This window comes from Prinia subflava, chromosome 11 (assembly GCF_021018805.1).
Source record: "Prinia subflava isolate CZ2003 ecotype Zambia chromosome 11, Cam_Psub_1.2, whole genome shotgun sequence".
NCBI lineage: Eukaryota > Metazoa > Chordata > Aves > Passeriformes > Cisticolidae > Prinia > Prinia subflava.
Genome location: NC_086257.1, coordinates 13,056,583 through 13,178,478, shown reverse-complemented (window position 1 = coordinate 13,178,478; position 121,896 = coordinate 13,056,583). Strand labels below are relative to the sequence as shown.

Sequence of the window (121,896 nt, the reverse complement as noted above, 5' to 3'; positions counted from 1 at the left end):
TTTCAACCTCCCAACTAAATCAGTTGCCTTAAAATATTTTATTTCTCTTGAATGTCTAAAATTTCTCTTGAAAACCTTGTAGTTTTAGTGACCTGTAATAGACTAAGAATGTGACTAAGAACATTAAGTATAGAGAAATAAAGGTGTGATTTTTAGGGAAGAACAAAAAGGAAGGCATCTTTGAATAAAGCCTACTTTAATAGTTTTTGAACTCCATTCTAATACAAGTGCTCAAGGACATAGTTGGCAATATACTTAACAGCAAGCAAAGTCTCTTCACAGGTTGGCTTTATCTGAGATTCAGGGAGAAGGAAGCCATATCTCCCCGTGTCCCGGAGCTCAAAAGTGAAAGAATATTTGATGCCTTGGTCATAAGCCCAGTCATCAGAGCCGCCTGCAGCAGGGTCTGTTGGTAAAGAAATTAAATAAAGCTTAACTGGGAAAGAGTGACTACACATCAAATGAAAAATACATCAAATGAGTCAAGTCGCATAGCCAGGAATGCAGAAAGGACAGATAAAAAGAAATATTCAGTGAATTGGTTGATTTATCCTGCTCATGGGAAAACTGCTGTGATTTTAGGCCATTTATGAGCTTTGTGCCAGCTGATTTGTGCAAGCAAACATAAACAAGCAAAACTGCTCCCTCCTTGTCACTATTGTGTGGAAACCATGGGAGAAATGTCTGAGGAACAGGAAAATGGTGTGGTTCCATGGGGGTGTTTAGAAACACTTGGTATCAGAAGCAAATACCCTCTCACTGGGTGGCTTTCTGAGGTTCACAGAGATGAGAAAGAACTGCATATCTGGGATTTCAGCTCTATCTTTTTCTGCTGGACAAAGGGTACCCTCCCTTTGCAATAGCTGCTACAATAAAACAGTCTCTTTTGCTAAGGAAGGAGCCTCCAGAATTGCCAAGCATCACAATACATTTCTAAAGGAAGAATGTCCAAATATATTGTAAAAACTGGAAGAAACTCTTTTTTAAGATGTTTGGGAGGGGGTGGTTAACTATTTGAGGAAGGAGAAACAGGCAAGGAAATTGGCTTCCATATTTAAGTAAATTAAGAGATCTAAAATATGGGGGACTTTTAAGTTTTATAAACCTAGGTTTGGCAACCTTGACTTGGCTTTTGGCACTTCAAAGGCCATATCCACAACTGAGTTCCCAAGAAGAGTATTAATAATTAGTCATTACAAATAGGATTGTAATTAGTATGTGTTTGAGAATGTAATGCAAAGTAGAAGAAATTTGTGCTGCTAGAGCGGTTGAAGGATTCTCATCACACAGTGGAATCAAAGGATTCACGTCATCTTTGATTTGGAGATGCCAGAAATGCAGAGGACCTCAGGTCAAGGTTTTTATGTTTAAATCTAAGCTGTGTATGATTTAGGAATTTGTGCTATGCACATGATTTCATAAACATTTTACTACATCACTTAATTTTCCAGAGGGTCACACACTTCCTGGGATCCCTAAGGAAGAAATTATCCCATAATTTAGAAATGACAGGTCCCATATATGCGTCTTAGTATACGCATATGAATAAAGAAGGAGACTACTTAAAAAGAGGGACAAGAATCACTAGAAAACAGCATTTTATAGTCCTAGTAGCACTTAATACAGATTGTCAGTATATTTAGGTCAATACTTACAGATTGTTGTTGCTGCTGGACCATAAGTATATTTTGTGTTGTGCAAACTGGCCAGCTCTTTGGAAGCAGCTCTAGCTATGGAATTCTGTAACAAAAGAAGAAGAATGATAAATGCAGATTTTCAGAAGCTTTTTGAGTGAATCTAAGCAATTACACTGTTGTATAAACTGAAAGCCATGCTGGAGAAGCTTTTATTTGAACACTGTTGATGACCTTTCAATATGACTAGGTGTCCAGCTAGGTGTCCAGTTGACAAGGCAGGCCCAGCTTGCCCTGGTGTTGTGAAAAGAGCTTGTCAGCAAAGAACTTGTTCTCAAAGGTTTAATGGAGTGTGCTCCAGTCTGTGTATGGTCTGTTGCAGCCTGGTGTACAGTCTGGGGGGGTTGGACAGATAAGGGAACAAGAGGTAACAGCACTTTCTAGACTTAGAAGAAGCTTGTACCAGGTTAAAACTAAATAAAACCCCTTACTTAGAGATAAGAGAGTCTTAGAGAATGGTAATAACTTGGTACAGTAAACTGCAAACATACAATAGCCTTTCTTTTCCTTCTGTTCATGCAGCTATAAATTCAGAGTAGAGTCAGCTCAGTTGGGGGATTTGAACATTGATACAAGTGGAAGCAGATTAAGGTCTTATAAATATTAACAGCCAAAAAAGGCATAAATTACCCTGAAACCATATGTAGTCTCCATAATTTCAATTCATTTCCTGTGCACAGAGGGACTCCTTCAACTCCCACTGGTTCAGTGAGGGTTGGATCAGGCCCATCAATAGTACTATGAAGCTTCGTATGTTGCATTAAGGAAAATTACAGACTTTTCTTTGGAACGTATGGCTTTTCTAATTCTTCATTATACAACATGTTGGTAATAAAACATGAAAACTATTACTAACAGATGATAAATATGAATAATTTTTGAAAGCATATGTTCAGTAGAAGAATAAGCAATGGGTTGCCGTATATTTCTTTATAGCTTGCAGCTGAATGGCTTACTATTCCAGGAATTTCCTCAAGCCCTTTCCTTCTCCGTAGGTTACACTCTGGCTTACTTCCCAGGGGAAGATATATTGTAAAATATTCTCCGTTCATCCTTATGTTTCAAGTGTTCTTCTGAATTACTCAAAAAGAGTAACTTTCTGAGAGAACTTTCTCAGCTTCTAAAAAACATCATCACATGTTTGCATTATCACTGGCAGCTGACTCTCTAGCAGAATTGTAAGTATTTCCCCATTCCCAAATATTTAGTTTTGAACATTTTAGAATTATGGGAGTTTGCTCTAGGAATTTGTGGTCCTTTAGCATATGAAGGATATTTAAACAAGGCAGACCAAAGCATATTTGAAGCTTGTCTTTCCACCTATAACGCTGACTGTGCCTGAGCATGGGGTTTGGTTTCTGGCCTCTTTATCACACAAAGACAAGCAATTGCAAGGAAGAATGTTGTTGTTCTGCATTTCACAATCTTGGATCCAGAGCAATTGGAGTAGCTGAGCTCTTTCCTATGGTCTTCTTTTTTTATTTGGTTTGGGTTTTTTCCTTTCTTTTTTAATCCATCAACAAAGTGATTTTTATAAAATCCATAATAATTTTTAACACATGTTGAGGGAATTTTAGAGGTTGGAGTCTGCTATCTGCTAGCCATGCCATGTTTTCTTCAGCCATCTGTTGTTTATAATATACACATTTATCAGCAGCTGATATTGAGTTAAATCTTCTCTCAATACCAAATGAATTTTTAAATGTAAACTGGTTCTTCCTCTCTTCAAATATATGCAAAGGGGAAATAAAATTTGGAAAGATTGTCTAGTACAATATGCAGACCTTTTGGTAACTGGTATTTGCTCTCTTTAGTTAACTAAAATAGGGACAATAGAATAGCAGAGCTGCTCTGTGGGGTGTTTGACCCAGGGCATTTGTTCCACCCAGCAGACAAACGATGGCTGTAAATCATACCAGAACAGATACCGGAAAAGTATGTCAGGAAATCTTTTTACCTGAGGGATTTTTTATTGTTGGCTAGGAAGTTGTAAATACAGAGATTTGTAGAAAGAGCAGTAGAGATTTCCAGCTGTTTAGAGCCTAGAATCCAAATAAACAGCTTCCTCAAGCTCTCCAGGTTGGAGATAAAGGTGGTGTTTTAAATGACCCTCTCTAAGTGAAAAACATGCCTAAGCATTTATGGCTTCATCATGAAATGAAGCTTTATCAAAAGTTTTGATATCTTTTTGTTTTCCTTTAAGTGGCTTTCTAACATTGACTTTCCTAATACATTTACAGTCCAAGACTTAAAGGCAGAAAAATAAGTTTCAAGTTTATAGGAACTAATGTAATTTCTTAATAATGTAATATAAACCAGCAGGAATAATATGTATTAAGTAAATACTTGTGAGAATAAATACAAAATATGAGGAAAATGCATTTGGGGTTTTTTCAAAATAGCTCAATTACTCAAAGCAATCCATAAGAAGGAAATAATAGGGAGGTCTATCTAGAGGTATATAAATAATGCCCAAAGTTTTCCAAAAGGGCGAAAGTAGCTTGTGTTTTCAAGCCTGTAAATTATTTGGAATACACCTGCAAGGAGAAACATTGTTTTCCTGTTAACCTTTGAGGATACTTTTTGTTGTTCAATGATTTTCTACATCTCTTGGCATAATGGGCTTAACTGAATTGTTGTGGTTTGTTTGGAGTTTGTTTGTTTGGGGTTTTATACTGTTCCCTCTTTTGCAAGGAAAATTTTCCTGAGATTTATAACAGCAGAGAAACAAGCGGCGCCCTGCAGTCGAAGAAATAACTCTAGAATAATACCTTGTAACTGGGAGCAGAATTGGCTTTCCAGCTTCTGACTCCCAGCTGGGCTCTCAGAGCTGGTCATTTCAGCAGAAGGCAGCATTTCCTGTGCTCATCACCCATCTGTGTTTACACTGCAATTACCAATATTTCACTTGGTCTTGTGTACAGAGTGCGTGAGCCAGGGAGACAGAAGAGTTGTGTTCTCAGTTGTCATTATTTTTCATAATTAACAACTTTCAAACCTAGGTTTTTTCAGTTATTAGCTTTTAATGAAAGATATGGTCACTTGCTCACAACATTGGAAGTTTGAACTAACAAGATAAATTATCAGGCTAAACATATTTTGTGTGTTAATAGGTAATTTTTATGGGAGCTTCTCCCACATTTTACTTTCATATCAGCAGAGTGGATTTGCCAGCAAACTGTGACCATTTAGAAACACTCCACAGATGTTGATATGCAGCTGCTGTTTGTGGACAACACCCTTTACCCTCTCAATCTAAGAGCAGTCTGGAGAAGTCTTTTCACTGCTTGACTGGACCCCTTGCTCTCTTCCCTCACTGGACTGCAAACTGCTTTGCCCAAGGCTGAAAATTGTATTTTCCCTTCACATCGGTCTTGCATCCTTTACTTGTTAAGTAAAGGGACCCTCAACTTCCTTTGTAGTGAAAGTCTCAAAAAGTGGATTTGCTAAGTTAGCTTTAGCCAAATGAATTGAAACTTCTGAGCCTTCTTGTTTTGCCAGTAAAAACAGACTCCCCCCTCAAGGGTCCATGATGATGTGTAATTTAGTTCACTGTTCTGTTGTTGCTCATATGCTCCAAGAGCCCAGGGAAGGACTTCAGTGGAATGATTCATTCTCTTTACAAGCCTGTTTTTCTGTGACAATTTCTACAGTGCTTAAGAGATCTGTCCCTGGTGAGAGGGTTTCTACAGCAACTCAGTTGGGCCCTACACCTGTTGGAGACTTGTCTATCAGCCAGATTCGCATATGAACTTCGTCTGGAAGATGCTGCTACTAAACACACCCTTTTCACAATTTTAATCCTGCCAGTTCTGTTAGTTCTGTTGTGGTAAACTCAGTGGAGGAGCTGTGAAGCCAATTTCAAACACTGCTTTGCTGACCACTTTCCTGTTTGTTGTGTGTCCCAGTTGACTTTAGCAATATTTGCTGTAACAAGCAGCACAATCACATTAATACAATCTGTGCAATAGCACACACACAACAGCAACAGATTGCAGCTCCTCATTGGCTTGTCTGAGTCTCTTAGGAGTTCTGCTATCCAACAATTCTTACCCATAGGTCTTCATATGTCTTAAGCATATTCAAGACTTCACAGCAGGCACAAAGTTAAATAATGAGACTGATACTCACAGAAATGCTATATATTTGAATTTCACTCTTGCAGGCTGCACAGACTCTGCGCATATCTCCGCTTTCTAATATGTCCTATTTTAAGCACTCAAGAGGAAGTGAAATGCTAGACCGACCCAATAAGGAAGGTTAATTTTGGTGAGTTGAAACAACAACCCATGCAGCCAGTATGCATTCAAGTAATAGAGACTGGGATTATCTTGGGTTGTAAATGAATGTAATATTCTGCAGCCTGTGAAACTGTAATAACTCACCTACATTAATCTGATAAGTGTGTATGTGCTGGCTGCACACATGTATTTGGTGCTGAGTTTAACTGAGAGATGGAATTGAACTGGAAAGGAAGGAATAGCACAATGCACATTCCTCTGCTGTCTCAAACTGCAGTTCAGAGGCAAATCAAATACAAACAAGAACTGATAAAGCTAGATTTGTCTGCTGAAAATGAGGGAAGCATAGGGTGACCTAGTGGGAAGCTAAGGCAAATATATGAAAGGGATTAAAAAATATGGGCTGAACTGTTTATGAAAAGTCTGAATAAATACATAGTTCTTTATTGCAAGAGGACAAAAATTTGAATAGTAAAATAAAGATGAAAATAGTCTTTTTGGGGTGTGGAGAGATACTGGTCTTGCCAAGCATATTTTGTTATTGTGAAAAACTAATGTTTCTGTTCCCTGAGAGGGAAGGGAGAGGAATTCAAGTGTGCATTCTGTGTTCAGGGCAATATGCCAGGGTATAGTAAAGAAGGAGCCAAGAGGATTGTGAAGCAGACAAAATATGATTCTCCAAAAAGAGGACATATTTCTTAAGGGTGTCATCACAAGAATATTGTGTAACTTCTGAGAAATTCCTGACCTAGATTTTCCTGTCTTGGATGTTTTCATTTTTGTTGTTTGGATAACAGTGAAAGTTTTGTGCAACTCCTAGGTTGGGCGGACAAAACAACAACCCTGAATAAAGGGAGACAAATTTGGGGAAAATCCTTGTGAGCTGTGGGATTTGTAACCTCACAGATCCTCTTGCATCTCAGGGGAAGAATGGGAAGTTGTGAGAAGGAAGGGACATACGTGACTTCCATCACATTTTACACTCCAAGACAAGGCATGGTTGAGGGACAGTTCTAATCCCTGGCTCTAAATAAGTTACAGTAACTTTGAGTTATTCTGATTTGCTGAGCAATGCCGTGGAACATAAAGGAGTTCTCAGAGTGCCCTGTTCTAGCTGACAAACCAAAACAGTTTTAAGCCTTCTGGTGATTTCTTGAGGCTGTAAACAGGAAAAGTCTTTTGAGCCCACGCTGTTCATTACATGTGCAGAGAAGGAAGGTACAAGCATTCTGTGGACCTTTCTCTTCTGCAGACTTAGTGTCCTTAATTTCAGGTTACTCAATTTTTGCACCCTTCTTCATCTCAGACACTGGAATGCAACATAAGCCCCATGGTATTATGTTACTTTTAATTAAATATAATGGAACAAAATGTTATTAATGAGAAGCAGACATGCAAGGTTTTGTTTAAACACATGTCCAGTTGCTCACTGAAAGAGATAAGAAATTGCAGCTATATTTCCTTTAATTTATTAGATCTGTCAGGGTAAAAATAACATCTAAGATAAGATAATGGCATTATAAATTTTACTTCTTCATTTTAAGAATGATTTATGATGCTTTTATTTGCCCAAAAAAATCTGTTAAAAGTTAAGATTCTCATTCTTCAGCATTTCTCCAAATTCGAAATTTAGACAGAATTTTTAGACATTAAACACAGCAATTGGCATAAAGTAATTCCTCTTTTTGTAGCTCTCTTATCTCAAGCAAGTACAGTTATTAATTGAAAATGTTACATTTAAGAATTTTAAAACCTAGCAAAGCACATAGGTTCTTTCTTACTGCTAAGGATTGTTTTAGTAATGAGTTATCAATGTATTTTTTCCATTTAATCTGGTGAGAAATGCACTGTACATTTAGCTACATTTCATCACATTTGCTCTTCATTCAAAAAATAGGGGCAGAATTTCATGCAAATTTTTGACAAATAAGAACTTTGTGATCTTGACAACAAAGCAGCTTCAAGTGTTTAGTGCTGTTTAGACTGAACTGTAATATGTGAATTATGAAGTTTTTGTAAAAAATGAAGGCAAGTCATTACTACCACTCCCTGGAATAATTTCAATTACAAAATTCCTGGAATATAAATTAAGAAAACAAAATCTTCATTTTAATTTACTCTTCTCTTTTAGGCTGTAAAAAAAATCTAACAAGAAACTTCACTCTTGGCCCCAGTTTGTATTTGTGTTCAGAACCAAGACATGTATTTGGGAGCACTCATAAATCTGTCAAACTTCCACACCAGAGCAACACACATTGTTGTTGCCTTGGACTTTTGGCAGCATCGAGGAAAAAGGGGGAATCAAAATGTGTTTGTTTTGTCTTGCTTTGTTATTTTCCCTGCCAACAGATTCTAACTGCTAATATGCCAGAGAACTGAAGTAATTTTATTATTCATGATTGTTGATTCTTGGACTATGAAATGTTCACAGCTTCTATACACATTTAATAGTTCTAAACTGTCTATCTGTTTTTAAGGATTAAAAAGAAAAGGTCTTTCTTAAATGTCATTAGAGTGTGGCTTTTCTCTAGAATTGATAAAAGAGGAATTGTCTTTTTAAATACCACATTTATCGTCTTCTAAATAAAATGTTTGTGTTTAAATCCAGGCATGTTGGAAAAGGTCTCAAAACTGAAACTTTTTACATCTTTTGTATCTGTTTTCAATTATACTTTTGTCAAGAACTACCTCATTGTCTTGACCCTGTACCAATAGGAGTTTCACTATTTTAGTTCAGTGAGAACTAAGGTTCAGTAGAAAGTGGTAGACAGAGATCCTTGCCTGCTGTTGATAACAGTTAAGTTATTTCATAGTTATTACAATCTGTCAAGCTGCTAGCTTGGCTTAGAGACCATAGAGGTTTTATGTAAAATATTAAAGGTACACATACAGCAGCCTCTGGGATCAGCAAGAGGCAGTGCTGCCCAGCAGAGTGGATTTCTGGATGGCATGACTGGAAGACAGAACTGACATTGTGTCAAATTCATTGTGCACATGAAAATTAAATAAGGCTCTGAAGTTCATCCTGTACTTGAGCTATCTTGAAACCACCATGGTTTCACTCATTCTTCCTAAGACTAAATATTTGCAAAAAATGGCAATATGGATTCTTTCCAGATGTTAAAGAAACTGCTTGAAGTTGAAGGGACCTAAGTAGCAAGTGATGATTTTTGCTTATTCTTTTCATTAAGTCAAAATGACAAAGAGACTTACCAGCTCCTCGTAATTCGATGGCAAATCGTATGTGTATGAGTAAGGAAACAGCAGCAGCTGGGAATAGGAGTGAATTGTCAAGTATGCCTTGATTGTAGAAAGATGTTCACGAATAAAATCAGCCAAAGCCTTGGTCTCCTTTTCAGACTCAGGTGCAGAGCCACAGTAAGTGGAAGAACAGGGGTATTCTGAGGCCCCAACAGCTGAGAAGAAAGGTGAATTTAATGAGTACTTAAATGAAGAAGTAGATTGTTACAAGAGTCATATTACACCACTTTTGTAGGTAAGCCTTGGAAATCCTGATAATACATGCCATATCAGAGGAGGGATTATTTTATGGCATAGTTAAGACACTGGGAAACATCCCATAGCAATGAATAAATGTGGTCTTTACAGTGTCCATAGTTGGAAGAACAAGAATACAGATGTAAAGCCCTATATTAAGGGAATATTTTGAGATATTGATTTGCTTTAGTACTTAACTGTCCTCTCCTGGCATATCTTCTCCACTGCTAAGGCACTTTGATGGAACAGAGAAGTAGAAACCACTTGAAAGAGACCTGTTTTCATGAAAGCAGTCTCCTTTGGTTTCTCCTCTGAACTCATAGCTATGTGTGTGTCTGTATATATGTGCATACATGTGTGTAAGTATATATGTGTATATATGCAGATGTGTGTGCAGATATGTTCATAGAAATAGCCATACAGATGATGCTAATAGCCAAAGTTTGGCTTTTTTCCCAAAACTGCTATAAAAATTAAACACAAGCTACTCCACAGTGCTTCACTCAAGCTGAAGCTGGACCATCAGGTAGGGGAAATCCATAATTAAATATATTGGCTATTGCACTTGTGTGTAATTACTTGCAGCTCTTGTTAGGAGACACTTACTGCACCAGCCAGCATCCATGTTCCTGTTGGGATCTGTCCCAATGCAAGTGCTCCCGGCATTTTTAGAGCGTGTCTTTCTCCACATGCGGTCCTGTAACAGAGTCATAGATGAAAACCAAAAGTTCTGACAGTTGACTTCTCCAACAGTAAGAAAGAAGAATGTACTTACGTTTGTCCAAGTGTAAACGTAACCATCAATGTTAACAACGGGCAGAACATAGAAATCCAGCTTGTCGAGAAGTGTGGTCATGACAGTATCTTTTCCATAGGTCTCCACAGCCTACTTGGAGAGAAGTAGAAAAAGCTGATGATGCCTTCACAGATGTGTATCTCCTGTGCATATGTAAAGATCTGGTTCTGGATCGGTAATTAAAGAATGTGGTAGAAAAAGTCATCCAGGTCACTCCAGCACATGAGATGGCACCCCTGTGTTGTTACATGTGCTTAGATTTGCACTGACCCAAACCACACTGCTGTTAGAAAACCATCTCGTACTGCTAGATAAATTATAAGATGAAGGAGTGTTGATTTTGAGCAGGATAATAAATCACTGGAAAAAGATTTCCATCTACTAGCTTCTTGATTACAGGCAGAACAATATTGCTGTCCATATATATTCCTACATCCTAACACCTTAAAGGTTAGAGTTTAATTTCTGTGAGAATGAGAAACAATTATTTCCATTTTTGTATCTGTTGTGCAAAAATTTCATCAACAACCAGAATTATAGAGATATTTCTAAGTAGCATCCTATCACATTTCCAATCATAATTCTGTGGATGCATTTATTCATAGGGAGATAGATTTTTCCCTGCACTTTTGCAGACACAGATATTGAATAACAAATAGGAACTCCTGCAATAACCTCTATATCTTGATTGTTCATGGTCTGGCTATGCTTGTTCATAGATTCATACCAGTGTTGAGAGACCATACAAGGATCATGGATATTTGCTTTAAGTGTGTTGCACCCGTGTTTTGGTTACACAGCTATAAAGGGCAACACACGTGCCAATGCAATGGAAAAGGCATTTTTTGTCCTATAACTGACAAATAGGAGGGTGGGATATAAAACACAGAAAAGCAGTTTCAGATCACTTGAAATTATTTTTCCTGGTTTTTATTTTATTCTTGTTTTGAGTTTTTGTTATTGTCTTGGTGGGTTTCTTTTTTGAGATACCTATAACAATCCACCTTGCTCATGTTTTTCTCCTTTTTTTTTTTACTTTTATGTCTAGAAGCAATCCCAAGTGAAATTCTGATGATGCTCAGAGGTCTGTGCTTTTAAAGCACTTCTGCCTATGGACACACTGAGCAGAGGCACTGCTGGTGTCAGGTACACCCATGAATTAAGTGACCAGACAGTGAAAATGACAGCTACAGTGACGTGAATTGCTGAGAGAAAAATGGTACCACATATTGTCTGCAGCCTTATTAGGCACTAATGAAATCATATTCCCATTGACTCCACTGAAATGTCATTTCCAATTTCCACTGCTCCCTACACAAAACCGCATGCCTGTCTGATAAGACTGAGATTGTACTTGCCACCAAGGCCTCTGCCAGCTTGGCTGGCTCATGTATATTTGCTTTCCTTCTCTTGGGTTTTAAATTCCAGCTGCTGCTTCTGGTGTGGTTTTATTTATTTGTTTGGTTGGTTGGGTTTTTGATGTTTTTTTTTTAATCTTCCAACAGAAGTTATTATAAAATTTGAGATTCAGTCAGTAAGTTGCTCTGCTAAATTGATCTTCCCCATCTGAAAAGTAATATACCTGACTCTGTGAAGATGACTGTGCAGCATTTGATAACCCCCACCTGCTTTATAGTGGTGGTGAGAAAGAAAATATAAAGGACATAATTGTTTAATTCAAAAAGTACTAAAGTACTCCAGACTGAAGTGAAGCTAATTTCACCTGTGCAGTTATTCCTTGAATATGGTTTTGTGTTTTATCACCTTTCTGTACAGCCTGAGGTGGCATCTCAAAGGGGTGTATATGCATTTCCTTCTTCCTGAGTGGAGCTTAGGGGGCTTCAGTTGTAGTCTTCCTCCTTTCTTGGGTACATTTCCTCAGTGCTGAGCTGAGGGTGGGTTTCCATCCTCTCTGTTGCCTTACTGAATAAAGCTGGTTGCAAGGAATCCACCACCTGGCAGAGCAGCAAGCCAGCTGTTCTGGAGTGTATTCTGATGCCTTCTGATGTGCCCTTGAATTTTCTTATTCTTTATATTTGTGTACAGAACATGGCTATGTTTATAATGTTACTAGAGCTGTTTGCCTTTCTCTCACCTTTCTCTGACTACAGGTGCAAAATGAATTTACAAACTGATCAACCATTGTAGTTGTCAGTTGCTCTTGGACATGTTTCAGATGGTCTTAAGCTGCTGACAGATTACAGGTCCAGGCACAAAGATCTGGTTTAAGTAGTTACACCTTAAACCTCTGAGGTGAGAAGAAGGCATGAGCAGACACGTATTTAAAGGGGAAAAGGCAGTGGCCTGAGCTCTTGCTGCTCATTTAAGATTTTCTTAAACATAGTTGCATTTTGTAAAATATTTTTTCATCATTAAGCTTACTGACCTCTTTCACAAACCACTGGCAGAAAGCAGGGCTGATCCACTCTCTTGCATGGAAACCACAATCCATAAAGATGGCCTTCTTATTTGGACCACTTTTTCCCATCTAGGAAAAAACCAAAACAACAAAAACAACACCCCAGGGCTTGAACAAAATAAATTATATGCAAAACAAGTCAATCAGCTTGCTGACCTAAAAGGTCAATCTTTATACAAATATAACATTCCTTGTTTAAATGGAAATCTATGGAGTGCTCCCATCTGTAGCTGACCATGATAGTCAAGCTAAAAAAAATTCCTAATAATTTCATTTTTATTAATGTAGATAAACTTTTCCCAGTTATTTGATTATTCTGCACCGTTGATTTCTTTCCTGTAGTGTCTCTAAAAGTTTATCTTGTATGTTTGAATAATATATTATTGTAAATACTTGTGCATTTTATGGTAAGTACTCCTTATTCTTTCACCTTTGTTTAAGTTATTGTCTTATTAATTCATAAGATTATGAAAAAAAATTCGATGGTTTAAACCCAACTGACAACTAAGCACAACACAGTAGCTCACTCAGAGCAAACTTATGGGCCAAGCATAGTTTAATCAATAATAATAATAATGATAATGATGAAAAGGAAAACAACAAAAACAAAAAAATAAACCCCAAGAAAGACAAGTGATACAAATGTAAGCAATTGCCCAGCCAGTCCCTATGCAGTGGCCCTGACCCACCTTCCCCCTAGTTTATCACTAAGCGTGAGCCGTGTGGTTTGGGCTATTCCCTGGGTCACTTGGGGTCAGCTGTCCCAGCTGTGTCCCCTCCCAGGTGCCACTGCCCTGGCTGGTGGTGTGAGAAGCAGAAAAGGCCTTGGCTCTGTGTAATCACTGTCCAGCAGTAACTACAACATCCCTGAATTCTCAACACTGTTTCCAAATCAGCATGAATCCGAAACAGCTCCATACGAGCTACTGTAAACAAAATTAATTCTACCCCAGTCAAAATCAACTCAAAATTATGTATGGTGAAGACAATTTGTTTCCTGTTGGCAGAGACTGACATTTATAGATGCTTTTAGAGCAAATGAGTTTACACACAACAGATGGAGAGAACATAAAGGTAGATGATCATTCAAATAGGTCTCAGTAGTGTGATTGAATTTATGTCTGAACTTCCAATAATGCTTTATGCCCTTTTAAAAAATATATAAATTTTTTTTTAAAAAAATCATAATAGTAGTAGTAAACAAAATATATTAGATTTTCTGCAAAATGTCTATATACTTTAGATATTTTGTTAGCATCATTGGTGTTTTACTAGATATCCTGATCTTACAGAGGTTAATAAGGGAAGGGTCTGGCATGAAGAAATCCAGGCACTTACTTTGAGAAGGTACATTGGCCGTCCTTCATATGTTTCCCCAATTACACTGCGAGAGACAAGGTCTGGGTTCTGAGCAGCAATATCAGCAGTCCAAGCAGCTATCTGTTTAATGAAGAGGTTAGATCTGTTGATGTCTCTGTTCCTCAGGTCCAGACTGATTAATTTGCAGACTTCAAGCCAGAACAGTCTTTCTGAGCATCTAACGTGGCCTAATATTTAATACAATTTGTAGATTTCCAAAGAGACTCTGCAAAGATGTGAAGACTAAGATGGCCATGATTACATGTCAGGAAAACTGAGCATGGCTGTGAAAAAAGGAGGAAAGGATCTTACAGTAGGACATGAAGAGCTAGAATTGAGGCAGGGAATGGAATTGTTTAGCAGAGGAGATGGGAGAAGTAGTGAAAAGCAAAGAGGAAATTAATAGTGAAGCATTTCAGCCTAGTTGTTGGATTTCTGCCAGAGGTTCTTTGCAGCATTGGGAGCAGAAGTATCTCCAGAAGTGTAGGTTACACAAACTAGCTCAGTATTGAAGAGGAAGGAGAGTTTGGAGGCATTATCATATCAATGGATGTAGCAGAAGAGGAAAAGGGAAGAAGGCTGGTAGCACTTTGACTACAGAAGTTAAGGTACCAAGCTGATAATGTGGTAAATGTTGTAGGCTTTACCGTGTCCCAGTTGTTGTACTTCTCATAGCTGTGGCTGGCAGTACGAGCTTTGCTGTCAAACTGGGCCTCCAGTGCAGCCTGCAGGTTGTCAATCAGAACTCTGCAAGAGAGCACCATGAAAAGTGTCAAGGGAAATATACAGCAGCCCAGCAGGAAGGTAAGACATTTCAAGGTCTGCCCAGCATTCGGGCTGCATAGATTGTGAAAGGAAAGGTGGGCAGGTTGAAAATAAGAGATATTAATTTCAAGTTTCAACCTACGTCCTGCCTCAGTCTTGCCACCAGGACTAGGAACCAATAGGCTCCTGCCAATTAGCACCTGCCTCACTCCCATAACAACAAACCTCCAGGATGGCAACAGTTTGGTTTCAGAAAAATGGCAATGCTGAGACAGGGTGTGTTTAATGTAAAAATGAGCCCTAGCTGATCTTAGGTTGCCTGTTGGTTCTGCCTCAATAGGAAAAGGGCCCTCTTGAACTTTTGGCACTGGAGGAGAGTTGGACTGCAGCAACATTTCAAAACCAGACAGCAACCCAGAGATGTTTGCCTGATGAAATTCTCTGGTAAACCAAGCTTCCAAAGGTTAGATGTGGTTTAACAGCTCTGTTGCTGGTAGCATTATCCATCCTCCAAGCGCTTTACTGTATGTGAGGTGAGCTATTAAACAGAACACACAATTGCAAAAACCCCTCAACATCCTGCCTGGATTCGTTGGATCTCTCCTGTTCATTTTTCTCTGGGGCTGACACAAAGGCACAACTTATCTCTGAGCATGCTCTTGAGGACCTTTTGCTCATATTTCAACCTTGGCTATCAAAAAATGAAGTCCTCTTGTTTTTCCAGAGCCTGTGTTAAAACTCTTACAAATCTTATTCATCCAGGATATGTCCTTGATCATTTGTGATTTGGATAGAGGAACAGGAGGCCAGTTTGTGAGGCACCAGCAGCCTTCAGTACAAGCATTGTAAGTGACATGTCACGGCACTGCAGCTGCACTTCAAAAGAATTGTAACAGCTTGGGTTGTTACAAGGACAATCCACTCAAGATTGTCAGGGACAGTTTTCAGACATTCTGAGCCTTTGTTGCAATCAAAAGATTTGTGCATGGACCTGAGGCAGTTCATGAATATTATGGGAAAACTAACACACGTAGAGTAACTCCTTTGCTAAAGACCAATTCCATTGTAGGATTATTGATAACCATTTATTCTAGAGTGTTTTTAGATTCTGTTCCTGCAGAGGCATACAAATCAGACACAATTGACATGATGCCAGTAAATTTAGGATGGATTATCTTTTGATTTAGCAGATCATGAAAGTTATCCTGAGAACTGTGTGATGTCCAATGAAGAAGTTTGGTCTAGTAGCAATGACAGTGGGGCTGAGAGACAAAAACTCTACACTCAGACAAATGAAATAACAAAAACTTGATCAAATACTACTTATTTTCAGTGTCTAAGTACATGGTGTTGACAGACTGTATTTTACACATCAAAGAAGCCTCCTAATGAAGCTGGGCAGAGCCCTTTTGCAATGCTTAAGTGGAGTGAAACGAGAAATTAAGACAGACAACCCCACTCCACTCCAGCTCGAAGTCAATTTCTCATCCCCCGTTAATGCTTACACAGTGATTGGAAGATATGAAGTAAAGAACAGGACCAGGCAACTCCTCATTCTCCTTATTCTTCCACTAGTGCTACTCACTACAGTGCTTCTGTTCCCAGTGATGTGTAATGTGGCAGTGTGCGCTGTTTACTCCACTTGTGCTGCAGTCATGTTCGGTCAGCTCTCTCTTTGGAGACATCCTTGCCATGGATCAGCTTCAGTCAGCCCAAAGCTGTCCTGGGACTCAGTTTTCTATGCCTTCTGGGCCCTTCACCTGGCAGCTGTCTTCTGTCTGTCACATGCTGGGGTTTTTTGGCTCTCTAGCTATTGTTCTGCAACTCAGTGGGGACCTGCTCATGGTAGCCCTTAGGGCTCTCCATTTTATTTTCTGGCTTCTGTTCCCTGTCCATTTTCCTCCTCTGGTGTATTTTCTGGCTCTTTCTAGACCTTTGCTGCATTTGGTCTGTTGTAGGAAATATTTCTATCTCCCTCCTTACTCCAGCCTTATGTATTGCAGTGACCTTTCACCTCAGGGAAGTGTCTGGTACTGCATCTCTGCTTCCTGTTTCTTGCCTCTATCAACATTTCATCTCACCCCTTCAATGCAGACTAGTTACAGTCCATTTGAACTGTCACAGGAAAGCTGAACCCAGTAGAGGCATCCACAGGGACGAAGTTTGTGACAAGAAAATCAGTTGACCAATGTAAAAAGCTCAAACACATTCTCCATGGCATTTAGTACCATTCTATTCAAAGTATGGCAGTGAGAACAAACTTACTGATACTCCATTCCACTTTCTTTCAAAAGATCTTCAACCTTAAAAGACTTCTCCGCTTCAACTCGGAAATCAACTTGCATTTTTGGCCTTACCAATGTGACAGAGTCTGGCTGCCAAAAGTCAACCTGAAAGAAGGCCAAATGAATACATAAACAAATAAATACATACATATGGCTGTGACTTTTAGATTGGTATATGTGTGCTGGTGAGGTTGTGATCAATACACTGAATTTCATGCATATCTTGTTACACTGATTCAGCATTGCTTCCCACAAATATCAACCTAAATTCCTGGAAATTTTGATTAAGATTTTCTTAGGCCCTGCATTTTATATGGCAGAATTCTGAAGATGACAGTGAAAATTTCACAAATGTCCAGAATTCTCCAGCATCTGCATTCATACAGAATTGTGAATATTATAACTATATTTACAACTTCTTTCATTTTTACAGCTTCTTTCATTTTTTTTGCCCAGGTTTTTGCATACAAATGTTAGAGAGGAATAAAGTCAGTATCAGGGTTAAATTGTATGAATATTTTACATAAATCAGCTGAAAAAGACTGTTGTCTGTATGAGTGCTTTTAAAAGAGGTTGCTAAAGTTGATATGAGTAACTTGTGCCTTTGAGGATGTTTCATTCAAAGTGGACAATGTAACAGCAGTGTTGTTACTACTTCCCTTATTTTTGCTGAAGTAAGCATCCAAGCCTCTGGATTTAGTGCCCTGTTGAAGGCTAATGGAAACAAAGCTGATTTGCCAGCCTGATGCCTTTTCAGCCTTTCATCTCATGAGGGTAAAAGAAATTTGGGCTGGTTATTCATGAATTGTGTGTCATTGAGTGAGGCGATGAATATACAATTACATCAGTCCTGATTGACTGCTTTGTATAACAGCGGCATTTCAGGGATCTTTTCTTAAAAGAAAAAGAAAACAAACAATCCTTTGATACTTCACACTTAAAAGCAAGCATGGTATGTATTAATTTTGTTAATATTGGCAGCACCATTCCAATAGTATATTCTTCTACAGAAAACTGATCCAGCATGCTGTAGTAGCCTGTTGATGATGGGTCTCCACATCTGTACTTCATTAAAAATATCATCCTTTCATCCTACAGCTAATGGTGTCTTTTTCACCAACAGCTATTTTACTACATCAAAGCTGAACAGAAATATTGAAAACACATTTGCTGTCTTTATTGTTTTTCATTGTGTCATTGTGTCATCATTTATCTACATCAAGGTCAGTGAGAAACATGCAGTTTAGAGAGAAAAGAAGCTTTAAAGTAAAGTCAGAGGAGAAAAGATGACATGAGAGACTAGAGGCCAAAGGAAAATTCATTTTGCTGGGAGTATAAATTTTTAGATTATTTACATGAGGAAAATGTTTCACCTGTAATGGTAAAAGTTCTGGTAGTTGGAATTTCCATGATTTATCTAATATATTCTTGAAAGCACCCCACACTGAATACAGCATTTGAGATTTATTTATTCTATTAATAAATTCTGATGGGCACTTTGACATTCAGACTGGGTAAACCAGACTTTCTTGGAAGGTATTTGAATGTTTTGTATACAGCTCTGATTTTATCAATTTATCCTATTCCTTCTGAAGAAATGATACAGCTGATTTGAATAAAATCAAGATTAGATCTTTAATTCAGTATTACAATTTTAAAAAGCCTGTTATTTGAGCAAAAGGAGAAATGTTTCTTGCAACTACAATATAACCACTTCCCCAAGTCCTTTACCTCCATGATGCTGGCAAGGAAGTTGAGGATTTCCACCTGCTCATCATTCTGTGGAAGCACACGGAACACCTTCTGTCTGTAAAAGGAGAAAAAGATTCAGTTTGAAAGAGCTGAAAGCCTTTTGATCATGCAGAAGAAATCACAGATAGGTCTGTTCTTACCCATCAAAGGAAAGATCCTGCAGGTGAGCAGAAACAGATGCAGCACCTATGAGAACCAAGAGTGCCCACATTTTTTCAAACAGGTTTTCTGTTATTTTTGTTCTGTTTTTATAACTTGTTTTGTCCTTCTTTTTATCAATTATACACCAGAACAACTCACTGATCAACTGATAGTTTATTCCTTTGACCTTGTATTATTTGCATACTATTTATAGTGTGTGTTTTCCTCTGCACCTGTGAAAACAGCTGAAAGTCTCACAAGGGGCTGGGTAAAGAATCTGGTATTTGAGCTGGATCACCCCTTGAAATGAGAAAGTGAATTTAATTTACTTTGTTATTTTCCTGTTTCATGGAAATTTAGATTTGTTTTTAAACTGGTTGCTGAATTACAAACTTTATAATATTTTATTGTTACTTTGTGTAATGTAGATGTCCATCAGATGTTGTTGCAGTGTACCTGGTCTTAATCACGATGTTCCTTTTCCTAAATAATATAGGTTTGAATTTGACATATTATTGCCAAAGAGGATTCTACCAACTGGGATATATACCAGTTAGCTTTTTTTTCTTTTTTTCCCAACAGAGAAGAAAGGTACTGAACTGGTTCTTTGCTCACTTCACTGAAATTTAAGTCAGGCATCTGCAGAACTGAAAGTGCAGAAATTTCTAGTAGCAGTAGGGTTGTACATACACTCCATGTAATACAGCTGCTGATTCTTGTACATTCTCTAATTTCATTGGATTGGAGGTAAACATCTTAGGTTAAGGTTTACTGTGGGATTTACTAAGGAGATCAAATGAACTGTAGTCATACAAAAGCATTTTTATCTTTAACTTTCGTGTTGTGCCTACTCTGAAGAACAGTGGTGTGTTTGCATCAGTGCACTTGCATCTGTTTAGTTTTCATTAACGAGTACTTGGCATTGAATGCAACATTAATTGTGTGTTGATGTTGTGTCCTGATGTGACTGATGTTTTCGACAGGGAGCCTCTAAATGAATCAGTGTACAAATAAATAAAAAATGGAATTTACAAACTCAGTCCTGTCTAATGTTATACCTAAGTAACCAGGCAAATAAAAGGAGTTCAGACACAGATAATCTCTCTCTATATATGTATTACATAATATGTGAAAAGTTACTAGAAAAATAATATAACTCATCTCAGATTAAAAGATGTAGTTACAATTTCAAGGTACAGAAATTTGAATTGTCGTTGAAAATTTTAAGAATGTGGCATCAGACTTGACACCTAATTTTTTTATGAGGTTCTCTGGAGTCAGCTCACTAAAGCGGCCTTAGATACAGAATAGCTAGAAATAATTTTTTTAATCAATGTACAGCTCATGCTTATCAATAGGACCCATAATTAATACTTTTCTAAAGGGAGAGTCAAAAATTTTACCAGGCCTACTTATAGAAAACTGTCTTTGCCAAACTATAGGATTCAAACTTAGGTTGCAATTAATAGCCTAATTTGTAGCACTGCAAGCTCTTGTCCGGTAATAATCTTACTGAGAGACAAGCCTCTGAAGACAGATGACATCAGAAACTCTTCTGACAGTATCAAAACAATACTGCAGAGTCTTCAGAAGTTTTAATTTTATGATGATGAGATTATCACTATAGATATTGGTATCAGATAAGAGAGTCTGATCCCATAAAGACAATCGCAAACACAACAATGTGGAGATGATCAAGCACAGATCTTGCAATGAATAAACAATCACAAGAAGTAATTAAACAATTTGCAGATGTCATCATTCCCTGCTGTGAAGCATTTTGGAAATAGAAATTGCCAGATTTCAAAGACTGAGTTTACTTTTAATAAATGGCTTCCTTATTCATGCTGTTGGAGATGATGGGCTTTTTTTGGTTTTATGTTTAAGGTTTTTTTTTCCCCAAACAATCAGTGATGCAGCATCAACTACTGAGTTGGCAAGCATCACTGAACACTAGAATTTGTAATGGCAGCTTTTGCAGTTTCTATCCCAAACTACATCAGAAAAAAACACTGTCCTGGAATTCTACCTAAGTGATTTATTTTGCATCTCAGGATGGATATTTGTCAGGTTAGTTCATAAACTAGCTCTAGACATTGTCTTGTTCTTCTAACTGTATAGCATAAATGTGTAATTCTTGTATGATAAGGGGGAAGCATAAGGATAAAGGAAATAGCAAATCAAATTTTGTTAAGCCATCTGTTCTTTTTAGCATCTGATTACAAGCCAACATCATGAGTTGGCCATGGTTGAGTAAACCTTGGCCTATCACAAAGAGCAGAGCATTACCTATATCTCTCAATAGATTCAGAAGGAAAAATTAATTTTTTTGTCATCAAGGAAGTAACAAAATCCCAAAGGAGAGTGTGTGGTAATTTGTGCTAATTTCCTTCAGGACATGCATTTTGTATTATATTTAACATAACTGAAGCTAAAAACAGTGTCAGTATTTGCAATTTTCTTGTAGTTGTTTGCTTTTTAGATGATTAAAAATACAGCCTCCTATGATGCTGTCACTCACAAAGAATATTCTCTGTAAATAACTGGCTATATTCCAGCTGAAATTTATCTTTGTAGTAATTTCTTATTTCAGTTTTTAGAATAGAATTCCTCTGATACTCCACTTTGAAAAGTGTATGAAGGCTAACCACAGACTGATAAAAGGAAAAAATACACATCAATGTTAGCATTTCAGAAGCATCCTTTATCCTACAAAGGCTTTCATCCTATTTGTTATCAAACTGAGTCCAAAAGTCTGAGGATAAATAAGGTCTGTTTTTATAGGAGTTTCGGTAGATAGAGGTTTCCTGAATCCAATAGTTTGTTGATCTACATTTTTAAAAAGTCCGCAATCTTTTAGTCACAAAATATTGTCAGTTCTTACAATCCCTGATAGACAAATTTATCTTCTTAATATTGTTTAATATTTACTATGTTCCAAAAAATCAGCAATGTGCAAATCTTAACACTGCTTATGTATGTTATGTAGCAAAGTCCTAGCATGTGCCCCAGACCAGGCACATGTATTTGATGTATGGGCACCCTCTTCTGATCATTTATTTGTTAGGGTAATACATTCTAACCTCAGTTTTGAAGAGTAATACTATTGAATATATTCTGAAGACCGTTGAGAGTACTTTGAAGAAGCCAGGGTCAGCAGAATCTGCTATCCAGCATATGATCCAAGCTTTCTTGGTACTTTATTTATATATTATTAATATTGCATCTTTTAATTCATCAAAGGCTTTTTCAACTTTAAGGCCCTGGGACATGTTCATATCCTACTGTTTTGGTAGCTATGTGTAGGTATCTTCTTTTTAAATTTTTTTTTCCACATTTGCAGATGATACTTAATAGGTGAACAGGTACTGGAAAAGAAGATAAAAGAATGGAACTGATGAGATCAAGGATATGGAGCTAAAAAAGAGGGAGCTCTCATGACTTTGGGATGTATTTGTACTTTTGTTATTGACTCATCAGGTGAGAAACAGCAGAACTTGTAACTGGTTTTTTGTAAAGTCAGTGGATTCTTGCCAATGTATCTCCTGTGAAAAAAGTATCATACTTTTACTATTGACCTCTAGGAATCAGGATTGACTGTAGTATTGCAGCTTCATTGCATGATCCATGCACAGCTTGCTTAGGATTTAGAAAGTATTTTATTACCCTAGCTTGAAGTTGACTATATGTATAACAAGCATTCAAATTCATATATGTTTGAAAAAAGGTATGAAATATACTGAAATAGAAGCAGTGAATAAAGGTATTTGCAGTACCAGAATTCCCAGAAACCAAGAATTTTTAGATTAGTGCCAAACAGAAAAAAGATGTTTACTGAAGCAACGAGGAATGACCTCACACACATTGGTTGTGGACATCTGTTTAATTAGCTGGTCCTTGGGCTGAGCTTTCTGCCATGTACAGGACTGTGGCCAGTTCTCATACTCGAGCCTATGCCATGATCTCAGTGAGGTTGGCAGGGTCACGGCAGGGCTCAGTGACAGCTCAAAGACACAAAAGCAGAAGGCTCTTTCCCTTACAAATTTAAGGCACCTCATGATCAGCATGTGGTGTGAAGTGAGAGCATAGCTACAGCAAAAAGTTCCTACTCCAGAGAAGTACAGGAGTAAGTAGACACTCAGTGAGTGCTCTTACTAATAGAAGCCAGTTTCAACTCCCATCTTTGTGCACGTTCTATCTGATGGGTTCAGGAGTTTCTCTTCTGGGGTGGATCAGCACATAATTCACACCTATAAATATCTCCAACAATGCCAGAACCAGATGCTGCTGAGGTGGTGCTAGAATTATTCTGTAACAAGACACAGGAGTGTCTGCCCGCTGCTGAGGCCTCTCCAGGGTATGTAATTCACATTGTTAGCATGTTGTCTTCCTCAGTATTCCCCTAATTCCCATCCTGGACTCTGCAGGGGCTGAAGGTAAATCAGACTGTCAGTGTGCACTCATCCACCTCCAGTTTTAACAGAAGGATTTAGACAGACAGATGGATCTCCATTTCATCCCACTAAATGTGATCCAGATAGTGATGCTCTATTGGTGTTAACCAAGCACAGCGGGATCACCACGAGTGGGAGCAAAGGCAGATGACAGATAACAGGAGAGTCCAGGATGCATTAAAGAAACATCAACAGGAAAGGTTCAAGGAAGAGAGTGGACTGAGCAGTTTGATTCCACCCTTAGGCCTAACTGAAATTTCTTTTTACAGATTGCTGGGTAATTTACTGTTCTGTTTTGCTTTTTATATGTGATGGCCTTCATGAGTGATGTAAATCATGAACATTTTTCTCCTGCATAGCTTTTCATCTTCAGGCTTGATAAATCTGAAGCCTAGTGCTTAGATAGTTTCTTTCAGCTCTGGATGATTTTGAAATCCGGTTCCTTTGCTGAGAGAGGAGTTATATCACCTGGTGTTATACATGGCAAAGGTCAGGGAGTTCTACCATTTCAGAAAAACAAGACTATTTAGAAATTAATAAAGTTTTCTATTCACATCTACTGAAATAACCCAAATTCACAAGCTACAGATGAAAGTAGAACTCTACTATAATCAAATAAAATTTTGCCTAATTCTCTGGCTTCCTTCCCAACAAAACATACATGAAAAGATCAATAAAATTAGTTCCCTTCTTGCTTTCTAAAGGAGTTTGGAGATAGACTTCAAAAAACATACTGCAAAAAAAGAAGAAAAAACAAACCAAACCCATATCGAAAGAAGCATGTAAAAAAATACCAAACAAAAAATTTCAGATAGATTCTGCACATCAATTTGTTCATTTAAAAATATTTTCCTTCTTAAACAGACTGAGAGTTATTTATTGATCATGAGTATTCATAAAACTCTTTTCAAAGCAATTAATTGGACTAATAATCTCTACTTGGACAGCCTTATTAAAACATACTAATTGCAAAAACTAGTGAGAGCTCATTACTCATTACAAGAGTATGGGGTAGCAGATTAAGTTGAATGAATTAGTCTTGGCACTCTTTGTTCCTCTGTGAACATGTAAATAAACAAAACTCAAACTGAGCAGAGAGCCTGTCTGACTTAAGCAAGAGTATTAGTTATTTGTGAGATATCATGGGGAAAAAAATGAACAACAAATCAAATGCATGCTGCTGAGGTGTGTGGAACCAAATCTAATTGAAGCATGGATTTTTTTCCTAGGTTCCTTTTATTCAAAGAAGGAGTTCAATTACATAAGATAAAACTGGGCTTTAAAAAATCTAATAATTTGCTATTTTTAGTAAACAGTAGGTTTCAGGTTTCATGCAACAAAGGAAAACAGAGTGCAAAAAATTTAATCTTGTCATCACAGTCAAATCTCATTTCCATGAATTTATCTGTAACTAAATTTGGTTGGACAAATGTCTGTTACACTTGCATGAAAAGGGCCTCAGTGAAGCAAAGGAGAAGCAAGCTCCAGAGCATAAATTACAGAATTCTTGGGAAATACTTTTGCCTGCACATATGAAAATATTAGGCATCACAGATAAGATAGCTGCTTTAAATTCAGTATCCATATTCTGTATTACACCCAGGCAACTCCAGATGTTTAAATTATTTCCTTTTTTTTTTTTTGCTTGGTAAAGCACAATTGAGAGAAAATATTCCTTATACTATCTTGATTGGAAACAGTTTGTAAAATTAGGTTGTAATAGATAAACACTGGAACTGAGCAGGTCCAGTTTTAGACACAGGCTTTTTGCTACTAATTTATCTCTGCTTCTTAGTTATATTTTGGTGCACTTCTCAGCTTCCAACCCTGCAATCAGATCTACTAGGAAGGGGTGAAGGAGGAGTAAAGAGAGAAACCATGCTTTGATCTGCTGCCTTCTGAAACATCACAGCTACCTGAAATCCTTACATTTTCTGTGAATTATTGAAAACATTTTCTGAAAAAAAATCAAAAAAAGGAAGAAAGAGAGAAAAACTCCCCATATTTTGATGTTGCTGTAGTAGTGCTTCATAGAAAAGGTAGAAAAGACATCCCATGGCCCAGTGCTTTATTCTGCAGCCAGTATGTCACACCCATGATGTTGTGTGACTAAGAACTCCAGCCATGGAGCAGCTCAGCTGCTGGTTGTGTGCAAATGTTGCAGGTGATTTCCTTTGCCTTTCTCAATAAACATGCTTTTCAAGTTGGTTTCAAGTTGGTCCAGCTGCTTCAAGCCCAGTGTATTGGAAGCATATTCATATGACAGATAACCAGCAGCTGTTGTTGGAAAATGGGCAAAGCAAAGATAGATGGGAGTTGCTTGAGAGGACAAACTTGTACTTCCAGGCAAAATGTCTTCCTCAATATTTTGCTCCTCTATGAGTTTTCCATTGCAAAGGCTGAGCCAGTGACACTAAGAGGCCTCTTTTTTGCTAGATACAGTTCTAGGAAATGTAGCAAAGAAAGAAGAAACAGAGATCCTGGGGGACTCTTTGGTCAAGGCACTGAATGATAGAGAAAACCTGTTCCTAATCTCTCTGGAATTCTTCTCTCTGTTAAGGAAGATACTGTCATTTGTTAATCCTGGCTCTGATTTTTTCTTACCCACAGAAGTATTTTGTATTGAAGATCTTGGAATGGTGCATGTGGCAGTACACATACCTCTATTCCAGAGGCAATCTAATCCATTTAACTGTGTCCTGTCTCCTATCGCTTTGATTCAGACTTTTCAAGCTTTTTTCCTCTGCTTCACACACAGTTTAGTTAAAATACAAGAAAGCTACGCTTTTAATGACTAAAAGAAATATAATTTTCCTTTCTTTTGATTCTTGTCTAAAACATTCCATGCTTGTCCTGAGAAGGAGAGACCAGTTGTGGCTGAGTGGGCTTTGACATGACAGGATCACAACGAGCTGCCGGTGCTTGTGGCAGTGGATAAATGAAGTGAGCAGACACTCTTTCTTCATGTTCTGCTGGTCAGTGTCCTGGTGAGAGGCAAACACGAGCTCTGTGAGCTGCACAGCAGCAGGGAATGTGAGCTGCCAGCAGGGAAGGTACACTGTGGCCAGGTTTGTCTGTGCATCTGTAAGAATTTATACAGCAAGGATTGTGCTTGTTGGGCCAGGAAAGCACGGACGTGGCCAGATCCTGAGCTCAGCTGCACGTGCACAGCTCCCAAGGCAGCAAGGCTTCATCGTGGCTCAGCACTTGGCCTAATGGGGGCTTGCATGATTGCAAATAATGTGCGTGGCACACTGGAGAGCCAGCAAACCACTGTTCCCTGTGTTGCTGTGCTGCGCTCTGCAGCATCTGTTTTGCTTCATCATTTTTTAAGAGAAAACCACAAGTATTTTTCACTGGGGAGCTGATAAATAACAGTGCTTACATTAAAAAAATAAAAAAATTCGTGGGGATGAAAGTAAATCTTCTAGTGTATAAAATCCTTATGCTTTGATTTGAGTATTAATTCACAGATTGTCTCTTATTATGCTGTTCCTAGCTCAGTAAATCCTATGGGGTTTTCTCCCTCAGGAAATCACATGGGGCGATGTCTTAGTGTGATTTATTTTTATTTGTATGTCTAAGTTTGCATAGAATTGTCTTTCACAGCAGCATTTTTACATGAAGATTTGTATTACTTGGAAAATTTGGCAGACTGGGGAGGATTCAATAATTTGTCAATGAAACTTTAAATGAAATTTGTTGCAACTTTGTGAGTACACATGATGAGTGTGATGTGGTAAATTAAGTAGATATTTTAAAGGGATGTGTTCAAAAGATTATACTACATTTTTTTCATTCTTAAACAGCTTTCTGGGAGGAAATGTGTTCTAGCAAATGGCAGACTGCACGTATGAACAGAAGCAGGGCTAGCCTAAAATCTAGTTTTAGTATTTCTCTAATGCTTTGTTGTCTTTCTTGTCTGCATTACATTTAATTTTAAGATCAGACATAATGAGGAGGTCAACAACAAAGCAGGGGAGACAGTGTACACGTGTGAAAGGGAAGAGAGAAGTCTGAGCTGTCTGTCAACTCTGTGCTCTCACTTGGAAAAGCAGAGCAGGAAAACCCCACTTCTGGAAGCTGGTGGCATAAGCACAGGAAGGTGTTCGCCTCTTCTGGAGGGAGGAAGTGGTCTGTAATAATTACGTGTTTGATAGATGCATCTGCTTGCTTGGTTGGGGTGGGGCCTGCTGTATTTTTACCTTCCTTTGTGGTTACAAGCTGATGGTGAGCGCTGCAGTGGTGTTTGGAGTGAGCTGTTGTGTGTCTAAACTTTTGACCCTTTTTTTTTTTTTTTGAGTTATAGGGTTAGGATTAGACCTTTCCAATTTTATTGAAATAATGTGATTAGGTCAAAGACAAGAGTCAAATAACATTGGAGAATACCAAAACATAGTACCTTGTTTGGGAAACAAAAGAAAACAAAATAGAAAGGGCTAGACCTAAATAAAGAGTATGTGAAACGAAGAAGAAAAACAGACCCTGAGATCTGTACTTTTTCTAAATGAGAAAACAACTGTAGTAAGTGCACCCCCTACATGCACAACCCCTGCTCCCCAACCCCCAAACCAAACAGACATGCAAAAATCAACAGAACACACAGACACACATTCCCCTCGTACCATTTCACTGACAATTTCTCAATATTGCTGTTCTGCATTAAGCAGTTAAGGCAGTATTGCAATGTAGTTGCAGCAGGGATATTTTCTTTGAATAGGTGATGGAAAAAGAATGTGATGATGGGTCTGAGTGTGGTCTCTGCTATGGAGAATTGTAGAAGTTCTCTATTCCATCCAAGCTCTGGTATATGAACTTGATAATGAAAACCATTTTACATTTCATGACAGCGTAGAAGTAATTTTTAGCTACTAAGATAAAGATATATCATGATACAAATATTGTTGAAGTGCCTGGATGACTTTGTGCAGGCAGGACTTTATTGCGATACTGATTTTTGTTTTTATAACATACATCTCTCTGACATTAATTCTGACTGAATTTATTAAAACTGTTTAACAGTAATTTATCTCCAATAATTCCTTCACTATATTTGATTGTGTATTTTCTATTGTTGCACAGCATGATCTAAGTACAAGGTACTGAAGTGCATATTGCTACCTTAAAAGTTCTAATTGGTTGACAAGAATGAATTACAATTATAAATTAGGCCATAAGTCTCCTATTTGACAGTGGGAGCTTCAGCAAAATTTTGGCACTGGGGGATTAGCTGATGTTGACCTATGTTTTCAGTTTTGGATAGTCGAAAGTAGATTTGATGTTTCATTTCCTGAAATAAACAAAAGCAGCTTCTGAATTGTCAGAAAATAACAGTAGTTTTAAGGGCTAATTACAGATCTGTGCCATGGGTTGTTCTATGAATTCTGCTTCAATCAGGGAAAAATACACTTAATTGCCAATAAAAATTTTTATGCTGCTAGGGTTTTTTCCTGCCTTCCTCCTCTCAATTTATGACTTTATTCCACTCTCTCTGTTATTAAGTGACACTTTACATGGTTTTAATGGCAATTATTTCAAACACTCTGTTAGTGATGTAGAATCACATCGGGTTAATATCCTGATTAGTATATGCTACAAAGAAGTGCTGGGTACTGCACAAACCAAAGAAGATAGGCTAGGAAGCTGCTTCACAGCATAAGGAAATAGAGTGTTTAATTTTTCAGTGTTTTCTAGATGGACTTGGCTGTGTTTAAAACAACCTTTACAAGCAGATGGATCAAATGCTTGGCTCCATCATTTTGCCTTGATCTGTTCTGTACTCATCCTCTCAGATGATGGCACAATGCATGTTATATTTTCATATCTGTCTTAGAGGAGATAAAACGATTTTTCAGATGCTATTCTTTATCCATTTCTAAAGTGAACAGTAGCATGTGACATGTTTTAGAATCTAATGTTGTCTCTTCATTGAAGCCAATAACTAAATTCCAGCTGACATCAGTGTGAACAGGATGCAGTGTGTGTTTTGTGCTCATTTGACAAATTTCTTTTCCACACCAGTGCCACTCTGCATATTCTTAAAACTCTTCAATATTGTGCCCTATAGGTGATTGCATAGTTTTCTCTTTTTTTTTTCCCCATAATCTTAAAAATACGAAGTCTCATTTACCAGACTAACCATTATAATCTTGTCTGTAGAGCAATATCATTTTAAATGGGAATAAAACAGATTTTAACACTGCCTGACAGAAATCTTACTAGGGATGTTTAGACTGCACACAGGAACAGCTGTGACAGGTTTATGGCCAATGTTTACAGACCTGCTTTGACTTCTCTACATCAATGTCAATGCTTGCTATTACAAGGTGCAATTTGAGGGTTGAAATGTAGAATATCAAGGGATTTAAAGTATACGTAAATGCATGTTTGCAATTTCAATTCCTATAATTCCTGAAGATTTATATCTTTACAGGAGCCTGAAATAATACTGAGCCTTCAGACCACTTCTGCCTTTTAGAGAGGCTCTTAGTTTAAAATCATACCTTTTTAAATGTAAGGAAATTAATAGTGGGTAATGCAGCTCTAGGAACCACTGCTGCATTGACCTGCTTTCCAACATTGATTGTTCAGTGTATATTTTAATTTTTACCCTCTGTTAAAAGAATGTTTTATGTCCTATTACTCAGAGGCCCTCTGAGGGAGAAAGAGATACTGGAATGACTGCCAGCAAAATCCTGTCAAACGCTCAGTCAGCAGTTTACATCTAAAATACTGTCTAAATTGTGATTCAAAGCTTGTGCGAAAGAATGTTTGTTTGTTTTCAAATTTGTTAGAGACCTCCTGAGAGTTGGTCTGTGCTTTTGGGAAATCAAACATTTCCCAAATTAAAAACATATAGGGAAAGTCTTAGATTCCTTTGTTTTCTGTGAAAACACATATTTAAAAACAATGTGGGATTAACAGTGTGTGTTGGAGCAAATTGTTAGTATTGTCCATGTGTTTTTCTCCACTTTTATAGTGAACTTAACCCTCAGAGAGTATTTCATGCATAGCTGTTAGGAGAAAAACATAGAGTGGAAAGCCCAAAATTTAAGTGTAGACATGATAAATTAAATGCAAGGCTTTGCCAAACAAAACCAAGCCCTAGTGTTCATTCTAGCCCATACTTTGTGTATGGTATGTGCTGGCTGGCAGTTATCAGTAAGTGAAATATTGTAGGCATTGCAGGTATTGCATAGTAAGTAAAATTTGGGGATATCTCTACCCACGATAATTTTTGTTCAGGATATCTTTTCCTCCATGGCTATATGGGACCAGAGGAGTAAATTTTATTTTGCAATAAGTGAAACTGGATTCCATTGCTGTGCTGTGTGCACACCAATCCTCTGTGCAAGTTTAAATGCCAGGGTGATGATCTCCTTGTAGAGGGAAGTTCTGGAGCTTTGCAGTGTCGATCGGCTTCTCCTGTGATATAACCAGATCATCAATCAAATGATTTGTCAGGAGAGATAAAGGCATGTTCTGTCATGGAATAACCTTGTCAAAATAATTGAACTAACTTGGCAGAAAATTTAGCCTTTAAACAGCTCCAAGATAAGCAGTGAAGTGTAAGGAAAATTTTATCTTGCATGAAAAGTTTGCAGTTGACTTTCGGGCTGGAACTGAGATAAAAATTGGAAGACGCCTTTAGCTTTTTATTTTATTTTTTTTTAAATGTACTGTGTACCTTTCTAGTGCCTTGACAGTATTGTGATTCAGTTCCACATTTAAATCAAATGCATATTTCTGGGTCATAGTACTGAATGTTGACATTTTGTCAAGCTCTTAAAACATATTTGACGTGCACACTAGTGGTGAATCCCTCATGAAAAGAATTGTAGGAGCACATTGCTTGTTAAAATGTTATCTAAGCTTAAGCAGTAAGAACAGTGTATTTTTTTCCAATAAATGTTTAAAGTCATCTTTAATGAACAGGATATTGAATCACAAACACTGCTGATAAAAAAAAAATTATGAGCAACTATAGAGTTTCTGGGGTATAAGCTTTACAGATAATGTACATTTTCTAGATTTTATGTCAGACTGTACATGGTTCTCCTCCATATTACTGAGTTGAAGATGAAAACACAGTTACTTGTAGGGTTAATGAGAAATAAAACTTGAGAGAAACAGTCTAAACATACAGTGTGAAGAATAAGTTAAACTGACACTTACTTAAAGTTATTTTGTATTGTTTTAATATTTTCAGTATTTCAAAATTCAACAAGTCTGATGTAGATGCCTCTGTTAAAACAACTGGGTTTGCAGTTGTGTTAGACAAAAAGCCATTGAAAAGATTTTTTTTTTAAAAAACAGAACAGTGCATATCTGCTGTGTACTCTCAAGTAAAAATAACAGATGACAGTATAAAGAGCCATCATAGATAAGCAGAGAAAATAAAAAAACCAGAAATATAATTCTTCAGAATTTAACATATAAAAAAGGCACTGTATACAGAGTATGCCTTTCTACTGGTTCTTTTCATTTATATCTAAAATAATCACATCACAAAAATCAGGTTCAACATTAACAATGCTCTGGCAGGTGACATTATGTGCACTTACTCATGTCCTGCCTTTGAAAGGCATCCAGCAAATCACACACATAACCTCAATTTATAGGTGCTGCTGCACAGAAAGAGGCTTTGGGTCTGGAATCTTGCTGCTCATGTTCGGAGATCTTTTTACAGTACAAAACATAATATCTATAAAAGCTTAAAATTACTTAAATGAATATTAACTCGTTAAAACAAAGTTGTTTTGATAATTTAGTGTTTCATAGGTGATTTGAAAATTAAATATGCATAGCACTACTGTACTACATATTTTCACAAAATAAATTTATTTCTGTTTTGTTTTCAGGTTGTTTTTTTTTTTTTTGGTTTTGTTTTGTTTTGTTTTGTTTTGGTGGGGGGAGTTGTTTGTTTGTTTTGGTTGGGGTTTCTTTTTGGTTTTTTTTTGTGTAGTTGTGTACCATGTGATAAACTAAGCATGAGGAGGATTCAGGCTAAGCTAAGCAGGAGGAGGGTTCAGGCTAGGTATGCAAAGCTCATCCCAGCCCAAAGGCAGTACATTGTTTCCCTTTCCTGGGCATATAATTATCTGATGGATTTTAACATAATTCAACTTTTTTTCTGAAAGAAAAGTCAATAGCAGCAAAGTGGCTGCTGGTATCTTACACACATCTGTTAACTTCAACTTTTCCATTTATGCATTCAATTTCACAAAAATGGCCAGGTTTGCATTTGTTTGAGAATATGAGTTGGAGATGCTTGAAATTCTCTGTAATTCTAAGTGGAATTGAAATTCTCTTTCAGCATTTTCTATTCTTTTTGATTTATTATTTTTAATTATTTGGCTGACTTTGGTTTTAAAATACAATTAAAATTTTATTTAATGGCAGGGTTAATTATCTTTACAATTTTGTATTTTTTCAGCAACTCTTTGCTTTCCACCCTATTCTAACAATTTTTCACCTCTGATCACCTCATGATAAAGCTCCAAGGGATGTCTCTGTCTGTCCTCCTGCCCCAGGGCTTTTGCTTAATTGTAGCCTAACAACACTAACAGTACAGAAAGCTGCCAATACACAAAGCTGAGGAATAACTAATATACATGGAAAATAAGTTATGCAGTAGATAAACTATAAAAATTTCACAGACCCAACTTTTATCTGTTTTTCACTTTTTTTCCAGTATGTGACACTGTAAGGTATGGTATGAAGTGGGGTTTACTACACAAGACTAAATTCTATTTTATTTTCATACAAATTGGAAATGGCAAAATCCAATCTACCATTCTTTTCACAGTCAACCCCTCCTGCCCTCCCCAGTCCCTTTCTTCTTATGCTGGAACCTGATGCTGTTTCCTCTGCAGCCACAGAACAATGTGGCACTGCTTATATTCTAAGTGGATATATTTACATTGAATACTCAGCTAAAGGCAGCCTGAGTCTGGCTGTTCAAGGCCATTATTCATAATGTAATGTGATCCTGCATTTAACACAGTATTCTAAATAAATCTGTCCCTAAAATTAAATTTAGTTTCTGAAAGGTTAAGCCTAAATTTGGCTTAAAACTCCAACTTGTATTTAGGAAAATTAGTGATTTGCTAAGTCTCCACTCCAAGTAAACATTATTAGCTTAGTCTATTCTGGGATACAGAAATGAATTACTGAACTGCTGCTCTATATGTGATTTTGGATCTAGCTGGGTATGCTGTCCAATATGAATTGCAGACACAACCTCAAAGATTTAAGGGAGATTTGGGTTAGGATATGGGTTAAAAGTAATGAGGAATATTGATATAAAATGTTACAGCAGTACACAGAAATACTTTAAGGATGATATTGCCTAAGCCAGGTAGATATATATATATATATATATACACATACATACATATATATATGTGTGTGTGTGTAATTATCCAGATAACAGTATAGTACACAATACAGAAACAGATCTCTTTGCTTTGAGTGCTTAACACAGAAGTGAAGATGACTTTCACAAAGACATTTATTGATGACTTGTATGTTTTTGATAATACTTCAGACAATAAAAGTTGTTATATAATCAAGGTAAATTATGATATAAAACCATGTCTATTGAAACAGAAAACATTTAGCATCCACAAGTCACAAATTACAACTGCACAAAAATGTTGAAAAGAAAATAACACCTAGTTTTAGTTATCTAACTTGCTAACTACAAAGCTGGAGCCCACGGCACTAGCCCACTGAAAGGCTCACACAGTGCTGTTCTCAGACATGATCTGGTCTGTCCCTACCCCTCGAGTGTCCTGTCACCTCTGCAGGGCTGGTGACAATGAGCTGGGCGGCTGGGCTGTAACATTGAGGGTTTGTTAGTTCAGCCTTGGCTGGGAGGTCGCTGGTGAGGTGCACTCAGTGATTGATAGAAAAGCCCTCACTTTGCACGAGCTGGTGGCACGAGGGTCTGGCCAAGCCTGCAAAGCAACGCAGAAGAGCCCTGACCTTGTGAGCAGTGCAGGAATGGTTTGACACGTTCCAAACTGAGCTGATGTTTTTAAGAAATTTAGAGTCTCTCCAAACTTTCTGGAAGGTTTTACTAAGATAAAAGATTTCTTCTTTTTTTGTTTATGTGTGTTCCTCCCCCTCCCACCCCCCCCCCCCCACCCAGTGTGTTGCAAAACTAAAAATAAATGTTTACATTTAACACTTAATATTTCCAAATTCAGCAAGTCCCTGTTGTAGGCCTTCTCCCAAGGATTTGTTTCTCCTTTCAGTGGCATATGTTTCCCTAGGAATACCTGCACTTTTGTATACTTAAAAAGGAGGTCAGATTTATCAAAACAAACCTTTGCTGAAGTTATTAAAGCAAAAGTAAACCAAACCTAGAAAACTTACTGCATTCTCTGCTGCTGTCACAGTTTCAAGTAGACAGTGAAAACTATCACCTAAATAGTAATGCTGGTAAAGGAAAGGACTTTTGGTCTTGTGCTTACTCTGCAAAATCTAGATTAATAATGTAAACACAAAGAAATTGTTAGTCCAAGAAGCCAGATCAATACCCACTGTATCTATAATAATTTTGTTGGAATTGGAGCTCACCAATGTACATTATACAGTATGATTTAGAATGGGCTTACAATGGACAAGCAAGTAGGGAGTGGAGCACAAAACATGAGTCACATAAAGTACTCTTGCACAATAAATAGAAATAAATATTATCCATGTACATGTACAATATGTAATTCAGTAATTATTCAGCAGAAAATAAGGTATTCATTCAGTAGATAAAACTGTGGTGGAACAGGGGTTGTAATGCCTGTATTTGGGGTTATATGCTGTTCCCATTAGTACTGATTTGGGTTCCTCACAACAGGACAGTACAAGGACAGACTAAGAGTTGTAGTATTTTGCTTTGGTCATCACAGGAATGAAAAGCACTGTGGATATTCCTTTCAAAAATAACTGCATACTATTGCATATTAATTAACTTTGTGTTCTTTAAGGTAGTGGTAATTTGTTCTTAAACATCTACAGCCAGTTTTGTTTTGATAGGGCTCAACCCAAAGTTTCCCAAAGATGGCAAAGTCAGATAGAGCCGAATCTTACTCCCTCCTTTGTTGGCACTGGGTAGGTCCTTGCACCAAAGAACATTCTGCCCATCTCCCACCTGCCCCTCAGTAGGGTCCACATGGCCAAGGGTCCCCAGCAAAGGCCAGACTGTCCCCTCTGCCTCCCCTGTGCTCTGCCTGCCCTGTGTACAGGTCTCCAGCCCATAGGTGTGCAGGGGAGTGTAAGGCTCAGCAATAACCTCTATCTCAGCACCTGCCTTGGCTGCAGTACATGAAGGAAGTGGTGTGGGTGTCCGTGCTGTGGGTTTTTCCCTTAGCTGTCAGTTTGGGGTGTTGTGAAACTGCAGCATCTGGCTGTACACAGTAACTCTGTGCTCCAAAACCTACCAGTATGAGTTGCTGGAGACTTTTATCTCTAGATTCTTTTCAGTATCTGCTGATTTGCTGTATTTTTGTTTTCTTTTTTTTTTAACTAGCATATTTGGGGGTTGATCATTGTTTACTTACTCCTTAGGAGAACAGAAATTTCCCTGCATTATTTAGGAAAGCTTTCCCCTCCACCTTCTTTGCCTTTTGGTTCAGGGTCAGTGCTGCCCTCAGGGCACACCAGGTGCAGTCCCTTCCTACCTTTCCTCCAGTAACACAGCTGTGCATGCTCCTGCTTTTTACATGGCACAGGCAGATGCAGGTGGCACCAGTAGCTTAGGAACACAGCCTCTTAAAACTGCAGGCTCTGGCATGAAATGACCAAGATCAGTAACCAATGGCTTTGATTTTTATGTCCTCTTTGAAATGGCTCTTGTAGTAATGCCATCAATGTTTTGCAAATGAGCTCCCTATTGTGGTCACTGGGGATGCTGGATTTCAGTGACCAAAGGGATGAGCAGATGATGAGGAAATGCTTGCTTAGACCCTCTCAAGGAATTTACTGGCCTCCCAGATGGACAAGTTTGTGTTTTATTCATACAGGAATTTTGCCACAGGTGAGGATCTTCATATCCTTCAGGTGGCAGGGAAGTGTTGCTGTTTCTTTCTGTAACAACTTTTGAGATGTAAAGCAAATTTGTGGCTGCATCCAGCAGGTGGCAAGCACAGCACGCAGAATTATGGCTGGACAGAGATGCTTCTGCTAGGGGAAGTTCCCGATGCTGCTCAGCATGTGCATGTGTGTCCATGAACAAAATACACAGATAAACAGCAATCTCTGCCAGTCCTTTGCCACCTTAGAGTTCTGGGGCACTAGTCCTGCTCTGGGTGGTGTTGATAATGCATGGGGTTATTGCCTTGTTCAAGCAAATGGCTGCCTCACACATAAGGATGTAAGCTAAATAGGAAGTGTTCTGTATAACAATTTAAATATGTCTTTAAATGATATAGTTAAATGATGTTAAGGCTTCATATGTTGGGATACTAGCTTGCAATTAAATTGATGTTTTAATGAAGGAGCTATGTTTTAACATACAGCTTTAGAAGTTATGGCTTGTCACAGTGCCTTGCAATGTATATGAGTAGACACATTTTCCCATTTTTGCAGCTGGAAGAACAAAGGCAAAACTGAAAAAAACTTTCATTAGCATAAGCAAATGGAAGAGTAGGAAGATTTCTAGATCTGGTTGTTGTCCCATTTTTTCCTTAAAAAGTATTAAACTACAGTAATAACTGTTTTGTTGTGTTTTGCTTTTGATCATCAGAAAATATGGATAATCCATCCACTCACTACTTGAGACTAAGCCACATTAGATGTATTATTACAAATACTGCAAATTCTCAAGGGGCATGTAATTTTCTACATGACATATGTAAAGTTTTGGATTTTTTCTGAAGTTTGTAATGTCAAAAAGTACTTATGAACTCATTTATCTTTGAGGATCATAAATGGGTGTGAATCAAGCATAAATATTATCTGAAGTTCATTATTTGAGGGAAAAAGGACATATATGAAGATATCATTGGTGGAAACTTCCTACAGTGCTTATCACCTTTCTTCTTGATTTGTGTTGAGAGTTTGAACCAGACTTTAGTTCTGATTTATGCTAGTATAAATCTGAATTTGTTCCATATAAATAAAAAAAATGTTGTAAAGGGAGCAAATACCTTGGATATAATTTTATATAAATGGAGAGAAATTCTGAAAAGCCAAGAGTAAAGTTTGATCTTAGGTGTTCTGTGATGGGACTAAAAGTATTATTAGTTAAACAGATACATAAACATTGCCACATTTTTGCTTATCAATATATGAGTTTACTAAATGTGCAGGAATTTGAAAAACTAAGTGGATTTGATTAGTTGGTAACTTCTCTCACTGAGTGTCCTGGTTATAACACAAAAGTAGTTTAAAGTTTTCTGATCATCTCTTTCCCAGGACTCATGTTTTCAAATACAGAATTTTACTTTTAGTCATAAAGAGTACAGAGTCAACTCCCTCTACATGTAAAGTTCTTCAAAGTCAGGGTGGCTTATCATGACGAAAGGCTGAGTGAACCTCATTTCTGTGTGCCCATATAGAGGTGGGTTTTTAAACTACTATAAAAATACCCACTGGGATATAAATGTACATTTCTGAAGGAATGTTTGAAATGTATGAGTAGGAATATAAATCTAGAAATATATATATTCTATATTTAATAAATAAATCTGCATTTTATTGCATATATTATGAAAAAAATTGCCATAAAAAATAGTAGCATAAATCAGAATAAGACCAATTTCAAGGACCTTAAATTTCAATTTGAGTTTAAAATTGGGCCTCTATATATAGCATATATTTGAAAATATATTATAAATATGATTATAGGACATTTATATAATTAAAAAAAAACAAAACAAACCAACAAAACAAGAAACAAAACGCCACTCCTCCAACAGAATAGCTCACATATATGCAAATCAGGTTCTTTGTATTTTGTGTTATTTGTACAAGTTTTTCCTTTTGAAACACCTGTGAACTCAAGTTAGGAGTTTTCCCTCCCCTTCTTTCGTAGCTCCAAGCAAACAGTGGGATCCTGGCAGGAACTCTGACACGCCTGTCCAACACTTGTGCTGCTTTCAGTAAAGAAAATGAGAACGAAGCAGTCCTCTTTACAATGTAAGATGAAAGGCCACTGCTGACTCTCTACAGTATGATTTCTCTGAGGTGATCCAGTGTTGCTGTAATGAACCGTGATGTTCAGGACCGCAGATGAATCTTGTTGTTCTTGCTGCTACACACGCAAGGTTGTTCGAAAGAAGAACTCTGCGAAACGCCTCAGTCGGTATCGAAAGGCCCGGCAGTCTTTTTGGTGTGCAAGCGGATATTTTCTGGTGGCCGATAGGAGAGGGAGCTCATTTTGGTTGTTAAGCTTGGATGTGTGCTGACGTTTGGTGGGATGTATTTTATTAGCTGAAAGAAGTATTTTTTAAAGTTCTTTCCAAAAAAAACATAAAAAAAGGGATTCAGACAGTTGTTAAAGTAAGCGATACAGATGGTGAAGGGCATAGCTGTATCCACAATATCGGTGATTTTGCAATCTGTTATTACATGTAGTTGAATCAACACATCCAAAAAAGTGAACACTTGATGAGGAATCCAGGAAAAGAAAAAGAAAAATACAATTGCCACAATCATCTTAAAAATATCATCATTTCTAGTCTTATTTTTTTGAATTTGATACGCCTTCTTCAGAGTCTTCCAAATTAAGGTGTAGCTTGTTAATATGATCAGGAAAGGAATCAAAAAGCCCAGCAGATTTTTGGACAAGCCCAACCCGACCCGGAGCGTGGTGTTATTGCTCTCGTAGCGAAAGCCGCAGACCGTCATGTTGAGGTTCTCTGCAAAGAAGATGTTGCGGTGGATGATGACGGGCAGGCTGGCCACGCCGGCCAGCAGCCAGATGGCCACGCAGGTGGCGCGGGCCACGAAGATGGTGCGGCGCACCCGCGAGCGCACCGGGTGCACGATGGCCAGGTAGCGGTCGATGCTCAGGCACGTCAGCAGGAACACGCTGGCGTACAGGTTGAAACTGATCCCCGCCGAGGCCAGCTTGCACAAGCAGTTGCCAAAAGGCCACTGGTACTCCATGGCCGTGTAGGCCGCCCAGAGGGGCAGAGTTATCAGGAAACACAGGTCGGCCAGCGCCAGGTTGAGAAGAAAGATGCTGGCTACTGTTTTTAATTTCATGTAGCAGTAAATGACGATAACGACCAGGCTGTTCCCGAATATGCCTATGATAAAGATGATGCTGTAAACAGTCGGAACCATAATGTAGATGTAGCTGTGTCTTCCTGAAACAGGACAGTCCACGTGGATTCTTTTAACAGTTTCTTCAGCAGAGTAATTTGGGATCATCTTGAACTCTTCAGCTGTAACCTAGTTTCAGAAAGAAAATATGGAGCTCACACCTAGGAGGGAAAAAGAGGAAGAAAACAGTATTTGTGTTAGGGATTTAATTTTTAACCATTCTCAACTAAATGTCAAGTTTTTGGTCAAGTCTGACACAATGTGTCAATGTCTTTGAATTTTAAAATAAGCCATCTTCAAGTGTTTTATCAACCAATTCCTATTTTAATACAAACTTCGCAGAGTAAAACAGAGCTAAGAATGTTAGGAGTTGGCTGAACATTTTTAGATTCTTTTTAGCATAAATGAAATCTAAAAAGCCTCTTTCAATTAACAAAGTTCCAATTTAGAATAATAGTATTTAGTGAACATATGTCAAAAATAATAAGGGAGACTGAAAATAGCAGATAACTATAAATTCAGCAGAATCTTTAGATTATTTTCTTTCCATAAATAGGTAACATATTTAATGAGGTAAGTTATTCAGATAGCTCAGAAACTAAACTCAAGCACTCTGAATACTAATTAAGTATGTAAATACAAACTGCAATGAATTAAGAAAATAAGTGACTTTAGATTAGGTACTCATTTGTATCTCTGAGATTAATCACTAGAAATTTTTTTCTGTACAGTGAACTAAATTCTTTGAGAAAATTTTTACATCACAGAGAAAGATGTAAACTCACAATCTAGTATTCTGTTGTATCAAAACCACATTAACTATTCCGAGGTTACTTAGCTCCCCATCTGGCTTGGAACAATGATATTTCTAGTGAGGGAAAATGAATCTCTGAAAATCCAGACATCTCCTGAACAGTTGCACATTAATAACTGTACAAAGAGTTTAAGAAGGATGCAAGGGGGAACATAGTACATTTTCAGTTGCTTACAGAATTTATGTATCCAAGAACTGAAGCTATGTTTCTGGATCATATTAAATGTTCAGCAAGGATAAGAAATCTCCTTTAAAGGGCACCTGTTTGGTTTGCCAGGGCCTGTGTGTTCTGCAAGAATCATTTCCTTATTGACTAATGACTGATGACTTTAGAAAGCAGGTAATACAGTGTGACTCTGACACTCCATACTTTCCAGAGTCTAAAAACAGATAGTCTTCCCTGAAAAATAATGTATGTGAAAAAAAAAAATAAAATTGATAGTTATTATTGCAGAGTAGTGTTTATTGCTGTTTGCAGGATCCTGACAGCTATAAGCCAAACCCAACTTGTACTGCTTAAAACAAAAATTAACTGAAATACTTTGGCTTCCAAAACAAAATAAAGCACACCCCAAACAGCAAAGAAATCCTTTTTAAATGTAAGACCCACCCTAAGGCCCTGGGCAGTCCAGATGCCTGCAGAAAGCAGAGATGCCCTTCATTACAGACACAAGAGCTATGCTGTTTCAGATGTGGCTGCTCGTTATTTGAGAGGTTCAGCACTGATGTTCCTTTTAGGTGTGGAATGCTACTGAGTTTAATGTTTGACTTGCTCTTGTTGGAAGACAAATCTTTTCACAAATGATTGTGTTTTAATAGGGAAGTGAGGCACCGATTTGTCTCAGCAAAGCCCACAGGAAGTCTGAAGGAGCCAGGGACTGAACCCAGAATGGACCCAGCGTCTTGTGAGCAAGGTCACCCTTTGGCTCTCAGCGTTTTGAAGACTTGTTATTTCTCTGTCTTAGCTTATGTTGTAGCATATGTTTGCATTAATAACCTGATTCACTTCTACAAAACTAGCAGGGTAATGTCAAGATTTAGGTTCTTGATAACTCTATCAAGTTTAGAGTATCTACTAAAGTGCAACTAATAGACATTTTGTCAAGATGTGCCATACAACACTTCCCAGTCAATTCATTCTATGTATTAGTCTTGTTCTTCATAGATGTCTCAAAATGACATCAGCTATTTTTGCCATGTCTAAGAAATTAAAAAGTCAAGAAAAAGAGCCAATACAAAGAAATCTGATCACATGTGGCACTCTAGTACATTCTGAGCAAAACCTGGCTTTCAAACTGTGCCAAATCTCAAATACAAGATGTTTGGCTCTGTGGAAGGTCAGCCTATCCCTGGGACAGGGAAACCACAATAAAAAGATTTCAAGATAAATCCTTTTATCTCATCCCTTGGTTATGAAAGTAACTTTGACAGTAAGTGATATGTTCTGCAACATCAAGGTCTGACAACATTTGCCCTGTCCCAGCTACAGGCTGGGACTTACAGTCTTTGCTCCCTTATGTACCCACTAAAATTACAGCCCAGAACTTTGCAGTGAGACTCTGTAGTGAAGTTTCTGCTCAGGAGGTCACCTGTACAAGTTTGACTGGCAATAATGTGCATCAGGCCCAGTTAAGGCTGGGCAAGATGTTTCTCAGTGACAAGATTAACCAGCCACTGATACAATTTGGCTCTGTGTGTGCTAAGTGACAGATCCAGTTTCTAAGGCAAATGCAGCTGAGGGTGAATATTCCCTTTGGGTGGGGTTGATTCTGTGTAGATGCCAAGGCAATTTTCCCATGGTCTTCTCACACACCCCTTCAGTGTACTGTGTTATGTTGTTTTGCTTCCAATTTCCCTTTTCTGCCCACTTGGTGACCTGTACTGTTTCATGTCAGTAGTAGCTTTAGCAGATGCTAATTAATAGCATATGTTCTTTCAAGAAAGGCTAACAGTGATTCTATTACATTTTCAGAAATGTGTTAAAATAAAAGAAACATTCAGCTGGGAATAACTATCTGGCACTCTGAGGTATTGAATTCTCAGAGCATATTCTGGAGTGCTTGGGAAGTAAAAAAAGGCAGAACAAGTTCCATGAAGAATCAAGAATTTTGTCAAGAAATAGCATTATACTTCAATCCACCTCTGTTAGACTCTGTAATCCTCCTGGAGTTAAAAGGTTTTGATGTAACACTGAAGTCAGTGGAATTGTGCAAATGATGTGTCTGGTATGCTATCAGCTTTACATTATACTAAGGAATTACAATCAATAAATAAATTCATCAACATTTGCAGTAAATGACAAGGAAGCAGAAATACGTAATGTGGTTGCTTTTGGATAAACACATATGGATTGCCATCTGGGTATCTGAAAACAATCTGAATGCTGCTGTGAGAATGAGCCTCACAGGAGCTGTACATGTGAAGCACACTAAGGAAAGCACTTCTAATCTCAAACAGAAGTTTTAAATTTCCTGGAAATTCTAAAGTTTCAGAGCAGCCTCAGGTGGATCTGGTTCCTTGAGCACAAACAACTTCATAGCATTAGTAAAAGCTTCAAAATTGGAGAAGGTAATTTTTTTGGAAGGCATGGGCCCATGGCTGTGCTGAGTAGTGAGAGAGGGCCACCGCAGCAATGTGAATTCCTTACAGGCAGTGATCTCTTTCCCATAGCACCTTCAGTTTTTCCTGTTTTTCTCACCTGCCACAGTTCATCTGCTTGTCCCAGGATCATGGCTGTACAAGTGCAAAGCAGATATTGCTGCACAGGAAGAACTGCAGATTCTTTTAAAATACTCCAGAAGTAGATGGCTGATACAGCTTTATGCTGCCAGAATGCAACAAAGCAGGTAAAACCACTGGCCAGTTAAATGCTTCTATTGAAGTTGTGCACATTGATAATTCCATGTAAAGCATCTCAAATGATCTGTGTTAACATAATGATAATTGGATCATTTTAGGGCTGCTACACAAGAAGCTTTTTCTAACAGGATTGAATTGTGACTGTGAATGGTGTGGTGGCATTAATCTCAAACAAATTATCTGGTGAGAAGCAAGCTCCTGTTCTGAGGTACTGTCCTGTTTGACCTTTTATCTTTTTTAATTACAATGATTACAATAAGTCCCTGATAATGAAATGCTTCAGACTGCCCAACCAACTATTATTTACCACTCCATTCATTGCTTCTGTTGGGTGAACATGCATCCTAATTAAACTGCCTGTGGAAACAAGGAATGCTGGGCTCATGTGAGGTAAACAGCACTTTGCCTACTGCAAGATCAGATAGCAGTGGCTGTGCCTTTCTGTGAGAAGTTCATCAGCTAAAAATAGGTAAGCAGGCATCACAAGTCAGATTTTGAACAAAAATGTACTTAATATTTGCTTTGACAAAGATTAAATAAACTCAGGCTGACAAATCCTGCCACAGCTCAGCCATCTTATCACTAGGTAATGTGCACTTTCCTTCTGACAGTGGGTAGGTTATTTGCTTTTCATACAAATGAGAAGGTAGTTCCATGTTTAAGATGATACTGCATTCTATTTTTATGTAAAATTTTTGCACAGGGAGAAAAGAGAATGAAAAATGTTTGGAACATTACATTCAGTATATTAGCTGTATTTATTTCTTTCTGGTGGTATAAACTTTATCTTATGAGTTTAGTCCCGCCCTTTCCTAATTTATTCTAACTGCTGAGAAAGTAATGACACCTACACATGCTTTATTGCAAAGGCTTTTAGGGTATTTTTCTATCCAACAGAGTAACCTTTCTATCTCATGGCCGTAGTGAATAGATCTACTTCTGTTTCACATGCACACTTCAGCACCTTCTCTGCCTTCCTGGAATTCCTGAGCAGTACTGTTGTGGAGCTATAGATTTACTTTTCTCCTAGCTCTTATTTCTTCAGCTAGTTCTAACAGTCTGTATTTCCCACCTATGGCTTTCCTAAATATCTTTAATCCAGAGCTGATAGATGAATTGTGAAGGGAAAGAGAAATACAAACACAGGTACATAATTCAAACACAGGAGACCTGTGTTAGCAGCTGTCAAGCTGGCTGCTGCTCTGCAATTTTGGATAAGGAGATGGTCTGATATCAAAACAGAACTTGAAGGACCTTGTACTGGTCTTTGCATTTTCTTTTAACAACTGAGGCAACTGCCAGTCTGTTGAAATTGCTGTTAATTTTGTGATGTTTGCTTTATTTACTTAAAAGTATGTATATTTTTAATGTTCTAACATATGTGTGGATTCTTTGTGCCTTCCCCTTGCAAGAGCTCGAGCTGGTCTGCTTCACTTGTGCTGGCCCAATAGAGCTGGAAAATAAACTGCCTGTGATCCTTTCAGGATCTCCTTCTCTATAACATCAGAACTTAAATTGGGTATTACTTCTTTTTGTGCTAGCAGAACGGTTCCTGTTATTTTGCAAATGTGAACTGTTTATGTACTCTGACCTTCCCTGTAAGAACTTCTCTGTATTTATTTCCTCTGCCACACTTCAAAGCAGTCTGTCCTTCTGTAGGATGGCTTTATAGTTTATTCTGAGAAGAATTAACATCTATCTTCTGTTTGTTCTCATGGACTACTCTCATTAATTTTCTCTTCAATTCCCAAGTATCTTTCAACTACTCAGTTTCAAAATTTATGTGAAAAAAGACAGATGAAGGGGCTTTTTCCTCTGGGAAAAATCAATGCTTGTAGAATGTCTGAATAGGGAGTGTGTATGATTTTGAATGATTATGGAGGAGGAAAATGCAAAAGAAAGTAACAAGTTAAGCAGAGTGACATTTAAATTGCTTTGAAGTTTAACTCATAATATAGATTTTGACCACTAGAGGTCTGTATTTCCTGTTTTAAAATAAGACAATTGCTATGTTTTATACTCAAGTGCTATCACTTTTCAAAACATCCCCTTTGTTCAAGATTATTTAAGAAGAAAACATAAGGCAAAATATATATCATTGTACCTGTACTTATTTAAATTTAATGCACCAGAGGTAACTATTTTCACTTTATTTTAGCATCTACCATCTTCCATCTAATTTCCTGTATTCTGACACATTCCTGGTTTTGTTAACCTTCAGCCCAGTTCTTGCACTTTTAAGACTTAGAATAAGAGTGTGATATTTTATTTTTTCAAAGACATATGCAGCTTAAACTCTCTGTGACCCAAATTAAGACTATTTTAAAGAAAATTCACTTTAGCAATGCAGATGGAAAAATAGTAACACCTACTCATTGAACAAAGATTATTTTAGATCTGACTAAGCACGTTGTTAATCATACAGCTCTTTTCCAAATATCAGCCAATTTTGAATGAAGATATTTTTACTGTTGAAAATGACACTTCAGAAATACTTTTTTTTTTTTTAAACAACTTAAGGGTCTTTTAGAAATTGAAAGGTAACAAGTCTACAAGAAGCCTACACAGTGTTATCCAAATAGTGTGTACATTTTATTAATTTTTAGCAATTTATTAATTTGAAAATAGAAGCCTATTTAACACTTTTTACACCACTACCAACCCCCACTTTTACTAATATCCTTGGATTTGTCATTACCTCTATGGACAGTGGCAGTGGATGATGCTGTTATTCTCTTTCAAACTACATGTTTACCTGAATAGTTCCCTAAAGCTGGTAAGGGCAAACAGCTTTTAATTCAGATGGAGCAGAAGGGTTGTTGGTGTCACAATGAGATTTATTTATTGAAAACAGTAGATGAGCAAATTAGAACCAAAAAAATGCTATGAACTATACTGTCCTGTTCCAGATGAGTTGGACTAATCAGTAGCTTGTCCTGTATTTATGTCCAATGGGTTATACAGTGTCAGTTTATCTCTGTGCACTTAAGGGATGTTTGGGTACAAGCACACAATGTTTATATCTCCAAGCTGCTAAAAATAGGAGCATTTAGAGAGAATAGAAGTGATATATAGAGATGGAAGACTGGCAAGCAATTGGCTAAATTTAAAATTAAGAATAAAGAAATTTAGTCTATTATTTGCACACTTACACTTTGTGTTCAAAATCAATGTGGCAAAAATTGGTGGAAGTGAAAGGACACTTCGAAACACTAATTCATGGGCTAGTGGAGTGATGAATATAATCTTTCAATATATTTTTTTGGGCATTAAATTCCAATGTAGTCCTGTGTAAGATGTGGCAGTTTGTCTGCTCTTTTAGCAGTCTACAGTGTAATGATGTCACAGTTACAATGAGAGCAGCTGCAGTAGCAGGGAAGTTTGGACTGCTGTTTGCATATACTCTCACAGTGCATACAGAGTCCAGAAACACTGGAAATAGCTCTTCCTACTACTTAGCTCTTTGGACAAAGCTAACTGTCAATCCCTAACCCATGTATGTGTTGTTTTGGGTGTTTTTTATTTTTTTTCTTTTTTTCCCAGAATCTGGGAAGCCCTGATGTACATACTTCTATAAAATTTTACTTGTAGAAGTTAATGCCAAGAAAGGATTGCTCAACTTCACTAGTGTTTCTCAACCTCACCAGAACTTAGTGAATGCTATCATGGCAAAGATTAGGGGGATTTTTTGTATGAAATTTGTTGACTGACAGATAAACGGGGCACTCATTAGAGCTAGCCAAAAGTTTTTCAGTCTAATTCTTTTAATTTATAGGTTTCATTGTTAGGATTCTCTAGATTTAAGTTTCAAAGTAAACATTGATTTCCTCTTATACACATGTAATTTTGTTTTCTCTGCCGTTAAGGGTAAGGAAAACATTCTTGGATTCAATCCATGTAGAACTGGACTCCAAAACATTGAAAGATTAACCACTGTCAACATGCAGCCTGTTTAATCTCTCGTGGAGGATCAGTGAGGTGGTGGTTTTAGACACTGCTGGCTCTGGCTTGACAGTGTATGCCAGATACTTTAGACTTTTCTACCTAATTTTCTGTTTTCTTTTTTCCTATTTAACTATCAGAACAATCTCTGTTTTCTTTCTTTGACCAAGGCTACATGAATATGTTGCAAACTCTCTGGTGTTTAAATGTCTTACGTATCATATAACCTTAAGGATATGAACATAAAATTATTCCCAGAACAATAACTTAAAACTGAAAAGATAATTAAATAAAGTAAAATATATTTCTAGATTAATAGCTCAGTAATTCTGAAACTGAACATCACAATGCTAAGCTTCTGAAAAGATGATGTTTGAAAGGGGATTCTCATGGTGTCCTGTCACCTAGGTTGGTCTGTCTTGACAGAAATGAATATCATCTTTTCCTTATCTAGATTATTAACCTATAGCCAAATTAGTTTTTAAATATGAAAATTAGTTGTTATAGCAGGAAGCACTGCTCTTGTTTATAACACAAGGTAAAGAATTGTTTCTTTCTCTAGAAGAGGCACTTAGGCATATTAAGACTTTGAAATGAGTACATTAACAACTATCACCAATGCAGCATGGGTTTTTGCATCTCTGCTCTGGCCATTAGCTTTACCAAAAAGAAAGATTGGCACCCTTCTGGGAGATAAAAATAATCAATAACCAGCAGGCTAACCTAATGTCTGCTTCTCAGGATCATGTCATCTCCTCATACTGCTAACAGTGTCATTTATTGCACATTAGATGAAAGTAAATGAAAGACAAAATAAAGGTATTTCAGAACAATATAGGACTAGAATTTCTAGGGTTTTCAGCACTGACATGACATGTTTTTAGAATAGCAGCACAATGTAATATTTTAGTATGAATACACATTTTACTGAAGGTTTATAACTTCAATTTGATGCAGGGTTATGAAGTATCTTCAGGGTATTTGGAAGTACTTGAAATAATCAATAATTAACCAGAATTAAGCCATCAATCCCAGAAGGAATAAAAATGATATTAGTTTGAGCTGTGAAAGGTTACATGCTGCACAGTTACTTTCTCTGAGTGATAGTAAATGAATGAATGAACACATTTCCTTTATTACAGTCGGAATTGCCTATATAAAATATAGTGTGCCCCATGTGATTATTTTTAATAAAAGACAGAAATCGAATTCAGGTTTGTTAAGCACAAGTGGAATAATTTGATGAATTTTAAGTTTCTTTTCTGATAGCTTAGTTCAATGAAATAAGAAGTTTGTTGTTTTGTTTTGGTTTAATTACATTGCAAGGCACATCCTAGACAAATGTAGCTTCTGGATACCTAATCCCACACCTGAAATTTCTCCATTGCTTCCATATGTAATGCACCATAAGATTCTATTGTGAACACCTCCAATCTGAGAAGGGAATTTATGTTAATTCTTGCCTTGATCCAGTTTTATATTTCAGTCTTATATTAAAAATGCTGTGGAGAGGCAAGAAAGAAAAAAACCATACTGAAATAAAAAGCACTCTGTGAGCACACCTTGTCATGGCCAGTTCCAACAGCAGAGATCAGGTACAAGGAGTGAGGTATCTCACCTCCTTTCAGCTTGTGGGAGAAGGGAGCACGGGTGCCCCTGGTAAGCACCAGCTGTGTCAATTACCCAATGCAGCCTGGCCCTGCTGTGGCCAATAAAGAGAAGTGTGATAAAAGGGGTGCGTGAGCTGGTGAGGGGAGCATGAAGAGGAGGAACCTTGGGCAAGAGGGAGTGAGAGGCTCTTGAAGAAGGATCCTGAGGAGAGAGAATCACTGCTTTGAGGTCAGTCTTTGTGTGCAGTTAGAACCTGTTGTTGGAACCTGCAGTCACAGTCTAGCTAGGCTGACCCTGCAGTCAGAGGCTGTGAGGGAAACCTCAAGCAGGAGCTGGCTGCAGCCACAGTCAGTGAATGGTTGGGGTCAGGATGGCTCAGCTGTAAAGAGGATTAAACCAGGACCCTTTTCATGCTGTGATAAATCAGAAGTCTGTGTGTTGGCTCATTTCTACTCTTTAACAAGAGGGCTGAGGCAGCATTAGGTCTTACATAAATCAGAATTTGCTTACTGGGTGTTCCACACACCTGTGGATCTGTCCTAAGTTACACAGTCCTCTTCACTGAAGATTGAGTGTTCCTTCTTCAGTATGTAAAAAATAGCAGGAACAACTGTTCTTCCTGTCCAGCTTGTAGGAGAAATGCTGTTATATTACTGTGATTTTGAGCAAGTAAAGCTTAACAAGGAATTACAATACATTTTACTTGCTGTTTTGAGTATCACTGGTCTCTAATCGCTCCTATTCTTGTTGGAAGGAATGCTAGATGGAATGCATCTGACACAGAAAGTGTTTTTAAGTTTCATTGTGCCGATCTTGGTCTTAGTGGTTGCACTTGTCCAGGAGGAGGGAGCTATCCCATGGAAAGTGACCTTCTTGGGGGGGTGGTGAAGGCTACTTCCATAAGCTGCTATAATTGCAAGACAGAGCTTGCTTACCAGCCTCTATGTAAAACCAAGTGAGACTTACGTAAGCTTAAAATACTAATGGTTGTGAATAATTTAGCAGAAAAAGGTACTTTGTGCTTCTAAATTAGAAATGATAATTTCATAAAATGGTTACTGCATGAGAGACACACCCACAGCAATATGCAGTCACTGGCAGAACCTTTTCTGTTGCTGGCAGAGATTACAACAGAAAATGGAATGGAAAGACCGAAACATAAACTACTTCCTTGTGAATCAAATCCCCTTCCTGTGGGAGAAAAGGCTTTTTCTCAATCTTTGCTCTTCTTCTGTGTTACAGATTTACTGTGAAAGACAACTCAATCAGTGGTGCTACTAGTATAAATGTACCAAAAATAATGTTTTAATTAGGTTTCTGTTGCTCCCTTTAGGCAAGGATGTTTCTAGGAAGAAGGGTAGTGGACACAGCTAATAATTTTGTAGACAAAGTTGGGATGTGATAGCATTTTGTGGAATTTCCAGTTAGTCTAGATAGAGGTTTCCTTGTTTTTTTCCAATAGTTTATTTTATTCAGAGACCACAGTGTCATTTGCCCCTCTCCCAGAGTCATATAACTCTTCTGCTGAGCCAGACACAGGGGCAAAAATAAACATTATGTATGCAGTTTATTTACAATCCTGAACAAATTTCCTTAGTTAAAAGTGAGATACTAATGCAATCAACAACAAATTCTGAAAAGTAATTTTACTTCTACTTTTCTGGTACAAGGAACTGCCTTTATGTACCTTCCTGTAAAACAGTAGGACAGTTGCCACCAGAGAGCTTACATAGATTTGCTTCAAGTAAAGCAAATCAGTAACATTTTGACATGCATAGCAAGATTCTGATGTGTGTTGAAGCCTTACCTGGTACGTTAATCCTCAAAAAAACATTCTCTTGCCATTGAGCTAAATGACCAGGCTTGTGCCATGATACACCTATGAGCTTTACAGGCTCAGTATGCAGGTCCTTCTGCAGGAAGGGCTTTTTATTTTTACATCCCAACCCAACCCCCCTGCTTCCCCCCCAAATATAGAAGGCAGATGTAAATTAATTAATAACTTTAGAAATGCATTGTGCAGAGCAATTACCTTCACCTGCAATGATGGCTAATGCATTCCATTCCTGTTACCTTTCACCAAAGTGTTTAAAGTTAACAGAATCTTTTGCTTTGAGTAATGAAGACATGAACTGAAATACAAATGTGTGCACATGCAGCATTTCTATGTGAACACAGACACACCAGTATCACTCAAGTGTCTACCATGGTAATTAAACCAGCTAATGTGAAAGCTTTATCACTGCATTTCTAGTGTCATAGCTAGTGATTTCCATGTAACTTCCCACCAGTCAGCTCTGCAGCAAGCAAACTTTGTGTTGAACACTTTTTTTCTTTTGACTTTGTGCTGAAAAATAGTGTTTGTCTTACTGAAGAAGCAAAGGCAATGTATTGTGGATTTCTGGGCAAGGAAATGGATGTTAGATTTCAACACCTTAGTTCAGAGGAACCTTTGTTTTGTAATTCAGCAATCTGTAATAGGATTTGGTTGACTGTGTCTGACTGAGACCCTTGATTACTTTTCTTATTATATAATTAATTTAGACATCCTTACAGTGGGAAAATATCACACCATGGCAATATGCCTCAGAAAAGACTTTTCCTCCCTAAATGAGAATGTTAGGAACAGCCTGGAGGGAAAAGTTAAAAGATTAAAAGCAAAAGATCAGCATGGAGGCTTCTTAATGAATCGCTCATTAGGGTCAGAAAAGGGGAACCAAAGGCAGAAAGGAAAGAAAACAGTATGAGTAACTGGTAAAGTACAAGAGTTTATTCAGACAAAAAAAATCTTTTAAAATGGTAATGTAGCTAAGCCCAAGAGAAGTTAGTATCATTGTAACTGTTAGTAGGTATAACACTGAAAGCATAGAGGCCCAATTGTGCTTTCAGTTGCACAAAACTCCTGTTAAGGGCAGATCATTATGAGGACTAGAAGAAAATTTGAGATTATGTGAGTCAGTTGAACTAGGGAGTTTCTAAAGGGTTAATCAAAGACAAGGAAAGGTCAAACATAGACACCTTAATCCATGTCAGTGTGAAAGGCATTATCACCCATGGAAAAACAAGTTACTATGATCCTTAGTGCTTTGTCTGGAAGGCGGCACACTTAATAGTAGGATCCCAAAATAGATGTTCTGCCAAATTTGTACAGCTTGTTTCCTGTTTTTCCCCCCACAGTAAAATTTATTGCTCTATTTTGAAAATAAAATTAATTGGTGAACTCTCTTTGCTGTCCTGTGATGTTCCTTGTGGGTACTGAGGACCAGCCAGAGGTAGCAAAACAAAGGCAGCTGTTACAGCTGGAGTGAGCTAATCTATGATACTGTGAATCAGTGCATCCTCAAGCAGGTGCAGTCTCCGTTCTCAAGCAAACAAAAGTGCACAGAAGCCCAGAAGGGACAGTGCTGTGCCTTCCCTGAGATGCAAAATGAGCTTTGCTTTGCTTTAGTGCTAGGAAAACTACCGTGCAATTACTTGTGTGTGTCCTTTACTGACATAGCTTCTTTTTTTTTTTTTTTTTTGATGGTGTGTTAAGAATGTGGAATAGCATCATAAAATGTCTTTGAAGGTAAAATGATTTTGAACACTTTTCTTTGAAGTGCTTTTTAGGAAGGCCATGTGAAAAGAAATATTTTTACCTGATTTGAGAAAAACTGTAATTGTCTAATCATGGTAACCTGCTAATAACAAAACCAAGTGGAAAACAATAGACAGCACAACTAGAGTCCCAGTTTGACAACACATGTTGATTCTTGCCCCATGCCTTCCATTTCTGACTGCTGTACATCAAGTAGAGAGACTGAGGATGGAGAAAACCAACCCTGAGCAACTCCAGTGGTGCCAACTTACCCCTTGGCAGGGGAAGGGAAGGAAGTAAAACTGCATAAACATTTAGGCTTGGGCAACAAGAATGGGTGGAGAAAGGAAAAAAGATGAAAAACAATAGGAATTTATAAAGAAAAAGAAGAGAAGGCAATATACATCCCATAAATGTAGACTGGGAAGGGCTTGAATGGTTTCTTAATAAACAAGCTCAGGCTGCATCTTTGTTCATCATGTGCTGCCTGCTTTGAGGAAAGGCTCTGGCCAGGCTGTGCTGATGCTAAAGCAGAGTTAAATGGAGGCCAGTTGCCAAAAGAACATTTTTTAGAGAAGTCAACTTGTGCATTTTTCTCCTTGCGTAAGCCCCCCATCATGAAAGTACAGCTGTTCAGAGGTTTTCTGGAATGTTTTACTTATTTGCATGTGTCCCTCCCTCTCAGCTAGAAATGCTGAGCCACAGCCCTCCTTTGTAGTGTCTCCTCTCTGTTCTCTGAAAACTGAGTGGATTCAGGAATCCACTGAATTTTAATTTCTGTTTCTGTTCCTATGCTTCATCTACTGATTATTAGACACTAACTAGCCAAGGATCTATCAGTAACTCAAAGTTGAATGACCTAGAAGTAAAGAAAGGAATAGGTGAATTAGCTGAAATTAGGAGTTAACTAAAATCATTCTTTGTTCTGTCTGTAACCCTAATTATAGCTTTCACCTCAAGCAGTGAAATACTGTCTAAATATTGACCTTGCCCAAATTCAGTACTAGATTCTTTGGGTATTGCCAGTTACCTTTTGCTGTAGCCTGCTTTTTGTCTTGTCTTCAATCATGCCACTCACTGCTGCATTGCCAATCTGATCTCACTTTCCTGCTGTGAGGCTGTCTTCGGTTATTACCCGTTTTCTGTGCCTACAAGAGAAATGCTACTCAGCTACTATAAAAGGAGATAAACACCACAAATAGTAACCAAGCATTCTAGCTAGCCTTGTTATATAGTGAATACCTGGACAGTTTTGCTATCAAACAAAACACAAATGGAATAAAAATTGTAAAAGACACCTGACCGAAGGCCAAAATCTGTAGTTCTTTCACATGATGGTGCAACAGAGAAAACTAACAGCGGGTCATTTGGAACATGATATTTTCCTATCCTTTGTTGCAATTCAATTGAAAGTGCAGAGTAATTTTAGTATAATCCATCATTTATCTGAAGATAAGACCAAAAATTATTGGGCCAGCAATTTTATTTCACATGAGATCTGTCTCAAACAATCACAGCTGTTAGGACTTACAGTCAAGATAACCTCTCTCCATTTGTTACAGCTGAGGTAAAAAAATGTTAAGTATGAGTATCATAACTGCCCTTCTTTGTCAAATTTGTTAAATTCCCCAAAATGTTCCGAAGTGGCGAAGATTCTTCCAGGGTACATCTGGCAATTTTAGGGGTTTTTTTTTGTTTTCTTTTGTTGGCAAAGGGTACATTTTAGGAAATGGTACAGAACATGGAATGAGTGCTCTGAGTAGAATGACTATCTGTTTGTGAAAGTGATCTTAAGAGACAAATTTGTTGATGGAAACAGAATGGAAAGAAGTACTGTCATTAGCAAAAGATTACTGGCTTGCTCTTCACTGCAAGGGTGTTGGGGATCAGAAGGAAGAGACAGAATATGATACTGTGATTGCACACAATTGCACTGAAACAGCTCTACTGGAGCCTTTCTGCTCTCCAGGCTGCAGTGTTTCAGCCTCATGAATGAGCTCTATGCATCTTGAAACTCAAAGCATATGTTAGGTTGCCACCTACTCAAACTCTCCAATGCATTTGAAGTCACCTTGTGCTTACATGCAAAAGATTTAACTTTTATGCAAAATGAATTCCCTGTAAGTAGGGGAGGTTCAACGCTCAGCAATGGCCCCCTATTTATTCCTGTTGGTGTTGTGGAAACTAACCCTAAAATAGTGAAAAGAATTATGTCATTTTCCCCTCCATTTCCTTCTTTCTTCAAAAGTGATATACGTTTTTTATTCTGTGTCAGAATTCCATGAGATTTCTAAAAATGTTTCTTTGTTACATTCTGCCGTTTCACCTTCTCAAACCTCATCCTAAAATGCAGAGGCTGACTTCTTAAAAACAGCACAGTCACCTTTAGGACTAACTGTCCAAAAATGTGAACTGCCATCCAAGAATAGTGAAAAATTCCTAATTATTTTTTCAGAGGAACACATGGTAAAAGACAACATCTGTGTCACTGCGTTTCTGATGGAATTTTTGTACAGCTGAGGGCAGGATGAACAAATAGCAGCAGTAAAGTAGATAAGGCTTGAAAACTGAGTTAAGATTACCCAAAGGCTAGAGATTTATCTAAACGTGCAATAGAGCCTCCAAGACAAGCAGGCTGCTGTGGGCCTGTAGTGACCAGGCTATACCTTCACCAATCCTCCCAGCTGTGAGCTCCCAATCTCACCATTCTTGCAACTCTGAAAAGATTTTGAGTTTATGCTTCTCCTTCTGGAGAGAGATGATGGTTGCTGTGCTGCCAGCATTACTATCAGAAATAGGTGAGGGGAATGCTTTGCTTTGCTGCCCACCACCCTTCCCAGCTTGGCCACTTGTCTTCTTTTTTCATGTATCCAATACAAGCCCAGGCAGATCTATTTGTAGATAAATCTTGATACCCCATCTCCCCAGCTCAGCTTTAGATACAACATATTCAAATTCAATTTTAGTTGATCTTGCCTCTCATTGAGGTAGTCTCCTAGAAGATAACCATTAAATTCAGTTTAAAGAATGTACAAGATTAACCATGTAATATAAATTACATGGTTATAAAGATATAGTATTTGATTAAAGTAATGCATAAATATCCATGTTCTGTATCCACATCAAGACAAATATGACATTTTATGAAGTCACCAAGGTAGAATAGGATATTTAAGGTGCAGAGAGCCAACTCCTCAAACAATTGCATGCTTCTTAGAGTGTGATTAAGACCCCTAAAATTTGGGCAGCAATAGCCACAGTTAAGCTTATGAATACTACTGGAGATACTAATAACTTCTGGAACACAAGAAGTTCTAGAGAAAAAAGAAAGGTAGTGAGCAATTGGGAGTAATTTGTGACTGCTTAAAATGGTTTAAATTAATACTAACCTTTTATATAAACTAGGACAGTGTATGAAAGTTTGTAATTTATGTAACTTTAAATTACTGTATTAATTACTGTACTCAACAACAGGCAGTGCCAGAGAAAAGAACTACCAAAATATACTCCTCTAACAAACATAGAGGATAAAATTACCACAGAGGAGAAAACTTAAGAGTAGAAAAATGCAGTCAGTGCCCATTATACAAAATATATATTTTTTTAAAATGGGCATTAACTCTGACACTTATTTCCATGTCAGTCCTTACATTTCTAGAAAATATAAATAAATCACCATATTTACATTCTGCATCTGCCTCTGTTTTTATGGTGTGACAAAGAGTGAAATTAAACATATTTTCCAGTATTTAATGAATTAAAGATAATGTTATTCAGGAAAGATGAATACCGTAATTCATCTTCTTGTTCCAAGAGGACTGTAAAAAGCAGGTTGTTGAGTTGTGATATTTGAAAGTTAAAGGCAGCTGTGGGTACTGACACTTCAGGCTGGTATTTTCTCCCTTTTAAACCAGTAACTTCTACCTGCAGTTTGCATATGCTGTCCAGCCCAGGAGACACTGTTTCAAAGCAGGAAGGCAGGACACCTTACTCCATAGAAAATGAGTAGACTTCTGCTCTCCCCCAGTGCAAAATTTATCTGTTTTCATCTATTACTATGACAAAAATTAGGGGAGAATGAAACCAGCTATATTCAAATTTAATGCTAAATGTGACTTCTCTTAATTGTACAGGGCCACTTTGCTTTCTCAGTTCAACAACATAAGCTAGGAGGCATGCAATAATCACAACTGATTTTTCTCTGCTTTGTAGTTCAAGCTGTAGAGAGAAAAATGTGCAGAAATACCATGTTCCTGCTAAAAGGCATGTATTTTAAACTCTTAATACATGAGCAAAAGCTGAATTTGTAGGTACTTAATATTTTTGAAAGCTGTTGTAATTTAAAAGATTATGGAGGCACCAAGTAAAATGGACTGCCATAGTCAGGAATATGAAACATTTGTCTGACACTAGAACAGACCTAAAAGCCTTTCTACATCATCATTGTAATTACCTGCTTCAGGCCATACTTAATCCTCCTATTCAGGCAAAAATCTAATCATGTTAGTGCTGTGGGTTCAGGCAAGTGACAAGAGAAGAGGCTTCACTTTAAAAACCTCCCTCTTTATACCTTCGTCCTGTGATTTTACTGAGCCAGTTTACTGCCTTGTTCCATGCTATGCAGCACAACACAACCCAAATGAGTGCTGCTACTTTTGGAAGTGATGGAAATTTACAGTGAACTGTAGCATGCTCTGGGCAGAATCCTGCTGTCCCTTATTGCCATACATCTCATTAATCCCAAGGGTTTTGCAGAAGCATAGAAAGAGGTGTAACTGAATACTGCAATTTTACTGCTTTGTACGTATCATGACCTGACTTAGTTACTGATACCACAGTTGACTGTGAGGAATATATGGCTTGTACTTGTAAGTAACTGGTAACATTAACATTCAGTGTTTTGATGCATGGAGAGGGGACAAACAATAAATATTTTGCAGGACTTCATCTGAACTTGTTAAAGAGCTCTAGTCCAATGAGAGTCCAAGAGGAGTTTAGAAATGGGCCAGGGAAAAAAAACAGTGAGGGAGGCATTTTAACTTTACTGACTAAAAGTAATCTCTGGTTGTAGATCGCTCCAATTCTTGCTCTGTAGAAAAAGGATAGACCTGGTTATGGAGGGTGTATGCTACAGAAGTCTGATTAAACCAATGCTTGCTGCTAACTGGTGGAAGTCGCATTGCCTGACAGACTGAGACACTGAACTGTTTGTACAACTCCCGGGAATCATAAACATCCCTCTTGGTGTTTGATTAATTTCTATCATGAGCTTAGCACAGCAATAGAAATTTAATTGCTCATCTGAACTGAGCAGAGGTGGCAGGGCTGTCTCGCAGGATGCTGGGGTGAGCCCCAAGGTGCGGCGGAGTTCCTGCCCAAGGGCGCCCTCGCTTTCTCTGAACTGTTGGCAACACTCGAGAGCTCAGACGCGGCAGGGCTGGGAGTCTGTGGGGCACTTAACCCTCTCTAAAATAGTTATGTGGAGCGGGCCTCGCAGGGCAAGCCAGAGCACGGGGGATTAAGTGGCTGCTTTTCGTCCAGGACTGAGCCTTCGTGTGCCAGCTCCGTCCAAGCCACGTATAAACTCCGTACAAACGAGGCTGTGCCGCGCTCGCAAACGCTCCGGTTGCCCCTGGCCGAAGGTGCCCGAGAGGGACGCGCTTACCTGGGTCCGGGCGGGGTGGCTGAGCCCCGGCGGCGCTCGGAGCGGGCTGGGCTGAGCCGAGCTGAACTAGGCTGGGCTGGGCTGGGCTCCGGGCGCGCTCCTCGCCGGCCGCGCCGCTCCTCCCGCTCCGTGCGCGGCCGCTCCGTTTATAGCGAGGGGCGTTGCGGCACAGCCCCGCTCGCCCGCTCCTCTCCCCACCCATCCCCGGGACGGGCCCGCTGACCCGGCTCCCTCCCACCGCCCCTCCTTCCCCGCGGCCCCGAGCCGGCGCTGGGCTGAGCCCCGCCGGGAGCTGGGATCGCTGCGGGGAGCGGAGGCTGCGGCCGTGGGGCGAGGGATGCGCATCAGGGGCCCCTCCCCTGCCTTTGCCTCCAGCTCTCAGGGGAAGGGGTTGCGAGTGATGTACAAACATTCCCCATTTCTCTAAGACTACCCCGGACCCCCAGTGAGCACAACTGAAATGTTCTGATCGCCCCTAGTGAAGTTAAATGTATACTTGCCTTAATAAATCTGGCAAACTTTATTCTCTGGGAGTGGAGGGGAGCAGAGGAAACCCCCTTGGAATACATTTTCTAGGAAGACTTTTCGTGTCACTGATAACTCATTTAAAGAAAGGATTTTGTATATTTGGCTTATTTGTGTCTCGTTCTGCTAAGCAGGACAGGGAACAACTTTTCAGGCAGAGTTTGGGACACTGCCATGGTCATCAAGAACAGAATTTTAGAAGTTATGTTTCATATTGGGGCTACAGTTATGGACAGAGCTAGAGATTCCAATGGGAGCTGCACAACAGTGGATTGCTTCCTAATCTTTTTTATATACTTACTGTGTTTTTGAAGGCCCTCTTGAGAAAGACATGATCTAGAATGGCAATATTGTTCAAAGGCTGGCAGTATAACTTTATTGTGGCTAAGAATAATTACAGTCTATTTAGTCATAGTAATAGGAGAGGCAAATCAAGAGGAAACATTTGGATTATGGAGTGATAAGAATGAATTTTTCAGTATATGCACATATACAATCAGTAAGGTCTCGTCTGGCTATAATTTGTTTTTGAAAATCTATTGGCCAAATCAGAGGTTCAGATAGAAATGCAGAACTGCAGCACATTGCATGATTTCACTTGTTCCAGGCCATGTCTGATGGGCCATGAGTGTGCTACATGGAAACACTAATTCACCTGTGACATAATCTTTTGCCCTTAACTTATTTATGTCATGACAAGAAAAATCATCTGCATTTTCGTCAGAACAGCAGCCAGGACTGAAGCAGTCTATATTAGCAGCATGCTGCCCTCCTGTCACTTGGGGAGTTTGTGAGTGGCTTCTTCACTAAAGAGATTGGGCTGAGAGATCTTCTAATGAGGAGCCATGTATGTGTTTACAGATTTCTCATGACAGGGACTAGGAATCACTTGCTGTAGGTACTGTTCAGGCCTGTACAACACCTGAAACTGGCTGCAGCAGCGGGCTGTAATCCCCATTTATGTGGTTGGTTTTATTATGTGGAGCTCGTATGAGACGTATTTTTTTCTATCCAAACCATTCTTTGTACCTGTGTGGCCGATTCCCAAACTCTACTGAGTAACCATGTATTTGTTGTAACAGGTATTGCCCACTTCTGCCTCAGTGTGTCCTGTGGTGGGACCTGCTGGATGGGGCTGCTGGGCAGGAGATCCTCACAAGGTCACATTTACAGGGCTTGCAGTTGTCACAGAGCTGAAATCAAATCCCAATGCCAGCATCAAACACTGGCTGCTTACAAAGCCTCTGTAAGAGTGAATCACTGCCTAGGATCAATGCCCTTTATTGCATTCCATCATCTCTTCAGGAAAGGATGAAGAAAGAAGATAACTGTATTTTAAACCAGAAAAAATGAAAAAACCACAACAACTTCTTTTTCAATTGGATTCTTTCTTAAAAGATGCATGTAAAATTGAATTTGGGTCTGCATCTCTCTGCTGAGTTCAGGCCATCTCTGGGGTATGTAAGAGAGATGTAATTTAATGTAATTTTGGGAAAATCTCTTCACTTCCAGCAGCTTTGTGTCTGGAACCCCAATAACAGAATTGTAACATGATGAGCACTGCAAAATACACTTGCTATAGAAATGTGATTTACAGGAACATCCAGTGAATAATAGACTTGATGACCAGAATTCTATTTTCATTGAGCTGCTGTAAATAAAGAGGCGTCTTCCACCAGAATTGATTGAGGTGTCTGTAATGTGAAAAGGGTTTCAAGGAGCAGGTTTCATTCTATTGCTTGTGTTAGAGCAAAGAGCTGTCATTAAAAGGTGACTAAACTGGGCAATTTGATTGCTATGAAACCAAATAAATAACCTTTCTAATAGCAATTTTTATTAAAATTGCTAGTGGTCTAGTGAGAAGAAACAGTTTAAAAAAATCTTTATTAGGAAGTGAAAATTCCATTGCCTTTAAAACCCTTTATTTTTTAGTAATATGTTTGGAATGATTCACATCTGAACACTTTGACTGAAGTTTTTTACATTTTCAAGACATTTTATTTCTTTTTGCTAGAACAAGAAGTACAAAGTTATTTTCTTTGTTGAAAGCTGATGCTTCTTACATGCTTCTATTCCCATGCTTCTGCATGTCAAGAGCCAGGCTTGAGGAAAGTACTACAGGCTGTTGGATTTGTGGCATTCTGGTTCTCTTCATTGTATTCTTTTGTTCATTTCTGATGCATTTTCCCACTGTTGATTCTTTTAGGAAATAGACTGGACTGTTACACATAGAATATACCTGTGCATTTGCCTAGAAGCAACTGAGTAAAGATGTAGAATTACTGGAAACCTGGCTATGTCCTGGTAGCAATCTGATGTGAGTAAAGCTGATGATTTTCCTGAAGATAAGACAACTTACAAAAGTTATTTTTTAAGAACACTTCTTGTCAAAATACTCTCCTGCTGCCATAAGGAGTATTTCAGTTCTATCCTGTTTATATATCCCTAAATGTTTTCTGAGAAAAGAGACCTAGAATTGATCCCAGGCCAATGCATCTGTGATTTAGAATTTTTGTCTATGATGAACTGTGTTTTCAGAGTGTGTTCCCTTCTCTCAGGTCTAAAAAATGAAAGTTACTGGGAAATATTAAGGAAAGAAAATTTTGAAAAAAGATACATTGTAATTCTCACTCTCTCTCTAGATCCCAAACCTTTTCAGTTAGAGGAAAAATGTTAGCTTCTGCTGCAAGTGTAGGAATGTATATTACTGTTGTCATCCACTTCTATGTGAGACCAGAACATTCTGCTTGGGTCACCAGAGTAATCTGTGTTTGTGTGTGTGAGAGGAGAAGAGAGCAGGAGAGGGTGAAATGTTATTTGGGACAAGTGAGGGAGGTAGTTTGCAGACTTTTGAGCAGCAGTGACGCTAATATCCACAATGTCTATCTCTCCAGAGTGATGGAAATTTACTTTTTTTTTTTTTTCTGATGAGGTCTGTGAGCAATTAAGATATTTAATCTCTTTCCAGGAAGCTATATGCTTTAACTTCTAGTCTTCCTCAGCTGCTATGCTTTAATTGCATCCCTCATAATCATCATAGCATACAGCAAAAGGGGAGGCTGGAAAATATGAAGATTCTAGGGAAGCTAATGTTTTAAATCTCAGCATTTCCATAACACTTTGAAGTTTAACTGGTTTGATTTTGATAGATAAATAGTAGGGTTTTGTTTGGCTTCTACTGTGAATGCTGAACTGAATGAGCTGAGCTGAATGAGAAGTGTGGCATCATTTTCTGAAGTTTATAAAATAGGACAATTATGTAATTATTGTTATATGTAGACTTGGTTGTGCTTGATCATTAACAGCATGTTATTTAACAACAAATGGGTTAGGTTTGAGAGTTTGGACTGTTGAATTCATTACCTGTGTCATGGGCCTGGAGTGCAGGAGCTGCAGGTGCCAGCAAGGAGAGCCTGGTCTGGGCAGTGTGTGCACAAGAGAGCCCTGCTCCCAGCCCTGTGTGGGCAGCTGCTTTTGCTAAGGGGGAAGTAAAATTAGGTGGTGCTGTGGGAAGGGGAGGGATGGAGACTTAGACTCTTATCTGTAGAGTAAATCCCTGCTTGGTGAAACTGTCCCATGATCATTTAAATGCAAACCCCTGTGCTCTTTCTGTGACAGGTACCAGCCTGGTTTTGAGGCAGGGATCTCCACAGCAGCAAGTGCTGGGTGTTGCACTGCTGGAAGCAAGACCAGAGCCTGTCTGGCCTTGCCCAGCTGCTGGCCAGGCAGCACCCAGGGGCTGGGCTCCCTAAACTGTGCTCACACTGCTCTGCAGTCCACAGGGTCAGGGAGTGATAGCCAGCTCTACCAAAAATGACTGGAAAGAACTATAATTGGGGAGATATTTCCTCTTCTGAAGACTTTCTAGGATTTTTCAAACAAATGAACTCAATGTCATGAACTCTTGGAAAAGTCTTCAGAAGAAGAGGCTGTATTTGCTGCGTAAGTGCTATTCCATCTGCATAGCCATGGGAGCTGCTTCTGGACTGGCAGTTCCAAAAAGCAAATGTCTCTCTTCCTGTGTAGGTAAAATCTGTGTCCAAACTGGATACAAAGTAAACCCTGTTTTGCTGGACTCATCATTCACTTTAATATTAAAACAGGGAGCAATAGGGTTTCTTTTAACTATATGATGTGTTTCCTTCTTGTGTATCCTTCCTTGTCTTTATTTTACTCCTTTATCTGTTGTACTTCTGTCAAAACCCCACTGTTTCTTAAGTGAATGCAGGGCCTTCTTGATAAAGAACCTTTTACTCTGCTCATGATGCCCTTCACCTGACTGCAGCAGGGAGAGCCAAGAGCCGTCTTTTGAATGCCTCCAAGAAATGTCAGGCTGGAGTAAAAGTCTACCACTTGTAAGCAGGCAGGTGTTTGAGGTCCTTTATTCATCAAAATTGTTGCTGTGCTTTTGAAAATCAGCCCTTTCCCCTCAGACTTAGATGCTTTACTTTTTAATAGTTTTGTTTTATCCCAGACACAGATACCAGTTAACTTGGGTTTGCCACTTAAATCTGGCCGGTGAATCTTCACCCCTGCTGCATGAGCATGGCCATGTTTTTTTCTGGGAAGTGGCTACAAAACGTTATATTTAAAATGTGTTTTCGAAAATTATGCATGCCATTAAATATAATACTACACAGATTTTGCCATTAAAAAGTTTATTTTTATGAGATTCGGCACAGGACAGCTAACACTGAACCTGGGCATGATCCAAAGTCTGATGTTTGGCTCTCATTTCTAGCACTGACAGTCGTGGCTGTTTGGGTTTCAGCTCTGTTCTCCACACAATGCCAAACGAATATCATCGTTTATGTTTCAGGTTTTATGAAAGCTGAATTTGAACCAACAAATTATTCCTGTGAAAGGAATCATGTTTAAATTCCTTAGAGCTGGAAGCAGTGATGATGACAGTGAAGTACATTTGGACAGGCCATGTGATTTGTTCTCAGTGTGTGATGCTATGTGTGAACTGTGCTGTTAGTGGGGAACACATTGTAGCCCTTCATTTACCCTTCCTTTGAGTAAATCCAGCTCAGGTGAAGCAACCTTTATGTAAAAAACCTATGTTCAGGGTAGAATAGAGATACAATTTGAAAGGAACATATTAAATACTGAAATAGAGAAATCTAAGTCATAAAACTTGTGACTATTTTTTATGAGATTCTTTTATTGTGCAGCAGAAAAGGATGGTTTAGGCATTTCTTCTTGACGTGTTATTGATGTAAGGCTCTTGTAGGTCAAAAGAACTATCCCATTTGATTTTTAATTATCATAAAATTATCAGCTTCTGGGAAAGGCTGAAGTTATGGTATTGCATTGCTTAGTCACCTCTGAAAATGGGTGTGAACTAATGTGTAATTAGTAATCTTTGAAATATCTTTCCTCAAAACAATGAGCAAGACTTCCCATTGTGGTAAACTTAAATACAGTATGTATTCATAAACCCACATTTATACTTTGGAACAAGAAGAGAAAGAGAAATTGGTGTCTGAACTGGCCTCTATTTCTTGTTGACCCTATTCATTGTGATTAAAATTTGATGGAGAGTGTATAGTGAGTGCTTCAGTGATAATTACTATGTGAAAAACTCTCTTCTCCAGCCTAACCATGGAAAGATTTAGAGGTCAGTTTTTCCTTCTGGAATTATATAAATTTACCAAGAATTGCAGCTAGAAGACCCTCCTGGTAGTATTTACTGTGTTCTTTGAGCTAAACAGAAGCACAAATAAATGGGTTTTCTTCTCTCAGCAGATTGTTTGGAGAAAACACTATTTTCTAGTTAGCAGGGAGTTTTTCTGTTTCTGAAAAAGAAATGTAAGCAACAGGAGAGTAAAAGATAGTGTTTTTAATACAGAGTTACTGAGCAGCATCTTTTGATTCTATACACAAAAACATAATTTCTACCCCTTCTCATCAGAGCACTTCAGAGTGGGGAGGATGAGAATTATTGGAACTATGGCTGAACACTCAGTGGTTCCAGGCACATATTGCTCATCAACCTAGCCCTGCCCAATTGCTGTGGGTGAACACACAGCACAGAAGTATTATCACTTTACAGGGGAGTTAGGCTGTTTAATCACACAGGAGCTCCCCTCTCACCTGCCAGAGCTCTGGGCTGCTATGACTGCTGAAATGGCCCTGCTGGCTGTCCTTTTTCTCTCTGCCCCTCCCTCTCTACATGTCCTAGAGGGTGGAGGGCTGAGAGAAACTTTGGGGCTGCATAAGAAACACAGGGAAAGCTGCTGGGGCAGGGTGGTGGGGATGGCATTAATTCGTGGTGCCAACTACCTCTTTGGGGTTGTTGTCTTTCACAATTAATGAATGTCTTGAAGACCTAGGTATCTGTGCTAATTTTGATTTTAATGGTGCTAAGGACATCTCTCTACGATTATGTATGTTTTAGCAGTCTAATTTCGGTGGCTGATTTTTTTGTTTAAATCTTGGCTGGCCCATGCTGTCATCCCTACTCGTAAGCCATTATCTCAGTGCTGTCAGACAGCCTGGCCAGGCCAGGGTGTGCCTTTGGCACTCTGGTTTCATGGCTTTCGGATGTTATCTGTTTTCACTGCACATTTTGGGGGCTGAATTGCTTATCCAGACATTGGCTGTTTTTCAAAAAAGTAAAATTAGTTTCTAGGCAACCTTAATGAACGGTGAGAACATGTTAGTTTGTTCATAATTGAGATGACTTTAGCTTGTTTACCGTGATGTTTGGCTTATTGCAAGGGGCTGGCTTAGCTTGTTGACAGTGAACTATGTAAATATGAGGATGAGAAACAAACCACCAGAGGATCACAGAGTGGCTATCAGGATTTTTTTTTTTTTTTATAATTTAAAGGGGTTTTTTTATTGAATAAGTTTATACTGTGAAGCTTTTAACACCAAAGAGTAACATTTAGGATGCTTTGCCCTTTAGAAAGCACGAATAACATACGGTGAATCACAGTTTCCTAAAGCCTTTCTTAGTGCATCTACAAAGAAACAAAAAATGTAGACATATCCATATAAACCACCCTGTATTCTCTGTACACTTACATAAACATTTGTAAAAAAACATGTTGTATATTATAACTGCCATTCAATCTTTCTTTTTTCTCTGAAGTACAGTTTTGCATTTTTGTGGTGATCCTTTATTAACAGGAGCTTGGGCTACTGGGCTTATGAGGAAGCACTGGCTATAAGGACTGATGCTCTTGATTTTCTCCTCTGAAGGGGTCAGGATCACTCTGTCAGATGGTGCAGTCAGCAGTCAGTAGATATTGAAGTCATCTAATGCATGATGTCAATGTTTTGCAATGTTACTAAAATCAAAATACTGGCAGGGACACAATTTCAGAAAAGTACTGAATGAAATACTTGAGCTTTCTACAGGTAACCAGGGAGTGAGGCTCTATTTATGAACACAATCAGTAAACTTAATTTTTGGAAGAGATTGGGAAACAGAGTATGCTGCTGCCATTCCCAGTTTATATTCATTCCACAGTGTGTTCTCCTGACCTATCTGCAAGTATTTGGATGCATTTTCTGAAGGCAGAGCTGACACAGCCCAGCTGGAACAGTGCTGTAGCACTGAAGGAATGTAGAGTGCTTTGAATAATTGGTGAAGAACATACTTATTACCTCCCTGTTGTGGCATGTTAACTCTAAAACATAAGCACATATAAATCTGAAGGAGTAGACACTGCCTTATAAACCTCTTTTTGGAAGTGCCAGGTACATGTCTTTGTTCATATTTCAACAAACTGTTTATAGGCATCAGGATTCCACATGCTTTTCAAGAATTGTTATTTTTTGCAGTGTTTGAGTCTTTGTGCACAGGGCTATAACCATGAGAGATTTACTTCAGCATTAGGGCAAGTCGACTGGAAACCATGTCTGCTCTGTTTTAATTACATTAAACCAAAACAAGAGAATCCATACAGGAAAGTGTAGCTATGTGAGATAATAACTCTTTATCAATTCACAGAATCAGCAACATTCTTGGTAGTTTGCCTTGTATCTGAGCAACATGAGATGGCACACTATACTTTGTTCTGATTTTTTTAGAGCCAGAGCAAAGCACCTTTCTTTGCTCTAGATAAAGTAAAAAGCATAGAGTTAGTTTATTTGTTTGTTTTTAAGAGCTGTTTGGAAAGATCATTAGCATAGTAGAAAAACCTACAATAATCAGGAAATGAAGGAGAAGGAAGAACAGCAATTTACATGCAGATATTTTGCCTGATTCTTTGTGTTCTCAATTTAAAAAGCCTCTTTATTTTATTTTATTATTATAGTGCTCCAGTATCCTAAAGCAGCATTAAGGTCTGTGGCTCTTAAATTACTTTTTGAAGTACTCAGCATTTTCTTCTGTATTATTGCTGAGAAAAGGGGGTAGCTGAATCCCAAAGCCTAATATAGGGTGGTTCAGGTTGAAAATTGGTAGCAAATATCAATGTCAGGTATTTGTCTCCAGATGTATTAAATTAAGATAAATAAAACCAAAATGGCTTGGAGTGTTTTAGCTTGGTGTCCTTTGTCCAAGGCAGTGTCCTTTCTTGGAGATACAGCCTCTCTACTATAAAGAGGTCACAGAGGTAACATCTGTAAAATAAAGTGGCAAATGTATTATTGAGCATTTTTGTTGCTGGTTTTAGTGATAGGTGTCTATAGCTTGTTTGTAGTAGGGGTACTCATAGTAAGAGCGAGAGTTCATGAAAGTAGAGTAGGATGTTATAATAGGAGGTCATAATCAAGAGTTTAGGACATCTTTTTGCTCAGACAGAACAGACAGTCCTGACCTAGAGGTTCAGCAAATCAGGAATTTTTATAATTTTTTTTCTCTCCTTGACCATTTTTTCTTTTAACTGTTGGAATCTCAATGCTTACAATATTCTAGCCCCATTATCTCCAAGACTCTTTTTGAGTCTTGCAAATGTTTTGGATTTGTTTGTTTATTTGATTTTGGTTTGTTTGGCTTTATTTTGGTGGAATTATTGTGTTGTTTTGTGTTTTTTAAATTACATTCCACTATCACCTAAAGTACAGCTTAGAAGAAAATCTGCTCTGAGGGAAGCCCTTAATTCTGTTTCATTTAAGGGAAGGTGGTATGATGAGAGTTAATTTGCCTTACTACTGAAAGTTATAAATCAGAATTGAAGTGCTGCTGTAGGCAAAATTGAATTCAGTAGAATAAAATTGGCAGAAACAAATAGCAACAAGATTTTATTTAAAACATTATTTTATTTAAAAAGAGGTGGAATTGGTCAAGAATAACATAAATGGAAAAAGAATTCATCACAATCCCAGAACATTTCTAGAAAGAATAACTGCATGTTCAGACATGTGAATTCTGTTGTATTTACACAAATTAATTGTACTCCTTTGTAAGGGCCTGGAGAAGTTGCCATACTGATGATTTGTGTTGGAAAATGCTTCCATAGAATGGTTTGGAAGGAACCCTAGAGATCTCCTAATTCCATGCCCCAGACATGGGCAGGGACACCTTTCACTGGACCAGGTTGCTCAGAGCTCCCATCAAACCTCGAGCACTTCCAGGGCTGGGACATCCACAACTTCACTGGAAAACTTCTTCTAGTGCTTTGTATGTGGCATTCTTCCCTACAGAAAAACCAACTAGAGGTTTGTGTCAGGCTTGGTCAGCATTTTTAGGCTTGTACTCTCTGTTTGGATTTAGGAGCTGTATAAAGTTATACTGACTGCTGTGCTCTCTGTGTGCTGAAGGGGGTTGCTGCCTGCTTGGAACAAAATATAAGCATTGCTGTTATAGCAGTGTCAATATTCCTTCAGCTGCTGTCTGATTCTGCTTCTTTTTATCAATTTATCAACAATTTGGATAGGTCCAGGAGCTTCTTCCTCCTGTTGTTAAGATTCTCATCTATTTAGAGCCTGCCTACCCTGTGTGGTAATGGCACCCATCCACATTCAGGTGGGTATGAGCCTGGATCACAATGTTCAGCTGGTCTTTGCCATGTCAGGATCCCTTATGTGCTGCAAACAGCTTCTAAAATAAGCCAGAGCTGATACATTACACTTTCTTTCTAAACAAACCTGCTCTATGGTGATTACTGGAAAGCCCTGAACAAGTCAGCTTCTGGTCAACAGAAGTTTTCCCAAAACATTTATGATGTGAAACTTGCTATAGGCCAGACACTCCTGCAACCAGTGCCCTCATTTCATTTTAAACACACTTGTTTTGCTGACTGACACAGTCCAGTTTATCTTCCTTGTATTCTCTCTCATTGATCATTGTTATGTAATCACCCACGCTTTGCTTGCTTGCCTCCCTGTTTCCCCTCATATCCACATGGAATGAAATGTGACTTCTGGTCTTCAGACTGTTGTCTTTTTCTCACTGTATTAAAATAAAATACCCAAAACCCCAAAAGCTTAACATTAATTAAAATTCTCTAGTTCATCTGCAGATAAACATGAGCATGGTTTTGCATTCTTGGATGACACGATTATGATGCTGGTCTGAAACCTTTGTGAGTTCCCCTTTTTAAATTTGTACATGAAGGCTTGGTAACTGCTGGCTCAAGACAGCCAAGGTGCATATTTTGTGTGAGGTCTTATCCACTGAAGTTAACAAAACAGTTTCCCTTAACTTTGGATCACATAAATCCTTGTGTCCTGAAAGGAAATATAAATAATTACAATGGATACAGCAATGGCTCACAGAAATAATGTAAATTAATGTGAAATGGATGTTAGCAGTGTGATTAGCTACTGGGATCTGTGTTATCAGCAGTTATTTTAGCAATGGTAAGTGGCAGATTAAAATCTCAGTGGAATTTTCCTTTCTTCTTTCAGGCAGCACTTGCAGCATGTTTGTCCCCTTTTTAAAGGGTTTATTTCAATGAATATGTCACAGTTCTTGGCAACAGAATGGTGATCTTTTATCAAATTTTATGCTATGTAGTGTTTCTATTAGAAGGGAGTGTGGAAAGGAATTGGTACTAGAATCCCCCTCCTATTCTTCCTAAAGAAATCTACAATTAGTGATAAAAACTCCTTTCCTATTCTTACTTTGTCTGTATCTAAGATATTGGAGCACTTTACAGATGTTATTTAGGCTCCACAACAGATCAGAAAGTAGGAAAAATTGTTGGGTTCATTCAAAACATTAGGTTCTGAGTGGAAAAACAATATCTGTTTTAATGCTAATTGTGATGCTCTGAAATAATCTGAGGGAGGACATCACACATGCAGTGACAGTGAAAATGTTTGACAAAATTAGGAAGGAAAGCAGTAATTAATTGGAAAAAAATTGCTGGGAGCCTGGAGCTAACAAATCTAAATTTCAGAGAAAGTACCACAAATTTCATAATGATTATGTCCAGAACTACCCTTCAAAATTTTATCTTGTACCAATTTTGATATGGTAAAAAATTGTTTTATAACTTGAGTCTGAGATATAATTGTAAATACAGTATCCAGCAACAGCAACTTGATGTTGCCTCGTAGCGCTTTCGAAAGCAAACAACTGCCACATTCAAAAAACAGGAGCAAGATTAATCCATGCTGTTCCTACAAAGTCAAACGCTCTGTTGGCTTAAGGCAAAATCCTTCTTTTCTGTCCTTGTGCAGCGCGCTGGTGGCTGAGCGGGAGGTGCAGGAGCTGAGGGTTGAATGTTACACACTGCACACTTTAATGCTAATCCTAAAAGAAGCAATCAATGCACCATCTGCTTTCACCTCAGCATCTGTTTCCTCTCTTTGGGGCCGCAGCCGAGGTGTGAGAGTCAGCAGCGGTGCAGGGGCTCACACCTCCTGCAGCAGTGCAGGACACAGCTCCCTCCCCAGCTGGGCCCCGGGTCACTCACAGCTCTGCAGTGGATGGGTTTGTTTAATTTCTGGGAGCCATGGGACAGGTCTCCAGTGCTCAAAACCAGCATTAGCTGATTTTTTTCCCTCTCATTTTTAATACGTTGAGATAGATTAAAATGTTGTTATTACCTTCCCTGCAAATTAAATTTTATTTCCAAAAGGTGCTAATCCTTGCTGGAAGCTTTCTGGAATAACACTATTGGTTGAATGTTAATGGCACTTAAAATCCATGCAATTAATATACTTATGGACTTAGAATGATAGATATTGTCCATAAAATCTGAAATTGTGGGAGGGTTAGATACACTTTAGTCGGTGTTTAACTGCATACATTTTAATAAGATTTTAAATGTTTAATTTGTGTTTTTATTTCAAATAGCAATAACATAACAATTGCATACAAAGGGGATTTATAAACTTTAAAAAAAGCCCAACCCACATAAAATTGATGAGCTTCACTAATGCTTATTATCCTAATTACAGTGGTCCCTTTTGAGGCAAGCTTTGGTGTAAAATAATTAATTTTGATGCCTGCAGCTTAACATGTGTAAGTTGCTTCCGACAGTTGTCTTATTGTAGAGCCCACAAGGGTGGAAACTGATGCTTAAGTATATTTTGTTATTCTAATCAGTCTTTTCATAGATTTAGAAGCCTTATCTGCCTTAGGGGAATCAGAGCATACAGCATTATTCAAGGTTAATATGTTCCCAGGTAAAAAGAAACTTAAGAGTTCCCTGAAGCATATAGGAATACAGAATTGTATTAATTTTGCATCAAGTTGGCTGGCCCATTTGCATTTCTAAGTGCATTACTATCTTCTTTCCCCAAGCTGGGGTTGCTGGTGTTACATTTGCACATTTGCTCTAACACAGGTTAGAAGTTGATCTTGGAAAGGCATGATCAGTTTGAAAAGGGCTCCAAGGCACACCCAGTGATTGTGATTGATGGGGATAGCACATGATTAAAACTACTTGAATAGTGGAAACAGCTTTTAAATAATGAGAGCCCACTGGGGGTTAGTGGGGTGCTAGGGGTGCTGGTAGCTTCTGCCTGCCCTGCATTTTGTGGAAAATGCCAAGCAATGGAGGTGAAGATTTAAGTGGGAAGAGGTGAGACAGCCCAGTTAGGCAGGCGTCTTTTTCCTGGGGTGGTGGTTCATTTGGTTCTAGGTCTCTGGATCCCAGTGACATAGGGAGGTTATGGATGGATATAGGTTCAGTATTGAGACCCTTTCAGCCTGCTGATAGGCTGAGAATAATAAAATTAAAGCAGCTTGCAGGAATGTTGGTATTGACCAACTGCTTTGTTGAGAAGGCTTCACAGTCCTTGGTATCTCCAGCCAGAAATCTCTGACTGACAACCTCATGCCCAAGACCTTTAAACAGCAGAATGGGTCTCTGTCCTTCCTCAGTAAGGCAACGTGACCCACTGTGATTAACCTTGCCTTAGGGAGCTCACACCTAGCTCAGTGCTGGCAAGTAGGAGAAAATAATATTGTCTAACACTGGCAGGAAGAGCAGCAAAACAAGGGAGCAGAAATAAAACGAGACATCATGTTTTCGCCACTCAAAGAAATGGATTTGAAGAAGATAATGCTGGGCACATGCATATTCTTCTTAAATGCAGTTTCTATCAGACTGTTCATCTGCTTTTTAGTGAGAAAATAGGCATTGTGACTTTAAAAAATATTTCTATAATTTGATTTGGCTTATCTGTAAAGATGAGATCCATTCTAAATTATTCTTTGTCCAAGAGTGGATAGGGAAATTGGAATCTCTTTCTCAGAATGTGTCTTACACCTTTACACTTTATGAAACTTGGACTGAATAAGAGCTGGAGTTCACAGATATTTTAGTCTTGTTTTAATTTATTGTCCCTTTAGTTTCTTTTTTTTTCATTCTTAGAGAGTGCAATGTTACAGGAAAATCCTATTCTCCTTTACCTAAACCAGTCAAACTCTAAATCTATGTGAAAATAATATGTACAAAATCCAATTATTACTTAAGAGGAAGAGTTACAAAAGCTAAATGAGAGTTTAAAGGAAAGGGGTTTGTTTGTAACTTTGATGTTAGGCTTGGGTAAGACTTCTGGCTCTTTGGAGAACTTTTCCTCTTTTGCATGCTTAAGAGCCACGTGGTAGCAAGCTGTGGATTTTGTGATGTTCTGCTGGAGGACCTCTCCTCACTGGAGCCTCCTGGAGCAGGCAGTGTTGACTCTACAGAGGTGGCAGCTAACTCTGCTCTAAAGTGAAGCAGTTAATTTCTTATTGCACACTTATTTGCATCTGTGAAAAGATATGAAGTGAAAGTGCTTTTTCTTGTATTCTAAAGCAAAATGTGAAAGTTTTTGTTCTAAAATCCTGAAGTAGTTAGCACAGCCAGATGAGTCAGCTACCTGGAAGACCACCAAGTCCTTTGGAGCCTTCATGTGGCTAATAGAGAAATGTTGCTTTTTCTTCCAACACTACTAAATGTTAATAGGGAAATGATATTATAAATGTCAGATAAAGGTGGAGGTTTTTGTCATTGTTCAGTGTAAAATCTATATTGTATTAATGGCTTTATATGAACAGCTGGGTACTGAAGTTACTGGCTTTGGCTGTTCCTCCCAAAATTAAAGTTTCAGATTAGATAATGCAAAAAGACAGCTTCCATTAATAGAAGGTGATATTTCTAATAGAAATGTCACTTATCTCACACCTTCAATTTGTTTCTCCATTGCTAGCACATACTTGACTTTGGATGAGCAGCTTTTTATCTAATGTTGCTCATCAGTGAGAGCTGTAAAATTGAAAACAGAGCTGCAGATGCCCATATGGCCATCTCTTCCAAAGCATGAGTGTAAATGGCCTCTGAACAGAATTAAGCACAAGGTCTGGTACTTTCTGTCACTTTTTGTTATAACTGTGAAATTGAGCAAGATATGATATCATGCAGGAGAGGGAGAGACAGGATTTATTGCAGTGGTGGAAGCACAAACCAAATAATTAGTTTATCATTTTCGTAAATTCTGAGGTATTATAAATGTGAGATGTTTAATGAAAATCTTGTCCTCGGTTGCCCTGTGGTCAATTTTCAGAGTTTTGGTCAAAGTAAACTTCGTATCCTCACTCAATATCAAGAAAATGCTCATGTGTTTTACTTAACACTTTGAAGAGATTTGAGGCAGGTTGGGTTATGACCTTGCCATGTCTTGTTTCGTATGTGAAAAAAGTCTCAAATATGTCAAAGTGCACACTTGCGTATTTTACAGCAAGTGATAAAAATCCTTGTCGGTATCTTTGTTTTTTCTGACCTCCTACATATTTGTCAGCTTGTCAATTAAAATGAGTAAAGGGCACAAAGATATCTGGCTTTAATTGTGGTGTTTATTGGATAATATGTAGCAGATTCCTCTTATTCACAAGTGCTCTATCAAAACATGTGTTGCACTGTTCTCTTACTGTGTTAATGTCGTGCAGTGGTCACAGCCACAGTATCAGATGTGTTTGCCAAGGTGGTCAGTGGCAACACCAACAAGAGTTAAGGGCAAACAAGGGATCCACTCCTACAAATATTACCAAATTCAGAGGGAGTAACACTGGTAAGTGAGAACTTGACTAAAGATTAGAAATGCACAGTGATTGCTGTATTCTGTTCTTCAGCCCCAGAAAATTAATACTTGAGCTCAGTAACTGAATGCACGTGATTCCTTACAGTGGATCTGTCTCCTGTGCAGAATGTGTGTTTGGATGCACTGGGAAACTGAATCACTTCTGTGTAAGGGGGCATGTCACAGGCTATTGCTAAATCTTTTGCTGATGAGTCCTGATGGAATGATGAAATCAGTTTTAGGCAAAAGTACTTCTCACTTATGGAACAAATTTTTGGAAGATGTACCTTTCACAATGTTCTCTTGAAAATCTGTTCCATATGGAATTTCTCAACATTTCATTATTCTGCAACCCCTTGCACAGACAACATCTTTGAATTTACCAATATTTTGTGTTAGCTACCATGCATGGGTGTTAACTTTGGATACATACATATGTATTATTTAAATCCAGTCCTTTTTGTTGCTGCTGTGATGACTCATAAGTCTGATGGCTTATTGGTTTTGATAATAAAAGACAAAATGTTTTTAAAATATAGGGTTGAGTACATTGTGTTAGCAAACAGCCACATGTTTGTTGCCTTGTAAACAGTGAAAACTTCACTCCAGGTCACCTGAGTTCTTCTGAGCGTTGACATTTCAGTGTTTGGTTGAAGGTCCCTCCCTCTCTCTGGGCTCCCTTCTGCACTCCAGCTGCAGTCTGTGTGGCATGACTCCCTTGGTTAATCTGTCTGTCCCGCCTTTTCTCACTGTAACTTTAACCTGTGGTCTTCCTCCTTCAGTACCAATGCAATCTCATTCTTTTTGCCAGTGGACCTTCAACTTGTGTGGTTCAAAAATAGACACACAAAACACAATCTGATCATTCTGAGTCCTGGCTTTGCCTGAGCTAGCATGGCCTGGGCAGCCTTACAATCCTTGGGGTCAAGGCAGAATTTGTCACTAAGTTTAGCATTAAGGTGCCTGCAGGAACATGTGTAGGCTTGGTTTCTGGAAGAACTGCATAACATAGCTGTTCCCAATGCAGATCTCTTTGACTCTGGCTTTTAATCAGTTTTACTCAGAGTTGGATTCTCTTATATCCAGGAATCATAGAAATATACATGAAATAGAATTTATCTGTATTTCATTCTTTCACTTGTGATGCTTTTGTCCTGTTTTTCTATCTCTTTTTGTTTCTATTTGCATCATTAAATGCTGTTGTATCTCTAGGCTAGAACTGTGCAGTGTTTACTGTTCTACGTGGAGAAGGGCCTGACCTGAAAAGACATTTGATTTTCTTTGGCTGTGCTTGCTATTAGGAATTAGTTTTCAGAAAATCCATGTGTTACGTGAGTTTCTAGAAAAATAAAATGTGCCTTCCTGACTGAATCTTGCCACATCCTGTGTGCTATATAATATTTTGTTTGTTTTTGTTAGCTTATATACATTTTCTACATTGACTGAGAGATGGTTTTCCTAAAGACGAAATGATGCAAATGCAACACAACACACGTGTAAGTACTGTCAATAAATACCACTTTTACTGGGTATTACTTTTAAAAATGGTTAAAATATGTCAATCAGCTTCAAAGTGAAACAGACTGACTGTGGGCAAATTGTTCATAAGATTATATCTCCTTCAAAAAATATTTTAACCCCCCCCAAAATAACTAGCCTTCAGTGTTCTCGGTATCTTTTTTCCCATGTACACCCTCAAGAACGTGTACTAGAGAGAACTTGCATCTGTTCTACTAATATCTGTTCCTTAACAATCCATTCAGTCCCTCTGAAATGCTATGACTGAGAGTTTATTATTATTTTTCCCTGCTGTTGGAGAATTAGTGAAGAATAAAGCTGACATTTCCTAGCTAAAGAATAGGAAATCCAAATTTTCAAAGAATGATTCTTATCTAAATTCTCATGACCATAAGAATAGTTGAAATATCTGAAGACCATACAGGCTTATGGTATCCCAAACTGTCAAAAATCATCATGCTGTCTCATGAAAACTGTTCTTGGGAAGTAGAAAGAGGGCTTGAAAAAAAAAAAATTTGTGTGGAGTCACACAGTTGTTTTTTCTGCATATTTTAGTAATGTTACTGTTGAAAAGTACATTTCTACTATTAGAATAATTCTGGGTTTTAATTTATTTTTATGAGTGAGGAATATGGGACTGGTCTATGTGTAGTCAAATATTAACTTTGCTTGAAATTCATAATGTTTGTATGGCTAATAAGAAAAACTTCTTGGTAATGCTGACCTTTCAGAAACTTCCAGGTTGTTTATCTGCTGGTAAGTGTGCATCATTCTGTTATTTTTGTTTCCTGTGCTTCCAACAGAAAGTAAAACCTTGTGAGCTGACAAAAGCCCTCCCTTGAGTTATGCAGGACAAACACCATTTTCTGTTTTAAACACAAACCCTGTTATTATTGATGCTTTCCTTCAAGTTATGCACTATGGTACATTAATGAATAGGTGATGATACAGAGCTGAAACCAACTCCTCTCTACTTGAGTGGCTTTTCTAGGCAATGTGAATCACGTGTGCTTTGGTGCACTGTATGCTCCACCTCTGGCTCCTTGTGCATCATTTCTCCTCTCACAAGAGCAGGGACTCAGTGGCAGCTGAGTAAGGAGTCCTTGAGAAGAAGCCACAGCCCTTCACTGTGCAGTCCCTGTGATGCCACACAGTGGCAGAGGGTCTGTGTGAGGCTCAGACTGGGCAGGGCAGCACATCCCCTGCTGTGCACCAGGCTGTGTCCTGGTGTGCTGAGCTGTCCTGGTGCCTGTCCTGTTCTGACAGTGTTTATTTCCACAGAGCAGTCAGGAGTGCAAAGCCTGTCCAGAGGAAAGCGTGGTTCCTCCTAAGAGAGCACTGTTACTTCTGTGCATTAATATTTCTTTACAGTGTCTCTTGAATTGTTTTCAGAAGAAGCTCATCAGAAAGAAGGGATAATAGAAACTTGAAAAAAGCTTTCTTGACATTTGTTCCCCTTCTGTGCAGGATATGTCTTTTGGGCTTTCTGGCAGTAGGTTCTATATGTATGTCTTGTTCTCCCAGGCTCCCCTAGAATCTCTTGATGGGTTCTGCTGTAGTCATCCCAGCTTTGTTGTGTTGCTCTATTCCCTTGTCAGCAATTCCCTTGTAGCAGCTGCTACCTGATAAAAGAAAAAAGTTCTGGTTTAAATTCTTTTTGTTTATTTACTTGCTAAAATATAGTCAATTATACTGTTGCTCTAAAGGAGACAAGAAAGGGCTTCAGCCTTCCATTTCAGTACCTGGAAGCAGCAAGGAATAGTATATTACCACATCAGCTCTAAAGATTGATCATGCTCTTCTGGTGGTGATACAGATCAATCCTGCCTCTCCACCTGAGTATGGAAATGGCTGTTGCTGGTTGGAATCCCTGCTCCCTGGTTTCCTGTGGCCCAGGGTGATGCATCTTGTGCCCGCGGTTGTGGAAATGCATTTTATGGAAATGGTTTGCTCTGGCTCACCCTTGGAAAATGTATGGTTTATCCCAAGTCTGTATCTTCCCTGCAGTATCCTGTATCTGTAACCTCATTGGCTGGAGAATGTTACCGCGCCCCTTTGAACCTCTGTGATAAGAATGCTAAGGCAGAAGGCTCTCCCCCTCTTGCCCCTCTTCCCCTGGAGGCGTCCGGACGCTCCTCTCTCCTCTCCCCCCCTTCCCCCTCCCCCCTCCCCCCTTCCCCTCTCCCTCAGTGAATAAACCCTCACCTCATCAGCACCCCACCGGCGTCTGAAGTCTCCTTGCCTGCCAGCGCGGGAACACCACGACCCCAAAAGACCCCGGGGGTCTCCGGGGGGCACTCCCCGGGGACCCCCCATAAATTTAAACAACAACAGATGGCGCCCAACGTGGGGCAACAGCATCAGCGACCCTGAGAAAAGATGGACCATGGTAACTCCGTTTCGGTGCCGTCTCCGGTGGAGCGGCCGTTCTGGGCCATCGCGGCCCGGGGCGGCCCCTCCCCCACCGCGCAGAGACCTCGTGAGCCACCACGCCGCCATCCCACCACCGCCGACCAGCCCGGTGCGGGCCCGGGTCTCAGCCCCTTGGGGCCCCGGCCCGCCTCGGCGCTGCGCGGGCTGCACAGCCCCGCCGGGCGGCGCGGCCCGGGCGGCGCGGCTCCGCCACGGCGAGGCTCCAGCGTGAGCCCCGGCGCGGCGGGACCGCTGCAGCGGCGCGTGGCGGCGGCGCGGCCCCGGCCCGCCTCGGCTCGGCGGCGCGGGCTGCGCGGCACCGGCGCGGCCCCGGCGGCGGAGCGGCCCCGGCCCGGCGCGGCCCCGGCGGCGGAGCGGCCCCGGCCCGGCACGGCCCCGGCGGAGGAGCGGCCCCAGCCCAGCGGCCGCGGCGCGGGGCAGTCCCGGCGTGAGCCAACACGTGGCCCCAGCCCCGCCGCAGCGCGCGCGGGCCCCAGCACCGGGAGAAGCCGCGCGGAGAACAGGCGCCCCTCCCCCCGCCCGGCTCAGCGGCGAGAAGAGCCCTGCACACTGTCGATCGAGCCCGAGAAGCCAACGCCCCTGGACAGCAGCGAAAGGAACTCAGCCAGACAGCCATCAGAGAAGGAAAAAGCAGTCTTCAGTTGTGTCCAAGCCCTGCACCTTCCAAAACTCGGTTTTGTAAATTGTGTAACCTCCTTCCTTACCCTTACCCCCTCCTCTCCTCGCTGCTCCTTCTCCCTAACCCCCTTTCCCTTAACAAACCCCCGAGAGTTAACCCTTTCCTGCTAAACCCGGCACGGCACAGCTAACACCACGTGCTGCGCTGTGACCGCACGGCCACCATGGCCACGTGCTCTCAGTCCCATCTTCCGCCTTTCAAGTCCCACAAGGTAAACGCTAAGAAACCAAACCCCAAAGCTAAAGTGAATTTGTAATACCAGTTTTGCAGCCTTGTATAATTGTTAATGCTACTTTGATTCCCTTTCCCTGTTTTTCTGCCCCTGTCCCTTGCTGTTCTGGCCAAACAGCAGGGTGTCCCAAACCCCTCCATTTCCTTCCCATCCCCATGAAGTAGTTTTACAATTATACCTTTCTAGCTTTTGTGTGTGTTCATATTGCAGATTCCCCTGTTTTCTAATTTAGAAAGCAGAGGCCTTTTCAGGTCACAAGTGTAGATCCAAGGGAAGCAGTTTTTGAATTGTCTTCTTGTAAGGCGCGATTCAGTAGTGTAGACTATTGAATCTGTAACGCTTTTGGGTTTATGCTGTCCTCAGTTAGTTCTGAGGGTGATTGATAACCTGATAGGGTGTCTGAGAAAGTATTTGACGGTTTTTGTAGTTTTTTTCTTTTGTTTTTCTTTTGATGACCTAAACTGGGGGTCTTTTGTTAGGTCTCTGACAGTTCTGGTGCAAGTATGGACGAAAAAAATCCCCAATGGGTACATATGGACGAATGTAAACAATTGCATGCAGAGTGTAGGTCCTTTCGGTTGAACCAGTTGGAAAGTGAAAGGAGTGGTTTGGCTCAGATCCGTGAGTGTCGGTGACTTGCTGTTCAGGCCTTAAGGGAATTCCGTGACAGATCAATGGCAGCTTGAGTTGATTTAAATTCCTCACTGCCCCTGCCCGGCCCCAATGGGGGAACTGCAGCAGGCCACCTGGAGAATCTGAAGCCGTGTGTGGAGCCCGGGGAACTCCACGTGTTTTCCTGTCCCTGGAATGGGAGCAGAGGTCAGCGCCTCAGCCTAAGCTGGGGGCTGTGGTGGTCTGAAAAGCCAGTTGGAAAAGACTAGACACTATTAGGCCAGTCACGCTGGAAAGGCTCAAACAAATTTGTTAACTTGTTTCAAATCTTGCAATATAAACTCACATAACCCGTCTACTGCAATTACAAGGTCAGAAAAAAGTTCACAGTATAACATAATCCTTACTGCAATTGTATTTGGTTTCATGCTGCAAAACTGTAATTACTGTTTCATTTTTTAAATTGTTAATTGTCATATGTCATATTTCTCTTCTCACATTTTAAAGAAAAAAAGGGTGACTTGTGGAAATGCATTTTATGGAAATGGTTTGCTCTGGCTCACCCTTGGAAAATGTATGGTTTATCCCAAGTCTGTATCTTCCCTGCAGTATCCTGTATCTGTAACCTCATTGGCTGGAGAATGTTACCGCGCCCCTTTGAACCTCTGTGATAAGAATGCTAAGGCAGAAGGCTCTCCCCCTCTTGCCCCTCTTCCCCTGGAGGCGTCCGGACGCTCCTCTCTCCTCTCCCCCCCTTCCCCCTCCCCCCTCCCCCCTTCCCCTCTCCCTCAGTGAATAAACCCTCACCTCATCAGCACCCCACCGGCGTCTGAAGTCTCCTTGCCTGCCAGCGCGGGAACACCACGACCCCAAAAGACCCCGGGGGTCTCCGGGGGGCACTCCCCGGGGACCCCCCATAAATTTAAACAACAACACGCGGTGTCTGTGCTGGGGCTGGCGGGGCTGTGACGCATTTCTGTGCTCGGCGGGAAATGAGTCTCATTACCTCTGAGGACACTGTGTTGTCATTGCTGTCACATACACATGCTGCACTGCCAAACAGCTGCTAGGAACAGGAGATTTGTGTTCTGCTACATTTATTTCACACTTCACACATTTGTTCTCGCCTCCGAAGTATTACATGGCGCTGTGTCTAATCATATTTTCATTTGCAGGCAAAGGAGATTTGCAGAACATCTCAGTGTGAATGGCTTACATTAGCAATAAAATAATTTGGTATATTTGAGGAGGCTGATAAAGCAGATTCATGCTATACTAACAGACTTAATCCTGAATTAATGGATTCATACCTCTCTCCAATCTGTTGAAAAACAACTGCTAATGCAAATGTTTAAGTGAGTTGTGTATATATTTAATTTTATACAGCCTTATATAAAACCCTCTTATATACCTTTGACACATTGATTTCTGATGTGACCTGACAGCTACTGTTTGTATAAACAGCTGCTCTGTATATAAATGAGATTAAAAATAATAAAAGATCATAAATATAATTGGGAAAAGCCTGTTTACTTTCCATTGCAAAGCATCATAAATACCAGTGACTGGAGTCTACTCTACTACATGCTGTGCTAGAATCTGATTTGTCTGATTTATTTAATGAATTGCTGAATAATTTAATTCTAAAATACAAAAGGCATTGTACCAGTAATGCTTCAGAAAGCAAAAGATTTTAAATATATTTTAGTACAGCAGTACTAAACATATTGCAAAATAGGTCCCAGACAGCAAAATCTTGTAATTGGACATTATTTAGGAGTATAACTGGACATTTTTATTGTGTAATCTGCCTTCATTTGTGTAAACATCTCTATTGGTAAATAAGGACTTAACTTCATTTAACACCCATAAAATCACTTATTGCTTCAAAGCTGAGCAAATTAATTCCTTTCCAGTATGGTAAAAGAGGAAATTGTCTTCCGGTTCTTTTTTCTTATTACAAAGGACTCAAAGTGCACCTTCCTCTTAATCAGAGTTGGATAGCAAAAGGAATGGAGAGAGACCAAGAGACTCCAAAATGGATTAAATGAACTTCCTTTAAAAATTCTGTGAGACTCCTCTGTGGCTCTGCTGTTTTCCAGCAGGGTGGGTGTGAGAGGGCAGGGTTACTGTCCTGAGAGAGCAGCAGAGGAGAGGATTCCTTCCTTCCTGCGTGACCCCCCTGCAGCTCTCCTGGCTGCTCCCTCTGGCTGTGTGGCTCTGCCTTTCCAAGGGCACAGCTGCTGCAGGGATGGAGCTAGAAAAGGCTGCCAAATCTCACACTGTGGGTCACGTTTCTCCTGCTTTATTTATTGTTTCTGTGGAGCCATATCATGGGACCTGAATTTGACCCTGTTGTGCTGGGTATGAGCTGCTGTCTAGGTTAACCTTAGGTGGTGCAAATGTGGCCAAAGTCAGAATGTAGGGACTGAGCTGCCTGTGGTAGGTACTCACTGAGTGAGCAGCTGTAGACAGTGCTAGAGTTTTTTTTTTAACAGAACCCCATGAGGTTCGCAGAAGTGACCTGTATTTTCTCCAATACTGGCCAAATAAAGAGTAGCATAACAGCAACAGGTGGCTTGTGTCACCCTTTTTAGACTCAATGAGGCCACAGCCTCATTCCTGAGATTTCATAGACTGAAAGAAATTATTTTTATTTTTTTCTAAGTCTTCTAGACATAGAAAACCTGATTTATTCCTTCAGCTGCGAGTCCTAGTCACTTAGTGCATGAAAGGAATGACTGTTTTATTAGATTCCTTATTTACCAATCTATTAATAATAACTGTCTATTATCACTTTGAACAAGATTCTCAGTTGTAACAAAAACAACCCTGTGGATTTCCCTTTATCCATTTTTTCCACTCAGTTACCAGATATTTTTTTAACCCATCTGTTTTGTGGCCACAGTGCCTTGCCTGACTCTTAAAACATGTGGGGGGAGAACTCTGCATGACTGTATGAGTGGACAAAAAGGCAGGAGATAAAGCTTCAGGGAGAGCAGCACAGGTAATACCTGCATGACTTTAGACTTGGGGCTGGCAGAAAAAGCTCAGGACCTAAGAGGTCATTAAGCCATCATTTACAGTTCCCTAAAATTGCTGTGTCAGTCTGTGGTGGTCAAAAAAGCCAACAAAATATCGGGCAGCCTCAGGAATGTTATTGAGAGGGAGACAGAGGCTACTCCCTGCATCTGCTAGGATGTTGAAGGGAGTAGACAGAGGCCTGTTCCTCTTCCATTCCTAAATCATAGATACTGGGGAAAGCAGAGGGGCTCTAGAGAGTGTGCTTGTGTGCTCTTCCCAAGAGTTTCTCTCAGTGGTGCCACGTGGAATATGTTTGCCATGTATGCGTGGGAGCCTGGTTCCATGCCTCACATAATCAGTTTAAATATTACTTTTTTCTTGAGTGGACATATTGGAGCAATTCTTTGGCTGTCAGGTAGAATAATTTTGGAGCTGTATGTCCACATTTGAAGATAAGAGTTCATACAAACAAACCAAGGTTAATATGTTGGCTTTTAGTGTATTTCCCACCATAAAATGGAAGCATATCCTTAAGAAGAGATGCTTTTTATATATAAGAAAAATGGTTAAGCACTTTTCTGTATCATCATTAACATTCCCCTTGGACAAAATCCAGTGATGAACAACTTCCTCATGAAGGAGGTCAAGGCTTTTCCTTCTCCCAGAAGTATTAAATGTCAGGAATATGCTTGAGAGTAGTGATGCAGATAAAGATTTAGAGTCATGGGGCCAGTGACATTAAAAGAGTAATGTAAATTGTCTGCTTTTAAAAGAGATACAAAGCATGTTTATTATTAGGAGCAGAGCAAGAAATTGTTGTACCTACAGTACTCAAAACATGGCAGAGCTTCTACCCGTGTATGGGAATGTGTTGGTGGAATTCTCTTTGTGTTTTGTAACTGAGCAGAACAGTGGCATATCAGACACAAGACATTAAGGGGAAAAGAAAACCTTTAGCAATTTTCAGGTTATTTGAAAGCTGCAGACGTTTATCCACTTAAAATTCTTGTGAATGTCCCATACTGAGGGATGGGATCTGTGCTGTGGCAGGCAAGACCCTGCAGCTGGTGTCTGAGCACTGCCTTACACACGATGTGTTAATAGAATCACAGAACTGTTAACCTTCCTCATATTCCGCACTCTTGTTTCCAAAAGTGTTTTTTACTTCAGTTACAGCATGGGTGGACAATTTGTTTAGATAAAGGACCCATTTATTTTTGTGCTTGTATAGTAAAGCAAAGTACTTTTTTTGACATTGGTCATCCAAAAATTTGTGTGTTTTCTGATTTTTTTTTTTTTTTTCTTGGCTTGTATCAGGGAACTTTGATTAACTGTGAGAGAGCTGTTAATTTGTACACTGAAGACAGCCTGATGGGTCCTTTTTTCTTGCATTATTACTGGAAACACTGTCAGCATTTAATTAAGAGTTTAAACTTAAAAAAAATGTTTATAAGTGAAACCTTTATTAAAACCTTTAAAGGGAACACTTTGGTCTCAGAAACACCATAAAGTTAAAGTGATGCTTTTTTCTTTGACAATCCATCAGACTTGTGTGGACATTTCCCCTTGGCATGATGAGATTTAAGTTTAAATGTGTGAAAAATGAAGAAAGGAATGGATGATTCAGGACTCTTAGTGCCTTTGTTTGGGGCAGAAGAAAAATAGCTTTTAAGAAAAGTATTTCTATCAATTATTAAATTCAGTAAGGGAGATGAGATTTGATTTTAGAGTGTCCAAATTAAATTCAGAAACTGATGTTTTAAGGCTTTGTCCTTTACCCCACAGCACAGTAAAGCTGATGTTTCCAGGGAAAACCACTTAGCTCCTATATGGGGTAAATTATTCTTATTTCATGTGATTAATATCAGGCATTTAGGAGAAATATAAATTTGTCCTAGTGATGGGTAGTAATAGGCACATTTGAAATGTTCAAAGCTTTTTTAGTCAAATATCCCCATGCTAAAATGGGGCCATAGAACTACAGAAGAGCAGAGACTTGGGACTTACACTATGGACTTGAACAGGATCAAGATTTTGGTCCAGTTAGCTTTAAGTATCAAATGAATTGTTAGAGAGCTGGAGCTGTGGGCTGCTCTCGAGTGTCCTGGAGTACAGACCAGGAGCTGGATCTTTGTGTCCTGTGGCTCTTTCAGATGGTTGCACCATTGCCATATTTTGGTGTGCTCAGTGTGCTGCTGTTTGCCATGATGGATATCTGTCTGAAACCAAAAAATGATGCAAGATTTTAATTAGAACTTTGTATTGAATTCTGAGAGAATCTGTTTTCATAATAATATCTTTTTAAGAAAGGAAGATGTATTTCAGGGAACTTTGATGTTAGAGGCACTGTGCTTTGGAGAAGGAGCTTCCTGTGTGAAACATGGTCTTAGTAAATTTTTGCATGTGCTGTTTTGTGGAAAAAAGAAGCAGCCACTTCTACTTTCCTAACTCCTTATGCCTGACACCTGGCCTTTCTGTGTCAGGCCTGAAGGCAGGGACTGTGTGTTCTCATGCCTTGTGAGGAGAGCAGGGAGGCCACAGGTATCACCAGCCAGCAGTGTGAGTGGTGGGGATTTCAGTGCAGAGCTGCAAATTGCAAGTCATGTCTCTATGAATTTTGTGATCTCTATTCTGTGATTCAGGAGCTGATTTTTCTCCTACTTACTCAAGCATCTGCAAGTTGGTGATGACCATTAAAAAAAAATTAATTGATGGATTTTCTGGGAAAAAGTTTTTTAGAAAGCTGTTGCTAAAAAATGTTGTTAATAAAATGGGTCCAAGCACTTTAATCTGCTATTTGCCTGGTTTTGTAAAGTCAGCCTAATGAATATCTGGAAGCAGAGAGGCAGTTAAGTGCTTTACCTTCTCTTCAGCTAGCATAAGGCATGGTTTAAAGTTTCCCCTCTTTCTTTGCGGGAATGTTCACAGAAATAAAACTTCTCAAATGCTTGGTTCTGTAAGCATTCCATTGGCCAAAATCCACGTAACTAAAGGAGCACCCTAGCTGTACTCCTATTTGGAAAGCAAAGTGGTTTACACATGTGAAAGTGCATTCCACCCTGGAAACACGAGACCCTGCTCACGGTACAAGAAGGTGCTCTCTGTTCTGCAGTCCTGTGGTCTCTGTTCCGTACTCAGCAGTCAACAGCCAATGTAATTTCCTGGCTAAGAGGCCTTTTAAGAGGTATTTGCATGTGTTAGAATAGTTTCTACAAGGCTTTAAACAGATCTTAACTGTGGAGAGGCCTTTGAACGTCCATGTCTGACTTAATCCGTGCTGAGTCACTGGAGCTACTTGTCACGATGCATCTCTTCGTGTAGTGATCTGCCTTTTTTACTAAACTGTTCTAAATTAATGACAATGTAGAAATAGTATAAAAGGATATATCTGGCCTGTTATGAAAGGATTCTTGCTTCAAATGTAGTCCTTGTTGCTGTGCAATAAAATCATAGTAAATTCTAAAATCTATAAAGTCAACTGAAATGTTTTAAAGATGAAATTGCATCTGGTTCTCTTAGGCTTTGTGCTTTACTGTCTTGTATTACCAACTAAATCTATTTGTGCTAGTTTTGCTTTTAGTGGCAGAACTATAAAATAACCTAAGAGGTATCTGTGGAAATGTCATAAAAACTTTATGATGTTCATAAGGAGACTGTCACTGCCACCCCAGTCTTTCATTTAAGAACAGCCTGCTTTGCAGACTGATGGAGTAATGCACAATAATCCTAAAAGGGTCCTCAAGATGGAGTTCTTATGGAGTCATGTGGTGTGGTCGTAATTTTGATGTGTTCTGCCACCTCCTCTATTGAGCGTGGAAGTAGGAGGGGGTTTGGCACTGAGTTCCTTGGGCCTCTTCAAGTGATTCTTCCAGAAGTTTGTCAAATTATTTAGAACAAGATCCTTTAACTATTAAGCAATACCTGATTTTTATAGTGAAATTGCAACACTTGGAGAAAGGGAGAGACCTAAACATTAAAAAAAAAAAAAAGAGACTACAAATAGAAATGACCCGGTAAATACCTGACAAATTTTTTTCCATTGTAAAATTTATCTGAATGAAATATACTGAAATATGTAAAGGGGATGGAAAGATTTCATTATTTCTACACAGCCTATATCTTTCCAAACATGTATTTCACTGACCTGGCCAAGTTTGAAATAATGTATTTTCCTTCTTGGCGCAAGAGATCTTAGTTATTTAGAAAAGGTATTCGTGGTGAGCTACAGTCTCAGTAACCATAGCCAGTATTTTTATTTTTATGATGAGTTAATGGTGATCTTCTGTGACCACTGGTATTTTTTTCAGGTAATTTCTTTTTTCTCTATGGGCGATTTCTACAGATTTTATGCCATTTAGATGATCTGTTTTTATGGAAGAGGTTGTGCCCATCCAGGAATATTGCAGGGCAGTAATCAGGATAATCTTGAACCATGGGATGAGAGACTCAGCCTGAAGCTGGAGCTCCCAGAGTGAGGTACAAATCCTTGTGGGGTTACAGCTGATACCACTTGTGAAGGCATTGTTTTCTTCTAAGGCATCATGTGCAAACCAAAATGCATTTGTTAATGCATTGAAGTATTAGTCAATGGGCTTATGAACTCTTTTGTCTTATGATATTATAAAAATTTATTTTAGCACAAAATTTAATAATTTAGCTTCAATTCACATGAAAATGTGTATTTTTTTCTTTTTTTTTTGTATATGTGTGTGAAGTGTCTAGTGTTATCATTGTCTAGTGTTAGAATATACCATCATTGAGTGCTTTCTATGAAGTGTATTTGGTCTGAGCACAGAAGATTGTTCTCTGTGTGCATTTTGAGGTTTTAGTGCTCAGCTTTCGCCCAAACTCTGTGAAAGTTAAGTTTGCCTTATTTGGAAGTAATAGAAAGTCTCCCTCTTCACTTCAAAAGCTGGAGGAACCTAAAGAGTTAATAACTTAGCTCCTTACTTGAATTCAGTCAGAATGCTTTAGCTTTCCAGTATAGTTGTTTGGGTTCTTTTAATAACATTAGCAAAGTGAAATAAACTTTGTTTCTTTCACTCGGAAGCTTCACTATCCTCACTGGTTGTGGCAAATGCATGCTGCTTAATTTAGAAGTAAAAACATGAGGAGACTGCAGTGGCTGTGCCAATGCTCTTAGCTCTGGTCATTTAGCAAACATGCAGATTTTGACTAAGCTAAAACCTGAGAGTCATTCTCTCTTCTTTTTTAGTGATGTCTTAATTTTTGCTTCTTACAAACCATATGTAATCTCCTGTTCAGCTCCACGGAGCTTTAAGTATGTTTTGCCAGTCTTAATCTGATTCAACCCTCATATTGGTTTAAATCGAGAAAATCAGGATGTATTTCATCAGATGGAATAATGTGAAAGGATGGACTCTCAGGTGCACTGCTGTACTATTAAATAAAAAACCTTTTTAGACCATGAATAAAAATTTATATTTAGCTCTTTTATAGGTTTAGAATAATGGAGACTTTATAGAGCAGTTGCTGCTTGTAACCCCCCTCAAGGCTGGCTAAAATAAAATCATAAGCATTGATTCATAAGGAGAAAATATAATATGGAAAAGAAAATCAGCACTGCCAGCACTCTTGCTGGCTCCTGGCAACATGGAAACATGAATGGTGGCAGGCATGTGTGCCTGTGTAGACATTGAGCTCTATATAGTCTCTATATAGTTTGTCAATTTTCTGTTCTTGGGTCACTTTCTAGTGTAATGCCCATTTTCATTGTTGTGAGATCTGAGTAATACTTTAAAGGAAGAGAAAGTGTTTACCAGGAGCCATCCTTCCCTGCTTCAATACAAACAATAAAAAGTCTGCAATGTGTGTCGTATCTCTTTTGTGGATTCTCTTCTGCATCTGGGCACTTTCTGAGCAATAAAACTGATGAAGCTTGGCCTCCCTCCATTCTCTCTACATTTCTGCCTCTGGACTGGAGGACACACCAGAGCTGTCCATGTGAGCTCTGACCTGCTGGTTTCTCCCAGGCTTGCTGCTTTTTTTGATGGCTTAAAAAGTCTGGGAAGCCCTGGCTCTTGGCTGCTGCACGTGAATTTGTGTGAATGAATGAAGGAATGTGAATATGTTCCTTCTTATAATGCCAGTGAATTTTAGACAAACTGACATGAAACAACAGACAGTGACAGAAACAAAAGTAGAGCATAGATTTTTCCAGTTTCCAGCCCTCTGCCTGTTAAGTCATGGATAATCATATCATCAGTGGAACTGGTAAAGCTGGAACAAAAATGGGCTTTAACATTCAATGGAACTTCATTCTTCAGTTAAAATGTATTGTATAAAACCTAAACAAGGAATTGGTTTCAACTAGCCCAACTTGTATTAGTTAAAAGAACAAAAATCCAGAAAACCAGAACAAACCTTTATGCTCAATATGTAGGCAAAAAAAAGTAAGTTCTGAATCTACTCCCCTTTTATCATTTTAAAATATTTTTCTATTAATGGAACTTCTTTGTTTTGAAAGTGCCTTTTTTCCCTCCCAGGAGATTTCTTTTAACATGGGAAAACTGAAAAAAATCTTTTAAATAAAATACATGATAATTTCAAAGGATTCTTGTCAAGGCAGTAAAAATAAATGGGGAGTTACAATTTAGATTTATTATAGAGTTGTGGAGGGGGAAGCCATCTGTGTTATCAGATTTAAACATAAACACAGCAAGCACTTCTTAAATACAAGATATATAAACAGTTCTCAGCATGCTAAATATTGTTGTGGTTTAGTTCATATAAACAGAAAGTCCTATAGAAAAGTCAAAACATGGTTTAAAATTGTTGCAATCTGTAACAAAGGGGTTGAACTCTTCCTTCATTGTTGATTGATCATGAATGATACCAGGATCAAATACCTTCTCTGTTCATTTAGTTATTATTTCTTCTGTGCAACCAGGATAAAAATTTCAAACAAAGCAAATATGAAACTAAGATATGGTTGGTGTGGAGGAGTCAAACAGAAAAAGATTTCATTGTAAATTCCAAAGCCCTTGTTAAACTCAAAACTGCGTTGGATTTGATCTTAGTGAAAACCTTGAGGGGTCAAAGAGGAGTGAAACTTGCCCAAAGCAGATCTTCATATGGGAAAAGCATGACAATAAAGCTGTACAGGGAAACTCCAGTGTAGGTAGGTATTAAGCAATAAGGATTTACAGATGCAGTTTTTTGGAAACATCTTCAGTATCAGCTTATTTCGAAGTAAGTAAATAAAGCTTTATTTAGTAGGCACTTTTCAAAGACAAATTCTACAGAATCAAGTGGAAACCAAAATAGGGATCAGAGTAAGAGATTTTTAAGATTTAGATTAAAAAAGAATCCTAGATAGAGACATCAGTATCTCAATAGCTAGGAAAAAAACAAAGACATTAAAGATTTTGCAGGTACATTTGTGTTTTGATTCATATTTGAATATTTCTAAGGGGGAATAACCATTGTTTTCCTTTGTGTCTATGGAGGACATATGACATGTGAGTACTTGGTTGTCATGCATTTGGTATTGAAAGTTCATATCCTGCTGCGTGCTCTGAATCCCATATGGAAGAAAGTTCCTCTATATGATAAAATTGTTCCAACACCCTCACTTTTAATATTGATACATTTGAAGAAAAAAGAATGTCTTTTTTATGACTCTTTTTCTTTCACCATTTTTTTTAATATGTGGTATTTCCAGCCTCTAGTGCATGAAGACAACTTACATTCCTACGCGGTGCTGGAAACTCTCATTAAATGTATTCATTTTCAGAAAGGAAATTGATTGTTTGGTTTGGTTTCTTCTAATAAAGTTAGATTGAGCATTTGGAATCAGAAGAATGGCGTAGCCAGTATCTCTGTTTTCATCTGAGAGGGGTTTGAACTGGGGAAGATGAAGTCCAGCCGTGCTACTGCTTTGCTTATAGTTGTGACATGCCATATGCTTTATACACAGCTGAGTGAATAGAATTTTGGAACAGTGCTGGGATACTGAATTATGTTTCTAGATCTGCTACTGACTTGCTGTGGAATGTGGTTATATGCTTTAATTTCTTATTTTCTTGATTTTTCTACCTGCAGAAGTATTATTATATTATGATGATATGAGGAAACTCTCTGGTGGGAAGATATAAATCTTATTAGCTTGCAGTAGAATATAATCTGTTCCTTCTGCATAATTTCATTATTTTACAAAGAAAAATATTGGATTGTGCTGGAGCAATATCGGTTCTATTAATCCTGATGTTCCACATGTGGGCATGTTTGGATACTAAAATATAAAGGATGTAAATAGGTATACATAGAGCACTGACTCCTGTTCTGGCTGTTCATGGAGTGAATGGATGCAGGAAGGGTGTTTATGTCTTCTGCTCAAGATTGAATGAAGTAACAGGCAGATTACTTCAGAGTCAGAGGTTGACCACAGCAATCTGTAGTGTCCTGCCAAAATGCACTCCAAACTTGTGAATGAAATCACAGTTTTTCGTTTAGTTTGTTCTCTTGAAAGTAGCTGAGAACGTTACAGTAGCCAAGTGGTAAACTCAGGGTAAAGTAAGCAATCACACAGCTTCCTGTTGTTCCAATTTCTGTTCAGTAAGTACTGATGATATAAGGCAGCCCACAGCTGAGTTCTTAAAATGTTTTGTTCAGCACATTTTTCTCTTTCATATGCAGTTGACAGTAGAAGTGTTCTTGTTAACTTCTCTGCAGAACAGTTCACACAGTTGCTTCTAAATCCAGATATGGAATTGTGGTCACTGCACTAATGAACTCTGTATTTCAGCCAAATTGAGGGTATCTGTGAACTCTGACATAATATAGAAAGATATGCCTTTGCATAAATATGTCTTGGTAAAGTGCAATGCCTTTTCCTTGATGTGGGAGGAAATAATATTTCCCTTTTTTGTACCTTGCATTCTTTGGGTAGTGGCCACTAAAATTACTGATATGAAACTGTATCTCCTGGTGATAGAACACTCTAGAAACAGTGTAAAAAGTTGATATTCAGAATGTTACTCGTGCCATTAGGTGGTGCTTTCAAGCTTCTCTAGCATGAAGAAAGAAGGGAAGGAGGGCTGAGCTTTGTGCAGGACGTGTTTTCACAGGGCTAGGAGGTGCAGTAATGAAGCCCAGCTGTGCTGGAACAGGAGCAGCCGAGGGGCTGTGGGAGAAGGGGGTGGGTGAGGCTGAGATTTGGCTTGTGAAAATTTTGATGGAAGAAGTCACGTGTGGCCTGCGTGCCGTAAGCTTGGAAGATGATTCTGAGCCAAAGAAGTTAATGAAGACAGGGCTGGTTTGTATTAGCTGAAGGTCTGGCTGGTTGCTCGTTGACTTTGGATGTGCCCTGACGTCTTCAGCTCTCTCACTTTGCTGTAGATCTCCTGCTATGCTGCCATGTTTGTTTAGAATAAGATTGAGCTCTTTTCCCCAAGATATGCACACTTCTGGTTTTAAGGAAGGATTTTTAAAGTGTGTACAGGCTTTAGTGGAATGGATAGGAGTTTTCTAGGGACCAGTTTTACTGGGATTGGTCATAATCAGGCCTATTTCCACCTCCTCAGAAGCCCTTTGCACTTGAGGAAAAGAAACAAAATATTGAATCTGAGCCTGTAAGTGCAGTTGGATGGCTGATATTACTTACCTGGGTCACTCTCCCAACAGCACTACTTGGGCATTGCTGAGAAGGGAAGATAACTTACATAGGCTGCAAATGATGTACTTAAATTTTCTTCATTGTGTTAAAGGATGGGCTGGGGACTGGACAAATGGTTGAGGTGCTTGGGTGGTCCAGATACAAGCATGAAGATGTCTTTGAGCTCCTTGCTAAGGTGGTATCCTTCTGCTCTATAGGTCTTCTGAGGTACTTGCTTTAGAACTATTTTCATTACTGCACCTACGATACACAAATGATGTGTTGTTGGAGCAAACAGTCCCCTGCAGGAAACAGGGGCCAAAGCCTCCTCTCATGGGTCTCTTACCTTTTGTGTTAACCACACGGATGGAGAATGTGTCCAGTGCTGAAACTGTTCTTGGGCACATCTTAATTTATGGTGAAAATACAGCCATTGGGACCTAAGTAAAAAAGCAAACAAAACAAAACAAAAAACAAACAAAAATGTATGGGCAGACTTGTACTGTACTTGTAAATTCTGGGGGTCATGGCTGCCTCTGGAGAACTTTTTGAAATCACTGTCAGATGCAGAAAATTTGTGTTGTTGAATTACAGTTACAGCCCAATATGGCTGGTCCAATTTTATGTAATAATGTTACTTTTATGGTACCAGTCTTATGTAATAATGTTACTTTTATGGTACCAATATTATGTAATAATGTTACTTTTATGGTACCTAGATCTCATCCTTGCCAGTCTATGATTAACTTTACACTGATTTTGTGGGTAAAATTTACTATTACTTTTTCTGCTGTGCACCTTCACGTATTTTTGGTTTTGTTAAAGTTCCAACTTTCAGTATAGCTAGTGGTCCTGTTAAGCATCAGCTCCTTAGTTTACAGAACCACAATATTACAATGACTAGTATTCACAGGTAACATCCATTTTAACACACTGCCATGATAATACACTTTCTCTAAACAAGTCTGTGCTTTTGCACTTTTCATTTTCTTTTTCAGTTTTTGAGGAAATTTTACCACTGGTATTTCTTCTAATGGCTTTTGTGTGCTACTGATGCTAGTTTTTTTTCGTGGTGAGATCTGACTTATGTGGTTAACACTACAGAATAAAACTATCTTATTCTTAAATCTAAGTTTAAATAAGACTGTTATTCATTGGTTCTGGGTTATTTTTAATCTGATATCCAACTTTCTATTTCTGTGGTTGCTTCTCAAACTGTTTTCCTGGTATTTGTGGCTGGGATCCCATGAGATATACAAGAAGTCATTTCGCTTACAGTACTTTATTTATTAAGTGCCTAAACTATTTTTTGGTTACATTACTAGCATTTATACTAGAATAGTGCTGAAATACTATCTCCAACATTGAAATACTTTTCTCCAGGATACTGTAAACATGTGGCTGGAAAAACACTCTGTGGAACTCCTCAGCAATACACCCCATTGTGGGAATTAGGCCTGCAGAGAACACAAAGGGTAAAGTCCAGCCCCAGTAGGTCAGGAAATGAAACATAGAATAAGTCTTGAGTATAAGAAAGCACAAGTGATCAAAAAATATTTATATGTTTTCATCATGACATGATAGGATTTTCTTACTTAATGTGTATGTTAAATGTTAATGCGATTCCATTTGTAGTGAAAGTCTGCTGTGGTTTACAGTATTCTAAAAGCTGGATAAGAGCAACAACTTCCCAGTATTTTTTAAAATACAGTGAAACAGTGACTTTTGGAGCTGTGGAAAGTTTTATTAATAGCAAGAGAACCTACAAAAAGGAATTTTAGGAGGTCTTTGAAAGAGAAGATAGAGGGCATAAGCTTTGGTAAGGGAAGTGAGTGTGCTTCCTAGTGATGGGAGAGCTAAGGATTTTTGTGAGAAAGGGAACAGTGAACCCCAGTTATTCCTGAATAGGAATGGATTCCCATGAAAAGGCTCTGTAGTGGTTTGGGTTTTTTCTTTTTTTCTTGGGGCTGGGGTGGGGATGAGGGTCTTTGAAAGAAGCTTCACCCAGCTTCATGCAGGGTGCTACTTTATATGAGCTAAATGTTTGTTTAGGGGTTTTTCCGAAGAGAATTCCTAAATGAAATTTAGAAATACAAAATTGCTTTCTGGATTTTATGCTGATAAAATTTCAAAAATAAATTAAGAATTTATAAATAGAACTGACCATAACAATACCAGCAACTTACATAACTGCAGCTGTCAAGGTGTTATTCTAGGGCAGATCAGAAATATCTTTGACAAGATAAAATAAATTTTATAACCATTAACACCTAAAGAGGAAGTTCAGCCTCAGAACCAGCTACATTATGTTCTCCTTCTGGTACCACAGTGCTGATCTCTACCAGCAGCAATGCACTGCAGACTAACATGGGAAGGTTATTATATTCTGACTTAGATTTCAGATGTGACCCTAGATAGGTTTTCCAGTTTTCTCTTCTTTGTTATTACTGTGAGCCAAGATTTCTATGTAATTTGATCAGTATTAATCTTAAACATATGTGCCATTCTTCTTTTCCCATGGTTAATATAACAGATGTAAGCTCTGTTTCTGTTCTATGCAGCATTAGTTTACTGTATTGTTGGAAACTACAAATGTCATGAAGATTTAATTTTTATGCAAATGGTTATGGAGACAGAAAATTACCATTTACAGTTAGGTGGATTCTTTGAAATTATAAAACAATATATACTTGTTTTCTGTGCACATCAGCCTTTGAATAGAGAGTGCTGTGTACTGAACACATGTAACCTGTGTGTCCACAGAAGAAAAACAATCTCCTGCTATTTTGTTGTGGAAAAGAAATTATTCCATTTGCTGTACTATTATTCCCTCTTAGGTGCATCCTCATCTTTGTTGGGTGATACACTCTTGGGACTGCAGGGCTGACTGCCCACTCCATACCATTTTCCATGCACAGTCAAAAGAAAAGGGAATTGTTTGACAAAATTTTGTATCTTGTATATGAATCCTATTTTTCATAGGACTTCAATACTGCCAAATTAATGCTATGTGCCTACCAAGTGAGATAAATGACAACAGTAGGAGATAATTTGTCTCAACTTAAAACACTTGTAGGAAAAATCAGTCTGAATTTTAATTAAAATCAAGGAGGGTCTTGTTATTAATGTACTTTTTGTACTTGTTAATACATACATTTGTTTCACAATTAAAGGGTATCTATGTTATTGCCTCTTGAGGGTTAATCACTGTGAGTATAATAGATTTGTTTTGCCAAGACTGTATTGAAAATAAGGATTCAATTACTTTGTCTTCCTCTTCTTTTGTAAATATACAGTATAACAAGTTGCAATGTCACTGTAAATGAAGCATTTCTGGCTTGTATTTGCCCTTTATCTCATTATAATGATGCCAGAGATCCAATGTAAATATCCTTCTGTTCTGTCCAGCAACCCATACTTTAATTTGGTGTAATCAGAAAATAATAACCTCTGTAAAACAGCCTGTCAAGGAGAAATAATAGGGCTGTTAGACGTTTGGCAAAACTCCATTGCATACTGCTGAAGTACAATATCCCAGTTTTGCAGGACATTTGTCAAGACACTTGGTTGCTGTAATGTGCTGGGATGATGTTCCTGTCATCAGACAGCACCTGACACAAGACCATGAACAGCCAACTCCCCACAATTTAATGAGCAAATCTGGAGCAGTAATCCCATCAGGAAGGGCATGTAGTGTACCTCTGATTACTGTATGTGCCACCAGTTCTGGACTTGGAGTTTTCAGGTGGTTTCCTTTTTCTTTTTTCCTTCTCGAGACATTATTTTTTCATGGCAGTAACTGTGAATTAACCAGTCTCTGTGAAGAAAAAAAAAACTTTAAAGCATATCTGGATCTTTCAGCTCTTTTTTCCCCATAGTTAAAAAGCATAATTATTTTTCTGAGCAGGTTTTTTTCTTCGTTATTTGCAGTACTTCAGGAACACCAAATCATCTTTAAAGTGGTTGTTGGAAGAAGATAAAGACTTCTTTTAGCCATGCTGTAGTGACTGGCAGCAATTCAATTTGTTGCAGTCAGAAGACTTTTAGTACATCCAATATATGGACACGTGTAAAGCCTTGCATATGGAACACCATGTGTTGAGAAATGTGCCACTGCCTCCTGTGCACTCCTGAACAGTTCTATAGGACTCGTAAATAAAAACTGGAGGGGAAAGGGAAGTTTGTTCTACACATTCAAGGGAGGAAATACAACTGAAGGAAAAAAAAACCCCTATAAATGCAAACAAAAGCCCTTCATTTAGTTTTACACAAGGGGCAAATTATGGAAAAATAGGATAATGTTTTTCAAAACAGTTCAAGACCACTCTTGTAAACCTCTTTTTCAATGAAAAGCTGTTTTGAGTTGCAAGCTTTCCCAAATGGGACAAGTGTTGACATTTGGGGAGAAAGGAAAAAAGGCGAACTTGTTTTTTGACTTAGAGGGAAAATGTTCATCATAGCACATATAATGTTGAGAGTCTGTGAATAAAAAGAAGATCTGTGCTATTAGATGTGGCTTTCTGCCTTTTTTTCTTCAAAGTACATGCTGTAATAGGTTCATAAGTGCTGTCATGGAAAATTTGAACCACCAAAGACAGGAATTTTTTATGTATTCTTTTAAAATTTTTATTTCCAGACTAGTCAAGTTTTTCAGCTGATTAAAATTGGGATAGTTTGTAACTCCATTGTGTACTGTGCTGTTGAAGATCTGTCCCATAGGGTGGGATCTGGGGAAGTGTTGCTTTTTCTGCTTGTGGCAGGAGAGCAGGAAAAATCCACTCTATCCACCTCTTTCATCCTGTGCTGAGAACAGCACAGTGTGAGCTCTCTAACCTTACAGCACTGAACTCAGTCCTCGTCTGCTTGCCTAAAGGACTCCACTGTTGGCTGCAGAAATGTAAACTCAGTGCTGTTATTTTGGACATCAGCTCTGACTGATTTCCCCAGTTTATCAAAGAGCTCTAATTGCTCTTGGGCTGCAGGTTGTTTCAGCTCTCTGGATGGTTGGTTGGAGAATGTTGGAGAAAACTCAACCTTCGTGTTCTTCAGTAACATTTTTGGGAGCTGCATGTTAACACAGATTTGAAGGCTGTAATAGGTATGAAAGAAGACAGGAGTGATCAGTGTATGGACACAATCAGAGATAAAATCTAGGTCTTGCAATTTCTCTTGGGAAAAGCAAGCTGGAGCACAGGATGGGTCCCGTGGTGCTTGCAGCCTCCTTCATGCAATTACATGCATCTCTCTTTCTTGTTGTCGTTGGCTTGTTTGGCTTTAGAGTGATCCTATGAACAACCTGCCCCCCAACATTGTTTTCTTTGCTAGAACTGAGGTAACTGCCCTTGCAGTGCTGGGAGAGCGTTGTTCCCCCACAGTCTGAGTTCTCTTCCAGCTCTGCAGTGTCTGTGTGTTTGGATTGATCTGTGTGTGATTGACTCTGGAGATTCTTGTTAGTGTTCAGTCAGCCCTCACTGGTAAGGGCAGAGCTGATCAGAGAACTCATTCTGTCTGATCCACACAGAAAATTTAATTCTGAGGAAAATGTGAAAGAAATATTAAAAGCTTGTCAGGGCTGTTGCTTTTCTCAGCTTGCCCTCTTTATTAATTTAAAGGTATTTCAATTTTCTATCTATAATTTATTTCATTAGCAGAAGATTTTTTCTGTTTGTGTGTACTCTATGTAAAAATCAGGATACAGGATTTTCCTTGTAGTACTTACAGAAGTCATTCAATTGGAGAAGGTAAATGCATTGAATTTGCCAATCAGAGAAAGTAATGCATGCTCCAGTTTATATATGCATATACATATATATAGATATACATACATACATATATGAAATGAGTTATTAGCATTATTAAAAATGTATATTATTGTTGGAATCTTTCAACTTTGTTGTTAGAATTCTACTACATGCTTGTGGACTGTTTTGAATAAAAGAATATGCATCTAGGGAAAAGAATTGTGAAGTATATATTTAGATTTACTTACAGTAATAGTATCCTACAGAGCCACCTTACAAAGAATAACTACAATGCTTTTTTGTCTCATTCATCTGGTGAATTAAATAAACACTGGCTGTGGAGTAATATATACTATGTGTTATACTGCTGTCTGTTTCTTTAAAATTACAAATAATTTGAAAACAAGGCAATCTAAGCTGCTTCAGATGTAGATGCATTATTTGTTAGTTTATCAATCTCTAGATCCTATGGCTTATTTTTTCCATAGTATTTTGTCTTTGTACTGTTGCTACCCCATCATGCCTTATTTCCTGGAGTTATTGGAATAATGCACTTTATTTCCATGGTTAGCACTGCCTTCTTGCTTGGTTACAAAGCCTTGCTTGTGCAAGCAGCTTTCTCACTTGGACTGTAAACCTCAGTCAGCTGTGAGAAGTTCAGTAACCTTTGGGTATAAAAGGGAAGTATGATCTAGTAAAAACCCTGAACATGATACCTTGAAGCAGTAATAGAAGTTATGATGTTTGGAAAATGACAAAATGGCCAGCTGTACTCTTTTGCAAATGAAAATGGAGGTGCTAGTTTCAAGAACATGGTATTTAACTGAAAAAGGATTATTTGTGTACTGAGTTGGTTTCATTCTGCTGCATTATTTTATAATAAACTAGCCTTTATTATAAAACCAGAGCTAAAAACTATATGTAAAATATATAATTCACTTGAAAATTTGCCTTGATCTGAAGACCAACCCTCACTGGTTTTGAAAGGCTGATTCTCTGATGTGGATTCATTTTCTTAATGAGTACTTTTGATAAAATCAAGGTTTTTTATTATGGATATTAATGTTCTAGTTAAAATAAAACAAAATAGATGAACTGAGGGTTTTTTTTTCAGAATCCTATAAATAACTTACTTATATCAAGTTTGGTTGTATTTTATATAATACTTACAAATGTGAGACCTACAGTCTCTGAAATTACAGTTGCAAAGTCTGGATCTGTGCCCCCCCTGGGTATGTTACTATAATGTGTTGATAATTGATTCTGAGAGAATTTGAACTGGAGAACCCTTGCCAAAATACAGCATGTGCCTTTCTCATTAAGAGAAGATGAATAAAAGGTAATGGCAGATTTTGATAAGGCTAAGGCTCATCAGCCGAGGTTTTATTCTCTGTCAATTACCAAATATTAAAATCATCCTTTATAATGAAAAAAATTTTGGTACTTGACTGACCAGCCCCATTCTAAAAATAATGAGAAGGTGCCTCAGTAAAAGAAAACTGCACTAGTAATACAGGGCAAGATTTTGCTCAGATGATTTTGTGTATCTTTCAAATATAATCTGTGAACTTCCCTGAGGAGAACAATGGCTAGATTATGCCAAAAGACTTTGTTATGAGATTCCTAATCAGTCATAGTGTGAAATAGGAGTAAAATCCTATGAATTGTATGTGTATTCCATCATACAGATTTTTGCCATCTGTGAATTAAGGGTTTGTGCTTGGAATGTACATATTTCATTGAGGAGGAATTAATACAGTAGTTTGGTAGTCCTTGGCCAATAACAGTGAAATCTTGGTTGGGTTTTATTTTCTTTTTTTGGTTGGTTTCTTGGAGGTTTTAGGGATTTGGGGTGGTTTTTATTGGTTGTTGGTTTTGTTTGCAGGATTTTTTGTTGCGTCTGTATTTGAATAAATGAAATTCATGTAAAAGGGGTGAGAAGGGGAGGTTCTGTTAGGTCATATACCCATGACCAATCTGGCCTGCAAATAATCATCTTTTCCTCCTCTCTCCGTTCTGGCTCCAAGGCATCCTTATGGAGCCAAGTCACTTATTTCACATGGAAAACAAAATATCATATGGAACTGAACTGTAGCTACCCTTGACCCATTTCTTAATCCTGAATTTTAATGATGTCTGTGAAAATGATGTTTTAAAAACTGATTTCCTCCTTGCCCTATATCTGATTATGTGAGGTTAGCTTTTCTAAGAGGTTGCACAATATGTAGTTTCACCATGAATTTATTTGTGATTTTTGGGCATTTCATTCAAAGGTGTTTACTGATATGTATATTCAGTGGAAGATAAAAGATGTTTAAGAATTGCAAGGACTCAGAATATCTTAACAAATCATTTTATTTGCAAATTGCTGGCAAGAGATCCTGAATTGAGAGTCAGCAATCAACAGGAAAAAGTGCAAGAAATTTTCTGTATCTTGCTTGGTGCATATATATTGAAATAATTTGGCTAATTTCTCTCTCAACCCACACTAGTAAATGGGTAAGGATGTCTTTTTATTGTGGCTCAGTTCATCTGCAGTCAGGAATTAAGCCTGAAAATGGAAAATTCTGTAGAGCTGCAGAAGGTGGTGTGTTATCATTGCACTGAGCTGATTCACAGCTACTGCTGACTGGTGTAGGAACTTGTTGAGCTCTTTAAAGAAGTAAAAGGAAAGGAAAAAATGTGGGCACTCTTTTTCTTCATTTAGACTTATAAATCAAAACTTTTTTGAAAATGTGAAGGTTTCTAGTATCTGGTAAGTGTAACACAGCTTAGGGAGCTTTTTGTACAATTCCTATGGTGACAGGATGAAGTTCATCTTAATGTTTGCCTCTGATTGTGAGGTTTTTATTAAATGTACTTCTCAGAACTGGAGATGTATCTGTGCACAGGGCACTTTCAGCTTCTCAAATATTTCTTAAATTCTTTTCCTAGCCCCATTCTCTCAAAACATTGAATGTAAGTATTGAGTATATTTTAGGATTATTGTATCCAAAAACTGAAGTGAAAAACTTTATCTATCAAGAGGATGATGCTATGTTAAAGCCATCCTTTGCTGGACCCATGCACATACACACTGCCAAAACAGCCCCACCACACCCATAATATTTCTTAGTAAAGCAAGGGATTTTCTTAGCCATTTGTTTCTATAATTTTTTTAAGGCTTTCACAATAGCCAGATGGTTGAACTTCGTAGAAGATAAATAATCTTTCAAAAATTCATGCACAAAATAAATAAACAAATGAATTATTAATTTAGAAATATTTGTTGTCAAGGGTTTGCATTCTTAAAAGAAAATAAATAGTGACTCACATGCGTACCATGCTCAGCATGTTTTTGTTCTGTGTTTAAGAGCAAGGACAGCTTTTGTTCCTGAAAATCTTTGGAGTGAGCATCTTTGCATCTGTAGAATACTTAAAAAATAGAAGGACAAAACTTGTTTCTGTAATATTATCAGTGGGGTGAAGCACCATGGAAGAAGGGATGTTTTGGCTATATCTTTATGAATGTATCAAAATGAAAGTAGTAAATAAAATTGTTATTGTATTTGAATCCTTTGTAATAACTCATTAAGGATTTAGATCATCTTGTAGAAGGAATTGGGTTCCTGGAAGCTGGTTTTCTTTGAAAAGAGAGTTATACCACTGTGGGTGCATTTATTTTTTATTAGAAGTATCCAAAGAACAACTAATGAGGTAAATTGTGTAGTGATGCTTGTAAAACCATTGTGGGAAATTTTACTAGCTGTGAATTACTGCCTCACGTCATGGCTCAATTAACACTTCTAATTGTAGATTAATTAAAATGTCAATCACTCTGAAAAGAAGAAAAATTGCATCTTTATTTGATTTGCTGCTGGGAAGGAAGGCTAAATGATGGAGCATCAGACACCCAGGGTTTTGCATGGCTGGAGAGTGCAGCCTACCCATAACTTCACTCAAATGCTTGTATTTGGAGAATGGCCTATCTCTGATGGGTTGGCATGTGCTGAGCTGCATCTTGAACTGAAAAAAACAAGATTGGGGGTTAGGGGAACAGATTCTCTACAAGGATCTGTACTGGCTTACAAGGCTTTAGCCATGTCTTGTGCATGAAATTGTGTACTATGGCTTGGCAGAGTAAAATATTGCTGCTTTTTTCATACTAGGCCCAAACTGCAGAGATTTGAAAGTAGTGGGGAGAATAGGCCTTGAAGGAAAGGCTATTTCTTTAAATATTTTTTTCCAATTTTTAATTTTTTTTTTGTGAATAAAATTTAGGTTACAGTCTGAACGTGAAGTTATGTTACTTTGGGAAATCCCCTAATTCTGGTAACTTCACGATATTAGATTGTTGAAATGATGTTGAAATAGTTCCTGATACTTTTTCCATCTGTCTGAAATTGATTATTGGTAAAGCAGTTTGCTTTTCTTAAAGATTTTTATATATTTTTATTCCGTCTATCCATTCCTTGCTTTGACTGATGATACAAATGAGAAGATAGGAGCTCTGACTTATGGGGCAGTGCTGGTCCCAGCTGTGAACAAGGGTTTTACAGCCAGACACTTGGATGGACAGATTATATTACTGTTGAGAGATGCAATGTTCTTTGTTATTCTTAGCCTCTGATCATTACTAAAGCTGAATGATGCCCACAGTTGTCTGCTCTTTATCCTTTGAGTTGTGGAATCTGCTGTGCCTGTAGGGTACCAGGCAAGGGCTGGTAAATTTATGGGACTTTGTTTCTTGGTGTGAATGTCCTGTTCTGGTCTTGAGGACCATTTTGAGACTGCATGTCTGCACATGTTAGATTTTTATTCTGTAACAAGATGTACCCATAGCCTTCTAAAAAGTCATTTATAACACAAAGAAGTTTGGTCTTGAACAAGTTCTTTCTTGTTAAAAGTATATAATATATATTATAGCATTGTTATCATTCAGATCAACTAATTCAGTTTTTATTCTGTTTTAATTACTTTCTTTAAGTCTAGAGCTGAGCTCATTTACTAAAATAATATTTTTATGTAACTGACTGATATAATAATTTATTTTTAATAACTTTGAAAACCTAGGTATTACCAGACACCCAAAGTGATCACATCTGCTTGGGTAAATGTTGTCTCTCTGTACTGTAGCTGTGGTTTCTGTTAGTAACACTCTTCCAATTAATGCTAACAATTTGTAGTTTCCTAGCATTTCCCTGCAGACAGCATCCTCTTGGATGAATGCGAATGCAGATTTCATGGAGTCTAAACTTACCCTTTTCCTGAAAGTGATACATAGCATGGATTTGTTCCTCCTGAAGTTTGCTGAGCATTTTTCAAGTGGGTACTAGATACAGGGGAAGTAATAAATAGATTGTATTATGATTTTGTATTTGCATTAGTTAAAAATGAACATGACTTGTCTTCTTGAAACAACGATATCCATGATTTATGTGATTTATTCACACCTACTTCTCCCTGAATTAAAAAGTCTTTCAGAGTTGTCCTCTTAAACAAGTCACTGTGATTGCCTGTCACTAATCTCATAACTTGCTTTCTTTTGAATTTAATAGCTGTGACTTGAAAAACAAAAGAATAAATTCCATGTCCCTATCTATTTCACATTTCCTAATGTCAGCACAGCGGTCCAGTATTCAGGTAGGCTGCCAGTGTGAAATGTGAGCATTTATGACATTATTTGATGCATCCAATTTTGTAAGTGCACAGCAGTGGCCATATGGGACCATCCCACTGTGTGCCCAGTGCTGCAGTGCTGGCCAGGAGAGGAGGCTCTGTCAGGGAAGGCAGTGCCTCACAATGTCCAGCTCAGATGGGGTAGTGCTTAAAAAATTCCCATCAATAATGGGTATAATTTAAAGTACTTTCTGTCCTTTAAATATCAACAAAAGGCCTGAAAAAATAGTGACTGTATGTAGTCAGATAAAACCATTAACAAATAATCTGCATTTTTATTCATTGCGATTGTTGTTTAAAAAGTCAGGTGGAAATTAGGGCAGGACTGACTGCATAAGTTGTTCATGTTTGATATTTAAATAGCCATTGTTGGTCTTATTGATGTTAAATAGTCCTTATTTCAAAATTTATGTGGTCATCACTCATGTTCTGGGAAGACAGCATCTTTGTGCCAAGAGTGTAATTCAGGCTTCTCCAAACTTTATATGAGTTATGCAAGGCAAGTGAAAAGAGTAATGAAGGAAAAAATAAGGGTCATATTTCAATATGCATTTCAAGAACAGTGTTTCCATAAAATTCTTGTTCTTAATGCTAACACCATTGAAGCTCTGTGTGCTTCACATGTGGAAGCATAATTCAATATTTTTCTTTATTCAGCTCTTCAAATGTAATGTTTTGCCTCTGTGAGTAAGTGGAATGAAGGAAATACTTGTAATTATTAATGTTACTTAGGTTTCTGGGTTTTTTATTATAAAGTACTCTCAGACGTCAGGGATTACTGGACTCTGCTGTGCTAGAAAAACAGAACGTGCTGTGTTATTTGGATGTAGATGAAGTGTTTATTTAATTGTACTGTGATAATAGATGGTTGCTATAGCTTGTAGCTCTATACAACAGAGCTGGATTCTGTAGTGCCACAGACAATTATATTGAGCTTAACTGAAGTTTTCATGTGACAAAAGGGAAGAATAAACATCCTGTGTTTAAATTGAGAGTGAATTATGAATTGATAATTTTCTACAAAAGGCTTGGCTGACAGAGTAAGCAATTAAGCCTTATGATTATTGAAGTAAACTTCATAGAGAAAGATTGGTGGGGTACAAGTGGTTGTGTTGCCTTTACTCTTATTTTGGTGCAAATAGAAAACTACTTTTGAGAAGAAGGATTCAAGTAACTAATAAATACTTACATACCGTATCTCTGTCTGGGGTTAAGATCTCCAAAAGATGAAAAACTGGACAATGTCTGCAGAAGAGCTGGAAGGATTTGTGGGCTGGTGAAATGGTATTTTATTGAGGGCTATCAGAGTCAATCCAAATTTTTTACAGGACAATGATACAAAGAGGTGAATCTTTAATGGAAGAATAAAAGCAACTTCAAAAGGCTTTCTAAATCACATAGAGAAATTCAGAGCAGTGCTTGGAAGCTGTATCCTGAAAAATTCAATGGAGAGTAAAGGAAGAGGGTCTTTTCTAAAACAAATGAGAGCAGGGAGTGTTCATGGAAACCAGCAGGCGGTGAGAGCGGTGTGCTCTTGCTTTGTCGTCAGACTGTGTGCACTGCTTTGAGAGATGCACCAGCAGCAAACAAACAACAGCAGCAGGACAATGGGATAAAATGCACAATGTCACAGAGACCCTCGGGGGGCCTCACTGCCTGAGAAGATTGGTGGGAATTTGCTAGAGAGTGGTCCTGGGAATAAGCAGTCGGTGACTTGGAGGACGTATCGCCCTGGGGAGCGGATAACTCCCATCCCCTGTGGATCTCAGCTTTGCCTCTGCATTCTGTTTGAGTTGATGTGCTTGTAAGAGGTACACATTTACCCTGGCTATTAGGGAGAAGAGAGCAGGCTCTTTGGAAGGGAACATTGTGTTTCATCGTGTTTTTTAGATGGAAAACCTTAATCCATAAGATTACTCCAAATCCAAGAGCATTTTCAGACAGACATTTCTGAGAGTTTTTGCACAAGTTTGCAGTGGCAGTGCTCCTTTGTTGGTTCCATATGATGAAATTTAGACTTGTTTTCACAGATGTGAATTTAGGAATGTTTTTTCTGTCAGGTTGTATAACTGAGGTAGAAGCAGGGAGATGCTATTTCACACGTTTTTAATAAGAGACGCCAATCCTCAGCGATTGTACATGGAAATGGAGTGAGTCTGTTCTTGTTGAAGGTTCCTAAAAAAGCACTGGCAAGAGGAGAATCATTAATTTTTAAATATGAGTGATATTAGTGAGATAAGGGGGGAAAAAAGAAGAGCAGACTTTGGAATTACTTAGGAGCCTAGAGAGTTGGACTTTGACTTCATAAAAATCTAAGTATGATTTGTGAAGAAAATCTTGACTATTTCCTCCTTTTTTCAATAATTTCAGTAAATCTACAAGAATATGCAGTGCTTAAAGCCCTTCTGTAGTTAAGAAATGCTGAGGAGCTCAGACTTCAGGCTGAAAATAGGCCAAATTTGGGGTCAGGCAGGGGGAGACAGGTAATAGTAATTACATAATTAGTGATGGAACCTGTGGCAGCAAGACACAACATCACTTTTGTGGTGAATTGCCAGGGTAGAAACAAAATTCTTCAGCAAAAATTGCCAAGTCTGATATCTAATTAACACAGGTTCTGTGTTAATGAGGGAAAACCTAATGATTCCTACAGCAAAATCAAGTGTTGTAGGAGGATTAACATTTCCAAGGTGCTTTTACCTCCTGTAAGGAGAAACAGGGAAAGAGGAGGGGCCATCACAGGGTTCCTTACTCTCACAGAAGGAAACAAGTTTTGATAAGATTATCCCTATGTCATTTTCCCTGTGTTATTTCTCTTAGCGTGGGATTGTTTTGATGAGGATGATAGCTCTAAAGTTACAAAATATCAAACTGAATCTGAATGATTCATATAATTATTGAATTATATGACACCAACCTTGAAACCTCAAGCCCTTGATTTGAAGGCTGAAAAAGGTGTATTTCCCCAGACGTAAGTGGTTATGAGTTCCTGTTGCTTGACTTACTGTTTCCTTGTTTCACCTGTTCAAGTCACCCACAACATAAAATGGCTTGAACAACAAAAGGAGAAAAAAATTTAAGGCTAACACTGTGGATTTTAAAAATAAATAGCTTCAGAAGTGTTCTGAGCAGTCTCAGCTGCCATGCCTTTATCAGAATTGCAAGCAAACACATAATTTCTGTAAATACAACATATTCAATTGTAATTCTGTGTAGACTTATCTCAATATATTTTCACTGATGTTGTCAGGATCAGTTTGCATTTAGTTATCACTTTAGTAACGTCATACTGTGTTGGTGTGGGAGGGGGTGTTTTGCGGGGATTTTTGGTTTGTTTGGGGCTTTTTGAGTGTGTACAAATGTTTTTTTAACTTCAGGTTACTGTGTTGACAGACTGTGAATATTTTTAATTTTGGCACATGACAATGTTTTGAAAGACAATTCCTTGGGGAAAGACTCAAACACAGCATTGTGAAACACATAAGCTTGTGTCTTCACCCATTTACTGTAAGGGGCTGTATGTAGCCTGTCCTTTTTTAGAAGATCAGAGATTTAGTTTTCTGTATAAGGAACACCTCTATAGGAGAATACCTTAAGCTAAATAATGAAATTATTTCAAAGTCAAATTCTCTGTTAACAGGAATGTTCTTTATTTGCTTTTACACCTAGCTCTTTGCTTGTAATAAATTAATGTGTGCATTTTTGTAAGCAATTTTTTCAGAGCTGTTTTATGTGGCATTATTCCTGCTGTCTGACAATAATTATTCATGGTCCTCTAGCAAAAGTACTCTGTTGAGTAAAAGAGTTCCAAAATGTTCCCTCCCTTCAAAGGATTGTGTTTGTGTAGTCTTGTTTTAAGTAGCTCTAGCTTTGTATTCATCAGAGCCCCATAAACATAATGGGAATTCACATTTTCGTAGGTCAATCCACAGGCCTGCTACTTCTGCCAAAATTACTCTCAGTGAAAAGTAGTTATGTGCTCTAGAGATGTAAATGGTTATCACAAATATGTAGCAGGAAACAGTTCAGCATTTGCATTCATGTCAATTGCTTGTCAAAATTTAGAGACATGAAGGGAAATAAAAAAGTATAATGTTAACTATATTACATATGATTTTCAAAATGTGATGAGGTAAACTTTCTGAAATCCAATTCTCATCATGATGTATTCTGCCCTTGAACAATTTAATACAAGCAAAAATATCTACTAATCAATGAAAAAAGCAGCAGTTATGCCATGAAACAACTTACTGTATAATTGAAAATACATGGTTGGCAAAGGCTCTTATATGAATTTGAAAGTTCATTTGGAGTTTCTCTTTGGGGTAATTTAGTTACTTTTAAGTATGCTGGCAATGAAATGAAGTGTCTGCCCTAAATGAACAAGAAAGTTTTTGGTTGTGGCAGTAGAGTTACTAGCTTACCTAAACGTAAGAGTTGCAATTGTACGTGCAATTCTTGTATGGTAAGGGTTAGGACCTTAGCTATAAAACACTGAAGAAAAATATGCACTTGGGTTATAGAACAGGTAATTAATGGTTGCCTGTAACACTGAGCCTGTTCTGTCTGTGTATTTAGAGCAAATCAGGCAGAAACACAATTATCAGCTGTGAAATGCTATTGTACTACTTCATTTCTCCTTTTACACTTGAGATGGGACACGACACCTTAATTGAATACATCTTGGTGTTGCTGTCCAATTTTGAAGCAGATACAAACCTGTCTTCCTCTTGCCAAATGTTGGTGAAGAGTTTTAGAGGAGATGACACCATCCCCCTGCCATGTGAGGGAGAAGCTCACACAGGCTCTGCTGCTCAGGGCATTGACTGCATCACAGGTTAAGGTCACTGCTGGTCAATCTCCTTGTGAGACCTTCACTGGTCAGACTTTTTCTCTAGGTTTGTTAGCAGCTCTTGGCATTATCAAACATTGGGATATCAAACATTCATGGGGGCAGAGCTTGGAGTCTGTATGCAGTGGTCAACTCTTTTCACAGGCAGGCTCTTGAGAATGGTGCTGCCCTGTGGATTAGGAGCTGCCATGAACATTCTCCTTTTCTTTCATCCTGGCTGGTCTGTGAGGCAGGAAGGGTGAGGGCTGGAGGGAGAAATGGGCCAGGCTGAATGCTGGAAATGACATGAAATGGTGCAGATACACCAAAATATCTTTGTTTAGAAGACATGGCATATACTTCAGCATTGGGCTCAAATTTGATTCACTGGAGCTGGTGATGAGATTAGTATGTTAGGCTATTATACTATATCCACTATTTCTCATTAGAAATAAATAATTTTGTACCATCAGTATGCAAATGTCTTTCATCTTAATGCCACTTGGGGCAGCAACAATAAATGTGTTATAGTGTAAGTAATCTATAGCATCACTGATTTCTGTATCAAGGCAGCTCAAGTTTACCAAAACAGGCTCCAAACTGGCATGAGTTTTTGTGCATTTGTGTTTTTCTAAACTCTTTTTGTGAAAGTTCATATGAAAATTTGCAGTTAGTGCCTTGCAATGTGTTGTCTTCTATGTTAGAAGGTATTTGCTGCATGCTATTTTAGTCTAGTGCTAGATTTTCCCACAGCAGCAAAATCCTTATATGTCTAAATTACAACATTTAATGACTTTCATGACTTTCCTGTTTGCAGTGATCAATTGCTATGACAACAGCATTGAACAGGATAATAAAATGTGTGTACATGCCTCTGGGATATGCTTTGACCTGCTGGGTCAGAAGTGAAGACTGGTTCTGCTTAGGAGCCCTTGCCTCCCTGTACCAAGCTTAAAATTCTGAAATGCTAGCCTAAATGTTTAATGTGGAGAGAGAGTTGTGAGTGTGTGTGTAAGCAGGGAACATTCATTAGAGAAGGAGCTTCAGATTTTGTTAAGCAATATCAGGGAAAAGTGAAGAGAACAGGGGAACTCCTACCTTTTCCTTAAGGCAGATAGAAAAGAGATGCTTCACCACGATTGGCCAACAAAGACACATGCAAAAAAAAAAGCTGTTTTCTGGACTTTGTGAGTTTGCTTGTTTTGTAATGTAACCAATTTTCTAAAACCAAATAACACCAAAAAGAAATTGAAGTATTCAGTACACCAATTGTTAAAAGATAGCCACTGCAGGAACTTGACAACATCTAGTTAGAAATACTCTTTGTAAGCTGGTGCTGAGGAAAGGCCAGGGGGAAAACTGAAAAGGTGTAGGCTGGGAATGGGTCTGATCTATGAAATGTCCTACCCTCAGACCATTGATGCTGTCTTCCACCATTGCATCAAGGCTAAACCTAAGCTGATCAATTAAAGTGTTTAACAACAAGGTGTGTGGTTAGCAGAAAAAGAAGATGAATAAATACATCCAGTGTAAGATCTTTCTGTGGTTTGTTGCAGAACATGTCTTGCAGCAGCAGCTCCAGTACTTGAGTATCACATGGCAAAATCCCCTGAAATTAGAGAAAACAAAGGTATGTTGGTTGTGCTGTGTGAAGATAAGGTGGACATTTTGGGGGAATAGAAATATGTCATCCTATTTTTGTGAGAACCCTCAAGACCTCTCACTTTGGTTTGGTTTTTCAGACAGAACACACAATGTTTCTGTATTACAGTACATCAGAAGAGCCTTTCCTTCTCCAAAGAGCTGCAGTGTCTTAGAGAGAAGCAGTAGTTTCTCTTTGAAATACTGCCAGTAGAGAAATGCTATTGGTAACCTTTCAAAAAGAGATGAAATCCTCTTCAAGGCTAGCTATGTTATTCCTCAGCAATGGTAGAAGAGAATACTTTGAAAATAATGGAGATCACCTGCAGAGGTGTTGCTCACCAGGTTATAAATGCTATTTATTAACTGTGGAGTGGGAAACCTGTGATAGAACACCACCAAAGATCAGAGCCACGTTGTGCTAATTGATGATGAGATAGGCTCTGGTTCAGAGGTTCCTACTAGAGGAAGCATGGAAATAGTTTGGTTATATCTGTTCCTGACTTATAGTACCTAGCAACGTAAATAGCATTGCCTGAGTGTGTTCTCCTGGCAGAATTCAGTTTCAGTCCAGAGATTTTGAGACTCTCTGTGTGTGTGTATAGCTTCTATCTATCTATGTATCTATGTATCTATGTATCTATCTATGTATCTATGTATCTATCTATCTATCTATCTATCTATCTATCTATCTATCTATCTATCTATCTATCTATTTTTATTTAAATTTCACACAGATATCCATAGAATCATGACAGTGGGCCTGCCTTCTTTCTGTCAGTGTAGTTCTTTGCAAGCTGTATTGCATAATGAATTTTTAAGCAGAACTCCCCTCAGAATATGTGGGGTATTCTACTTAAAATCAATGTCACAGGATAGATCTATGTATTTGCATACATTAATTATATAATTGAATTGTGAATCTTAATAATTATATGATTACATGTCTTAAATGTGTAATTACAACTACTTAAGCTAAATGCATGACCAAAAGCATGAAATTAGTGGGTGTAATTACAGTATATACAGTATTTGAACGTGTGCTTTATTTAGCTTGATATATTTAGCTCTCTATTTATTTAGCTAAATATAACTTAAAAATAAATAACAAGTTCCACACTTTACATAATATTCTCTCTAAAGATTATTATGAGGAAACTGGTAACAAAAAAAATTGCTACTTTTTAATGTGGAACTGGTGTCTTGAATTATTGCATATTCTGCCAAGGCAAAACTTGATACTTGCCATAAAACAGTGATCTCAAATGAAGCAGTAATGCAAAATTAATGATAAATGTTTCATGGTCTTCACATATTTTTTAAAATCATGAATTTTTGTGCCTGTTTTTCCTATGTTCTGATGTTGAAAGTCAGGGTGCTAGGATCATATAAAATAGCAGTAGCATCAAGGTAAAATGAGTCTTCTCATTGCAGATGGGTTGAAACTAATTGTGCAGATCAAATGAAGTTGGTATTTGCTATCTCCATATCTTAGGTAGAGACTAATATAAACTCCTTAAACCCATCTTCCATTGCATAGCCACACCAAAGTAACGTGATATCTGCCCTGATGATTTAGAAATGCTGGAGTTCATGCCTGATAATTCCCTTAAGCCTCTAGGGACTATAAATTTTTTTCAGATAGAGTTTCATTTGTAGGAAACTCATCTCCATCCTCTGTCTTCCCTTCTTCAGACTGAGATACTGGTATACTCACAAATTTGAGTCTCCAGAAAGTGCTGTAGAGGCTGTGGCTGCTATGAAGCAAGTGGAAGTTGTAGAAGAGCTTTCTCCGGGAATTTTTGTATTGGAAGTTCAGTAATAAAATCTAGTCTTGCTACCAGTCTGATCTACTGCAAGATGGCTGACTGATTTTTCAGCTCAGCTTTGCAAGTATTTTAATATGAAGACTTAGAGAAGTGTAACAACTGGGTTGTTTTGTGCATTGATCAACTTTGTTGGAACTGAAAATTTTCTGGGGAGTTTGTAAAAGTAAGTGGGTTTTTTTTGGTTTTTTTTTTTAAGATTTTTTTTCCAAATACAGAGTGTGTTTTCTGGACTATGAACTGTTTGTTACCTTGAGCAACCTTATTTTTCAGTGCCTCAAGTTTTGATGAGCACAAAGGTACGATATGCTTTGCTGCAATGCAGGAGCGTTGTAAGGACACTGGAGATTGCATGGCTCAGTAGGAGCTGTGTGAATAACTTTTATAGGTAGGGATGAAATAGGGGGGATTGCTGAGGGTGAAACAAGTGTTCCTTCTCTTTCTTCACACAATCGGAGGTGGCTGCTGTTCCTGTATGAAGCAGTAATAGGTTGTTGTATTCTCTCTTCAGGCAGCTGCCACCAGCCTTACCTCCTGCTGTTGACCAAGGGAGCCACTCACAGCAGGGACAGACCTTCCCAGGGAGAAAGGAACAGGTCTGGAGCCCCCAAATGGCAAAAAATCAGTTAAATGAAAAAGACCCAAATTGGTCATTTATTCACCAGGGCCATCGCTTTGCTGCAAGGAAAAGGTCACCAGGAAAATGGTGCCTGCTGTGCTTTAGATCTGATATGTTCCTTCATTTCTCAGCCCTGTGTGAGTAGATCTATTTGTGTCTGCTGCCTTCTGATCGTGAGAATTGTTTCTTAAGAGATATATAACAAACTTTCCGTTTTCTTCCAAACCCAAGATGATGATAACTGAGTAGCAAACGGCAGAGCCACTCCAAGTCCCCCATCCTCAGAACTCAGTGATGTGGTTTATGTATCATGGTGGTAATGCTGAGCTTAAACATCAAAATAACTACAAAACAGATTGTGCCATATGCAGAAAGCGACTGCTTAACTTCAAATACAACTTCAGATGGGAAAACCTTCAGGTTGATGATTCCTAAAGATTTTTTTCTCATTGTTGTCCTGAGAACTGATGTTTGCAGATATGTGGTCTCCTAAGTAGGAGCTTTCCTGATAGCATCTGCTGTAATTCCTTGGTGACCCCAGGAAATGGTAGGCATGAGTTTTCTGAAAGAGCTCAGACAATGCTTCAGCCAGTATTCCTGTGCTCCCTGTGATTTAGAGGCAGGAAAACAGCAGCACAGGCAGCAGGGATGTCTAAAGTATCATAGGGAGTAAAGATTATGAATTCCTTGGACTTGCTGAATTTTTCTTCTGAGAAATTTGAATTTTTCCATTTGGAAAAATGGTTTTCCTCAAGTATTATAGTGAGCCCCTGGGAAAACTAGGGTTTTTTTAAACTTTATAGAAAAGGTGTCGTTGGATGAAATGTGTTGGAGCTGCTGTAAACACCACTGGTCTTGTCACCACACTTGTGTGGTTCGGGAAGTTTTTTGCAAAATCCATAGTCACATTTCATTTTCTGATAATCTCCACCAAATTTCTCCTGGAACCCATCATAGGCACAGTAATAATGTGCCTTTGCATTTTTTTGGGATAAGTAACCTTGTTTAAGAGACTTTTAGTTCATCTTAAAACCTGTGCTTGTTTTGAGTTGGCAAAAGTAAGGCTGTGTTGGGTTGGGCTTTCTCTGTTTAAAGAAATGAAGATTACCTGATCATCCTGAAACTTTAAAACAAAAATGCTCTACATAGATTGATAGCCACAAGTGGGAGTCTTCTGATAAACTGGAAACTTTTGCAATGAGGCCTGTGCCTTGCAAACGGGTGCCAGGGTTATAAAAGGAAACTATTCTATAATTTAGACTCTTCACTGTTCCACTGATTCAATAATACACTTTACACTTTCAGGAGCTTGTTCTTTGTTCCTATTTTGTATTCTAAAAACATTTGCATATGAGAGTATCAGTTGGCAGTTTCATGACAAACATGCACAGAAGCTTTTTTTCTCCTCTCCTTCTGTATTTTTGTAAATATTTCCATGGTGATATTTAAATTCTCTCTATCATTGTTATTCCTGTCATTCTCATGTTTACAAATAACCACTAAACACTTTGAGGGGAACGTGCTGCAGTCTTCTGGCACAGAATTTCTCCTTATGCAGGTTCCCAGGATTGTTTACAGACTTGATGCATAAACCCCTCTCTGAAATGTAGGTGATGGAGGCTCGTAAGAGAATCTCTGCTTCATTTACACTGTAACTTTGTAGGAGACCATTAAGTCCTTTCCCATCCTCAGTGAAGCTGACTTGTGACTAAGGTTACAAAAGGTGAAAAATTTAAGATAAAAAGTAAGGTATAAATGAAAATAAGAGCAACAAGCCAAACAAGTAGACTGGAAAATGTACTTGCCATATGCTAAGCCTTGTGGAAGGTATCTGAGTGGATTAAGACCCTTCTAATTGCTTGACACTGGAAATCTCCACCTCAGCTTTATTAAAAAAAAAAAGAAAAGAAGATTTGGAAAATTTTATAACATTGATTTTACGCATTAATTAGGGGGTGAGACATGTGGTCTAGTAGTTAAAGCCAAGGGCTTGGCAATAAGAAGATCAGGGTGTTCTAATTACACAGTTTGGATAATTTTCCATTGTCTTTTAATTTTTGTTTGTTTTACTTGAACGTATGCAGTGGATGTTCTAAAATGTGAAAATCAGATTTAAACTTTGAGCTGCATTTCTACATGAAAACTTTCTATGGAGAGCTTGTGTAAATTTTGTTTGTATTTTTCATTATCCAATTTGGGGTGTTTTTAGCCCTCACCTATTCTGGTATTTCAATTATAATGCACACAATAGAGACTTCTGTTCTCAGCTTGTCAAACAGAGCTGATCTCTGTCTATGCACAGGAAGAAAATTCTTTGCTGTGATGGTTCTGAATTTCCCAATGACCCATTACTTGCACAGTTCCCTTGGAGAACCCAGCTTTTCTTGTGCATTTTAGTATGAATATCTCCACCAGTGTTATCAGGAAGGAAAGATTTTGTCTTACTGCCTTGAATCTGAAGCCTGAACAGTCTGTGTGTCCTCCCAGTCTTGGTGTGCTCTCTCAACCCTATGGATCTGTTCTTTTCCACTGTACTGGGAGGTGGGGAGAATATAAGCTCCCTATAGTCACAGCTGGTCAGAAGGTTAAAAGGAAGCAAGCATTTAGATAATGAACTTTAAGACCTTCCACAGAGTCAGAACTTCTGTCTTCCTGGCCTGCTCACTGGATCATAAGATCTGTGTGTGCTGCTGATGCCCCTCCTGAGATGTTTTAAGTTCTTGTTGCTGCAGCCCCTAGAATGTTGCACATCTTCCTGTTAAGATAAAGCACAAAGTTTATTCTGCTTTCTGTTGAGAGAAAAATTGATATTATTGTGCACAGAATTGCATCAATACTAACCCACTCCCTAAGGTCTTGAACCTTGGTCACTTTTCACACATTCTTTTTCAACGTGAGCCAGGACTGGGGAAGAGGACTCGTCCTTTCCTGAGAGAACATCCTGTTTAAAGATCCTTCTTAATGGAAATCAAAATTCATAATAAATTCTGCTGTGAATCAGAGGAGAACTTTGCCTGAATTCACTGACACTTCAGTTTCCTTGTTCAGGATGTACTGATGAACACAGCAGGAGGTGTGAATCCAGGGCAGCCAGAAGAAGAGGTGCAGCAGACCAGAGTAATTTAAAAGTGTAAGTACTATGCTTGACATCAAGAATTGTGTAGGGATGTTAATTACTATTATTATCATCAAATAATGCAGGTCAAATAGTAGGTCAGAGAAGCAGTGTGTCCACAGACACTCAGTACAGAGTGCCACGGTTAGCAGGCTCTGAGAACACACAGTACTGTTCCAATTAATTGAGAGAATAGCTAGATGTTTCACAGGTTGGAGCAGCCAGATCATTCTAAAGCAGTGATTATCTTCCCTCCTACACAGAATGTTTAATTTCAAACTTAATTGTATCCACATTTCCGTTTCTAATTAATCCAGATATAGAAATGCTATAGTAACCGAACAGTGTGTCCTTTGAGGAAATAAAGCATGGCACAATCCCGTGGCACCAGAGTAATCTGATTAAAGAGATGTTTATGTAACACAGGTCTTTATAAATTAACTAATTTCCCATATGCTTGCTGTTCTTGTGGTGCACTTCTAAGGAAGAGATGAGAAAATGTTTATCTTGCTTTATGCTTTGGGATTTCCACTGTCTCTAGTTTGCCATGAAATTTATGGAGGTGATGGGAAAGGTAGTCAGCCACTATGTAGCATACCCTTTTGCACAGGGCAGGGATGCAGTTTCTAGTAGGAAATTTCCACCACTGGTGTCTGCCCAAGGGAGTAGATGCACTGATTTTCATATAGTTAACAAGGTGTACCTGTGTGATTTGTATCCTGCAGCTCCGGGAGGGTTCCCACAGATGGCCAGTATTCCCAAGGTCAGGATGACCTGTAAGAGACTGGGAATTAGTTTGGCACCTGTGATTTTGTGTGTACTGACGTAAAAGGCTGCGGCTGCTCCAAGGTGGTGCAAGGGTTTCTATTGATCTCAACCACACTGAAACCCAAAGAGTTCTCAGAGTCCTGTATGTGGCTGACCTCCACCACTGATGTGTCAATTTTGTTGTTGCTAGACAAATATATAACCCTAAAAAATTCAAAACCTGGGTAAAATATATGGTTGAACTTGCTCTGAATATTAATTTTCATCTGAAAGAAAGGCTTCTGTAAACAGCAGTGGGATTGCTTTGTTTTGCTCTGGTTTTTCATCTGAAAGTGCTGCACATGCACTTGTTTTGATGGACAGAATTGATTGATGTTTTTGGAGCTGATTTGGAAGTTCTGGCATGAAAGCCTACCAGTGTTTTCCTAGGAGGGAAATAAAAAAGCTGTAATATTGGTATATATTATTAGTAAAAGAAATAGGAAACAAACCACTGTTGGATCTTTAATATGGTGTCTGGGTTGGAGCTCATCTAGTGTATAGATTCTGATAGTGGAAACTGAGTATGCTGAGAAAACCTTGTTCATGAAGTGTCTCTGATTATCTTTTACCACCTGATAAAAAAATAAGAAATAGATCTCGTTGGGGTTTTTAGCAGCCTCTGAGAAAACAGCTTGTGTATCTCCTTTGCAAGTCTTAAGTCCTGTTGACATCCAGCTGGTGGGCTGGATGAGAAAGCAGCTAGAGAGACTGGAAGACAGTGGGAGATCTGCAGGCAGACTGGGAGAATTGATAAATGTAGTGAAAAGTGTCATTTCATTCAGCAAAACATCTTTAGGGGGAAAAAAATAAAGAAAGTGCTTAAGTAATTATTTAAATGTCTGACATCTGACATCCATGAAATTCTGGTTCTGGGGGAAAAATGCCTCTGAAAACTGCTCGGAGTTCTCCAAAACACCGAAGCCGTAAACCAGAATTGGAGCTGTTTACTAAGAAGAGAGCACCACCTTGTGTTGGTAAGTCACTACACCGTGTAACATGTGGATGTTGTGTACAGATGAGTTGGAGGATAAACACGTACTTTTTTTCCTCGAGTATTGGTCTTGTGGTTGTGCTGCAGAAGACCAAGAAAGAAAAACTTGGAAATGCAGTTGTTAAGAGCTGGATATGTGGTGTGAGGGTCAGCCCATGGCAGAGCTCTGGGCTCATTCTGAGCAGAGATTCTTATACAGAATCAAGGCTCTCCTATGGAATTTGCAGTTGTGGGATCTGAAGCTCTTCAGGAAAGCTTTTTCATTGACTAAAATAACAGTACATGCAGCACCTTCTTTGAGAATTAACAAACTGAGTGCACATCTCTCACAAGCACTAATGAGCAGCACTGCTGTGTTTCGAGACTTTTGCTTGCTGCAAACACAGTAATATCTCCTGGGCTTTAAGTGCTTTGCCATGTCTGAACCAACTCAGACATACAGAATTTATCTCAAATCCATCCATAATAATTAGGATGATCATCTCTTCAGAAAGATAAATACTCTTTTAAGGTTATTTTACCATAAATTTCTACTGAAGCTTTCTTTTAATTTTTCCCCCCCTTTGATTTCTGTTTCAGGTAGTATATGCTGGGAGAACCTTTTTCATAGATTTCCTGTTTGCAGCTAATATATATTATGATTTGGGTTTTATGACAAGTAAAACTTCCACGTATTGGATTGTATGTATTCTCATAAGAATGAGAAAAATTTGAGATTCCTTAATGTACAAATAAGTTTTAGGTTGTGTAACTCACAATTATAGTGTAGAAGGTTGTTTGCATCAAAGAAAAGTTTCACATATATCAGTAAACAGGGGTTCTGTACTGAGTTCTGCAATCAGTGATATTAAGAAAAATAAGCACAAGGGAATTCTGTGGCACTGAAGTCAAAAGCTGAGCAGCTAGGAGCCACATTTAGTATTTTTTAAATACATCTTTAAAGATGGAGGATTTGGAATTTGATTGGTTGCATAATAAATTCTGTAAGCATACAGCCTGGCTTTAATAATTCTAATTTATTCTTTATTACCAAAAAATAAACAACAACATCTGCTGACTCAGGAATAAAGCAGGTATATTGCACATTATCTCAACCTTAGTGGACAGACGAGGGAAATGTTCCCAGAAATCTTTTGTTAAGGCATGGAATAAAGGTGACATACACGAGAATTTAAACTCACTGTGGTTACTTGACTGTGGATGCATTTCATTTTATCAATCTTCAGTTAGTCATTTGAATGTAGATGATTTTTTCCATTGTTATTTAGACTTCATTTTCTTTATACTTGTGAAGCAGACAGCAAAGGCGTCAAGATCTCAGAAAAGCAAAAAAGATTTTAATCTAATTGTATTAAAAATATCCCATTATCAATGAAACAAATACATGCAGTGTGAATGAAAACCACACAAATCTACTTCCAAACATTATGCTAGAGCTGTAGATATTTAAGCTCTAACATACTTTTCAAATACCTTAAAAGAGCAGCTAAGCTTCAAAATTAATTCCTTGATCTCAGAAGCAGAGGCATGGTCTCTGACATGGTTCCCAGCAGTGAGTGGAGTCTGGAGCTGTGCGTGGTTACACAACTCTGGCTTCGAGTTTTGCCCTGAACCATATAAACTAACCACAGTGGTTGTCAATCTACATGTGTGTTCCCTGCTGTTCCCAGAATCCCAGCATGTGTTCCCAACACGTGTTCCCAGAATATCCCAGCTGTATACTATCAGTTCTGCTCTGAATCCTTTGTAACACATCAGATAAAGCCTGTTTTCCCACCATGGAGGCACGATGGATTGATGCTTTTGGTGAAAAAAGATGAAGATTGCTGCAGGTTTGAATGAGAATTCTTAGTTCTGGTGCCTGACACAAAGCTACCATGGCTACATCTTTAAAAGTGCAGGAAATTTAAGTGCCTTGTACTAAACATCATCTGAGACAAGTGCATTTCAATTTCCTGTGCAAAAGTGTTATGGATGCCTATTTTCAGAGGAGTAATTTAAGTAGGTAGAATTGAATTAGTAACACTGGTTTAGGTAAAAGACTTATGAAGAGCCAAGGTGTAAGAAAACATTTCGATTCAAATATTTTAGAATAATTTCAGATCAAAATGAGTTGATTTCCATAAAAAGAGATCTAATTTTGCTTGTTTGCTTTGATACTATAGTACCTGTAGTGCTCTAGGATTTGAAACTGCTGATGAAGAAATATGAGAAAATGGAAGAATAATCTTGATATAGAGGGGGTTCTTTCTTATTTTCAAGAAATGTTTACAGGTTTACACTGAGTGGCATAAAAATCCCACCATAACTATATATTGTCTAAATGTTTGTTAGGATACTGAGATAGAACTTTGTTAGTAGGGAAACTAGAAGAGATGAATATAAAAAAGTGATTAGCTTTGAATACTGTAAGAGACCACTGTTTGAGTGTATACAGCAAAAGAAATGCTGAACAAAGCTCTACTGCTTTGGACTTAAAATCCAAACCATAAAGCCTTTTCTTTATATATTTATGTATAGCATTGAAACCAAGATAATTTTTCTCCCAAGGAAAACAATAAGTTGGTCTCTGTTTCCTGAAGTTTTTAATCAGCCATCCTTTCCAGTATGAGGAATGTGAACAGCATATATTGAAAATAAACTTTTCCAATTAGAGCATTTGGATAGTTGTTAAAGGGCAAAAAAGGTTTTTTTCCTTCGATAAACCTTTCCCAAGGTTCCTTTGTAAAAGGCTTCTCAGGTCTAAGGGTCTGAATGAACATGTAGCAAAGGTGGCCATGGTATTTCTGTGTCATGGAGGAGACAGGGATTCATTCTCTGTTCACAGGAGTAAGGAGCATTGAGTGTGCTGACCTGCAGCCTCCCTGGGGATTGCCTCTTCTGACATTACATCTTCTTGTCTCCCTCCCTGCTTTGCTGTGGTGGAACATCTGTCTCTTCACCAAAAAGCATTGGGAAGACCCAGCATGGAGATAAAAAATGTGTTAAGAAAAAAAAGTGAAATTTAAGGGAGAAAATCTTCAAATGCACCTCTGTGTAGAACATCTTCCAGGAGTCAATTTTGTCATAGGTAAACCAGGGTAAGAAAGTAAATGATGGGTAAGGCCTTCCTTAAGTAGAATTTTTAATCTGCTCTTCTTTGTAGAGACATGCAAAACAAAACAGGAAGCATGGACCTGCTTCCCAGTGGCAGCTGACGCCTTTTTGCAGTTGTCCCAGCATATGTTCATGATATAGCAGTTAGGAAGATATCTGGAATTTCTGGGATTTATTTCTAATCAAAGCTGTGCACAGAGTTTAGTGAGCAAAGATGGCAAAAGTGGCACTGTCTGGTGAACAATAGAATGCTCGAACAGTATCCCTGGGAAGGTTCGTGCTGACAGAGCACCTTGCTGGGCTGCTCCTGCAGCTTGGTACACATGGAGCTGTGAGGCTGGATCCTCCCAGTACACTGCCCCATGGAAGGAAGAGCTGCTCCTGGTGTCCCCAGGCTGCATTTGCCCTGCAGAGCGCTGGAGAACTCGGCCGTGTTCTCCCCAGGTCCCTTTGCCCACACATCCCTGCAGGGAGGGAGCTGCTGTGCCCTCAGTGGCTCCTCCTGGGCTGCTCAGGTTGGCCTTGACTGCAGCATGTTTGGTCTTCCTATCCTTTATCCTATGCCCATGCTTACATTTGTGAATAAAGCAGTTTAATTTTGTGCTCCTTCTGTCTTTCCTACAGTCACTGCTCTGGCACTCCGCTCTCAACTCTCTAAGTTTGGATTAAGGGGATCCTTTATGGCAGGATTTCAGTTCCAAGGGTCAGCCATTCCACAGGTTTTATCCGACTGGCTCCTTCCCAGAAAGATGACCTTTCCCATTTCAGCAGTGTTTGGTTCCTTACCTGTTGTTGCTTTGCAATGTGGATGCTTCATTTTAACTGCAGCTGGTGTACCAGGGCTCACAGTCAGTGCCCATGTCTTAGGGAACAACAGTAAATCCACAATTTTGAGGCTATGTCAAACAAACACTGCACAGATATTTCAGTGCTACCCAGTTTAATTTGTCCTGCTAAACAAGGATCTCCCAGACACTCAGAATTTCCCACTTGCTTTCAGTATTCTTTCTTCTTGTTCCTGTCTACTATTTTCTTTAGTGTTCTCTGCCTTTAATTTCCAGCCCTGGATCAATCCTGGCCTCATATTTTTCCCCTGAGATCAGACCTGTAGTGGATCTTTATTTCTTTCCACCAAGGTACAACAGATCCAGGTTTTATGACTTAAAGTGGATTCTAACTTCTGAAAGTTGCTGGAGTAAACATCACCTGCTGTATTTTATGATGCAGGTGATGGGGATTTTTTTCTGTCTTGCCTACCACAGTATTTCAAAGAACAAAACCTGTTTGGTGTGGAAAAAGTGAGTGTTACTCTGTATTCCAACCGTTCAGCACAAAAGCAGTTTATTAATGCTGTTTACAGTATTCACA

General features: G+C 38.6%; 2 protein-coding genes across 3 annotated transcripts; both read right to left on the bottom strand.

The window, feature by feature from the left end:
* Positions 1 to 218: 218 nt before the first annotated feature.
* CPB1 (carboxypeptidase B1) lies at positions 219 to 19,020 on the bottom strand. The gene is made up of 11 exons (XM_063408191.1): positions 18,950 to 19,020; positions 18,789 to 18,864; positions 17,038 to 17,162; positions 14,655 to 14,754; positions 13,987 to 14,088; positions 12,616 to 12,717; positions 10,209 to 10,319; positions 10,040 to 10,130; positions 9,149 to 9,351; positions 1,656 to 1,740; positions 219 to 406 (listed from the first exon to the last, which is right to left on the bottom strand). Exons 1-11 carry the CDS (start codon positions 19,018 to 19,020, stop codon positions 219 to 221), a joined length of 1,254 nt encoding a protein of 417 aa, XP_063264261.1.
* Positions 19,021 to 35,909: 16,889 nt separating this feature from the next.
* AGTR1 (angiotensin II receptor type 1) lies at positions 35,910 to 58,274 on the bottom strand. 2 transcript variants are annotated; one of them, XM_063408424.1, is made up of 3 exons: positions 58,145 to 58,274; positions 53,510 to 53,627; positions 35,910 to 39,837 (listed from the first exon to the last, which is right to left on the bottom strand). In XM_063408424.1, the coding sequence occupies exon 3, from the start codon at positions 39,782 to 39,784 to the stop codon at positions 38,705 to 38,707; it is 1,080 nt and encodes a 359-aa protein (XP_063264494.1). In that variant the 5' UTR covers positions 39,785 to 39,837; positions 53,510 to 53,627; positions 58,145 to 58,274; the 3' UTR covers positions 35,910 to 38,704. The 2 variants fall into 2 exon arrangements, with proteins under 2 accessions (XP_063264494.1, XP_063264495.1); XM_063408425.1 differs by lacking the exon at positions 53,510 to 53,627.
* Between the last annotated feature and the right edge of the window lie 63,622 nt (positions 58,275 to 121,896).

Coding starts and splice junctions, on each gene's coding strand:
- CPB1 (XM_063408191.1), bottom strand. CDS start 19,020: ATGTGGGCACTCTTGGTTCTCATAGGTGCTGCATCTGTTTCTGCTCAC. Junction 14,089..14,654: donor AGTACAACAACTGGGACACG/GTAAAGCCTACA, acceptor TTCATTAAACAG/ATAGCTGCTTGGACTGCTGA. Junction 9,352..10,039: donor CATGGATGCTGGCTGGTGCA/GTAAGTGTCTCC, acceptor CTTTCTTCTCAG/CTGTTGGGGCCTCAGAATAC.
- AGTR1 (XM_063408424.1), bottom strand. CDS start 39,784: ATGATCCCAAATTACTCTGCTGAAGAAACTGTTAAAAGAATCCACGTG.